General features: G+C 41.8%; 1 protein-coding gene and 1 long non-coding RNA gene across 3 annotated transcripts; one reads left to right on the forward strand and one right to left on the reverse strand.

Annotated features, from left to right (window-relative positions):
* Window positions 1-3,213: 3,213 nt before the first annotated feature.
* On the reverse strand, window positions 3,214-105,824 carry MKLN1 (muskelin 1). 2 transcript variants are annotated; one of them, XM_042815395.1, is made up of 18 exons: window positions 105,711-105,824; window positions 89,969-90,038; window positions 81,685-81,827; window positions 80,216-80,304; window positions 74,387-74,496; window positions 70,409-70,601; window positions 62,588-62,665; window positions 61,329-61,394; window positions 53,306-53,418; window positions 35,858-36,070; window positions 33,928-34,149; window positions 31,712-31,817; window positions 22,631-22,778; window positions 21,494-21,608; window positions 16,641-16,780; window positions 14,469-14,571; window positions 6,535-6,589; window positions 3,214-4,764 (listed from the first exon to the last, which is right to left on the reverse strand). In XM_042815395.1, exons 1-18 carry the CDS (start codon window positions 105,800-105,802, stop codon window positions 4,643-4,645), a joined length of 2,178 nt encoding a protein of 725 aa, XP_042671329.1. In that variant the 5' UTR covers window positions 105,803-105,824; the 3' UTR covers window positions 3,214-4,642. The 2 variants fall into 2 exon arrangements, with proteins under 2 accessions (XP_042671329.1, XP_042671328.1); XM_042815394.1 differs by having other exon boundaries at window positions 31,688-31,817.
* A 297-nt stretch (window positions 105,825-106,121) lies between these two features.
* Window positions 106,122-112,334, forward strand: LOC122158837. The gene is made up of 3 exons (XR_006168310.1): window positions 106,122-106,529; window positions 107,595-107,787; window positions 108,006-112,334. It is a non-coding gene; the product is annotated as an uncharacterized LOC122158837 (long non-coding RNA).
* The last annotated feature ends 31,845 nt before the right edge of the window (window positions 112,335-144,179 follow it).

Raw genomic sequence — 144,179 nt, forward strand, 5'->3', positions numbered from 1 at the left:
TTAGTTTTGCTGTCAGGGCTTCTCTTGACAACAGCCAAAGATTCTTTAACTCGGAGCCAACCATAACTAATAAGCTAAAATTCAAAGAGCACACAGCAGGGATCAATGCTTCACAAGACATTTTTCCACTTCTAAATATAAAGTTTCTGGATAGAAGCATATGTAACTCTTCTTGTCATTTTCCTCAAAAGCAGCACAGCATTACATCAACAGAATCACTACACATACGAAGATGCAGGAGCACTGAAGTCCAATAGCTCTACGGTAAGTCCTTCTCAATCCTGAAAAACAGAAGGCACCAAGAGAATGAACAGTTGTAGTTTTACAGCTACCTGCCACCTTTCTGCATCTGAAACAAGTGCAGTTGTGTCTTTTATTACAGTAAAAGCAAACTTAGGGGGGGGGAAAAAAAAAAAAAAAAAAAAAAAGATGATTCGAGTTTTTCAGAGTACTGCTCTGAATTTATTGCTCACTGCCTGCAGCATTCACAAGTGCAAGTTTTCACAGCAGGACAAGATTGGTCTACAGCACTGTGACAACGGAAACTCCCTTCTAAAAATTTGCACACATCAGGAAAACGATTCAGAAAACAGCTGTTCCACAAAACCCCACAGAAAACACTCTTCCAGGGTAATCACTATGCCTGGAAGGGGTCTGTTCTGGAAGGAGAAATACCTAATGGAGACCCTGACACTTGTGGCTGCTCATGAAAGAAAAACACAGATGAAACTGTTGTGACCTCTTGCCACTAGCCCCATAGCTCTGAAAGGAATCTGCATTCCTGCAAATAGGTGGGTGTGAGTCATTTACTGACACTTCTCCATCATTTAATTTTCAGGTCCCTTCCAACTAGGGCCATTCTGTGATTCTGTTAGTGTAATTCATGACCAAAAAAGTTCAGCAATTTAAATTAAGCCTATCCATCCTTACTTTAGTACAGACTTCTTAGAGATAAGCTGCAGTGTGTTCTTCAGAAAAGCTCCCTAATTCCAGCCTAGCTGCAATTGCACAAGGCAAATACTTCTGAGAGAAAAATCTTTCCAACCAGGACTTCACATATCAATTAGCAATGTCATGCCCTTATTTTGAAAAATCAGTCCTCTTGACCCTTGAGCTAGAGCAAGTCTGTGTGTGTCCAAAGCAATTCAGGGCAAGCAAAACCAAAACCCATTTATGCACATGATTGAGTATCACTATGTGAACCACACCTATGTGATGGTGCCAGGAGAAAGAGCAAACAGAACTTCTGTGGCACAAAAGTTGTCCTTCCTCATTACACTCAGCAAAAGGAAGGAATGCTTACACATTACAATCATCATCCTTGAAAGAGCCAGAAGAGAAAAACCACAGCTCATTTCAATGACCACTTTGCAACAGCTTTCAGATTACCCCAGGAGCAATGCTAATTAATAGAAGGGCAAGGAGGTGGCTGTCCTCTCCTCATTGGTAACGCCACCACCCAAGCAAGTCCTTCTGCCCCTTGACACATGAAAACGCGATTGAGTCATGTTATGATATCAGCGCTCTCTTGTCATGTTGAAGAAATCTGAAGGACTTCTGCCTTGTGATCACCATGAGGGGCTATGTAACACAAGCATGAACAAACTCAATTTTGCCTTATCTAAGTGGGCAAATCAAACCTGAAGGGTTTTATTCCTCAAGGAAATCATATTGCTTCATAGCAGTAACTTCACATAAAGAACAATTTGGTGATCCTCGAAATAACGTTACAGCTTAACACAGTTTAGAAATAAATTACTGTAAAGACTGTATAAAAATTGCATAAAGTCACACTATGATAAAGGCAAATATAGCATGCGTGTCTTTATGCTAGAAGTGACTGGCCTCTGCTACAGCCTGCAAGCAGTACAGGGGAGGCTTGAAAAACTCTCCCATAGCTCATGTACACTTGAGATGTTGCATGCACTGTGCTGCAAAAAGTTTTCAGGCGTCTCTTTTCTTGTTGTACTGCAGCATCTCTGTAATGATCACACCTATCATTTCCTGGAACACAATTGGTATCTTTGAAGATCTTCATGTAATTATGTTCAAACTCTCCCTGCTCCTTAACTGTCTTTTTTTTTTTTTTTTTTTAAATATTCCCCATTCCAAAATTTTAATTTTTTTTTTTTTAATAAGGTGCAGTATATACCAATGCTAAGAAATCATTTAGTAGAAGCACACAGAACCAGGAAATACCCTAGGCAAAGCCATGAGAAGCCCTCACTGTAGATTAACATCTGTGGCCACAGGGTGCCTCTGCTGCTCAACAAATACCCAGAAGCTGAGCAAATAGTTTCTGCTGGTTAATCACCAGCTGGAATCCACAAACTGTGCTGGTATGAGCTGAAATCGATCGGCTCAGGATGAAGGTAGACCAATATTTGATCATCCTGAAGTGCTCTCATTAGCTGGGATTGTCCATCCTATAGAAACAATGCTTGCCTAATTCAGACAAGGAATTCATTTATTCTGTGCTACAGAAAGAGAGCTAGGCTGCCAGGATTTGCACATACCTCTGAGAACAGTGAGTTTTGACTGAATTTCTGTAATACAAACCAGCTCAGCAGCAACACTCTTCATACAGCCTTTAGCATTTTTGAACTTCCACCATCTACTCACCACGGCTCCTCAATCTAGTTTTGGGTTCATGATTACGCAGAGACTAAAAAGTACTGCAGGGTTGCAGTATTTTAGCTGGTTGTGTGAGATGTGTCCAGTTCAATCTCAATGGAAACAGTGCCTCAGTTAGCAAAACTCACCCAGATTAGCACCTTCAGTATCTCTGTTCCTATGGCATAGGCTCTACTTTAAGTAGTTAACAAAGCGATTGCAAACATAGCATAAAACCTAGCAGTCACCTAAAAACTTTCCATGTCACTGGAAAAAAAAATACCATGTTTCAAAGAAACAATTTCATCAAATTTCATTTACTGCACTGCGTATTCTTCCACAGACATCTGATTTGCTGACCACTGAAGTATACAATTTCTAAACAGTCTCAAGTTGCAGGTTACTTAAAACACTGCATCTATATACTCCTCCCTGAAGACACAGCAAAGCCCAACCTCTAACACACTGTTCCTTTCTGGGTGATTAATCACTAGCATGGAGGTTTAAAATTTATTTCTAACATACCAGAACTACGGAAGTTGCTCAAGAACATGATTAAAGATGCAATACAATGCAATCAAAGCAAGCAGACACTCAAGCTCTGGAAAAGACACTTCACTAACTCTTTATTTCAAGAGTTCAAATCATCTTTGCACACACACACAGGACTTCCATCAAGTTCAACAGGAGCTGTGTAGCCGCAGTGAGTGCAGCAATGGTATCCTGCTGGCACGAACATTTCTGGACATAAAGCTTTGCAGTTCATATACGATTTACAACAGCCAGTTTTGTATTGAATGCTTACTGACACTGAACGCAAAAAAGCTGCTAATGCTCAGTATGAGTATCCTTCATTCCACTTCATAGTGCAGCACCAAGCCCTTACCTTATTTAAAAGAAGACTTTCAGCAAAGAAGAATATATTTTCTATACATACGCATCAGCTTGCTTTTTAAAGGAGTTTATGCTAAAAAGGCCTCCTTCACATTCAGAGTAAGGTCTAAAATGCATTTAAAAGTAAAGAAACTGCACTACACAAACAGAAGACAAGCTGTTTGGAGCAAACCTCTTTACATTTACACACTGACAAATGCACACAGAAGCATAGGTGTATGTAAACGAAGACAATCTGCTTCGGAAATCCTATACCCAACCTGGAGTCAGGTTGCAGAGGTTGGGTGTGTGAGTGGAAGACCCAGTCCTGCAGAGCGCTGTGAGGACCTGCAGAGTTTTTCCATCAGGAGAGCATGGCACTGGAAACAGAGCAATCCCTGAAAAGGAGCCCGTGCAGACAACCCCTGCACTCCCGTTTTCTGACTGTTTCTCTGAGGCTCCCCCATGACTGTCAGGTCTAAGTGGAAGACTCCAGAGAACGGAAGTTAGGCAGTTAGGTTTAGACTGGGTATCAAATGCAATCAGACACTGCTGCCAGTCAGGTTCTCAAAAGAGAAGACAGACAATTTGTAACACATGCTCCCTTCACATGACACCCTGCGATTACAAGACTCAAGACACATATATTACTATTACCTCAACACACGCCAGTGCCTTGCTGCCAAGTTATTCAGCTGCTGAGGATGGACTTGTAGGACAAAGCAATACATCATGACTAGCTACAAATGAGCAAAGAACCACCACCCCCTTTCCCATGAAATCCAAAATAAAACCTATCATCTTTAATTCCAGACAGCCCACAAATTTCAATTTTCCTCTAGAGGGAAAAGCGATCACTGCACGATGGGGTTTTATTTTCTTCTCCTCCCCTCTCTTTTCTCCTTACATTTGCTAACTCAAAATTCAATGTCAGAAAAAATATATATATATTTAGTCAGAAGTATGTCAGTTACATTTTTATTAACCTACTCCAAGGGAAAAGCTTCAGGGATTCACCATACAAGTATAAAACCCCTTTCAAACACCTAGGGGTTACTATATTACTTCATCCCAGCAGTCAATCGATGCAGTAAAAAAAATTAAAATACTGAAAATGGATGCTTTTCCCCTCTTCCACGTGTCCAGTGTCGCTCTGTTACAGCGTGATGAGGTCTACCAGGTTGCCTTTAGGAGGGGTCATGTTGTCCGGAAAGAAGTTGACTAATGTGTCAAACAGCTGAGTTCTCTGCGCATAAGTGTGATCAACATCTGAAAATCCTGAGGGAAGAAAAAAAAGGAAAGCAAGTCAGTGCTTACTACTTTAAATGCTCAGTTCAGCTGTGGAATAAACCGGCTTTCCATTCTGAATGGAAGTTAATTATCTGCCGCATTTTTGTCCCTGACTAAAGCCCAGCTAACATCTACAGCATCGTACTAACAGAGCTGCCAGCTTCTCATCCCACTACTGTATGCATGTAAGCACATCAAGTTCATGTCACTCCAAGCCAACACCGAAATCAAAATGCCATAAGAGGTAGTAGGCAAACAGCTGTCAAGTCTGAGGACAGTCCTGAAGAAACCAGGGAAGCAAAAGTCCTCAGGGGACTGCTCTGATGTCCCAGAAAACAGGATTCACGTAGCTATTTTTATTTGGTGTCTCATTTCTTCTGTCCTCAGGCCCTCATTATCTCATGACTGCCTTAGCCAGAACCAGTACGCACACTGCTCATAGTTTTTCTTGAGACAAGCTCTACTAATGGTAGGAGTCCCGAGTTAAGAGCTGCTGTTTAATTGCTGGGCTGCACTGCGGATCCAGCCTGCATCTTGGCACGAGGTCTCTGCAAAATCATTTTGTGAAGTGCCTCCTCCTGACAGGGGAGGGTTTAATCTACCAGCAGCATTCTTTATCCAAATCCTCATACTTAAACCATCAACAGCAAGAACAATAGAGTGAGCATACAACAATTTCCTCTGCTTTGTACTACTTAAACCACTGGTATCTCAAAGGAACGTTTTTTAATTCACTTTTCAGTTAATCAAAGTCAACCAAGTTAACCAAACCAAGGGGGGTTGGTTGTTGCTTTATTTTAGCAGCACCATTTGATGCATGCGTCCTCCAATCTTTAAAGACAATCTCTGAATACAGCACTGTATTGTAGAACACAGTGGTGTTAATGTGGGAAAAACTAACTAATCTTTCAGATGACTGAAAATTAGCAGGGGAAAAACAAAATCAAAACACTCCCGTGAAAACTAGCATTTACATCCCTTAAAAAAACACATTTTAAACAACAGCATGAACTAGGCAGCACTGCCCAAAGTCAGCAATGCTTCTTCATCCAGCAGGGCAGGTAATGCAGGCCTTATCCTTCCCTCAATTTCTTTCATAGGGATTTACATGGTTTGTCAAATCTGAAACGATCTCCACTCCCAGAGCCCAGCAGCTGGCTGGCAACACAAGTTACAAGAACACAGATTATGCCAACAGTCTTCCTATAGTTTGCCCAGGATTAATATCTGAACTGTTTAAAGCATGTTAACTGGATAGAATAACAAATTATGGCTTTGGCTCAGACCTCCTGTTTTCAGACCTACATGCCACTGCTTTCTTCACTCTTGACATCCTGCCCAAAATACTAATTTTGCAAAGAACACAATGAACTAAACTACTTCAGGAATTGCAATTATCCCAGCAAACAGAGCCGTAGCCACGCTGTGAGATTCCAAAGTGACATGACAAGATCCTGACCAAAGCTTCTGTTTATTTGGGCAACAGTAACGCATGAGATGTAATAAGAGACACAAAATGATCCCCAGAGGCATGGATTTAAAAGCACTGGTGACAGATGTTTTAAATATGGGCTCAAGGCATTGAGCACTGGTCATTATACTCTTTCAAATGCCTATGCATTTTCAAACTGAAAAAGGCTCACGATACTCATAAGAGCATGATATTAAAAAGAAAAAAAACATACAGAAGAACTAACAGTAATGATCTTTAGGAGAGGGAACATTCTCCATGCGATTCCTCTGATACACAATACTCACCAAGAGTGGTGAAATCCGAGCCAGACTTAAATAATGCTGAGGCAAGAAGCTGAAACTGCAAAACAGGAGGTGGAAGAAGAAAGAAAAAAATGCTGTTAACTGCATTGACAAAACAACAACAACAAACAGTGGCTTTAGAGTTGTTGGTTTTCTCTGCATAATCCTTAAAACTACTGTTATATACACGTAAGTAACAGCAGACAATGCTCTCACATGAACAACACAGCTTAGCAGCACACATTAAATGTTTTCTTGTAGAGGTCTGAGTTAGACCAGCATTGAAAGGGTAACTGGTACAGTGCAGCGTGAACTGCTTTAACGCACCAAAAGCTTTACATTTTGATAACCTTTCTGAAGAACAGCTCGTATCACAAGCTTGTTTGAGGCAAGGTCTTTCCAAGTTTAAAAAAAGTTCCTTGCTTGGGAATATCAGAATCAAGAGTAAAAGTAGATTAAGTAACACAGTCATATTCTCCTTTAATATCTTAACAATAGGCAGTGAATATTAGCTTCCTCTGCCCCCAGCTGCTGTTTTCAGTTCCTCATGCTGAAGCAAAACTCAGTGCTTTGTCATGTATCTTCAAAAAACTAGCCAATCCCTTAAAGGCTTGCAATGTTTTGTCTCCTCTCACCATTTTATGTATGGTGATACAGCCCAAAGAAAGAAGGGTAAAATATGTAAAGGGAAGGAGTGGGTAGAACACCAGAAATTAGATATTGAGCAGTTTAATTTCAAAAAGAAAAAAGTGGAACAATGTAGAAGGTGACAAGTAGCAGTCAATGCTGATTTAGCAATAAGTTGTATCACATCAAGCTGATTTCTTCTACAAAGGCAGCAGGCCATAGGGATGGAACATGGGACTCATTTTTTTAATCTCATCTTTCATTGGACTTCAAATGCTTTTATATGCTACTTAAGGTAAATAAGTGAGGAATCGCTGAGATTAAGCTAGCAGGGAATAATAGGCCAAGTAACTTAACTGGAGGTAGTCATGAGTGGTTTGATATCAAAACAGAACCATTAATCACAGAAGAGGAACAGGGCCTGGTGTGAAAGCAGAGGACACATTCATTCAGCCCACAGGCCTCGTGCCATGCTTATACCGCCAGCATGGAAGCAGTCATGCTTCAGATTGTTTTTCTGTTTCATCCAGGCTATAATGATGGCTCAAGATGCAATTCACTAGGGTCAAGTGCAAATCAACAAACCTAGGAATAATCAGTCATACAAAACAGAACTGCAAAAATACATTTGCAAGCTGTAATAGATCATTGTCAGCCTATTGCAAAAATAACAAATACAGCAGAAAACAAATGAAAAGGAGTCAGGTCTTCAAGTAAATCAAGTACTCCCGCTGTTCTAAGGATTGTAAATTCTCATCTGCAATACAGCAACAAACTCTGAACGCCCTCTATCAATTAGCAGCATATTGGGAAAGTGCTAGAAAAATCAAGTGGTTTAAAAATCAAGCTCTGTCAATACAGTTTAAAGAGTCAGGGTTGCACAGCCTCCACAGAAGAATGCCCAAGGATGAAAGAGCAATTAGTCTCAAATGTAGAAGGCATTTACGAAAAGGTAAGCCTACAACTAAGTGCAAGAACAACAACAACAAAAAAACCTTCAACAAAATTCAATCTGCCATCAAGAAAAAAGCAGTCTGAAGTAAGGACTGCAATGCGTCAGAATAAACCTGTAAATTTTTGTGGAGGCTATCACAAGAAGAGATTAAGAGACCACACAAAATCCAAAGGAACTGCACTGCTACACGTGTACTTCACTGTGATCGAAACTTGTAAGACTTGCTTGGCCCTGCACCAGTAACATCCGTAAACATGGGCCCAGTTTAAATAGCTCCAAAAGTTCCAATAAAACCAGAGGCCAAATCCATTGTGCTTCTGATATAAAGTGCCATGTCCTAGCTATCTTCCTCTCACAAACAAGTGCCTTACTGGCCTGCTGCCAAGCTGCCTGGTGACGCACTAAGCCAGCTCTGAGGACAATGCAGACACCACATGCTTTGAGGGATTCCCCCTCCTTCCCCAGGGACCACAGCCACTCAGCCAGAAAAAGAAGTAAACCCCAGCTGGGGCTGGGCCTCAGGTATTCAGTTCCTAGAGATCAAATAACACAGTCCAGGTAGTAACTTGCAGAACTGAGACCAAAAATCAGTTGAAAAGACCCTTCGCCAAGTATTCTACTCTTTACGCACTTTGAGTGACGAATTGCTGCTGCTATTAGCTCCTTTCTAGCCTCTGGGGAAAGGAGGATCTTTTTTCCCCTCGCTGATGCCACTGCGGTAGAGTTAACCTTGACAGTTGTGTTTACTTTTGCTTTAAAATGATACTTTATGCATCATTTCACATTTAAAAAGCACTTTATGATAGAAAAGTCAAGCAGGTATGTTACCAACATCAATTACAGACAGCACTGAAGCTTTATGCTGGCACACCACATTTGCATTAAAATCCCAAGTAACTACACAATGTTCTCCCAAAGGACTCCCATTTTTTTCCCCAATGCATACGATTGCTACTGCTAAGTGAAGACCACCTCTCTTACACACCATTCACAGCATATATCCAATGCAACTTTTTTTTTCATATACTTCTGAACACACTATGAAAAAAAATTTCTGCATTAGTTTTTCTGTTAATTGATATCCTACCAGGTAGTATTTCATATCTTGCTTCATTCTGGGTGCCCAATTTGAAACTACCATCTTTTTTTCCCCAAAAACATTTTGCTTTAAGCAGCTTTTACTGAATTCATTTGTAGCTTGAAGAGCAAAGCCCTCAACAGACCGCGTATCAGATCTCTCTCATCTAGTACCAAAATGAAAGAGCCAATTAATGACCATCTAGAAAAAGTGATTTGCTTAAAGTCACATAGCAGCTCCGTTACGGAGGCGCGACCAGAACTCAATTATCCAACAGAAGCATCCAACCGCTTTAATTGTGCCACCACCCATTTTTTTCTGACAATCCCTTCACCATGTTGGCTTAATCTACTCCAAATTAAGGCTCCATGCAAAACACAAGTTTACTTCATTACATAATTAAGTTCTCTCTCTGAGATCCAATCCTCCTTCTAAACTAATGCAAGGGTTCCTCAGAGATAGGGATTTAAGACAAATAACATAAGGTTCCACAACCACTTTCAGAGAAAAGCCTAATTAAGACTGCATAATTAATATTAATTCCAGTATTTTCCAACTTCTTCGTGTTTCCAGCATTAGCATTCTTTAATCAGTTTTACATATTTCACCTAGGTTTCTATCTAAAACAAAAAAACCCAATTCTGCTGTGTGACAACCCATACAGGTTTTAGTGTATTTGCTGCACGCCTCTACTGTCGGCGCAAAGGGAAGATCAGTGGTTCTGTTTGGGATACTCGAGGGGCTCTACAAGCCAGATGTCATTCCTCCTCCAGAAGGTCCGCACGCCGAGTGCTCAGATCGCAGCACAAAGCAGTGTCTCAGCTTTGACTGATTCTGTTGGGATGGCGCCTTGTAGTAAAGGCACAAAGAAGAAACAAGAGGCCTGCGCTGTTGAGGATGGAGCTGTCACAAGCCGAAGTCTGGGAGGGTCGAACACTTATTTCAAAGACTCTCCTTGGCTCCAAAACCTCTGCTCCTGCAGCACTCAGAGCCTGAGGCTTTACAAAGAATCACAGCAGGACGTGAAGAACAGAAGCGTGCTTTTCTTAGCTCCTTCCTAGAACTACTTTTCCTATTTGAGCTTAAATTTTCCCAGAAATTTCACTTGAATGCAGACCTAAGCAATACTTTTGGGCTCTGCTGGCTTTTATCTGGCAACTTTTTTTTAAAGAAAATGTCTCAAGAATCGACAGTATAAAGGAACCTTGAACAGGGGCCTCCAGCCCCAGGCTACAAATTAGTCTGGCCTCAAATTAGCCTCCAGGTTCTTGTTCGTTTTCTCCTACCACAGTCCAGGAAAAACAGATTTCAGCTTTTACTTGCACTTGGTACCTATGTTTTGGCAAGCTTAAGTTTCTTCTTCGCACTAGGCAAATCTGTCTCACTGTCATAAACGGTCTTGTTTTACTTGGGCAGCACTGGTCAATTTTTGGTAGCCTCTTCGTTTCTTCTACAGATGCAAGTAAAGCAGCAGTGATGTTTTGGTTTTGATCAATCCAGTGTTCAGCTGAACACACAAGGCTAACTGTGTTCCCTGATGCTGCTTTAGCAGCATCTATTTTTTCATGATATACAAGTAAAACACTTGGAATTCATTTTAAATTCCAGTTTCAATCACCCTTGTCTTTAAAAGCTTAAATTAGGAAAAAAACTTCAATTTAGGAAAAAAATTATCACCAAATGCACATTTATTTGTATATGAAATAGAACATTCATTCTGGCAGATTTTTTTTTTCCAATGTCAAGAACTCCCAGTGTGAGCCTTTTATCCAACTTTCATCTCCTAATGACCCAGGATGCACAGACAGACTTCCATGTGCTCTGGAAATTTACTCTCCTTGCACACAGTGTCACAGCCAGTAAACAGAAAAGATTCACTGATCTGAAAATGCTGAAGAAGTTTAAGTGATTTCACGCAGGAACAGTTAAAGAGAACTAGATCTGCAACTGCAGGCAACAGCAGAAATATAGTTGTTGACATACAGCCTGTGGCTATTAAAATAAGCACCCATGAGATGCCTACCTGCTAGCAGGCATCTACAGCTTCACAGTGTAGTAATAAAAAAAATGGAAGTAAAATTATCATCCCATGAACAATGCTAAAATTCACAACAAAGGAAGGAAAATCTGAGGTATGTTCCTACTGTCAATCATTCATGCTGCTTTAAACAAAATTGGTTACTAATGCCAAAGTAAGTTTTGAGAACAGCCTGTTTATTTTCTTTGGCATTTAACTCAAAACAGCTGAAGAGACTTGCCTAACGAAGTTTGAAAAAAAAACAATTCTATTATAAAACAAGTAAGCTTTACCCTAAAGAGAAATTCTGCTTGTAATATCACACCAGTCTATAAAACTGTAACAAAGTCAAGGATAAACTCATTTTGGTCCTTTCCAAAATTAAGAGCAGTCCTATAGAGAAGGAGAACAACACAGAAAAGAGAAACTAATTTCTTTAAAATCTGCCATACTTAGAAGCCTTACAGTGTTCACTGGTTGTAGTCCACACAGAACAAACCAATCACATACACCGCTCTCAATATTAAGACTATCTCAACTACAAATAAAGACAGTACGTAGGTGTCTGTGCTGAAATAAACAATCAAATTGCTGCTTGCAATTTGATATGGAATCCAAAAAGCCTGCGTCAGTCCTCTGGAAAGCACAAGAGCTATTTGAAGATGTAATGCCAGAGCAAAAAGCCAACTCAATGTGATAATCGGAAGGTAAATTGACGTCAACTGGAAATACACCCAGTCACTACCAGGGCACTGGCTGGCTCTAAGCCTCTGACCCAGCAGATCTGTTCCAGCGTAAAAAGCTTTACAAAGCAAAGTTTTGTGACCAGCAAAATTTGCAAAACAAACAACAACAAAAAACCTCCTGGAATTTGTTAAATAATTTTCAGATAGAACAGGAATCAAAGCTTTCATTCTGCTGAAAGGTTCGCGCTTGATTTGGCAGACCTACATGACATCTACTGAATTCTGCTTGGATCAGGCACTAGGCCTGCAGAGAAAGGAAAGGGTTCAACATATATTCACTTATTTGGCTTGTTCTACTTGAGCTTATATGCTTAGAAGAGAAGACTGCCAGAATACCTCATTATGGCTTTCCAGTATTTAAAGGGAGATTAAAAACAGGAAGGAAAACAACTTTTTGCACAGGTAGATAGTGATAGGACAAGGAAGAACAGTTTTAAACTGAAGGAAGAATGATTTAGATGAGATGTCAGGGGGAAGATTTTCACTAAGAGTGATGAGGTGCTGGAACAGCTTGCCCAGAGAGGTTATGGATTCCCCGTCCCTGGATGTGTTTACAGCCAGGTTGGATGGGACTCTGCGATTTGGTCTAGTACAGCTGATCTAGTAGTTGGCAAGCATGCCAGCAGCAAGGGAGCTGGAACTTGATGATCCTTTAAGGTCCCCTCCAACTCATTTTATAATTCTAAGATCATTAATGAGCAGAATACTAGCATGCCCTGTCAAATTTTTATTATTATTTAAACTTTTTATTCTAACTATGCTCTGCAATATATAGCTACTACTTTTCCTCAGAACCTCAGATGTGCATGCATTTAGGTAAATTCTTCATTCTTAGAATGGACAAATTCAGTTCTACACACTGAAATGAGAATAAAAGATACAGAGTATTAAAGGATTCCTTATATTTACATGTATGCAACACACAGTCTACTGGTGGCAGATACCTACATGAACTAGAAGGAAAGACGCTCACTGATCTTACCACAAGCACATTCTCTTCAGGCAATAAAAAGGCACACCTGGCCAACAGATGCAAGATCTCTTTAGGAGAAGTTGGCCAAACACACACATGGCTTTCACAGACATGATGAGGCTTCTAGAACAAGGATATGCTACAGACAGAAAGGGAAAGTAAAGAGCACAGGACAATTTCACGTCCTGCAGAGAGAGACGGCAGAGAACTAGAAAAGCAAGCAATGGAATTGTCATTTCATGTTATTAGGCTATTACAGATTCAAATAAGAAGGTAAAAGTGCTATCACATTTAAAATAGGCGTAATTGGCAGAGCCCCCATGAAATATGGGAAATACCTCCTTTTCTAGCTAAGGAAAATGAGGACTATTTGTTCTCCGTCTTTCTTTTGCTAGAAATAGATTTTAAAATGTATGAAAGTACTTGATATGGGACAGTTTCAGCGAGAAATCGCTTAACAGAAAACTTACAGGCATGGCAGTTATATTTTATTTGGACCAGAAGTTTATGAACCCTAGCCAGAATTTATAACAATCAAATTTGATCAGTTCCAAGCTTCAAACAGTAGTTCACATTTTTTCATTTTATTAACTCTGCATTTTTATAGTATGCATATGCAAAGTCATTCCACACCAACTACTTTGTGGCTGTACAAAGATCACTTCTTTGAGCTGAAACCAGATTAAGTGGCTTCAGAGGCTCAGCAATGAGCAACAAGAGTCCACTTTCCTACTTGAATTTTATGAAAGGAGCTGTCAAATTATTTCCATGGTGAGTAATGCATGAAGAGGGTAAGAACTGAGGACTCCACTTCTTCATCTAACCATCAGGAGTGTTTGAATGCTTGTACATCTAAGCTGGCTGCCTCAAGTTCCATGTAGACATGAATAGGAGAGTGAAGTCAACCAAACTTATCTGATACTTCACACTATTGCTTTAATTCATTTTGTAAAGTGATACATACTGCAGTAAAGGAATCAAAATTGGAAATGGGAACAAATTTCTAGAACAAATCAAAGAACAAGTCTACTAGATAATATTCAAAATGCTGAAGAAATAGGAGTTTTAAGGTTAGTGAGCAATGTATATGTACAATCTGCCTCCAGCAGTTCATATGATGTAGAAGGAAAGCTCTTTCTACCCCCAAGCTATTTGATATTGACAAGCCAAAATGTGAAGTGAATAGGTGTTTTTATTCCCCCTCCACCATGCAACCAACCACAGACTCACGACATTTCAGAGAGTTTACATTTCAATTAAAGCTCCCAAAATACACACAAGTGCACTGGAAATAGAACAAAGGCTTAGTCTTCACTATTATAAGCAGAAATCCTATTTTATCTGGACACATAGTTGTAAAATGCCTGTTTCTGAAGTAATACGATCTTTCGTGTGGAGAAAATACAATACAGTGAAGTATCACGTTCCAGTTTAGCTTTTCAAACTGAATATAAACAAAATTTAAGAAACTTAAGATCCGTGCTAGAATGTGAAAGCACCGTTCATGTTTCTTTATAACTAAGACAAAGATTGTTCATTACCTCTTTTGTCTCCTCAGGGTCTGAGTGATCCACAGTTACATACAAGTCATTCTGTAGATACTTCAGTGCGCTAAGAGGATCAGTCTGAGCTTTCTCTTCAAACCTGCAAAAAAGAGAGAAAACGTAAGTGCAACTACATTCTTCAGGACTAAATACAGCTATTTCTACATAGAGCAAAGCCTACAAAACTTTTAGACAAATACTTCCAAACAATACAGTATTAATGGCAGCTTAGCATCACATTTACTAGGATATGTGCTTTTAAGGCAGACTGAAACATAAGAAATGGGTTTTTTTTGGAGGGGCGTAAGGAATATTTAGATTCCTGACTAAACAGAAGCCTAAAATGAAAGATGAAGAATGCTCCCTGCTTGCCAGACAACAAAAGAAAGAACAATGGGAACAAAAATCCTCGGATTCAGTGACTTGACATCCCACCTTTGGAAAGAGCACAGAAATGTAAAATTTGGCCATGCATCACCACCATTATTTTCTCGTTTTCTTTTAATAAGGGGAAACATTAACTGCTGCAAATTCCTGAAGAAACACATACAGCCAGAACAAGACTATGGGCTCAGCCCTCTCGATGAGTACTGAATTGGGTAAATAAATCTGGAAATGAAGAGGTTTAAAATTACCTATTTTCCTCCTACCATCTATCTGCTGAGTGCAGTACTATACTGTTGCCTTCTAAATCACTAATACACAGCTACCAAGTCTTTCCATGAAAATAGCTCTGATAATTCTAGATTCCAGTGATGAGAACCTTAAAAACTATGCTCTCACTTACTTAACAGCCATATATCAAATGCCATAGAAGAACACAAGGTCTTTTATTTGTAAGTCACACTGAACAGATTTCAAACTACCTGACTGGTAGCAATAGACATCTGTAACTCAAATTTTCAATTCATCTCAAGATCTGGGCTTAAGTCTCAGAAAGGAAAGATTATGACTGTTACCTGATTTACATGACAATTTAGTAATTAAACATTATTACTTCCAACTAGTCAAACAGATAGGCTTAAACGATATTGCCATAGTCCAGAGAGCTCCAGCAAAGCATCTATCATCCCAATTCCCAGCTGGTACGTTCAGTTCCCTGACATACACCAAGAAACGGGAACACAGTGCATAAAATCCAAGCTTCTGCCAGACAACATGTAGCAATGTTTTCTTTGAGTGCAACTTAATCAAGTGAAAACATGTAACACAGTTGTTTCTGGAGGCAGTACAGCTGTATTTGCATACAACCACAGCGGCTAGTAAACCTCCCAGATTACTGGCAAGATTTTGGTTTGTTCTTGTAGGTATTCACAAATACGGCATTGCTAACCTGCAAAAGGCCTCACCCAGAAAGTCTACTGCAGCAATTTGCTTGCTACCTCAGAGAAAAAAAAAAAAAAAAAAAAAAAAACCCCACACAAAAAAAAACCTGACCCTTGACCTCCAACTCTTGGCAGAATCAAAGTATTCTCATCAAGAATGCAGAAAGAAGATGTATCTATTGGCTTCAAATGATTTGCTGAACCTTAAAAGACTCCTTAACTGTTACAATTTATTGCTTAAGGCAACACCACGAGCTTCATTTTGAAAAGCTGTTTCCTTAAGTAGCAAACAAAAGGTAGCTCTGAAACATCCAGAGTGCAAGTATCACAGTGCAGATGAATTCCCCATAAGCGAGATCTTTCAAGTGGTTCTGAAAGAGAAACACTGATGACCTCACTACAGGTAAGTCTCAGATGTGCAAAGGAATTCAACCCCCAGATTTCATTAACATCCTTGTGAGCTGTCACTATCCCCTAGCACACTGCTTTAAAAAAATATTCTATTTCCTTGGGAGGTGACAGGTACACATGTTGATGAGAAGCAGAGTGAAGAGGAAATCTAAAAATTCTCCACAAATCCCCACACGATAGTCAAGACTTATTTTAGCTTCAGAATAACATCATAAAAACAGAGTGAAGTGATTACAATTTTATCATTTAGATTTGACTAACAGCTTTTAATATTGAACTATTTTTCCTTAACCAAAAATAAACAGGAAATTTGCAGATTGCCATATAATCAGTGAAGTGAAACAACTATTTACAGGATAGAGAGATTTTTAAAGATGCTAAAACTTAAGAGATTTTTGAAAAGAAAATCGCAGAACATCTTTTGTTTCTGTACCTGTGCTTCCTTATGAGGTATTTGCAGTGTCTTAGCAGGTATTCCTTTGAAGGTCGACAGAGCTTCAGAGACCAGAAATCATCTAATCTCATCTTTGGAGAGCAGGACTTGCCAGGATTTCCTCCAAATAAATAATGAACCTATAGATGAAGATCAAGAAGTTTAACTGTTTATATATATTCATTAGACAATGACTCTCTTTTGGAGGAGCTGCTCCAACTTATTGTGAGCTTTATTACCCCTACTTTATCCCTTAGAAAATGAGGTTATCTTAAGGCACTTAAAATGTAAGATAATAAGACATCCACAGACCAGGGAATCTCTTTCTTTAGGAAAAACTTATAAGCATGATAAATCTTCAAGTAGATAATATGAGCAGAAGAGGATCTCATCCAACTCTTGTTGCTCTGTTCAAATTAGAGCAAGCAACATTCAAACTGATTGACTGTAAGCTTCTTTTCCAATCCTGTCCTCAAAGACACTAAATTATCCCCATCACAAGACAAGGAAAAATTAAGGTACCTCAATAAAGCCTCTCTCTATTTAGGTCAAGCAGACCTAAATATACATATATATATAAAATCAAGATTCCTCCAGCAACCAGACTCTCTCTTCAATAAGTAATACCTACACTCATACGTAAGACTTATGAGTCTTTCTGGACTAATATTCTTAACTCCAGTCAAAGCACTGTTGATGAAGACGCAGCGCTGAAGACAGTACAGCTCAGATACTACTCAGGTACAGCTCAAGGAGTAGTAGTCTTCTCCTTGAGTCAGAGAAGACCGCAGCATTCCTCAAACACAAGGGCCCCCGGAAAAGGGAATGGGGAAAAGTCCTAAAGATGCTCAAAATGAAGTGACTACTAGCCCAGTCCAGCACAGTCTTGGGAGATGACACAACAGACCTGTGTTCCTACATGTCCTGGAAGCTCCCAAGATCTTATTTTTCTCTGCAAGACAGGTTTACTTCCATTGTCTCTGGAACAGACATATTTCACCTGAATACATCAGTCTAGCTGCAAGGTGTTTGATGCACTGCCTGGGCACAAAGGAGGAATTAAAATAAAAAGACATAACAAAAATGTTAAGAGTTCAGAAAAATTGTAATGCTAAGAACAGTGGAATAGCTGAAAAAGAAAACACAAATCCTATTTGGAACCAGATGTCACATCCATTGCTGGACTGATCATGTTCAAGAGTTCTAGTAATCCAGAGAGACCAACCATGGAAATACTGAATGCAGTATGCAAAATCCATTTTTTGTTGAAGGCAGCTCAAATGAAGTAGTCTCAAATAGATCTTCTGATGATTTCAGAATACAAGAACTTTGAAACGCAAGGCTAGACAGAGAGAGGAAAAAGAGAGCAAAAAGGACTGTATTTCTTCACTTTTTTTTTTTTCCTCCTTCACATCATTCATATTTGAGGCTCTGAACTGCTGATACTAACCACGACAAAGAGAATTCAAATATTGAAGTTCAAGAAGTTTAATAGGCTACTTATCCTCACAGCTTTAAAAATAATCACTCAAAACAATGTATTCTACATCCTACTGATGTAGGCTCTCCTTATTTATATTGAGAGGAGTTTAGAAAGGTCATTTGAACAGAGGTTTCTAAAAATAAGACTCTTCAAAACAAGCACATCAAACAGCTCTTCAGATAATGCTGAGCAACTGCCACAATTTAGCAACCTTCACAATAACTTAGAAAATTCTACTATCAATCTCAATCTCATACCTTACACATTGGAAATAAACAATTAAGGGTAGATCAGTATTGATAATTTATCATTAACATGCTCAGTGAAGACAAATAATAACATTGCTATACAGAAGCTGCACCTATTCTCCCTTAAACTTCTCCTTCCATCCACAAGCTTTTCCAAATTCCATAGCGCACTATGGAATTATAAACAAATTATATTTATATTTTCCAGTTTAGGCTGTTTCATACTAAATAAACCAATTTTAAAAACAGTTTAATCACATCCTTGAAAGTTGATGTGAATTTGTCACCATGATTTAAATTCATAGGCTAATGAAGTTATGGTAACCTAATCCTCAGGTCTGCGTTAACATGCGCAAAGCTCTAAATCTGCTCACCACTCATGTATACACTATGAACAATTTTAAGTACAACTCAGTATTTGTCCCTTAAAGTCAGATAATGCTAAAGAATGACTTTTGCTTCTGACATGCAAAGGAAATAAAGGCACCAGTTACAGCAGATTCTTAACAGAGCTGAGTTCAAACATTTTCATAGAATCATAGAATGGTTTGGATTGGGAAGGACCTTTAAGATCTAGTTCTAACTCCTCTGCTACAGAAATGGACATCTCTCACCAGATCAGGTTGCTCAAAGCCCCATCCAGCCTGACCTTGAGTGCTTCCATGGAGGGGCATCCACAACCTCACTGGGCAACCTGTTCCAGTGTCTCACCACCCTCACAGTAAAGAGCTTCCTCCTAATATCTAGTCTAAATCTACCTCTTCCAGTTTAAAATCATTTTCCCTTGTCCTGTTGCTATACGCCCTTCTAAAAAGTGCCTTCCCAACTTCCCTGAAGAAGGCCCCCTTTCAGGTACTGGAAAGGATTTATTTCACTATTACACCCCCCAGGAGCCTTCTCTTCTCCAGGCTGAAGTGCCCCAGCTCTCTCAGCTGTCCTTGTAGGGGAAGTGCTCCAGACCTCTAATCATCATCATGGACCATTTCTGCACCCACTCCAGTGAGGTGGGTTGAGAACTTGCTGATTGGCAGGGCTCACAGGGTGGTGATCAGCAGCAGAGGGCCTAGTTGGAGACTAGCAGTGTTCTCCAGAGGTCAGTGTTGGGTCTGGTCTTGTTCAACATCTTCACTGACGACCTTGACCAGGTCTCCAGTGTCCACCCCCAGTAAGTACGCCAACAATACAAAGCTGGGAGGAGTGGCTGACATAGCTGAAGGCTGTGCTGCCATTCAGCAAGATCCAGACAGACTGGAGAGCTGGGCAGTAATAAATCAGATGAGGTTTAACAAAAGGAAGAAGGAAGTACAGACCCTTGCAACTGGAAAGGAATAACCATGAGTATCAGTACAGGTTGGGGGAATGACCTGCTGGAGAGGAGCTCTGCGGAGAAGGACCTGGAGGTCCTGGTGGATGACAGATTGGCCATGAGCCAGCAGTGTGCCCTGGTGGACTACAAGGCCAATGGGATCCTGGGGTGCATTAAAAGGAGCATGGCCAGCAGATCAATGGAGATGATCCTCCCCTTCTGCTGTGCCCTGGTCAGGCCTCATCTGGAGTACTGTATCCAGTTCTGGGCTCCCCAGTAAAAGAAAGACAGGGATGTCCTGGAGAGAGTTCAGTGGAGGGCCATAAACGTGATAAAGGGCCTGGAGCATCTTCCGTAGGAGGAAAGGCTGAGTGAACTGGGTCCATTCTGCCTTGAGAAAAGACAGCTCACAGGGGATCTGATTAATGTTTATAAGAATCTTAAGTGCGAGAGTCAAAGAGAAATGGCCAACTTCTTTTCAGTGTTCTCTGGGGACAGGACAAGGGGAAATGGCAAAAAAACTGGAGCATGGCAAGTCCCACACCGATTTGCATAGGAATTTCTTCATAGCGAGGGTGATGGAGCACTGGAACAGGCTGCCCAGGGAGGTCGTGGATTCCTGTAGACCCCTGTATTTTTTTTATTCCCTTCTTGAAAATAGGCTTTTTGTTTCCCCTTTTCCAATCAGTGGGAACTTCCCTAGGCTGCCACGACATTTCCAATACGGACAGTAGTTTGGCAACTTCATCCATCTCAGAACCCTCAAAGCTTGTGGATGGATTTTATTCGAGTCCTGTGGACTTGCACGCCTTCAAGTTGTTAGACAGTCTTGAACTTGATCTTCACTTACAGTAGGCAAATCTTTCTTCTCTAAGTACTGCTTTGGCATTTTGGGTGGTATGGCTAGAGCCCTTGCTAGTGAAGACTGAGGCAAAGAAGTCACTGAGTACCTCAGCTTTCTTCATATCCCTTGTGAGAAGGTGTCCAGTATCCTTCCAGAGAGGGCCTGCATCTTCTCTGGCCTTCCTTTTACCACTGATGTATCTGAAGAATTTTTTCCTTCTTACCCTTCATGTTCCTGGCCAGATTCAATTGTATCTGGTTTCAGCTTTCCTAACCTGATCCTTGGCTCTGCCAACATCCTTGTAATCCTCCCAGGTAACCCAGTCCTGCTTGCACTCCTACAGATTTTCTTTTTGAGCTTAATTAAGTCCAGGAGGCTCCTTGTTGATATACGATGGCCTGCTGGCATTCCTGCCTGCCTTCCTTTTTCTTGGAATGCAACGTATCTGGACTTGGAGGAGACAAACCTTGAATAACGACCAGCTTTCTTGAGCATCCCTTCCCACCAGGGTTTTATTTCATGCCACCCTGCCAAGTAGTTCTCTAAAGAGAAAAACATTCCCAACAAGAGAGAAGAAAACAATGACATTCCCAGCATTCCTTATTGAAATGTTAATTGTCTGTGAGTTCTTGGAAGGTGAACGCAACAGTTAAACTAAAAGAAACTCCAAGAAGTTTTGAGCTCAAGCCCCTGAAGATAATGCATAAAGCTGCGTGTGCTCTCAAGTACAAGGGAAGCTAGTAGCTTGCTGCCTGACAAGTCTGTATTGCTTGTAGGAGCTATCCATAAGAGGGAAAAGTACAGCCCATTTCCAAACACCGTTAATGTGTTAGCTGAAGCTTATCCACCAAAGTAATCCAAACAGTTAACACCAAACAAACAGGTATTTTCATTGTACTATCTCTGAAGAAGCAACTACAATGGATGAGCAACAAAAATAAAATCACTGTCTATGTATTTAGACTCTCGTACCTTGTGCAACTCATCATAAACCAGCTGATGGGCAAATCTTGGGCAGGGCTCTTCTTCCTGAAGACTTTTACCTGGATTTTCTTTGGCTGCTTGGTCATTTTTGTAGACACAAGACCTAAAATATATGACAATAAGTACGATTAATAGAATAGCACTTTGGATACAGTAGAGATGAGGGAAATCTAGACCACGAACTTTAACAAAAGTACTATTTCAATCACTATTCTCCTCTCCACAGAGACTTTTTTCTTTTGCTTTGTTTCCAACTGAAGGTCCTACAGAGAGACCTTGACAAAATGGACAGGGCAATTGCCAAGTACATAAAGTTCAACAACAGAAAGTGCTAGATTCTCCACCTAGGATGGGGCAACTCCAGATATTTATACAGACTGAGGATAAGAGGCTTGGAGAGCAGTCCTGTGGAAAGGGAACTGGGGATTCTAGTTGATGGTGAGTTGAATCTGGTCAGTGATGTTCCCTGGAAACTACACCCCGGGATGCATGAGACCCAGCTCTTCCAGCCAGGTGAGAGAAGGAATTGTCCTTCTCTGGTCTTCACTGTATGGTCTCCCACCTCAACCACAGGGTGCAGTTTGGGTGCCACAATATAAGGACATAAAACTCTTAGAAAGCATCTGAAGGAGAGCTATAAAGATGGAAAAAAAGGACAAGAAGTACAAGGAGCAGCTGAGGTCCAAAACCAGGGTTTTTCAGCCCAGAGCAGAAAAGGCTGAGGGAAGGCCTCATAATAACCTACAGCTCCTCGCAAGAACTGGTGACAGTGATAAGGCCAGAAGGAATAGAGCTGTCAAGGGAGGGTCCAGAGGAGAACTGGGAGAATGTTTTTTGCCTTCAACATTTCCTACAGAAAAAACTTCATATAAGGGCTTACTTTTTCCCCCACCCACTTCCCACCTGTCTCCAGCGAAAGAAGAACACAGTTTCCTCCCTTCAAGTGGCTTGTTTCTACAGTCTTTCTAAATACTCAGGGAGAGCCTAAAAGGAACTGAGCTTCAAGATTACCAGTGCATAGTTATAAATTATTATAGAGTTACTTGGGAAGTATGACTGTGTTAAGGACTGCTTTCTAAAGAAATCACTGTAAAAGTTGGAAGATTTCCCCGTTAATTGACTTACCAGCTGTTCCTCACAATGTCATAAATCCAGAAAGAATTCCTTACATTCTCTTCCCGCTTCTCCTTATCTTTACTGAGCCCGGACAAGACATGGATTTCATTCAGTTCTGGATCAATGGTAGCCCTTTGAGTGAATCCTGTCATTGGAACTGACAAAGGAGAAAGAAAAAAAGAAGTTAAAGGCTAAAAATAAAGGAGGACACAGGAAAGGGTCTAAGCATCGGATAAATGTATTACCCTCTCCATGAACTTCCAAGAGGGGAATATGGGGATAGTCCAATATTCACACTAAAGGCACAAGATTTCATTAAATTACCTTCTCAGTATTCAGGATGAAGAGCATCTTCAGTTTAACCTTGCGATTTATTATCCCTATTTTCTGTTTTTTAAATACTTTCACCTCTTCAACTTTCATATAAAACCAGTATCTGGACTGGGTGAACCCAATATTTTCTATTTTCCAGTGTTCTCGTGATTTACCACTACTTAAAACTGAACCATCTCTAAACAGGAGCCATGCAGAAGTTGCTCCTGTTTAGAGAACTCCTCGTATGAGTCCTCCAAAGTCAAATGAGAGAAATGAGAGGAAGAAACATCACCCAAAGGTTGATTCCTTCTCCGCTAAAAACAAGTCCTGTACAAATTCTCTTATTTCCTTCTTATTTATGATCCCAGGAAGCATGTTAAACAACATTCTGAGAGCTGCTGTTTCATAGAGAAACGTACAGTCAAGGTTTGAAAAAAATGCTGCCCTCAAAAATGAGAATAAAACTGCGCTGCAACAGAGCTAGATGATCTTTGCGAGATAAAAATGGGATGATTTTGTCGTTATCTCATCTGTAAAAGGAAGCATTGATTCCCAAATATTTAATTGAGCTAGAAAGCTCAAAAAAAAAAAAAAAAAAAACAAGAATAAAGTAATGGTAAAACAGCCAAAAGCCCTGCATTTTTTTCTTTAGTACAAATAATTCAAGGAAGTTTTCTTTATCTCCTGTATGATTGTGGTATAATTGCTAAGTTACTCTTCTGTTCCACCTTCAGATTAAGAAATACGTTTAAATACTGAGGATTCCGGCAGTTTTCATCATAATTCCCTGAAAAAAAGGTCAGCAAATTTGTTTGGCAGTCCTTTTTGTTTGTTGTATAATTCCCATTTCCTGTTTCCCTAGGCAACCATCCTTCCAAAATGTATTTGTGAAGAACACGTGATCTTTGTTTACAGATCCTGTTTGTCTCATTTCTCTTTCTGGGTCAGTTTACAAAGGCTGGTAAAGGTTCCTGGACTTCAATCAAGATTTTGGCATGAAAAATTCTCAGAACTTTTGTATTTCGCAAATTCTTCCCTGCAATTAACTACACACACAGCCTAGAAAACAAGACCTGTGCTAATAAGCATTTAATATTGCTTTTCAAGAACACAGAAAACAGTGTTTTGTAAAACCATTCTCTAATAGTCTCATACCTTACTGTTTACATCTGGTACACTAAGAAAGTAATAGATGTCAATTTGAAAATTCTAGGCAGAAAAATGTTACCAAAATGTTTAGCAAAACTGGAAAGCAAACATTTTTTAAAAACAATTACCTTTTACGTAAACATAAGTAGGAACTGAAATACATACTGTTAAGTCATTTTTAGAGCCCTCTCAACCAATTCCTTGTTTGTTGTTTTAATAGAAAAGCAAGAGGCAGACTATACAGCCTTCATCACCATAAACTTGCCTATTTTGACCTCTGTTTTGCAATGAAATTTCAAAGGAAAAGTCGTCCAGTCTGTAAGCAAATGGGTACAGAGCAAAGAAGAAAGGCAGGGAACAACACCAGATGTAGAACAACTTTACGCTTTGTTTCATTGGTAAACCATGAGCAAATTTCTGAATCAGTTTAAGGAGTACTGTGAAAGTCACCCCATGAGAAAACTGATAGCAAAAAACACAATTAAAAACTAATTTACGAAAAATATACAAATAGCATGTGTTTTTCCATTGTCAGGGACTGAATCATTGACCCAAAAGGACTAAATCCAAGGCATATGTGAGATATTTCTGGTGAGAAGCATCTAAATTTGATCAGCAATGCTAATATAGATGGAAAATGTCTTTGCAACCCTATCTGCTGCTTTTAACATTCAAGACCATGTTGGGTTACTAGAAAAAAAGCATGCAAATCTCCTGAGCATTAATACCCTAGGCTCACTGAAATGAAAATTATTATAATCATGAGGGATATGGTTAGCATATTATCACTGATACAGAAAGCATATGAAACTCGTCTACGGAAGCCTCATCCCTCCTGAAAGGTTAAATGTGTTCTGTATCTTTCCTGAAGCTGAAATTATTATTTATGTCATGCAAGAGGGAGAAGTTCCTCTGTTTTTTTTTTTTGTTTTGTTTTGTTTTTTTTTAAAAAAAAAAAGCTCCTGGAAATAAAATAGGATTCACGTGCAGTAACTGCAATCAAAATCAAATTCAAGTAATTCCAAGCTCCCCGTGTTTTATGTTAGCCTATTCTTGAGATTGAATGCAGAAAGTCTAGAAAAATGTATATTCAAAATATATATATATAAACTGCATTTACTAGGGACTTAAGATGAGGAGCAACTTGCATCAACTCTGATCTAAGTAATTAGGCAGAAACCATACTGAAGTAGACAAAGCACATAAGGCATTGGAAACTGACAGCTAGCCTTTTGCAGAAGACAGGAGAAAGATAGGTGCAATATAACTTGAGAAACAAAAAAAGCACGATAGATTTGGTGAACAAGTCCCTGAAGATAAAACAAAAGGGAAAGAAGGCAAACTACCACATAGTAAGAGGCAGATGCTGTGATATTTTACAATAGGAACATCAGAGATGCTTGCCTATAAACTCCAATCCTTGACAGAGCAAAGGGCTGCATAAAATCATCATGACTGACAAACACTGCCACTAGGGGGTAAGAGAGCTTCATCACTTCCAAGCGCAGCCGGCTTGCAGTCAGCACTGGACATAATTCAAATGACTGAGGTCAGCATATTATAGAGGGACAACGGCTGTAAACCCTTGTGATATTTAACTAATAAACCATACTTTGGGACGGAAATTAAATCTTGCATGCAAGATGTTAAATTGAATTTATGTCAGTAACAGATTGCTTAGGATCTTTTTTGTTGTTTTTGGTGTTGGTGCAATTTTTTTGTTTGTTTATTATTATAGTAATTATATATTTTTAAGAGTCAGTAAAAAGCCATAAACAACATGGGATGAGAATCAGACAGCAACGCCAGTGGACTCTGAGAGCTAATATTTGCAATGTACTGGATCCAAGAAGTACATAAAGCAGTAAGAGCTGCACGAAAGATCCCTCACTTTTGTGCTTCCCTGCAAAAAGTAGATGTAAATCAGCTCTGGAGCAAACCTCCACTGATTTCATGCAGTCTGGAGTTCCTCTCAGGCTCCACTATCACTCAGATCAGCTGCAGGCAGACAGCTTGAAGGACAAAACAGCAGCTGAGGATGTAGGGCTGGTTGTTTTGAACACGATACCGGCCCGTTGCATAGTGATATCAGCTTGGCTTCTATGACAGATTCATCACAGATTGAAGAGGAAAAGCTGTGCAAAGAAACTGTTAAACAGAATGCAAAATCAAAAGCACGCCCAGAAGAAAGTGAATATTTTTCACGTGCTACTGCATCCTTTTCCCATCTCATTAACTATCCCAGTACAGACAGATAATAACTAATTGAAAGCAAGGGATCTGAATCCTCACTCAAAAACTTGGCATTTTAGTTTTATCTAGTAAAAACAAAAAGCTTACAGCCTCCATATTTGAAACACTAAACAGCTAACCAGGCCTTGAGTTTATGTAACTGGCTGCATTCAAAAACCAATATGAGGTCTGCTCTGAAAGTAATGCCTCTTCTTTCATTATGTCAGCCCATGACGTTGGCAGTAAGTCAGCAGAGGTTGAACCTTCCTGCAAACACTGTTACATTTTGTTGGCACATGACAGATGGCAGTGGAGGGGCAGCTGAGAGAACGGCATCTGACATGGAAGCGCGTATGAAGCAAAGGTGTGTCACTGAATTCTTCCATATGAAAAAAAAAAATCGCATCCATTGACATTCATCAATGCTTGCTAAATGCTTCTGGAAACCAAGCAGTGAATACAAGCACAGCGAGTGGTGTGCCTCAGCAATGACTGTCATAGCAACTGTGAAACAGTGGGTGCAAGTGAAAATGTACAGCTAATGGTGGTAGTGACCATGCTGAAAAACCGTGCTTTGTAGTCAAAAATTTGCTCCCTCAGACACTGTTACTGTGCTCTATGCAGCTACTGCAGTGTCCATGGAAATAAGCAGGAACTCTTACTTTCAGAGCAAACGACGTAATTCCTGAGAAAACTCTGCTAAAATGCTGAGTAACCATGCACAGTGTCAATTCAGTCTTCTAGAAAAGTGACACCTAATCATGCAACAGATATGCTCCTACTACTATAATCCCTACTTAAAAACTTTTTTTTTTTTTTAAATTACCGTGATCATTTCAGCAAGCTGAATATTTTTTGGCTTGCATGTACAAACAGCTACAGTTGTTTCGAGCACAATGTTGACTGCTGCCAGTATCTAAGCAAGAGGAAAAACAGAGCTCTCACACAGAGGCAGAGTTTGCCAAGCAATAAGCTGGAATTCACACAGAGGAGGATTTCATAATACTAGACAGAGGTTTGGAAATTAAATCCCATCTCTTACTGGGTAAGAAATTATAGCAAGTTTTTAAACATGTTCTGAACACACAGAACTGGCAAATGTAATATGGAACCTCTAGTTGCCAATCTCTTCTGAAGGATTCACTAAGGGAAGCAAGTTCACTGATACAGCACTTTAGTGCCACCTAAATTACAATTCCTTCACAACTTGCTACCGCTAATCTTGCTACAAGCAAGCTGCAAGCATCCTCCTCCTCATGACACCCCATGATTAAAAGAGCAGAGAGAACTACATCACACTACTGCTGTTCACCAGAACCTAGCATATTCCTAAAAGAAAAATTTGAGGGGAAAAAAAAAAAAGCAGTATGTCAGCAAGTTGCTACATATTCCTCCTTGTAATTCATAAAGCTGAAGCAGCACCTCCTGAACTTTAATGGAGCAAAGTGACAGAGATAGTATTCAAGCCAGCTGTTGACACAGCAAGATAATAATTATTCTCTTGGATTTTTCATGATGAGACTGTGTTTGGAAGCCAGCCAGGGAGCAGCAAGGAGACCATGTGAACTGTTCGGTTGTTATATTCAAGAAAAATAACAAATGAGCAACCCTGATGTTCAGTGAATAAGCTCTCTCCCAAGGAATGAGAAATTTTGGAGAAAGCCGATCATTTAGCAAATTCAAATGGAATTCTGCTCAGTCTTTCCTGTAGAGCTCTTAAGATTTGTTGACTGCCAAGTCTCCTCAACTTCAAAGACAAAACCAAGTGTTTTTAGATTGGTTCAGATAAGCACCTCACAAGAATGAAGAAAAGATAATGTACATCACCAAAAAAGTACTTCCATGTTAAAAGATACGCTGGCCACTGGCGGGACAGACCTTAAAATGAACACAGGGCAAAACACGTCAGGTGTCAAACAGACAATCAAAAATGAGATATGCACATCAGTTGTCCAAGCTGGCTCCAAACTACGCTTTTAATTTTGATTCATGTTTTTCCAACAGCGTTTTGCTCTACATGAAGGTTTCCCAGATCAGGCAGTGCCGTCTCTGTCCGTGGTCCTTACACATGAAAACAGCTCTGAAACACGCCTGGCGTCCTATATCCAATGAGCAGCTGCCCAAGCAGGGCTGGGAAAGCTTGAGGGAATTAAAAATACGTATACATATAGACAGTTTGTCCTTAAGTACTACTTCACAATTAAAAGGAAATATAAGAACACACAGGGCTCGCTCTTGTTTGATTTGGTTAGTTACTGAGTGGATACAGAATGATCTGTGCTCTCCTGCAGCAGGAAATTCTCCCTCTGACACACCACCTGAGTCAGGGCCAAACAGGATTATCACAGGAACCTTGACCACAAGTGCTCCCATCAGCTACATTAGACCTGAAATGACTGCCCACGATTAGTCATACGCTGTGTGCTGAGCAAGTCAGGCAAGCTGTCAATATAAACTTTTAAAGACATGTGATATCAGTGACATCTCTAATCCATATGTATGCCTCAGACAAACGTATGGCTTGTGATATTTTTGTTATTGTTGGTTTTTCTTTTTCCCCCCTATGAACAAGTCTCTAACTGCTCTAAAAGGGCTCATCCACCAACATGCACATTCATGCCCCTTCTTCAATCACAGGCTCTGCTCTTCAATCACACTATATGTCCTCCAATTTCACCACTACTGCCTTTGTTCTTATCAGACTCATTATCATGATTGAAATCTCCTTTCCTCAGTCCCGTTTTGACCATTTCTCTAGCTGACCTAATGAATTTCTTGCTCATAACACTTATCACACAGGAGAAAGATAACCAATATGAATGACTTTATTTTGGTGCCCTCCTGTGACAATAGGGAGAAAGCACTAGTGTTTTGGATGCACTGAGGTGGAGAAAGCACCAGTGCTCACCCTGCAGAGGAGGCAAATGCAACTGGAAGATAAAAAGAGTTGTGAGACTTAGTTATGCACAAAGCAGACTCAGTAACAAGAGAGTTTCAGTATGCAAATCCTGGAGAGCTCTATTTACAAACCAATCTTTCAGCAGCTGTACCTTGGTCAAATTTGAGTATTTTCCAAATAAATAAAATAAAGTATGCCCAAATTTGCTACAGCTTGCAGTCCTTTATCTCAAGCACATTATCTACACAAGGAACTGATTTTCCACAACCAACGCTTAAAGTACAACTAAGAGTAAAGAATGACTAAACAGCACCAACAACTCATCCACAAGATGAGATAGCAGCAAAACCAAAACATCACCATAATTTTCTGATACGGTATCCACTTCATATTACTGATATGCCTTCCAGTTTTTCTACATTAATTTTTTTCCAGTCTTCTCACTGCTGCACTGAAAATTTTAAACAAATGTACAATTCAGTTTTTAGATAAAGTAAAAATCAAAATAGCTCAACTAAGAATAGCACTGAATGCCATATGCAAGCCAGGAACAAAATGTAATCATGGGACTTTATAGGAACATTTAGGTCAGGCACCTTCAACTTGACTCATCACAGTAAGCAGCATAAAACTCCACAGCAACAAATCACTGAATCACTTAGTTCACACAGATCAAACCAACATATCATCACCTAACAAGAACACAGAGACTTGCTTTTTTGGGGCAAAAATAATGCTATCACAATATTTACTGTCTGCACGTATCAGGCATTTTGCTCTGCTCCTGTTAAGACACACTGAATTTTAGCATTTTATTACAAAAGTGAAGGAAACATTGGAATCTGTTTACTTTTCACACATGCAAGAACAGTGAACTGAAAATCTTGTGAATTATTTTCAATGACTCATTTCTTACCATGCCTACCATTCACCACTCAGGGACCTGTGGGAATGGGAAGGAAGGTTAAATACTTGATTCCCATTTGCGTAACTGAACCCTGCAGATAATATATTCACTGAGAAGTGGTGCTCAACATCTTTACTAGCTTGAAGACAAGCTCAATAACTTTAAATATGAAGTTAACATCGGAGATAGTTCACAGCCACATATTTTAAAGCTTCTGGCTATTAAGAAATGCAGCTTTAAAAAAGCAAAATGGAAGAATGCTAGTAAAACCATAAGAAAAAAAAAGAACAATACAAAACTTTGAAAGCTCTAAGGACCACAGTCTGTGGTTGTGTACACAGCAGCATCGAGCAACAAGCAGGCACCTTATTTAATAAGACTGACAACAATACAAGCTGTTTCTTTCTTGGAAGCAATGAAGTAAATAAATCACTCCAGAGAATCAGTGTTTGGGTACTCTTCTCCCTCACTGACATATCTAAATTGAATGAGCAAACACGAACTTATAACTATCAATAATTCACTTCAGAAGTTCAGTAAAATAAAGCCTGATCAAAATAAGGAGGGAAGCCTAGATTTCAGGTAAAATCAGCTTCTTAGGATTTTGGTTGCTGGAAGAACAGTAAACAAGATCAAGCTTGTTATTACATTACACATAATACCAGAAGCATTAATAAATTCTCTCATCATAGTAAACAGTGCAACGTAAATTTCAACTTCCAAGCCATAGTTAAAAATCAGGATATCAGCAAGAGAAGAAAACGATGTGCTTCATACAAGCAGAAATCTTTTGTTCCAAAATGACCATTCTTCTCCCTTTGTGTCACATCTGAGGAGAAAAAGCTTGAAATCAATTCTATATGGCCATGTCCTCTGGGTGTTTTTAGAGGATTCTAGTATACAGGACTTCTGTATGTAGTTCCAGGTGGCATGAACCAAGCAGGACTGAAGCTTTACTCTATACTGCTACCACATTTAGCTCCCCTTCCTCAATTCAGAGAAAGTATATCAGCAAAACACACAGCAGAAGCCTCATTTTCTCATCAGCTCTGATCAGGCAAAATAACCTCTGCCCCTCTGCTCCATTTCTCCGGACATCCTACCTGCCTTTCTGCATCTCAAACCAAGCTAATGATTACTGTTTCACAGCACCTTTCACTTTGTAGAAGTTAAAAAGCTGTTCTCTCCTTCCCTGTTTCCACAGACAATTATTTTTAAGTTTTTTCCTCATCTCTGCTGAAATTGCAAAAATGTTCTGTGTTTAATTTTGCTTTTTTTTTTTTTTTTTTTGTCTTTTTGTGTTGCTTTTTTTTTTTGATGGGCATATGGTTTCATGCATCAATTATTTGTATTGTGCTAAAAGGTGGAGATATCGAATGACAAGAAGGACAAAAGAGCTGGCATAAGTTTAACCCATATACTGTGGAGTTCACTTGGGAACACAGGGCTGGTTAAGGATGCTAACCTGATACCACAGGACTCTGCAGTTGGTCATTCACCTACTTAGCAATACATTTCTCATTCGTACCAATGTGAAGACATTACTTTGCAGTCATACTCTTACCCATCCCTGAATCTTTCTTAGTACCATCTGATATGATATCCACATGGTCGCTGTCTACATCGTAGCTGAAGAAATCATTCAAGTAAGTTTTTGATCTCTGGCCACCAAACACGTATAAGCAGCGATTTTTCTAGGAAGAAAGAAAAAGGTATTCCTTAACCAAGTTCTTTATTTCTGTTTCACAGAAACATTAATGAATGAAAGAGTAACAGATTTTTCTTCTAAATTTAAAATCATGCTTTTAATTTGGTAATCATCTATTACTTCCATATCCACAAAGATTCACAGAATTATGCACAACAGTTTACTATTCACAGACTTAGTAAAAACTATATAATTCTTGATTTCATTCTTAATCTTTTCCATTCTTGAATACACGTATTTTCAGTTTCAAGAGCTATACCACTGAGAGCTTCCCATTTCTCCACCTCCAAACAAATGCAATTTTAGAAGACATTATTTTCTCAGTCTAAGTAAGGCTATAAACCTGGATCCAGCAGAGTATCTACTCCAGAGTAACCAGACAAATTCCACATAGTAATGGTTATAGCCCTGCTGTTTGAACTGTAATTGAACTGTAAGGTCAGAATTTTGAAATGGCAATTCACTTCTCAAGTCTAATACAGAAGAGTGAGCAGTCTCAAGGTACACAAGGAAATAGCCTCAAGTTGCAGCAGGGCAAATACAGACTGGATGTCAGGAAGAATTTCTTCATATGAAGGGTAGTCAGGCATTATAACAGGCTGCTCAGGGCAGTGGTGGACCTTCCCATTCATGGAGGTATTTCAGATATGTGCAGACATGGCATGAAGAGACACACTGCTTAGTGGCAGACCTGGCAGCATTAAGTGATGATTGGAGTTGATGATCTTAGTGGTCTTCTCCAATCCAAGTGATATAGTGTCCAAAAACAACCCTACTAGATAATAATTTCACAGCTTAAACCAGGAACAAAGAAATTAAGAGTAACTATCCAGATACCAACACACTAAGAACAGGCAAATATGCAGAAAAGCCAGCTTTATCACTTCTTTCAAGCTCATCAAGTAGAAGGCCCATAAGAGGCAGACTGCTTTTCTTACAAAAGATTGAGAAAACAGCAAAGTATCTAAATTGACATCAACTCTACTTGTTGAAATCTGTCTTCTTCAGTTTACCACAGACATATACTTAAATTCTCTGGTACCTACACAGAATTGTGTGGCAGTATTTTCTTTTCTTTTTTTATAAAACCAAGTTTTAGAGAGTCATTAAAAGCTCTAAAAGCATAGCAATCACTATGAAACTTCTGATCTTTCATTTGAAAGGGAAAACCTTTTCAAACTGGTCAGTTTTCAATTGTACATTGCAGAACACGTGCAGATGCCACAATATTAATTCCAGTTCCGTTCCTTCTCCCATCCCCAAATCAAAATTCAACATCAGCAAAACTTTGAAAACTTGTTTGCTGCCACTAAGCTTGGTGCAGAACTGCCATTACACCATATCTGCCTATGGAAGCTTTACAGTTGATACAAATTCCCTCTGTACTGTGTTATTCTACTGAAGGTATCTGTACAAGAAGGCAGTCCAGTGCATATACAACGTGTTACAACCCTCATCCTGCAAATCTTACGTCCTGCACTTAAACAGCTGATGAGCACAAGTGGAAAAGTAACAAAAGATTTTTATTTTCTATTTATCTACCCAGTAATAAAGTGCCACACAACCTCTATCATCAAGCATTCTGCCATTCCCCATCAGGCTCTGGATTAAAAGCCCATAATGCCATCTGAACCAAACTTAACAGCTAATCATGATAACAGGCAGCAGCTGGGCCCCTGTGCTTCTGAATGCACACCAGGTAAGCCCTGCACTAGTCAAGTTTACCATTCCTGGTCTAATAGATACTTTATGTAATTACAGAAGACTCTAAGATTCTTTACTAACTCTGAAAGGAAAATACTTATGAGTAAATTCAACCAGTGGACTGCAGTTCAATGCTATTATTTAATTAGAACCCATTTAGAATTCACCTTGCTTTTACTTTAATTTCTATTCATTTTAAGTCATGAAAACTTTGCCTGAGACTTCACTTAATACCACCTGCACTTACAAAACAGCATTAGAACATCATTGAACATAAAAATCAAGTGAGACAACACATCATTTGGAAGATTAAAGAGCCTGCTAGACAATCAAAACCAGAGGCTCTCTTTAAGGTCAGACACCATGAATCAAGATATGGTGTGGATACTTACAGAATGGAACAACATACAGTGTCCTATGCGGGACTGGATATCCTCAGGTCCAGCATTACAGGAATCCTCTCTCAGAAGTTTCCATGTCTGACATTGGCAGTCAAAAGCAAACAATCCGCTGAACTGTGGTTCGCTGGCTCTGCTGTCGTCAACACTGCCATTACAGGTCAAAATTCTGCCTCCAAAGGTATATATCATGTGTTTTTCAGAATCCATGCACATCTGTAAGAACAAGAGAAGTTTTTAAGAAAGCACATTAAGATCCGAACGTGCTCAGATTTATGATTATGCATCCCCCCCCTGCAAGTGATATCTAGCAAGTTAGATAGTACTCTGCACATCTCAAAGTCTCGTGAATAGACAAGAGCACAGTCATCATGGTTGACAGGTATTAAACTCAGAAAACAGCTCCTTAGTTTAGAGCTCAAATCTAATGTCAGCTTAACAATTTAATGATCAAAAAGGGCTACACTCATCTCCTAATTGCTGATTTTAGGGAAAAAATATGTAATTTTTATCCAGAATCCATAGACAGTTTTGCCAAAAAGTAAACAAAGTCACTGCTAGTTTTCTGAACGCAACCCTACAGATCCAAAAAACAACCAGTGATCTGTTACTCAGCTTCCATCTCAATCACATATTTATTGTTGCTTTCACGACTTCAACCTAAAATAGAGCTGTAACCTGGCCAGGAATCCTTGAAGAGTCTGCAGTAGAAAAAAGTTTATCCCCAAAGCCAGAATCCGAGTTATGGCACACACATGATACATCAGTACAAATCAAACAGAACTCCCTGATTCCAGGTGATGTTCTCAGACATAGTGCAATGGAGATGTCTACAAAACACCAGGGGAAAAGACAGACAGAAGAACACAACAAGACAGATGCTACTCAGAAAAGCCTACACACAACTTTTCCCAGGCAGCACATTTTTGTGAAGGTTAAACAAAATCTGGTATCACAGCACACAGTGAGGGAAAGAAGAGAAAGCTGTAGACTGAGAAAGAATTCAGGGAGGACATTCTTTCCTTGGAGATAGCAGGGAAAAAGGAAAATTTCAGAAGGAGGCAAACAAGGTACCCAAAGTAGCTCTTGCCAGCTGACCATTTGCTTTTGCTCAACACCTGGAATACTGATGTTTGTTATTAATAGAACAGGAAGACTGATTGGCTTTTGTTCTGCAGGCAACACATCTAATTTATAGTGTCAGCAAAAATGCATATCTTGCTGGCAGACAACAGCTTTGGTTACAAAACAGCACCAGTTCTTGGGACACTTTAAAAACAAATACTGATGTATTATCTCTTGGCCATGTTTTATAAAAACAACTAAGAACCAAATATCTTTTTCAAGGACACAAAAGCCATTGAATATACAACACGATTAAAAATAGAGTAATTTGAATATATGGAGAGGTGCAGCTTTTTAAAAGACTGGTAGCTACTCCTGTAAGATTTCAATCTCTATACAGCAAGAACATTTCACAAAATTAAAGATAATAGATTTTTTTAAGAATCCTGATCCTGTTGGCCTCATTTCAGTGTCTTGCTTACAGTTTTCTTCTGAAGGCAGCACACAGCTTCACAAATTGTACCTCAATGTCTACTCAGTAGGCTGATCTGCAAACCCAGCTCAGCAAGTCTGATTAAAAACAGATGAACTGTGCTTTCAGCTTTAAAAAAACGTGTCTTAAATAAAATGAATTAGTTTAAAAATATTTTTATGATTTGACTCAATTTTATTGGAATACGAGTAATCAACAGCTTTAGATGACAATGCTATTAGAAATTAACTGAGTGCAGATCACAACTTCCCCTGTCATTGCAATGTTATCTGGTATAGCAATTCTAAATTGCAAAATCATAATTCACAAACACTGAGAAAAAGGCATACAGATAGGAACTTGTGCTAAAACATCAGTGTAGCTGACCTGATGATCGAACACCAACTTTGGACCCCCATCAGCTGCAGTGTCTTCACTCAGTAGCATCCATGTATTTGTATCAATGTCGTAGCGATAGAAGTCACTTTTCAGAGATTTGCTGTTCCTCACAGAGGAATCCAGGTAGCGACCCAGCGTGTAGATCTGTCTTCGTTGAATATCAATGCACATCTTGTGACAAGATCTGGCACTGGGACCATTCTAATAAAAAAAAAAAAAATAACCACAAAAATGAAGTATACAGCACAGTTAACACTGCTCCAGATAGACCACTACCCGTTCAGGACAAATAAATATCATCAGGAAGTAGAAATCCTTTGAATGCTCAGGAAAATTTGTGTCAGCCAAATACAGAATTAACATATATCAATATATACAGGACGTTCTGTAACTTCTTAGTGCATTAGAAAAACACCAGCAAAACAAAGCAATAACACTTCTAACATAATGCCTTTTTGTAAGATTCCTTCGGAAGCAGACCACTCCCTCCAGAACTGATGCACAGAGGCATGTGAAAGCTACTTGATCTTTAAAATAACAGAAGCTAATGTACATGAGAGCAAATTAAGATGTCACAGCCTATAAATAACTACATAGATAAAAGATTAAGACGTGCTCTATTACACGAGGCTCTGTTTTATTAATAGACTGTTTTCTAACAGATCATAACCAGACACTCCCACAAGCAACCATATCCTGTAATGGGTCTTCGAAGGCAACAAAAGCACTCCATCCTTCACAAAACAGATACTGTTATTCCAGCTCCAACTACAGGAATGTTTCTTACAGTACGCAAAACTGCCCTGAGTTATGGTCTTCAGAGAAAAGACACTGCCAAATTATCATGCACTTATCCATCCAAAGTGCTCAACTTCAAAACACAGAGTAATTTATTCAATGACATTTAGACAGTACTATGCAGTACTGGACAGTCTGCCACTACTTCAGTCAAGCCGAGTTTTGAAAGCCTTCCTATTCTCATCTTGAAGCACACAGGTTCTGTTGCTGTACTCCAAAATACTAGAAATCAAGGTGGGGAAAGCCTTATTTGCAAGAGATCAGACAGAAGTAATTATGCTTACAGATAAATCCTGTATTTATTTCACCTTTCTTTGCACTTTGGAAAGCATTAAAATGAGAATGACAGAACAAAGCTGTGCAGCTAGCTTTGAGAAGAGTCTCAAGAGTCTGGAAGATAAGAAACAGAAATCACATAGAAAATGTCCACAGTTTCAAAGGTCAGTATTGGGAATCTGAAAAGGCAACCTGGAAAGCAACGAGAGAAGTGGGAAAATTTCCACTGTCAACTAAAAACTGTAAGATGCACATAAACATGACCAAACTATGAAAGACAAAACATAAAGAAAATCTATAGAAAAAGACTAACCAAATACTCAAAAGATGCATGATCACCACTTATTACAAGTCTTACAGTTACAGAAATCTAATCATGCCTTACCAAATAACAAAATTTGCTCCACATGCTACTAAATACCACCTTACTTAAAAAAAAAAAAAAAAAATCTAATTGTATCATTTCACTGAAAACAAAGCTAATTAAAGTATAGTGATGGAATATTCTTCACTAAGTTTGATAAAAAGAATTCTTCACTAAAAAATAGTTGTTGCAAACTATTGTTCGAGTTAACTGAACAATACAAAGATGTGAACTAAATTTCTCATATCTGGTAAATACGAAGCATGCCAGCCATAATTACAAATTTGAGAATTAGCTACTGCATAGAGATTAAAAAAATTTTCTCACAGAAATGAAACAATAGCGTGAAATCCTGAAACACAGCAGAAGTTCACTCATTGCCTTTGGTCACATGGAAGAAGGTGAAAAAAGGTAGCAACATACTTGATGCTGATCCCAGAAAAAACAGATTACCATATTCCAAAGAATCCTATTCAGAGCACACGAGATAATTTCTTTGCATGAGAGACGTCAATTCGTACATTCACAAAACTTGTCTCTGATTCAAAAGAAAACAACCCCCTACAGAAGAAGTCCATCTCTTGTTATGGAGGACCCTGGAGGATGTTCCATTGTTCCTCTGCCAAAGAGCATGCTGTTGCCATGGCACAGCTACTACTAGATGGAATAGTAAGCCCCACATGTCTGCAATCAGTCCTTTCTGACCCCTTCCTATTTGTCATGTCACTGCAATTTTCTTTTTAAATGAACCCACTGATTTAAATATCTCACTCTCACAGCACTATCAGGTCTTTCTGGGCTACAATAGATAATATCAGATTTGCTTAAATAATGTCTCAGGAACTTCCAAGAATAAATCTCCAAACTTAATAACAATTTCTTGACCTGCTTTGCACTGTAGAAGAGATGCATCTTCAAATGAAATTTGAGTACGGGCAGGAGGCTCAGGCACTCAGCATATGCAACACTAGTTTTAAGCCAGTGGAGTTAACAGCGCAGGTACTACAGAAAACAAGCTTCAAGAAAAACAAGTTCAAGAAAAATGCATCGTTCGTAAACATAAGAGCTGTATATTAGTCATGTATGACTTTTTAAAGGCATTAAGTTTGACCATTTAATCTCCAGACCGCAGGCAGAAAAACCTCACCTCAAGCTCACAGAATCACAGAATTGTAGGGGTTGGAAGGGACCTCCAGAGATCATCGAGTCCAACCCCCCTGCCAAAGCAGGTTCCCTACAGCAGGTCGCACAGGTAGGCATCCAGGCAGGTCTTGAACATCTCCAGAGAAGGAGACTCCACCACCTCCCTGGGCAGCCTGTTCCAGTGCTCCGTCACCTCACTGTAAAGAAGTTCTTGCGCACATTTGTGCGGAACTTCCTGTGCTGCAGTTTCCAGCCATTTCCCCTTGTCCTGTTTCCACTCACCACTGAACAGAAGAATTTTATCACATATATAATATTTTATCACAAGAATTTTATCTTTGACTTGAACTTGTAGAACCTGCCATAGAACGGATTGTATCTTGTCACACAGAAAGTTTCCTCCAGTTCATCATCTTTTCACAAAGAAAACTGAAGTTATTCCTCTTTACCACCAAAGAAGTCATGTGGAACCAAGCGTGTATGCTGCAGGATTACTGATAGGAGTAAATAAGTCCATTTCACATTGGTTTATATGAGGGCTATCCTTTTGCTTAAAAAAGCCCTTGTAGCATGAACATACGTCAGTGGGAGACACAAAGTCCATTTATAGAGACAGATACGGGCAGACACTGAAAAATGACTAAAACTTCATGGCACATGTGGTTAAATGAATCAAGAGTCCGTGGGCAATTATAAATGTTAATGCAAAGTCTCCTTCACACAGCTACAATAGCAAGCCTATTGCTCAGACAAAGAACACACTACCCCAACTGGTCATGCAGAAACCAGCCACCAACTTCAAACCATTAAGAACTGATTCCAGGAGTATCAAAGGATTTGCCCTGTTATTAAGTAATAAGTGAAAAAAACTGACTGTAATAGTCATGATTCTCTTCAACCTATAGTAAAAGACATCAAACAGAGAGCAGAACAACCCTTTTTTCTCCTCCTGCTTAAATGTAGACTGGTCCACAATCCATTAGTTAATGTCTATTTATATGTCTATCAATAAGGTGAGTGCATTGCACTAGAAATCTCTACAGTCTCATTAAAATCTGGACCATACCATCAAAAATAAACTGACAGCATACGAAGTATTAATTTCGGTACTTGCTAGTCCACATAACACACTACCCACCGCTCCTAAAAATCTGGGGATAATAAAGAATTTCACCTGCACACTGATAAACCTAAGAGAAGATTAAGCAAAGTCAAGTCTTATTGAGCAGAGTAGAAGACAAAGAAAATTCCAGCTAGCCTGCATTTACCGGGTCTTGTGGTAATAACAAGTGATTGTAGATCAATGCGGGACTTTTCATTAAGCAGTACTTCCTGTAGGTCTAGTTTCACTGAACTGTTATCTCCGAGGTTCCTAGCACACGTGATAGATGTTTTTGCAAATGAAGCTTTGTCAGTAGATGTTGCACTTAGTGACATGGCAATGAGTCGATCGTTGGACTAGATGGTCTTAAAGGTTTTCTTCCACCTTAATGATTCCACAATTCTATGAACCAATCAACTGAGTTAGCAGAGGCATTACTCTCCAAACAGAGCACAGCCAGTTAAAATAGGCTCTGGTAAGTCATATCAAGCAACAGTGCCCAAATGATCTGAATAAACACTGGCTTTGGGAACACTTTCCAGTTCTCACCATGAAGCTTCTGGCATGCACACTGCAGAAACCACACATGAAAGAAGCTTTTGACCAGGCTAAATTCTTATTCAGATGGCTAACAATGTGGTAAGCTGCTTCGGCCAGTTCCTTGGTTCATGCCAATGCTGCAGTAGCAACAATAAAGCATTAGCGTATCGCATTTCAGATCTACAGGACACCAAGCAATACTAAAGATTACTAAGCTTAAGCACTTGGGCACTTTGGCTTCTGTACAACTCAACCAGAGCCCCCACAGAGCTAAGACTAACCTGAATAAAGTGGCTCTCTACCACCCAGTACCACTGCACAATTAGCACAGCATAATAACAATCAAGACAGATCAAACACTGTGTGCCATGGCACCATTTTCAAGTGATGCCGAATACCAAGCTTCTGTTCCCTACTTTCACAATACAGTCCTCAAGCAGCTTAGTCTTGACTGCAACTGCTCCAGACTCTAGAATAGAAATAAACGACCCAAAGGATGTAGGAAAAAGAATAGAGTACATATAGCTAGGAGTACCTAAGACAAGGTTTTGATCTTAGAAGAAACCTAGAAACCAAGGCCAAACAGGATCTTTCAGTTTTGTCAGCGCCTCACAGAATTCAGTTGTGCAACGCCAAGCGAATACACAGTATACTTTACGAAAAGCCTTCTCAACATGCTAAGCCACTTTATAAAATCTAATTAGAGCTTTCTTCATTTAACTTGCAAATGCTGAAAGCAATTATCCCACTTAGGAGTAACTTACAAAACGTTTTCAAAAAGCAACACAACAGCATCGAGAGACAACACTGCCTCCCAAGAATAATTGATTTGTTCCTATACAGGAGAGAAAGGATTGGGACTCCTTAGGGTAGGGTCTGCTCTAATAACTATTTATGCCAGAATTGCCATGCATCATCTTAGCAACAGAATCCTGGCATGCTTTAAGGCACTAACATGATAGCTTTCTTTTTTGTTTTGCTTTTAAATAAGTGTCCTACGAACCTCCTTTAACGTGAACAGAACTCCATGAAGCTGGTTCAACTTCCCACCTCCAAAACAAGAAATTGGGGAGCTTGGCTTCTTTTGGTGATCATAACCTTTTGCAAATAAAGGGTTTTCAGTCGCAAGAAGTTCTGTTTTATTCAGACTGATCCAGATGAAAAACCTCAGGAGCAAGCCTGGACCCTGTTCAAGAGTCAGGGAAATAAAAACAAAGAACAGCTGACTAATTCTCCCTTCTTGGTGCTTTAAAAGACTGGATGGAATGTGAACATTGTCTCCAGTATAAAGTTCAAAAATAAGCGTCATGAGGTAAATGCTCTTGTCCTAAAGCAAACTGGGACGAAGACATAAAAAGACACAAACAACCTACTTTGTTTCCCATTCTGAGAGCACGCTGTCATACAACAAATAGTCCCTCCTGCCTACACACCACTGCGGAGATTAATTGGTCTCATTTCCCAGTTTCAAATTGCATTTCAGCAGATTCAGAATATAATTTGTTTCCTCCTCCTTCACCAGCATTATCCCAAAACAAAGGATAAAGTTCTACACAATCTTGAAAATGAAAGGAAATGCATATGAATCTTGGCATTCACAGAATCACAATCAAATCTTTATGCCCTTTACGATCGTTAATACTCTATCAGTGCAAGTGTTCAGGTAAAGCATACTCCGAAGACATTTAATCTAAGCAGCAGCTCATAAGGATGTGATTTGCTTTAGATAACTTCTAAATTCAGCAAGAGAAGCTACAGCAACACAAAATCTCCATCTCATATTAGTTGCTCACAGAAAGCACCTCATGTTTCTCATAACTGAAGATGCCAGAAATCTATTAAAAGCATGTATCCAGTGCTTTTTATGGTAACACGTGGCATCAGTACTGCACATCAACCCCAAACATAAAGTGAGTGGAGGCTGCTGCCCTGCTTTTAATGCTCATATAATTACCAACTGACCACAAGAGCTGAGTCACACAGTGTGCACATGCTACAGATGTGAGCCATCTGCAAGGGCTTTTAAAGGGTGCAAGAGCCTCTCGCATCCCAGCTATCTCACCCAATATGACGGCAAAAATCAGAGCTGTGTGTGTCATTTGATGTCCAGGACACGACATCTCTATCACTAGTGCCAAAATAACCTTTGAACTTCACAGAGGGTATATGCAACAAGGGATTGAACCAAGATTCTGAATGTTTTAGAGAATACAAGAGTAGCTCAAAAAAAATAATATATATATGCATATTCTGCATACTCAACATACATACAATTCATCCAAATACTCTGCAAGTTTGCCTTAGGTAAAAGCTTAAAGCAGCATATGAAGCTACAGTAGGTCAGCAGCCTTGCATTTTCGTTTAGCCTTAAGATACTCTTGTTCCTATTTAGGAAATATAATGGCTATTATAACTTACTTTCACAGTTGCTATGCCAGCTATAAAGAAGATACTCTGAGAGTGCATGAGTTAAATATCTTCTGCCAGTAAATATTTCAGGAAATCTATTAAGCAGATCAGAACCTGACTAAGAAGCACGACCCTTAAAACCCCCAAGGCCAATGTTGGAAAGACATGCACCTACACCACTTGTCATGCAAGTAGAATGTCTTATGATAAACATTAGGCTTGGATATCAGAATGTTGCTGACAAGTATTTGCAAATACCAGGCTATTAACATATTTAGTTTCAGCTAAGACAAAGAATCTATCCCTCGCTCAGGCAGTTGACATAGTATCTGAGTTGTGCCTAATCTGCTTATGTGTAACCTCCTATAGCAATGCAACAAAATAGATCTAGTTGCAAAGTCCTTTCTGGGAATTTGACTATGACATGATGGAGCAGATTAAAATCAGAGGCAGCATTTAGTACACAGTTTTGATTCATCGATATTGCTCATTTTGGGTGAGAAAAAAAATTAAACAGGATTAAGCTTTTTTTCCTGAAGTGTGTACACAATTGGGATACTCAGTGTTGATACTACACACCCTCAAGCTTAATGTTCTCTAAAGAGACTTTCTTTGCTTGGAAGTAAAATTGAATGGTCCCACGTTCTATTTGTGAAACATGGTTCAATGAACTTATAAATCAAATGCTTAAGCTCACATATATAACCTTACGATACAGTGGCCAGGATTTGATGACCCATGGGCAGGTCAACCCATTCGGTCCTACATAAGAAATTACTCAGATTGCCTGTTCCACCCTTCAGAGAGCAGTGCAGGTTCATTACTGCACAGATAAGAGGAGACGCAGTGCAGCACATGAATGCCGCTATGAAAATGAACAGATGCTTATATTCTCCTCCCATCAAATTATCTGTTAAAAATTAGCCACCCAGCAGGCCTGCTTGCAGAAACAACTAATGTTGGGGTATTTTCATAACATAAATGAACTAGCTCATGACCTATTGGCTTTTGGTGAACTGCAATTAATGCAACTTGAAGAAATAAGACCTTTAAACTGACTCAAAAATTTCCAAAGCACGAATACCCTCATTTTGAGAGCTGTGCACATAATCTTACCTACTGTGCAAAACAGCTTTAGATACTGATATGTGCATCACTGCACATGCAAGAAGCCATATTCCCAGGCCTTGTCTGAGCAGTGTGTTCTCACCTGGCTTGCTCTCAAATCTAGGTATAATCAAGGCCTTTCAGCACTGTGGAACATCGTGTTACAATAAACCAGATCAAGAGAGTTCCTATGCAAGCAGCAGAACAATGAAAAGAGGGAAGAAAAAAAAAAAAACACCACAGCTTCAAAAGCAGAAAGCACAGGTAATAGTTCTTACATTTATATGAAGTAGGCTGCAAGAGCAAACACATGAAGGTCTTGCTCAGGTATCAGTTTACAGTCAAAAATAGATCATCCAGTCTTCTTGATTCAGCTTACCAATCCTCTCACACAAAAGAACTTGGCAACAAAAGGGCATTAATATTGTGCTACTTCGAACAAAACAAAACAAGTTACTCACAAAACTAGTGCTACTCACAGCAATGAGATTTGAATAGCAAGAACTGCAGCTTCGAAAATTTTAACAAGCAAACTTGGTTTGTTACCCATCATCTGCTCAGTTTTGCTTTCAGTAGTGCTGACAAAACATAACAGACAATCTGTCACCAGCTCTGAGATATGGGCCCTCAGGACAATGTCCTTCGTGGGCCGAATTCAACTACCCCATGAACAATTGCAGGATGTTGAATGAGGTCATGTTCAAATGCACTGCTAAGTTCATGCTGTCCTCTGATTACCAATAACAATGGTTAGCAAAGAAGTCATCCAGCTAAGAGAAAGATTGTTCTGCAGATGCAAGTTATTTGGCTTAAAACAGACCAACAGGCCAGCAGGCAGAAGATAGTTAAACTTGTAATTTATGAGTTGTTTAACCAAAGATGTGAAACATGTCCAGTTTTGAAACCTTCATGAGGGCACAGCAGAGATAGAAATAATTTTTATTAATTGTTTTTGAAAAGATGGTGATAAACTTAAAATTTCATACTGATCTAAGCAATTCAGAACAGCCACAAGCTCTCAGATGTTTCCTGGAAAGTGATGACAGCTTTAAGGAGAAGAAAAAGAATAGTTTGGACCCAGAGGTGTTACAACATTACACAAGTGGCTGTGTAACTTTTCCCCCCAGGCTAACCCATGGCTTATGAGATTGTCTTCTCAGATACTAAGTAGAGTTCAACGTAGGCTTCTTCTGTTAGCTTTCATAGCAACATGCCAAGAAAAATATGTAATACACACACACACACACACCTATATATCTATATCTATCTATCTATCTATATAAAAAACAGAAATACTATGTTAAATAGCACTGTGGAAATGGCCATATCTTCTTTAAAACTAAGTGACATATCAGAAAAGATGTAGCTTGTGAAATTTTTATTTATATCACTCGTCAGCTATTCTCAGAACATAATTTGATTATCCAGCTGCGCGAATTGCATCAATTACCACAAAGTGTAGTGCACAGTCTTTGCTGCATGACACTTTCAGGAGCAAGTCATCTTCAATTTTGCAGTAATTTGCATGGGATGTCAGAGGAAAAAACAGAAGATATAACAAAGAATACAAAGGCAATGCAGTTCCTTAATCCTAGTATGAATAAAATCCCTTGGTCCCTCAGCACTTGCAAGCCCTGGAAAATTCATGGATTAATTCCCACTAAACATACTAAGCTCTTTCAGGGTCTGAAAGCTGAACATAGCAATGTGCTGCATCCATTCAGTCAGGGTTTGCCCAGAAAGTTTAACTGTCTTCAGAGCCTGGTGGCAGAAATACACCCATTAATAGCAGCAAGATCCACAAAAACTTACCAGAATTTCAAACATGTAATTATCCAAACAAATTAAGGATGTGTCTATGTTACTAATGAAATACCCACTGCGGTAACACAGGGGAAGCATTTTAGGATTCCTGTATTTGCACAGCTTGAGGAGTGTTAATGTAACGGAAGCCTTTTACAGACTAGCTGAAACAGGAGACTATTCCCAAGGCAACGCTGATTCATGTGTGAAGCTACTTTGACCTTGCTGGCAAGAGAATAAACTTTCCTCCCACCTTCTACCCCTACCTTCTCTGTTCCTGCCATTCTCTCCACACAGTGAGAGGGGGAAGATGGGGTACTAAGGATTCCAGCCTGCTGTTGTGTTCCAGGTGCCTGTTTTTCTGTCAGTAAAACCTGGAAGTACACAGATCAGCTTTTTTTAAATACCAATATTCACTTTATTAAATCCTTACCTGAAAGTTCCATAATACTTCAAGCAGTACAAAAAGGCATCATCTTCCCCAAGATCTATGCACAGTCACCCTAGCATGCCTCTGCATACTGCTTTAAAGGTAATTCACAAGGGAGTGAATGGTGCAACACACTCCTAACAAAGTCAAAGTAAAATGAATCTGTACTCCAGATAAGGGAATCAGGCCAGTATGTCCATGTCCATTGTAAGCTAGAGTCAATGCGATGATTTTCAACAGAACATAAATGCCACAGATCAACTATTCATGACATATTACTTGAAGGTATAAAAGCAGTTCTTAACTTTGCAGGCTGCAGCCTTTGCAGCTGAAGGCTTTACGATGCTTAGCAAGTCCACGCATAATCTGAAGACTGGCACGTGCAAGCTCCAGGACTGCCAAAGTTTTGCAGCCTTCAGAATACCGTGCATAATGCATTCATTTAAGTACTCCTTTCTCTATGAGACTGGCTTCAATATCCAAAAGGGATCTCTACACATTGAAACATCTGGTGTTAGGAATAACTGAAGTTTGGCTGGTTTTCCTGCACTTTTTGCATGCTGGAAGCAAGAACTATGGGCACTTCACAATGGAACTGAATAACTTAAGACTCAGAGCTTTATAAAATAAATTCAATTTTAAAATTTCAGTTAAAAGAAATACACAAGAGTAAGAGGACAGAGCTCTTAAGCACACAAGCTAGTATAAATGAAAAAGTTACTTTTACAAGTGGAAAACATTTTCTAAAATTATAAGATACTCCGCAACAGGATATTTTTGTTTTAGGATGCCTACGTATCACTGAAGAAACTAGCCAAAATTATCTGAAATTCTTTAACATTTTGGAGAATAAATACTGTCTAGAACAGTTTTAAACCATTACACTTCAGAAAGGGGAAATAAAACAGTAGCATGTAATATTCAGGACCTGCCCAGAATGCATTACATTGTGTTCACTTCAGAATGTGCCGCCTTTGTCCCTACTCTTGTAGGCATTTACACTATTTAAGAAGTTGGCTCAGAGCTACATCTTTAGGATCCAAGTTTCTGCTGCAGGCTTTTGGGGACAGCTGCTTTCTCCCTGTGAGCTTTTGTGGTACCAGGAATTTCTTACAACTGAGCAACTTTTAACAACTAGAACTACTCAGACATGGCAGATTCAGTGTATTAGATCTCAATTCCATAAACATTACTGTATTCAAAATGAAACAAAAATCTCCAAATTACTGATAGCATCTTCCAAATCATATCATCATCTGCAGGAAGTGGTCAATATTTGAGACATTTTCAGTTCCTACTCTTAAAAATAGCACAGAGCAGAAGTTTTACACCAATAAGGTTATATATTTGAAAATCACACCACCTTACAAAAAAAAAAAAAAAATCACGTAAGTGTCACAAACACAAACAAATATAATGCTTCTGTTGCAACAACATTGGAAGTTTAGGGAAAATGCATCCATACAATACAGAAAAATTAACTGCAAATACAATAGCAGGTGACGTTCAGGTTGGCTCTCAGTACCACAGGATTTTTCTACATTTGTCAGACTTCATTTTATGTAGCCTGGAAAAGTATTTAATGCTAGCAGTAAATTGTCACCTTACCATATGCCAATTTTCTAGACCATTTTGAACCTACTACCAGTAGACACTTGTTGACCTACACTTTCCTTTATAGTCAGAAAGAATTTATCCTCTTAACCAATTAACCCATGGGAAGACCTTGTCTGCTACTAAAGAGTTTTTGTCAAGAAACACTTAGAAGCTTGAGAAATAGCAACACCTAAACCTAAACCATCTACACGATTTCCATGTCCTTCACAGAGCTCACGTGTGAGCATAAAGCCACAGTGATGATGAATCAACACAAACGCACAACAGAAGCTACCACTTCGCACAGTAAAATACTGTTTCCAAGAAGATCTTGCATGTCTTCTGATGTCTACAGGAGTTACCAAAATAGTGCAAAAGAATACTACGGACATACAAAATACAGTGCTTCCCAGTTCTCAACTACTGAATCTTTCCCTGAATCATTGCATCTGTCCCTGAGTGCCGCAAGGCGAGCCGTAGGGGTGGACGACTGGTGTGGATGAGCCAGGACCTACTGTTGAGACTCAGAGAGAAAAAGAGTCTATGTCCTCTGGAAGAAGGACTTGGGGAGATTACAGAGAATAGCTAAGGTATGCAGGGAGGAATTTAGGAAGGCAAAAGCTCAACTTGAACTCAGATTGGCCTCTGCAGTAGAAGACAATAAAAAAATCCTTTTATAAATTTATCAATGGCAAAAGAACAACCAAGGATAATTTTCATCCCATACTTGATGCAGCAGGGAACGCGTCCACTGAGAACAAGGAGAAGGCTGAGGTCCTCAATGCGTTCTTTACATCTGCCTTTAGTAGCCAGACCAGTTATCCTCTGGGCATTCGATGCCTTGATCTGGAAGTCTGGGATGTTACTCAGGATACACCCCCAGCAATTCAGATGGAGACAGTCAGAGAGCTCCTCCTCCATCTGGACTGTCACAAGTCCATGGGACTGGTTAGGCTACACCCTCAAGTGCTGAGGGAGCTGGCAGGAGTGATTGCCGAGCTGCTCTTGGCCATCTATCAGCACTTGTGGTTAACTGGAGAGGTCCCAGAGGATTGGAGGCTTGCTGATGTGACTCCCATTTTCAAGAAGGGCCGTAAGGAGGATCCGGGGAACTACAGGCCTGTTAGCCTGGCCTTGGTACAAGGGAAAGTAATGAAGCAAATCATCTTGGGTGAGATCACACAGCACATGCATGGTGTCCAGAGGATCAGGCCCAGCCAGCATGGGTTCATGAAAGGCAGATCATGCTTGACCAACCTCATCTCCTTCTATGACTGGGTGACCAGTCTGGTAGATGAGGGAAGGGCTGTTGATGTAGTCTTCCTAGACTTCAGCAAAGCCTTTGACACAGTCTCTCACAGGCTTCTTCTGGGGAAACTGGCTGCCCATGGTCTGGACAGGTATACACTCCCTTGGGTAAGAAACTGGCTAGATAGCCGTGCCCAGCGGGTTGTGGTGAATGGAGTGAAGTCCAGCTGGCGACCCATTACAAGTGGTGTCCCCCAGGGGTCGGTACTGGGGCCCATCTTGTTTAATACCTTTACTGATGACCTGGATGAGGGGATTGACTGCACCCTCAGTAAGTCTGCAGATGACACCAAGCTGGGAGGTGGTGTTGATCTGCCTGAGGGTAAGGAGGCCCTTCAGGGGGATCTAGATAAGCTGGATCACTGGGCTGAGGTGAATGGGATGAGGTTCAACAAGGCCAAGTGCCGGGTCCTGCACTTTGGCCACAGTAACCCCATGCAGCGCTATAGGCTAGGGGATGAGTGGCTGGATGAGCGTGAAGAGGAAAGGGACCTGGGGCTTGTGGCTGATGCTCAGCTGAACATGAGCCGACAGCGTGCCCAGGTGTCCAAGAGGGCCAACGGCATCCTGGCCTGTATTAGCAATAGCGTGGCCAGCAGGAGCAGGGAGGTGATCATCCCCCTGTATTCAGCAGTGGTGAGGCCGCACCTCGACTACTGTGTTCACTTCTGGGCACCTCACTACAGGAATGACGTTGAGGCCCTGGAACTTGTCCAGAGAAGGGCAACGCAACTGGTGAGGGGTCTGGAACACAAGTCTTACGAGGAGTGGCTGAGGGAGCTGGGATTGTTTAGTCTGGAGAAGAGGAGGCTCAGGGCAGACCTTACTGCACTCTACAACCTCCTGAAGGGAGGCTGTGAAGAGGATTTGGCCTCTTCTCCCAAGCAACAAACAGCACCCAAGGAAATGGCTGCAAGTTGTACCAGAGGAGGTTTAGGTTGGACATGAGGAAAAACTTTTTCCCCCGGAGAGTGGTCAGGCACTGCAATGGCTGCCCAGGGAGGTGGTGGAGTCGCCGTCCCTGGCAGTGTTCAGGAGGCGTCTGGATGAGGAGCTGCAAGATATGGTTTAGTAGCTCGTGGTAGCAGTGGTAATGAGAAGACGGTTGGACTAGATGATCTTATAGGTCATTCCCAACCTTGTGATTCTGATTCAGAGCCTAAACATACCTCAGCATTTTGATCCTGTAAGTCCACAGAATTATCAACCTACTGCAAATAAGTCCTTCCTACGGCTGCCTATTCACCTCAACTGTCCTTCTGTACTTCATTTCACTAAGTTACCCTATGAGAAAGTTACTGCTTGGAAACTACAAATATTAGATACCAAAACATTCACATTAAGTTCATCTATTAATTGACACTGGCCTAGTACCAAAATGCTCAAGAAATGACAAGGTTTGATATTTTAAAACTATTCCCAAATCCTAAAAAGGTCCACTAATCTACCACTGCTAATACACCCAAGACAACATTTGTTAGAACATTCCACTTGATTCAAGTTACAACTTCTTAAAGACTCTTAGACTTCACACGCTTTGGCCATGCCTTGTGCCAACCGATTTGGAGAGCTGTTGAATACTCAAGCACTGCACAGAGCAGACAGAAGTTGTGGGTCCATTTGAGAGGTCATGGTACAATTCCTTCACAAGGACATGATCATGAATGAGGATCATTTCACAAGGACTGAAGGAACCTTCCTGCCTCCACACAGTGAAAGAATGGTTGGGAAGTTCCAATTTCAGTCTGCCCACCAGCTGCTAGGGTACATATTCTGGAAACTCAACACAACACTGCACTTTAGTTCACGATACCTTTTTTTTCTTCTAAAGAACATGGGCCACCAGTTACTTCACTAGCACTGCAAGCATTTCTTCCTGAGATAAGGAGGACTGTGGAAAATTAGCATTGGTAGTTGAACTGTTAAGAACACAAGTGTAACTTAAGGTGACAAAGAGACCTTTCTCCAACTCACTGGCAAACTTAGAAAAACAGAAACAACGCCATTTACTGAAAAGGTCACCACAAATTCTTTGTACCGCAGTGCCAAGTGGATGAAGATAATCTGGCATTGCATCAGAAGTTCTCGGTACCTTTACTCTGAAACAGTTGCTCTGTGTTACCCTTAAGATGATGTTGGATAATATGCAACCATCTTCTCCTTTTATCCAAGCTGAAATATTCAGTGGCTAATTCAACCAGCGTCACAAATTAAGTGGGATAAAATAGCTAGAAGCAGAACAAGCACAATATAACACAAAAACAAGACAAAGTTCAATTGGACTCTAGAACATTTTCAAAAATTCCATGTCAACAGACAGTTCCTTTCAGCAAGTTGTTTGTGAATAGTTGATGGTCCTATTAGAGAAACATCTGGAGTCTTTGTTTTTTAATTTACTTCTCTGTTTGAGATTGACCTTTTCATTTCTAAATCAGGTTTCATCCAGAACTCCAACAGAAAAAAAACAACAACAACAAAACAACCACTGCTGGCAAGTGCTGGCAGCCCATTGAATGTACTGCTTTAAGTCATCAAAATCCTGAGCTATGCCTCTGTAGATTGTCTTCTGACATCCACGTCAGACTGTAACTAAACACAAAGCCATTCTGGAACTCCATTTCTAAATACTTCTCCACTCATATCAAGTATGTGTCTTTTTCAAAGTTCCCCATGCATTCAATTGAACCTTCATCTTTTCTTGATTTCCTGACCTTGCTTCTTCTCAGCCAACAATCCCTCCAACTTCCACTTGAATTTCCTGACCTGCCATTGCAATCTAATTTTACTTCCTCCAAAATCTGTCTCCTCCACAGCTGTTCTTTTCTATATTCTTTTATTCCCAGCCCAGCATTACCCTGCTAGAATCAGGCACGAGGAACTCAGAAAACATACGCTGTTTCTGGCACCGTTTCAGGCCTTGCATCTCAGCCAGGCCTCCCAAGCTCCACAGAAGCTCAACTGGATAAGAAAGAATCCCAGAAAAAAAAAAAAGAAAAACCACCACAGAAACTGAACTGCTTGAGGAAACACCAGAACTACCCACACTGGTTCGTGCAGGAAGAAAACAGTCACCCTTCTTGACAGGAAGGCCTTATTACATTGCATCCTGAGTTAGACAAAATAACACACACTGGGTAGCTACAAAACAAGAAAAAAAGTGAAACAGACAGCAGTTAAAATTATTGTTTGCTTTCACTATTACTGGCTCTCTATTTTCTGGACCAAAGGAAAAGACGGTCTAGCTTTATCTTTCGGATAGAAGTTGATAAAAGACTTAAATCCCAATTTCCTCATTACATCACACATATCCCACTTAATTTTGGGTGAACAGTACGAACTCTTTTTTTTTTTTCAGCTACACAAGCTGACCCTACAGCACTGAAAGACCAAATCCAGTTTCAACACTGTATTGCTAAACACGTGAGAAGCCACGAGAAGTACAGAGCTGCGAGCAGTGATGAGGAAAAAAGCTCACAAAGATACAAAATGTAAGGACAATTTTTAACCTTTATACAGCACTGTTAAGATAGATACTAGAATACCACAATCAGTTTCATTATTGCTCATTTTTTAAATAACATTAAAAACTCTGTACATGAAGCACAGATGCAAAGGGAAAGAGCCTTACTGTGAGATTTTCCACTAAGGCTATTTGTCCTACTTGACTGCAACCTCTATACACCTTTGCCAGGAAAAAATGGCAATACTCTTAAGTTCATAAATTAAGCCAGTGACAAGAACCCAGAAAAATTCCAATGAGAAAAAAAAAAAAAAAATACATCTGTGACTTTTGTAAATACTTGGGGAAAATCAGTTCCTGAATTTAGGTATCAGAAAATGCTGGAATCTCAGTCTTTTCAATCCTTCAAGACAACGCTGCATGAATTTACTTCAGTTATACTCTGACAAACAAGTAATGAACTCTGAACACAATAACCACAGAAAATTTTTAATATATACCGTGAAATGTCATGGGAATTACATGAGTCAAAGGTTGGAACTCTCTTTCTGTTATCACCTACAGCCCAATCTACATTCATTTCAGAGGTATCATACATCAAAAAGCAAGCAAAACAGGCCAAGGAGAATGACTTGAATGCCATGAAAACTCCTTGGATTGCATGACCTCTAGCAGTTATTCTCTGTTCTATGTATTTTCACCTCTTGGTTGTCAATTTCTACTCACATTTTTGACAGAAGCTAAAAAAAAAAATTTTACTGAGCCTCAACACCAGCATCAGCTCTGAAATGTTTATTTGGCAGCCTTGTTCCATCTTATCACATTATTTAACTTATGTCTTACTCACCGAACTGATTTTTGGCTGATCAGTCTACTCCTGGGAAATAAACCTTTCTCCCAGTAACGGCGAACACTTGAATTTCACATCCATTTCACATTTTCCCAATCCTATTTCAAAAGTCTTCTGAACTTGAAAGTTTGATTTTTTTTTTTTTGTTCATAATTTTGGCACACTATTCATGTATAGAAGCACTTTAGAAATACGGCATTTTTCTCTACAATAATTCATATGGTATTAACAGTATGAATGTACTACTTGCCTCTTTCTCAGTATCTCTGGATATACAAGTCCACTGGTTCTCCTTCACACTGTATGCCCAGAAGTCAGCCAGGTCTTGAGTTCCATCCCAGCCACCAAACAAGTAAACAGTTTCTAATAAAATAAAGGAAGAACACATTAATTTTGTCTTAAAAAAAAAAAAAAAAAATGCCTTTAAGCACATAAATACCTCCAAAACACCTGTGATAAACAGACTGTAGGTCTAGCCTATACAGGTCCCTCTGGACAGCATCCCTTCCTTCTATTTTGTCAACTGCACCAGTCAGCAGGTTGTCATCTGCAAACTTGCTGAGGTGCACTCAGTTTGGGTCACTGATGAAGATGTTGAAGAGCATCAGTCCCAAGTCTGACCTCTAGAGAATAGCGCTCACAACTAGCCTTCACCTGGCACTACAACCATCAGAAATACACTTTATCCACTGAATTGTCCAGCCTTCAACTCCAATTCTCTCCAATTTAGAGACAGATGCAGGACTATGTCAAAGGCCTTGCACAAGTCCAGGCAGACATGATCAGTTTCCCTTCCTTTGTCCACCAGTGCCATCAATCATTATTAATCTTTTTGAGTGAATTCTGTTCGTCCCCTGCTTGATGCAAAACTTACAGTCTACAAAGATTTGAGACAGCAACCGAAAACCTCTTTTATTTAGTTGATCTCTTATAAAGGACGACTTGCTTCAGTTATGAAATCCTCTTCAAGGAAAATGGCTCGCATAATATAATTTACCCTATGTCATGGTTTTGTGATTTTTGATTTTTTGGTATTCCACATCATAACATCATGCGGGGCACTGGGAGCTTAACTGTTAATGCTCAAGTTCTGGGTACCTGCCTGAACAAGAAGAAGAACTGCATTCCCCAAGGGAATTTGCGGTCACAGAGAGGAGATTCAACTCCTGGCAAGGTCACCTGATGGGCTCTTCTTCGTCCACTCTTTGTCAGTTCTCCCCCTTCTCCCTGCTGCTCAACTGGACTGCACATCTCACCTCAGCATTGTGGTGAGGCCTATCCATCTTTCGGATATTCTCTCTCATTATATTTGATTAGCTTCAATTCAATATAACAATTATATTGTATTATAGTGCGTTATCTTGCATTCCGATAGTATATTTAGTAAATTAGTTTGTTTCTCCTCAGATCGTTGCCGCTGTTTTTAGTTATTTTGGGGTCCCCTGTTCCTTTTTTCTGGAGGCACGGATTTCACGAAATCCCTCCACCCTGCCAGTCACAGAACGGGGCCAAACCAGCCCGTAAACCGCTGACAATCCTATGTCACAAAAACACGTCAGAAGAGCAGTAACAGTTTAAGTCAGCATTCCAGCCTCATCCTTAGAGCATGTTACCTTAAATTCACAACCACTCCAAGCACAGCGAGTTCAAAAGCTTATCAGACTTGCTGATGAAACTAAATGAAGCCTCCAACATGGGAAGCATATAAGGAATAAGTCTCTGCTATGACACCAACAGATGATTAAGTCACTTCAATCACAGTGACACCGCTATCTGGTCTTGAATTCTAAAAATATTTCATCTTCAGACCACACTAATACAACACAAAACCAAGTCCAAGAAGAACGAGCCACTGAAGAATCACAGAGCTTTATAAACTTCTTTAAAATCCACAAGCCAGATCTATTATGAAGGTAACGGCCAATTTTTAATCCAACACCAATTAAAGAGCAGAGCTAAAAGTGTGATTATAAAACAGGAATAGGCCCTGACCCTTACCTACCATCAGGATAGTGGTCATCACCATGGAAAGGTTACCCTGGTTCATTAACTTTAATTACCCTTCCTCCTGGACTCAGGGCTCCCAGTGTTCCCTGCTAAGAGCAGGTCTCTTTGTGCACATAAATTCTCACAGCTCACAAAACCCACATTACCACAACAGCTTCATTGATAGCTGAGAAAAATAAAAGATTTGGCACTGGCTAAGTATCCTACTGGGGCCTTGCCAAAATGTCATGCCTGCCTGTAAAGACTTTGTTGTCTCAGATGAAATTTAATAGCAAATCTGAATGAATTCGATGAAAACTCAGATTTTAAAATTCGCCTAAATCCAGCTCACAGAACTAAGTGGTGTATAAGGACCAAAAAGGGGTACAATCAGTGCGAACTGTGAGCATTCCCAGATTCCTTGAGCACAGCAATAACATGAGCATACACGAACTGTATACCAAATTTCTTCTTTATCTTGATATAAAACTGTAGTCCAGATGAAAGATTCTATCACTACCTAGATCCAGAATGACCATCATTTTTAATCTTATTACAGAAGTAACAAAAACATTCCTTAATATGTAAATTCATCTGCAACTGGTAATGTCAGGAAAATCGTTTTTCAACAGTACTGAAGTTCACAATTGTCCTCCCAAATGATAAGAAAAAAATAGTTGGGAGTGCAGAGGGGGGAAGGGTAGCATTTGTTTTTTCCAAACGGAAGTTGAACTACTCTCACTTTCAAAACTGGTATCACACCCTCCAGTCTATTTTTCAGTTCGGATCTCATGGGAAGGGTTACTTTTTCAAGGAAAGCACTCACTAACACAGACCCAGAGGTACAACTTCAGCATCCCTTGGTATTGCCACAACATCTAAGCAATGCATCCGTATATGACCAAAGAGGAGATCAGACACAGGGAACAGACTACAAGGTTTCAGGCAGCTGGAGTGAAGCTTGAAGAGAAAACAGCAGTCTCACATTGGTATAATTATTTCTACTTCAGTAACATTAGGGAAATCAAGATGCAGGCAGGAAGAACATCGTTCTCTGGCAGAGGAAGGAATTCCTTCCTTGCATCATAGCTGCATGTCACACAGCAATATCAATATTGCTTTATTAAATCAGAATTCTGTTCTGCTTTAGGGACTGACTAGAAGAACTTTTCAAATCAACCTGCAAGACAACAAGAAAAACATGAAAGCAGTTACATCTACCCAAAGCTTTTACTAGTTACATTTTGGACATCAAATGCACCCTCCAGCATCTTATCCTTATCTCCTTCACATTTACTGTTGAACAAAAATTCAATACTTCTAAATACGTTCTATGAATATTTCTAAACTGCCTGCTCATTCAAAAGTGTTTTCATAATGTCTAAATTATTTTCTTTTTTTGCTCTCCAAAAGACTAGAAGGTGCCAGAACACTCCTCAAAGTATCGAGAACATACACTGAAAAAATTAACATATGTCCAGACAACCCCTCTGCAAGTTCCTTGTTCTCAGAAGAGTACATACATTATCCCTTTCCAGTCCCTGTTAAATCCCCAAAACCCTGCAGGAGCTTCAGTCTAGGCTTGGATAAGCTCACAAAGTCAGCTTTTCAAGTTCCTCTTAACTCTGTCTTCACTGCACGATGAAATCTTTGATGGGATTCTGGCACAGCAAGTTTTCCTATTAGGATGTAAAATGGAAGACTGTTGAGGGCAGGCTGATAAATTAAGCTTGGCCTACTGCAGAATCCCTGTTTTATCAAGGCAATGAACACACTCCAACTTAACTAACCAGTGAAATATTTCTGCATGTAAGACTACTAGAAATCTGCCACAGTCTTCTTTCTAACCCCTCACAGCAGAGCAAATTTCAGTAACAAAGCAGGTTTTGTAGAGCTTTAAATAACTATAAGGACTGATTCTTCATAATATCTGGATCATCTCTCATAGGTTTTGTGCCTTTTTTTTTTCCCCTGTGTAGCTAATCAGAACTGCTCTTGCTGCAATGTGTCTGCTGCTCTTCATCCTATCCCCCAAATTGAACGCCCATTTTCTCCACATCTCCTGCAGCAACCATATCATTCTTGAGCTATCTGCAAGCTGCATCGTGTTCTTTGTAAAGGAACACACTGAGCTCAAATACACAGACAGATGTTGAATTTTCTTGTCCACCATTCAGTTTCTGAATCACTTTAGTGCAGATGGTGGCTGGCTACAATTTTTTCAGGCTGTAGCTAGTCTGGGTACGCATACAATGCACACAAAGTCATCTTCTCAAATGTGAAAGCACCACGAAGTTGAGTAACCTCCAGGATGCAGCAGCTGTTTGTATTTCAAAGCTTAGAAGCCATCTGTGTTTTGTTTCAGAGATCTCTTCATCTTGTACACAAGTCCTGTCTTTAAATAAAATATCTTATGGATAGAAATGTTTTCCGCAGGCAAAACAGCATCCTTCCCCATGTTTGCTGTTCTCGCTTCATCTTTCTCATAGCTCCGAGCTTCTTTTGAGATGGTTCCATCATCTCTACATATACTATGGCATACTGTGCCCACTGTTTTGAATCGCCCACTGTTCCAACCTACAGATCTCTTTTCACTCACCTAACAGAATGAAATAATTCCTTCTCACAAAAGGAAAGGCAAAGTAACATACACCCAAAATAACAAATTAATTTTGCTTCAGAGACTGAACAGAGGTAGCAGAAACACTGATAAAGATCATTTCACTAATATTTTCCTTTATAATACATTTCAGTTGCCATAGTTAGGAGAAACAGACAAAGCTGACACAACTGAGACAAAACATAAGGTGGCTTTATCTAAATGAAATAATGATGAATCTTGAAAAGAATTAGGATATATTACCAAGGAGTTGTTTAATTCAAATAACTTCAATACTAGTTCATTTTCTTTTCAAATCCTAAAAACCCCTCCATCATTCTGTTACCAAAATAAGTTACATGGTTCTAGAGGCCATAAAACTGTACCTCCTCTGTAAAGGCAGACAAAAAAACTCCACCTTACCCAGGGAATTACAAGCCAGACATCTGAAACACAGGACTCCCCTAAACCATAGATTAAAAATTTCAAACCTGAATGTGGCACACTGCTTAAGCTTTTCTCATTTTTTTCCAGAGTTGCTGTTTCAAAACATGCCATAACTGAACTGCAGAAAGTCCTGAGGGGTCATAATTAAAGCTGTGTTAATCAAGAAAGGAGTGCTGAACAGATGCCTACCTGCTCTCTTTGGAACTGCACTGGGCAATCACTCTATCAGCACTTAATGCATCTGGGAAGCAGTATTATTATATACAAGCCTGCACTTCAATGCTCGAAAATTTCACCAGGACCTACATAAATCATATAAGGTTTTCATGGCTGATGTTCAGCTCACTTTAGAAAGAATGCCCTTGCACAGCTTTGGGGTTACTTGCACTTTAGGTGTTCTGGGAATGCTTCTGTTTGTATTTTTAATCTAAGCCCCCCAGTTCTGACTAGCCTAACACTTCTCCTTCCTCAGAACAGGGAGCAGAAAACTCTCTAGCCTCTCATACAGAGACCTACATAAGACAAGTACCTTACACAAGAAGCAGAAACATAATCCTTCTGTTTTCATTTGAAGTCTAGAGTCTTAACACGTGCAACAGCAGTTTCCAACTATACCTAGGAGTGCCTCATATTTCTCTACAAGCATACCAAGAACAACTTCCTAATTCTGCCACCCAGATGATTTCCATCTGAGCACTAATACAAATAGAAGTCTGGAAGAACTGTTAAGAGTTATTACCAAATTTTTCATGTAGAAGGCAAGCTCTACACCCTAAAATGCCTGCCTCTTCATTTCAATATGCTACATAAGTTCTTCAAAGCACAAAGAACACTCTACTTATTCCAAGACATCTGCAGTAAGTATTGAACACATAAACATCAGACAGAAGTGAGCTACACCACTGCAAGTTACCGTATGCCAATAGAGATGCCATAATTGCTCTTTTAGTTACCTTCAGCCTATTCTAATTGGAAGATAAAACATGCTAGAAGTCAGCCTGCACCAAGTCTGACTATACCCTACCTGAAACTAAGAGTAGAAACTCAGCAGAAACTGAGAGACTCAGCAGACTGAATCACTATCAGTAACTCAAGATCTAGCTCAGCTGCTCACCACCTCATCTCCTCTATTCTGACATTAACACATATATGCATCTGGCAGGCTCTACGTTATACAAAACTTAGTAAAAACAAATGTATATTATTGTAATCAGTAGCAACTGGTTAATATTTCCCCGAGGTTAAATCAAAAAAGCAGAACCAGCTGCAGCTATATTCATAGCTACAGCAGACCTGGGCATGAGTGATTAAAGTTTGCTTCCAAAACTTGCTACTTTTATGTAATAAAATTCTCATGATTCATGTAAGCCTGGTCTTGGTTTTTGGTTTTTTTTTTTTTTTTTGTAAGGAATGGATGACATCTGCAAGTGTGCTGCTGCTCCTTTTTCTCTTAATACTTGATTTGCTCATGGCTGGCCAGGGAGACCAATTCCAGCCTGTAAAACACATCCTGACCTAACTGGCCAAACTCCCACAGTCTCGCTAAATGCTACCTATGTTCAAAAGAAAACTCAAGCAGTCAGCAGCAGCTGGTTTTAAGAATACAAACAGTACCAAGAACTTCCCCTGGCCTGTTTGTAAGCTAAATTACATGGCAAAGCTTTTAATCTCAAAAACATACAAGCTTTTACAAGCCTCAGTGGGCCTGGAAGCAAAAGTAAGGGCAACTTCCCAAACTTCCTAAATGCTCCACATTTTTACACACTTTCTAAAGGAGCATATTCTGCCACCACTGGAGAGCTGCATCAAAAAGGGACTAACATGACTTAGGAACCCACTTCTCACACCTTGAGACTCTTTCTCCGTAGATGCTCTCCAACCAGTTTTAAGCAATTGGGGAGAAAAAAAAAGAGGAAAAAAATATCTGTGCTTTATACTGCTTTGTTGATACAGATGATAAGTGAAATGCAGAGATGATATGCTTAATAAGACTTAAGAACCAACAGAAATGGAAAAGACTCATGCTACCATCATTCTATTGCTTTCAGCAGGTCTAAAGGACTGTCACTGCCAGACTGTTTGGCATTTCTTCAGCACGCTTGTGAAACAGACACTGCTACTTACTCACTAAGACCACTAGGGAGCGTTCACAGCCTCTTTTGTAGAGCCGACACCAGCTATCCTCCAGCAGCATTTTATTCTAATGAATCTTCCACCAAAAAAAGTTTGCTTTCATATACAAAATAACTCGAGTGCTTTCTCCGCAGCAAAAAAACTACGTACTGAGTACCAGCCAAAGACTGCAGTGACTTCTGCATTTTTGCTTGTTCACTATGACTTAGCAAATTATTCTTGAAGGTACTATCCTGTCACATGCTTCAATCCCTCTCAATACGACCACAAGATAGACAGCTACTGCAGTTTTTTTTTTGCCAACTCCCTCATTGCCACCCTGTACTCCTCTCTGCTACTGACAACCCTGATCTTGTTTCTTCTTTCCTAAGAAAAGCTCCATTACTCATACAAATTATTTGTTTAGCAAAGATGCAGGCAGGGAAGCTTAAGTGAACAGTCACTGCAGTCAGGAATGACGCACTACAGAAATCTGATTAAATAGAAGACATAGCTACAGAAAATTATAGAGTACAGAGTTCATCACAACTGTTACCTATAACTTCCTTTCTTCTCTTTATGGGCTCTGCAAAACCGAGGTTGAACCATTTTTTAAACTGCTATTGAAAGCGTTTTCATAAAAAGCATCAAGTAAATTATATTTAAATGGAACTTCCTCCACAAAAATAGCAGAAGTCAGAAGCCACTCTAACCAAAATACGAGGAATATTCTAGCACATCAGATTTATTCCTCAAGTGCTATTCCAAAGCAGATGATATATAGGAGAGATAAGGGAAATAATCATCCCTAATTTCTCCTGTATAAGCATCTGCTCAAAAGGGGAAGAAAGACAGAAATTATTTAAACCACTTGTTCTTGGCTTCTTAGTGAAGTAGTGAGGAGTTAAAGGCCCAACGGAGTATTAGCAGGGAATAAGCAAGTGGGAAAAGCAATTGGAATATGCTCCAGGCAAAGAAAGTAGATTATTTAATGCAATTATTCAAAAGTACAATTTTTCTCCAAAAATTAAGATTAAGGCATTCTCAAAAGAATACATTCGCAATACTTGTGTGAAAAATCTCATTAGGTAACTAAATTCTTTGAGAAAAGAAATCAGTAACTACTCACCTGTTTGAACATCTATAACCATCTGATGGCCTCCTCTCATCCCTGGTCGGCTGTCTTCCCCATCACCTTCAAAAAAAAAAAAAAAAAAAAAAAAAAAGAGGAGTGAAAGAATGCCATCTGTTACAAGACCTTAAACAGAAAGGATAGAACTTCGTGTATAGTTCAAGTGCTATACAAAAGCAGCGTGACTTAACTCATCATTTTTGAACTTTAACACTTTCTTCAGTTAGTATTCTTCCACACATTGTAAAATTCAAAATAAAACTGTACAATTATCTGCTGACTGCTCCAATAAATAACTGAAGTGAATACAGTACTCTACTGCAATTCTAGGAGCCTTCCAAAGGATCCACAGAGTTCCTGAAGCATGCAGGTCCTCACAAATGAGGCCTGAGCTACCTTTGAAACTTTCCAGTAGTGGGAACACTGGAAATCTTTTGCTCTCCCTTTATCTCTCACCCAATGCTGCCTAAAGGCAGACAAGTGAGAACAGATACTCAAACGACACAGCGCTGTACCCAAGGGAGTGAAGCAAAGGGCTAATGGTGTGGATATAACAGTTAGCTTCGCACCAATTACTTGTTCTCACATAAAAGAATTCCAACTGTCCAATTAAAGTAGTTTTCCAGCCACTTCAGATTTCTTAATTGTTCAGGACAGGGAAGCAATATTAGAAAGATAATCCATATTCTACTGGAAGATATGTCTGTTTACATTCATACATAACCCTTCCCCAAGAAGTTTAGGGATGGGGCTCCATACTTGGTGACTGGCGCTTTGAATCCTGCAGTTGCTGCACAACAGTCATTTTTGTCCTTTATAGTCAATACTTGGGGGTAGATTCTGCAGTTTAGATTTACTGTACAGTAGATAAAGATTTCAAAAGACACGCTTCAAGTCTGAAATATTCCATGTTAAGATCATGCATCTATTTGCCACTCTTAGCAGTACATCTCCCTTTAAGATGACTCCACACATTAAACAGAATCCTACAGGTAACATAGTCTGAGTTTTACTTGTGAAATGATTAGTTATCCTTGAAGTGACAGCTAGTGTTCTTGGAGCATTCCTTATTCAACCACAGACCAGGTTACATTTCATTGATCTGCAGACAAATAGCAAATTTTTCACAGATGATAACATTTTCCAGATCAGCTGTCCTACAAAAGGCCTTCTTGCATCAATGTCTTGCCCTACATCCAGAAAAGAGCATGAAAGAATGAGTAGTATGAGGGCTATAGCTTTAGAAAAATCCTTACCTTTGGAGCTTTTGGGGATTATCTGTCCCCAGCGAGGTTTGTATTCTTGTTGACTGATATACTGATTGAATAAGCCATCTGCAAAACAAAACTCCTGCTATATAAAAGGCTTATATTTCAACTATAGGAAAAGAAAAAAAAACAAAAAACCAAAGCAGTCAATCCAGTATACTCTTCCAAAAGGTATGCTCATTTGTCAGCAAAGCAGGACCATCCCGTCAGGCAATGGGCTCCACTACCTCCCTAATAACTCTGACATGTTGTCATGGCAATGACCTTGCACTGCAAGTGTTTGAGTCATACCATGCACACCCCAGAAAGTCAGAAAGTGCTTTCTGTTGGTCTTTTGCAGACACTGAAGGACATGGCTTAGTGGGCATGGTGGTGATGAGTCAACGGTTCGACTAGATGACCTTAATGACTCTATGATGTCTTCATTTTAAATAATTTCTCCATACGTAAGTTAAACTTGCTAATGAACTTAATGAGGAAGCACTACAATAAGAAGAGGACTCATTACTATATCAATGAACAGTTACAAAGTCTGCCTGCCAGGTCATGCCAATTGTCTGTAAATCTCCAATGTGATGTATTTAGTTAAGAATAGATTCCCACCCCCTTATTTAATCAAAAGAGAAGTTGCCAATGCACATCAAATTCAACCATTTTAATACATGTTAATTCAAAACTAGGTCAGATAGTATCTCTGGATTTTCACCTGAAAAAGAAAAGCAGATTAAAAGCTACAACAGGGGACAACCAAGCATTGGATGAGAAACAAAATAATGGCTTACACTCTCCTCAGAGACTTAAGCAAGAAGATAAACAGAAGAAACATGAGGTCACTGGCCAGATATGCCAACTGCAGCATTTCTGTAAGAAGCGGTAACGTGCAGCACTCTAGCCACATTCCATGGGCAGTCTTCTCTCCCTCTATACACTTACCAGATGTAATTTGCTTCGCATCAAGAGGACAGATCCTAATTGTGTTCTACACGTGTCATTAGTTTACTAGACAAATATTTAATTTTTGAAACTCTTCTTCCAAAGAGAAGAGCTTAGCAAGCACTGAGATAAACTTGTACCAGTCTTCAAATGACTTCATTAAGAAAAACTCCCTAACTTTCTGCATGCATCTCAAACTACTAGGCTACTAGTGGCCAGTCTCCTGATCGCTGCTTCCCTTAACACCCACCTGCCTATATCCCACCCATTACCTCACCATCTATAGACAGATTTATTACAAGCATTTGTACTCCATTTATACAGTACTAGAAAAAAAAAAAAATGAGTTCAGACAGCCAGTTTTACACCGCTAGTACTATAACTACTAACATGAGCAGACTCAGAAGTCCAATGACAGATTTACATGGCTTTATAATAAAGAGAACATTGCACATAGGCTGCTCGGTCAAGGGTAGGATGCGTTCAGAAATCCTTCATCGTGTTCCTAACAGCTTTGCTTTTCACTAGAATCAGATCTAGCCAACTAGCTCAGGAATCACTTTTACATTTCCCAGCAGTGAAAGGAAAAATGAAATTACCAAGTTCTATGTAACACTTTTCAGTTCTTCCAACCCCAGTAATTGTGGCTTTGAGGTAAGAACGTAACTTTTGTGAATGCCTCCATTTCTTTATACAAATCCCTTGGTGGGCACAGAGGGGAAAAAAAAAGATCATTCTTTACTGTGCATGTACCTATTTAGTTACAAAAAAGGTAAGAATCTTTGGTAAGCGTGACACAACATTCAGAGGATATTTTAGAGCATTTCCTGGCATCCTGTACTTTGTCATGACTGAAATCCAGTTTTAATTAAAACTCAAGCCAGCAAGGACTTCCTGGGAGAATATGAATACTCTATTTAGAAACCACCTAATAGGAAAACTAAAGGCACTCAAGAGTTCCTAAAAGGTACTGAATTTGGTCTTAAAACACAAAACTGCTTTCAACTTTCTTCAACTCTGTTCTGCAAGTTTTTCAGACTTACTACTCTGTTAAAGCAGGGCAGATTTTACTCTCACCTGTCTTACAGTCAAGAACATGAGCTCTCTAGTATTAGGCAATTGAGGAAAATCAGAAGTATGCTCAGTATACGTAGAATGGCTTGTTTCAGTTTTAAGACTGGGACTGTTACTCAGATTTCTTCAGGATTAATAAAGGTGGAATAAAACACAAGAGGCTTGAGATTTCATGAATTCCAACTCAGAAAAGCCAACAGAACAAACGTATGCACTGTAAGCAATTCCATACTGAGTCAGATTTTACTAGCCACGAGCCTAGATAGAAATTCAGCCTCCTGGTTATCATTTTCCAGTCTTTAAGTCCAAAGACAAAACTGCATTTATCCCTATGGCAGCCAATAGATAATTGGACATAAATAGCTCAAGAGGATGAATTACACCACATATGATCCGAAAGGGTGATTTAACCTCTCTCCCATGCTCAACACCCACAGGCTGCACTTGTCAAGATATGATACTTCTCCCCTACTGTGCTTTCAGCCTCTTTTAATAATGCTTCTTGTCTTCCATGGGACATTGGTTTGGAAATGCTCCAGCTCGCTTCCCAGAAATGTTTCTTTCTGCTGGGAGCAGTTCCACATTCATTCTACTTGTACCGCAAACCAGAAGCAGCTTGTTTTGGGAGCTGAATCACCACCTGTCTGACACCACAGGGAGAAGAGGAGAAAAAAAAAAAAAGAAATAAGGATTTCTAGGTGGATTCTGTATCTGATGCCAGACTTCTAGCACACTCCTTGTGTCTCGAGCCAGAATAGAGCTGCTGACCAAAAAGTCTCTGAAGTTTCTGCAAGGCACTGAAGATCAGATCCAGGCCTACTTATGTTTGTCAGCTGTTTCCAATGAATCAGTAGTTTAAAATAAATTTCAAGCTCACTGTAGAAAAAGTGTGAAGTGTAAACCTTTAACAGAAGTAGTTTCCTTAGGCCCTGTGGTCCCTCATCTCAATGTCCATGTTTACTCTGTAGCACTGCAGCCAAAGATGGTACTTTTATTCTGTACTATTTACAAACACTTTGCAACAAGTTGTGACGCATTTTGGATGTAACAACATGAACTTCACAACAGTTAAACCTAGTGCATTTCATCTGGTAACTGAAGGCTTTATTTTGTCCATCAATTACACATTACCCAGAAGAGATTAAAACAAACACTGCAGACCAAAATATTTAACTTTGTGAAGCTGATCAGAAACAAGTGAAAATTGTACTAAGCTTAATTTTAGGCAACACGCACATCTAGCTGGAAACAATGAAATCTACTCACTTCACTATTAATGGCATGAAAAACTTCAAAGCAACATTTTGTCCATGACTCCTGGAGTTCGGGGATTTGTTTTGTTGGGGGTTCTACAGTTTCAGATGTTTTTCTTTGTAAAATAAAATCATAAAGTTTTTATAGTCAGAAAATGCTTCCAAACAAAATCTGAAGCAGAAAAAGACGAGATCAGACAAGAATCCAGCCACCATATAATTTCTTTAAGATGTGAAAGCAACAAGAAAGCATGAATTTTCAAGCCTCAAAGCTATGACATCCTCTTACTTTCCTCTTAATAAGAGAAAACAATCAGGATGCAAGGTTAGCTCTCCTACAAGATACCTGCTTCTACAGAAATCATACCAATGTACATCATACCACACCATCTGCAGCCTACTGTAAAGGGGGTGGGACCTGATTAGCTCCAGAGGTTCCTTCCAACCCCTAGGATTCCACAATTCTGTGATCTACTTACCATAGGCCTTGAATCCCTAGCAAGCTTCTCTCCTCCATCTATCCCAGTATAACACAGAGCAGCAAACCAGCCTAAAATTTCTCTAACATGAACTCCAAAGTATTTGAAGCTAAAATTAAGTGGTGTTTGTCAACAGCTTCCAGAAGAATACAGATGTTCCTGTACACCCCAAGTTTTGGGAGACATTTGAGCCTTCAGGCTGTAAATCACCATCTTATTCATTGTATGGGGCCCATGTGTAAGCAGACAGACAGTGTACTGCGTACAGATAGGAGACTCGCCAGAAGGAACAAATGAGTCCCTGGAATACTAATATGCAGCAGACCTAGCAGATCTTCAATCCACTTCAAGCAGCCTTCTATGCCTCCAGTAGTTGCAACCAGTTCACCAAGTAATTTGCACTCCTCAAGCTCTCTGTAGGAATACTAAGCAGATTTTTTTCTTCAGTATAGGCTGGTTGAAAGCTATAGGAATGAATCCAAATGTGAAGCATTTGAACCAAGTCTGTGAACCAGCTGAGATTTAAGGAACCTTTTATTTCTGAGCGGAAGTCAGACAGCTGCCAGAGTTTCCATTTGCCCATTTTCTAAGTCTAATGCACAAGTCAAAAGAATCTGCGGGAAAAGTGTGGCTGCCTGCCACTGAGCTCTCAAAAGAAATCATCTGGTGATGTGAGGTGGAAGACAGCGTTCACCATTAGCAATGCAAAAGAATGAGAGTTTAGCTCTGCTAGCACTAATTCTTGACCACCTACTCTTTTTCTACATGACTAAGCCTATGGAAATAGCCTACAAAAGATGTATCACATTTCACTTTTTAAACACCTATCGCTGCAAACATTAGCCCCTACAAATCAAATCTTAGGCTGCATGGAGCAAGCAGTATCACTGCCAACCTCACTGCACTTTGTTGGTTCCTTTAAGGCTACGAACTCTCAGATCGGCAAGAGGTCAGCAGTTCAAATATTCATGTCCAGTCTGTTCAAAGAGCAAACTGTTCCATAACAGGGATAATTTAAGAATCCGTGTATCTCAATTAACTCTACACTTCAACTACACTAACTCATCATACACAGAACTGAAGTGAAATCTGCATCTATTTCACAAGAAAATGCAGTGGAGAGCTCAGTTACAAAACCCATACCTTTAGCAGCAAGCTAGGAGACTGCACAACCAAGCTACCAAGAAAGTGAGGCGCTGGGTGCAAACAAGCCTTTTTCAAACAGAAGCACTTCAGAGACATCGAGAACAAAGCAAGGACAGATAACTGTGGAGGACCACAGGGAGCTGATACTGTAGGAGAAAGTGAAGACTGAAAACATCTATTCCCATCCTAGCTAGAAAGGGAAAGACCCAGCTGTGAGACTCCAAGTGTGTTCAGCTACTTGCCTTATGACAGTCAACTGATATAACCATGGACAAGCTCCTTCAGCAGCAGTTTCAAGTCTTTAGTTCCTGCCCTTTTAAGTCCCCCCACTGCAGCTGAATCAGTTCCCTGACCTGGCTTACCGCGTGGCAACACGAGCACCAAGTGCCACCAAGCAAGGGGCGAGGGCACATACTGTCCTGAGCAGGGATTGACCCAGTTCAAGTTCTGCCAGCTTACAGAAAATATGGGATGCAGCCTCAGTGTCTTGAGACAGATATCACTTCACACTGAAGGGTGCTGGGAGCTTTAAATGGGTACAAAAGCTGAAGACAGCAAAAAGAAATGCAGAAGGGAAGGGGGAAGGCAGGTTAATTCAAAGGCAAGCAAAATCATTAAGGATAAGCAACAGAGCAATGGGAGATGCATACACTGACATTTAACTTCAACTAGCTAGGTGCTAGATTAAAAGGAAGAAATATAAACACACCCATGCATATTATTCTGTCCCTCAGAAACAGTAAGGAAACTTCACTCTGCTGCTTGGAGACTCTCCTGCTAAGCTACCCATAGTGTGTTGCTATAAATATTTGTTTCTGTACTTGCTGGAACAAAACAACAACAACAAAAAAAAGGAGTGATAAAACAAACCACACTATTTTTCTAGGTTGCTTAAGAAATGCAAAGTTCTCCAGCCTCTAAAAAGGGACACGATTACAGGAACAAGGGAAAGAGGATTATTCACATCAAATTGTCCATCTGTCAGTACAATACCAGACTTGGAATTTTCTACCAGGGAAGTCTTTTGTCCACACTTCCACACCTGGTGAAGTTGAGCACTACAGACAGCAATTTTGCTCTCGGTATAATGGGGAGGCCTAGAAGCACCTCCTCAGTTGTAGTCTTGGGGGAAAACTGCTGGATGCAATAAATTCAGTATGCTACGCATTATGTGGTGAAAAGAATTAATATGCAACAGGGCAAAACAAAGCCACAAACATTCAATTCATTAGTGCTTGTGGGGAAAAAGGTCAGTTTTTGAGGGACCTTATTCAGCACATTCTAGATCCCTAGTGAAATTCCATTCAAGAAGTAGCTTCTACTACAGTTTGCAACGAGATGGAAAGAGGAAAGCCTCTAAGCATTGATGAGATGAAGCCACAGCCAAGGCAACAGACTGATCCCTTGGCATGATCATAATCATCAGCATACAGCATCCCACTGCCTCAGTTTGGTGGGCTCATAAGCTCCCTCTGACATTCCCTTCTTGGAGTAACACTGCAACGCCAGAGCAAGAGCCAGACACAGCCCCCCCACTGCTCTTTCCTCCTACAACTCTCACATGGTCTTAGATTCAGCACAAAGCTGCCAGTTGAAGAATGCCTCTACATTGCAGGAAGCTGTTTACACTCCCTTCCAAGCCAACAACACTTCTACATCTCAGGAGGACAAGGACGAACATAGGCTTTTCTCAGGCTCAATGCTTGCAGCTGCTCAGGGAGCTCAGCACACAGCAGAGTCGAGCTGTTCTGCTTATATAGTTCAGAAGTCTTCTGTCAAAACTCACAGAAAGCCATTTGACAGCCTGTTGCAGTAAACTCCCCAAAACTGTGCTCTATTGAACAGCTTCCTCATGAAAGCATTGTGATGCTGATTTTAAATCTATCATTTCTATCACATCCTAAGAACCACTTGCAACTTCAGTGCTTTTACCAAGAAAGAGGTGATCAATCATGTATGCTGCTATTTATTCTAAGAGATATTTCAAAATGATTGATTTGCCCAGAATTTAAAACAAAACAAAAACAAAACCACCAACACAAACCTTTGGCGCCAGACACCCATTACATTGGCCCACTTAGTCTCAAACTCCACAGACACAAGGATCTCTTATGCCAGTGCAGGTTTCCCATGAATAGCAATTGCACATAGTCAAAAAGCAAGACACCCACAGGCATGAGTACCTCTGTTTATCAAATTGCAATCCAAAACCACTGCACAGATCTTTGGAGACACACTTCACTGCAAAAGCTCAATTCTTGTATCCCATTCTATCAACAGAAAGTAAATCTCCTCCATCTTAGGAGATGAAAGCTGTTTACACACAGCGCTTCTAAGTTGAAAGGTTCCAAGTAAAAAATTAATAGTAGTTACAAAGAAACCGGTAAGTGAAGACAGCCTCTGCTTCCAATCATTATGACTTCTCTTAAGACATCCTCCAGGGAGTACTTTCTTCACAAAGAAAGCATTCTCAAATACAGCTGAAGTTCTGCTGAAATACCCACCAACTGGTAAGTCCCAACCAGAAATCATGATAAAGATCATTACTGAGAACACAAGTTCTATGCTTCTGTTTCCCTTGCTGCTTTTCTATGCTCGTAACTCCAGTTTACTGCTGATAGCTATGTCCATCTCCAGTTTGCCATCCACTTGCATGAAGAACCTATGTTTACTGATTTTAAATTCATCAATTTGTCATCAAGGGAAAGAGAGGCTCCAAATGTAGTTGTGATAAGTTATTTCACTTTCAATTAATTTTTGGCTTTCATCATGCATATAAAATCCAGAACTTGATAGGACACCACACTGTGAAACAGCACATGGAATAGACAGATCTCCTGTTACGTACATTCATACTGAAAGCACTAACACTTCAATGTTTTGTTGTTTCATTTTTAATATCCCCACCCACCTCTGAGTCTTACCATTCACAGCTTTTTCTATCAGTTCTTCACAAGAATCGAAGTCTCCCTTCAACACTAGTTTGTCATGCAGGTCTGTCAACATAGGATGCTCCAGAGCAATCCTGGTTTTCTTCTGCAGCGACTCAAAAGCTTCAGTGTAGTTGTGCTGACGAAAATGCTTTAGGCAAAGGCGAATGGCTTCCTGTTCACGGTACTACTGGAACACAAGAAAATCTATGAGACATGCAGATTTTGTTTTTACTAGAACTGTTGGCATCTACCTATGAATCAGTCTGGAGATGGGTTCTTACACACTGCACATAACTTGCTTATGAGATGATGAGGAACACCATCACAGACATCAGAAGCTGCTCAGACGTTTACTTTTCAACAGTATAGAAATTACACAGCTTCATATCATGAATGCAATTTAATAGGTGCACGAGAAGAGACTGCAGTGTCCCAGATCTCCAAAGTGACCATCACTTCCCCCCCATCTGCTTGGTCCCGCTGTTTCAGGCCTACACAGCATACAGGGCAGGAAAAAGCCGTCGCTATCAGTGTTACATAATTTGATTGTATGACTCTTATGTAACAAAATAATTTAGAAGAGTAAGTAGGTCACAGCTTTTCTAGAAGCAGAAGGAAAAAAAACATTAGAATATAAATACTTGTAATGACCACCGCTCCTGCAACGGAAAAGCAGAACGGATGGCTAACCACAAATCCTGCAAGTTCGCAAGGATTTCAGATCAACGACTGCAAGGATTTACACGCATGCCAGAATTTTACCTTCAAAATATTCCCCACAAGTCTTAAAGCAGAACCCCTGCCTTCATACTACAGATTAGCCAAAGCTGTCCGTGTCCCACTCAACTGTGGGAGAGTGAGAAAGGCTAGGGAAACCCACACTGCATCAAAAATAAAGGTACAGAAATATGAGGAAGTAGTAAATTCTATTTAAGAACTACAGCTCACGCAGTTAACGTACCAAGTCATCCACTGCATATTCAAAGCTGCTAACAATATGCGTGACACAGATTTGTATGTTTATAAGTAGCTCAGACATCCAGAACGACTTATTTTATGTATATCCCTCAAACCCAAGCTCTAACACATTAAAAATATGTAATTCTTGATTTTCATCTTTAACACGCATCATTTAGTGTGGTAAAAAACAAATCCAACTTAAGCATCTCTAAGAGCGATCAGAATAAAAGAAGAGGTTTTATTCTTAAACTGCTGCCATTGCTCAAAGTTCTTTGTATGAAATTGAAATTAGCAGAATCTTTCTGAAAGCCTGGAAACTTACATCAACATTCAGAACAAATTAGGGCTTCTGAAATAACAGCTCTATAGCAAGAATCTACAACTGAAACACAGATAAAAAGAAGCACGGCCATGTGCTATATTTTTAGTTCTTAATCCATCAGTATTATACAGCTGCAAATAAACAGAACTATGCATTTTTAGAAAATCAGTTCCCAGCCCACACGAGAAAGGCCAAGGCCACTGACAAAGGAGTATTAAAACTAAAACACAGCTTTGGAGCACAGCTGGATTTATCTACTTTTTTTTTTTAAAGAGATACTTAACACACTGACTTTAAGCAAATGCTCACTTGCATTCATCATCACCCTACATTATTTGTTGCTCCAAGGGATAGCAAGCAAAAGGACAGATGTATGTCTCCAAAAACAAACTTCTGCATCTTCAACTCCTGTAACTTGGCCATTAGACTAAAAGTATAGACTTTGTGTACTGCTACTGAGCATCTCATGATCAATAAACCTGGCTTATAAAACATGGATTGACTACTGGCAATTGGCCACTTGATTTAATATAGAAGTTGGTACTTGATTGACACCACAGTAGTACTACAGAAGCTAAGTATAAAAATATTTTATGCAAAAAAATGAGTCCTAGAAGTATATAAAAGGCTCCTCTTCGCATGCTTCATGCAAGCTTAAAAAGATCACAAATCAAAGAATGGCTTTGATCTGAATCTGTAAATAATTACTTTGGTTAAAAACCTAACTAGAGCATGACACTAAGATGTTAACGCTGTGAAATATACAGTTACAATTAAAAATATTTTACATTGTTCATTATGAAAAACAAAAATGAAAGCCATCCATAAACTGCTACTTTTAAATCCCAAACTCTTCAGTAAAACTGACACGGTAAGGCCTGCAGGAAGCTGTCAGGTGAGCTAAACAATAAGGAAAAAGGAGTGAAGAGCCAACTGAGAAAGCCTACTTTTTTTTTTTTTCCTTCCAGTTATTATGTGTCACATCTAATCCTATTCCCCTAGGAAAAGGGAGATTTTATTGGTTGAAGCACACAGTACAAAAAGGACGGGCAACTTCATGGAGAACCTTCTTGTCTGATGTCTCAGGCAATAGAGAACAATTATTAGATTTCCAAATCCTTCAGACTTTCAAGAATATGCAAGATAATACCTGCACTGCCTCAAATGGAAAAAACAGATAACTTTGCTGCCCTTCCCCACATAAGGGTCAGCTTATATCCTCCTACATGGCTTTGGTAACAGCAGACCGTGGGAGAAGAGAACACTGACACACAGTGATCATCAAAAATTTGGCAATTGATCCAAACAGTCATGACTAAGTCTCTGTCTTGTTGCTTTAGGGCTCTAAGCTTTAGAAGAACAATGCTGGCACTCCTTGAAGAAGCTGTAACTACATACATGCAGACCATGAGAAGTGTAGATTCCATGGGATAAGACATAACAAAACGGATGTCAACATCAGACTGTTCTTGACCAAAAAAACAGATTTGAAAGAAAAATCATAACCTCATAATTGCAACTAGTAAAAAATGCCAGAGACCACCATGTGCAGAGTTAGGAGAAAGAAACACAGGAAACCATCAGCAGCTTCTATTAACCAAACATCAGAAATTAGCAGCCTAATGACCAAAATAACACTTTACAATTAAAGCAGCTACAGCTTCTCCTGTGACTATTAGTACTGCTCTGAAATCCTCCAGAAAGAAGCCTGTGATGTTGCTGCAAATATTTACAAATTAGTAAAGAAATCTCGTGGCCGTACTACCAGCTCTAATTCAACTGGCAGCACCATACAGTGGGGAAGGAGTCCGAATATTACCATCAACAGCCTTCTCCTTTTTGCCTATCTCCTTTTTGACTTCATTTTGGAAGCAGAGGTATGATGCTCTGCTGCTCAGTCTAATTCAGCTGGGAAGAATTTCTTCTGGAACAATTCACGAAATTCACACGGTATTACTGAGATCTTACACGCAGTAAAAATAGCACTAAAATAAATTCTGGTTTTCAATTCATTCTCCCACAGAACACTTGCTGTACCCAATTACGTACAGCTTATACAAATAACATTTAGAAACCCTTGAACTTTCTGTCCGAAGTAACAAATGGCATAAATCATCTCATAGTCCAGCAGTGTCAGCTCCCCTCAATTTCAGAATATTCAGCAGAAGATATTAGGAGGGAAACATGAGAAGTGCAAAGATCTGCAGCAAGTTAAGACACTAAGGAGGATTCTCTTTAAACGAACCCATATCCTGTAACAAAAGCTACATAGTTAACCCAGATGCCTCCAGATTCGCATATAGCTCTGCAGAACAGCTTAACTGCATGGTAAAAGAAAGACTACTCAAAAGGGAAGCAGAGACAGAAGGGAATCTTTAAGACTTCTTTCGTTTCCAATGCAAACATGAATTTAATCACATTGCCCCCTTTTGACTCCACATTCCTCTTAGTTTTTCTTGTGATGCTACCTAGCAGGTTTTTGTTGTTTTCTTTTATAAAAGCTATAGATACAAAAAGACTCAAAGTCAAAGTCAGCCACGTGGTTTCAGTTTTATCTATGTGTGTTTGTTGTTTCAAAAGCTGATATTCAAGGAATGAAAAGGTCACATAATTCCAGTAAGAGAAGCTTCACGAGATTCTGAAATGACAAATCCTCAAGCAAACAGGCACCTAAAATGCAGGCCTACCTTGCTGTACCAGTTGAGGCACGGTTGGACCACATCCGGATCATCAATGCCATTAAGTTCAACATACCAGATACTAAAATTGAAGCTAGGTCCCCAGGATAACAGTGGAACTGGAGAAGAAAGGAAAAGGAGAAGAAGGACACATAAATACCAAACATTACACAAGTCCTAACAGGCTACACATAGTACTACATAAACAGTACACTTCTGAAAGTTAAATAAAATTCAGTATTTATGACTTTATAGAAGTCTTAGTTTAAGAAAGTTTAGGCAAAATTATCACACCATGTTAAAGCTGTCATTTAAAGCAACCCGTGCTAAACAACATTAACACAGATCATTACAAAGCAGAAGCTTGCTTTAAGTAAAAGAGCAAAAACGCTATCATTTTGAACAACTAGGAGGCAAAAAACTTTGAATGGACACTAGAGACACTGTTTGCTTCTCACAGTGCATTTATTTCTACTTTTGTCAGCAGCAATTATTCTCCCTAACGGTGAAGACAAGAAGCTCACGTATTTTGAATTTTACAAAATTAGTAACGTCTGTAAGTTGTGGAGGACAGAGGGAGGAAAAACTGTCAGTTTCCAATTTAAAAGCTGCATCTAATTTTTCTTCTTTTGAAAAAAAAAAAAAAAAAAAGCTTAAACATATGCAGCTTTTTTTAACCAATACTGTTTTATTTGGGTATCGGGACAAGCATACTAAGTGTGAAACACACTGCAGCGTCTCACTTAAGGCTCCTCTACCACTCTGCTGTAACATCTACCTTCTTGCATTGACCTATCAAACTTAGCCTGTTGATTAAGAGTTGGTTTTGCTTCAGAACAATTCCAACTCCCAAAAAGTTTTTATGTGAACACTTAAACTTTCAGTGAAATCAAGTGGTTTCCTTTCCCGCATCCTTTCTATTTGACCATAACTGATAAACAGGAAAGACAGCATTTAGAGATGAATGATTCATTACCAGCAACAGCACAGAGTCCACTACTTCCTTCCATAGAAACTATCCCTCCCACAGAGTAATTGCTAGTTGTCTTTCAAACCACTAGGAAGTACCATGAGATTACTAACCGCTTGAACTAGGGGTATGCTGACATACTCACTGAGAAAGCGAAACCCAAAATCCATTCTAAAGTTGCTACCGTTAAAGATTCTTAGTTGCTTAATTGTACCTCAAAGTTAAATCCATTATTTTCCGCAATATATTTGGGCACAGAGCCTACGTTCAAATGCATGGTACTCTTAATTTTAAAAGCTGTTTCTACAAACCTACTGCTAAGGACTTAAAACAGCTTCTGGGAACAGTCATCAGGAGAACAGATTTTTAGAAAAGACTCTAAGATACTCCGAGTATATAATCTTCATGATTTTGAAATCATCCCAAATAGTTTATTTCCACTTGATTGTTCAACATCACAAGTGGGAGGATCTCAGAGCAATTCCCAACGAAAACTCTGCCCAATAAGCTTCTTTGGTGTAGAGAAAAAGGTAAGCCAGATGTTTTTACCTTAATGTCATAAAACCTTACTACTTTTAAATTCAAACATATCAGTAAGCTCAAAGTTGTTACCAGAGAGACTATGAGAACTGATGAAATAACTGATGTGTGTTCTACATGAAAAGATACTACACTCCCTGCACAGAAACACAAGAAGGCATCGACAGTCACTATGTGATTGCTTTCTCACCTTGCCTGGGAGGGCAACAAACTTCCAAATGCTAGAGATAGTGAACAATCCAGGCATTCCTCATATCAAGATGACAGACTGACAGATTACCATAGGTTAAAACCTCTTATTTGTCCTCTGAACTGAACACACAGGCCAAACTGAAGCTAAATTTGGTATTCATTCAGCTATAAAGAATCAAAATCTGTTGATCGGTTTCTTCAGCTGAAACACTGAACCAAGCCACAGACCACCTCAAATGGATTGAGACCATAATCTCCCCATGGTGAGCTTGAGGCCGGTTTCTTAAGGTTGAGTTAACGAGGTGAAAAACCAAACTTAAATATTACAGCTTTTCCACTTCCTTCCAGGAAAAATAAAAAATACGAAAAACCAGGAGTCCACCTCTATATTTCTTTTTAGCAGCTCTCAGAACTTAAATCAGCTTCTTCTGGTACAATCAACAATTCACCCTCCCACCTCAGTAGCCAACTACAGTCCTAAATAAGAATAGCAATGTACATAAGGATGCTATGTAGCTATCAATCAAAAGAAATGCAAAACAATCAGCTTACTGACACCCCTCCTCATTTAACTCAGAGCTTTCAGCAGTTCTGCTCACTGTTCTGATCCCCACAAAAACTGATTCGAACAACAAGAATTCCATGCTATATTCAAAGTTTAAGTAAGACACATAAGTGAAAATGCACAAGGAACACAGAACAAACGCTTCCCTAGCATAAAATGGGCATAGAAAACCGAGTCTGATCGTTTAAGTTACTCCACAATATTAGGAAACAACACAAAGCAGAACTTCAGATTAATCTACTCCTGGCAAAGAGGTCACCTTGCGGGTTACTGGGCACTGTGGTGATGAGTCAGTGGTTGGACTACATAACCTCAGCGGTCTTTCCCAGCCTTACTGATCCTATCCCACAATGTATTTGCAGGAACCACAACTTACTCTGCCTTCTCTTTTCCATATTGCTTTTTTTCCTCCTCCTATACAAACACACACATACTCCTTTGAAATAGAAAAATGTTTCCACCAAAGCTGATGAACCTGAAGCCTAACATTAGAATATTTCTTCAATTTTTACCATAAAGCTATCTCAGCTCGGTTTTTTTGGCTGCGTGTCCTACAGCAATCCACCCTGAAATGCAAACAACTGTTCAGACCAGCTGAACCATCACCACACAGCGAGAGGAGCCCCGCAGAGAGGAAAAAATAGTAATAAAATAAAAATCAATACCTCTTTAACAGAAGCAGAAGGCATGTATTTAGGTCACTTCAGCAGGTTTTTATCTGCACAAGAATGATTTTAGGGGATATTTATCAATAACTGCAAGTTACGCCTTGACAAAGATTGCCATCCTATACACTACAGAAAACATTAGGTGCTAAGCAGTACAATCATTTAGATGACATGTCCCAAGCTGATTTCCGTGTCTCATCCACACGCAGCAGTCACACAAACAACGTATGTTTAAAACACGCAGGTACAGATGTAGTCTATAGAATTCATGGAGGAAACATCCGTCAAGAAAGCACTGCTCATTTCTAATGCACAAAAACCTCAGTTTAGTAAATCCCATGCTAGTAACAAACTGGCCTAAGAATTACATCCTGCACGTCTTCCAACTCTTTCACAGCAATCATTCTTTACAACACCTTCTGCTTTCAAGGGCAAGAAAATCTGTCTGGAGAAACCACAAAAAAAGGAAAATAAACAAAGAGTCAGAAAGTTCACGTATATTAAGAAGCTTCTTCCTCACTATTTTTTCCAAATAAATATCTTCCTTCCCTTTCCTAAGCTCTTTAACGAGGTGCTACATGAAACAGAGAAATTACTTGTCAAGTAGGTCAGAAGCCCACAGCTGGGCATTTCAGTGTTAAGGAACTGAAGTCGAACTAATTAAACTGAAAGAAGCACATGTCTCTTCTTGACACAAATTGAGAAGGAATTCATTTCTTCTGCTTCCTACCAGTCTGAAATACGGGCAACGGAAGTTTTAGGAAGTTCTTCTCCAGCATCTCACAGATACACTCATGCCATATTTCTCCTCTTTCCCCCTAAAAAAATAAATGACCCTCACTGTCGTGCTGTTGGTAGCCGCGTACAGACCTGGCTATCTTCAGAATTATAAAGCAAATGCCTTATGCAAGTGACTGCTGAATTAAATAACGCCTTCTCCAAACACGCAAGCTTCACTGATAACAAAAACTTCTGAAGTGTCCTTCTCTACAAGTCCAAAAGGGCAGATTTTGGCCTTGTGTTCACTGGCAGCGTGACAAGGAACACAGCACGGTATTTCGAATTTTGAGTTACTTTGGCTAGCAGCTTGGAAACTCTAACAAACTGAAAACATATTCACGCTGTGAACCTGAAAAATAACAGAATTTCATAACATCATTTTACAGTTGTTTCACAGTAGAAAAAACAGTCAACTTTATAAAGAAAATGACGCTAGCAGCAACTAGAAATTAATAGGTGTTAGTCCAGAGATCATTTCAATTTTTGAGCTAGCACAGGAATTTCTTCACAGAAGATGCTTCAAGAAATGAAAGGATATTCATATAGCTAAAAAGGAAAATTAATCTCAAACAATAACTGGAGAGCAAGTGACAATGAAACATGCCTTTTTGCAACACAGGATACTTATTGCTATGCAAGGAAGCCATTTCAACAAAACAAGCCACCTCTAATGTAACTCATGTCAGTCAGAGCAGAGTCTTGGTAGTAGAATTCATCAGCACTTTCCTAACAAATTCCAGTACAGTGCTATGCTCCTTAACATTCAAGCAGAATATATTCTGCAGGAATACAATTTAAACATCCAGAGCAGTAGCTAGGATTTGTTCTATTCACCCTTTTAGATCTCTGGTAACTATTTGCTGTTTGTAAGCCATTAAATATATATATATATGCATTTATAACACTGTCCAAAAAGCTTCAGTAAGTGTTAAAAATCAATTTAACTTTTGTGACATTGTCAGCCTTAAACTATTTCCTTACTCCACTTCAGGTTTCCTAAAGCCAAGTGGATATCAGATGCTTCCAAAAGAAGTAGCCAAAAAAACCCAAAACAAAACAAAACCAACCAATTTCTCCACTTTTCTAAAAATGGGAAACACTCTGATTTACAGCACAGAAATGATCACTCAGTTCCTAAACTGATGCTTTCACTTTCTCAGATCAACGTGAGAAGTGATTCAGAAAGCTGTGAAGGCACCAGCAAAGGGCCCCAAGGGAGCAGCTATCACCAAAGTCCTGGCAAAGGAACTACGTAACACTTGAAAACACTCTTGAGCTCCTAAGCTAGTCAATAAGGATCTCATCCCATTTTTCAGCAGCCACCTCCTCGGTCTTTCACCTTCAACAGCATAAAAGCAGTAATGCTTTTACTGTCTTGGCAGGTAGGAAGGGGAAGATAAACCTGCTTACCTATGTAAAGGTGAAAGGCTCTAAATTAATGCATTATATCCAACCAGTGTAAATAATGGCAACTCTAAGACACTCTCATGTATGAAGCAAGAAAGAAAAAAAACAGCCCTGCCCCCATCAAAAGTCACAGTAACGAGACATCATTTGCACACATACCCTCCCCTTTAGCAAGCTTCTCCAGAGAAACTATTATAAAAATCACATAGCATAACTCCTCCTTGCTCCTGGACAGCATCTTTAGGCAGAAGTGAGACTTCAAGATTAGAGTAGCAAGACGACAAAAACAAAACAAAGGCTTCTGCTGTTGCTTTATGTTGAATGAGTTTGGGGAAAAAAAAAAAAAAAAGAAACTTTTCCAAGTTCTACAGCTGTCAATACAGGAACTTTTACTTGTATTTAGCTTAATGATTGTCTTTTTAAGCTCTACATAGCAATTTATAGTAGGACAGTAAGCAGCTTCTCCAGCAATTAGTTGGCTCAACAACTGCATTTCTGAAAATTACAGCATTTTGCTTTCAGTCCCTAGGATTTATGTTATGTAGCTATTATTTCTTAGTAACAGGACTTCACTGTGTTCCAAACCAGCCTAAAAGATCATGAAATGGAACAGCTACTTTGGATGCTTTTCCTAGCACAATGGAGTCACAAGTGCCAAGACTGGCACAAGACTAAGAGATTATTTTCTACTCAGAATGCCGAAAAAATGCATTTACCTATCTTAATGAATCGACAGGGGAACATCTGCTCATCAATTTTATGCTTCAAGGTGAATGTTTCTTTGTTATAATCATTCTTTAAGCCACTGTGGGAAAAAATAAATAAGGTTACTAAATCTTACCTTGTATTTTAGAACTAGCTAACAAATGCAATCTAGGTCATGCCTGAAATGCGATGCTTGTTTCATATCACTATAAATCATAAGTATGCATGCTGGACCAATGCCTGGACTGCTATCCACCATCTTATCTCCCTGGGAGGCAGCACTGGTTAGTGGTTTTGGGGGTGGAACTGACAGCAGATCAATGCTGCTTGCGTGCACTAGTGACCCTGTGACTTCAGCAAGCAATCTGAATTGTACTTTTCTGTTCGAGATGGAGACAACCCAGCTCCCAGAATTATCACACTGCTGAAGTGTTTTGTGATCCATTTATGAGCAACACTTTATAAAAACTATTTAGTATAACTTATCAAAAATCATAGGTTCATTTGTACTGAAGATGCAGCTACGGGTCCCAAAATACAGATTTTAATTAAACTTTGGTACAAGCGAAACAACACTAGATATCAGTAACTACTACACTACTAAAAATCTCTACCCTAGAAAATTCCAGCAGCAATAAAGCTAAATTGCAAGACTGGTCTGCCTAAAGAGGGGGGAGGGACAGGGAGAAATGTGGCTAGAAGGACACCTGCAAAGAATGTCCCATGTTTCTCCATGGCTAATTTACTTGACTAAAGATGACGTACACCAACACATTCCCTGGAGGTGGAGTTTCCTTCTGTAGGCCTCCAAAAATAGATTAGTTCTTGCTACTCATCTTGTGCTCCTAGATATTTAAATCATTCCCCTTTCTGAAAGAAGAGACCTTAAAAGGCCCTTGCAAATTTACATTAGCAATTTCCCAGAAGCTCACAATAAGGCCTGAACAGCCCAAAGGCTCTTTCATTAGTCCTTACCAGCATAACTAGAAATCAAACTAAAGAAAAAAAAAAAAAAAAAAGGTTTTCTATTTGCTTATCTGATTTATTTATTTGAAGCTAGACAGAGCAGCTGACTGGTTTAGATCCTTATAGCTGCAGTGAGGCTCTTGACATAGGTAGGCTACTTGTGCTTTTAAAAGCTTCTTTAAGTTTCCCACACCTGGGGAATCATTTATATTGCGCCTCAGGCACAAGGAAGAAAGAAATCACAAATCCAACGTTGCCTCTTGCTCTCAGGTCTTTAAAGCCTCCAGGAGCACATTCTCCACAAATTCTGTGGTTAAAGCAACATAAGAAAGGTTTTCTGGAGCAAGTGTTGGGCTTGTTGCTCTCTGACCTGACCATAAACAAGGGCAGCTAACTTCAGGATCACAACAAAAGCTCTTTTACACTGTTAACCACCTATCTGTTGGGCAGTGAAGGGGAAGAGCATTTTGGTCCAGCCTTTATGATTGTCATAGCTGATGAAATCACATCTTACCTGGATAAGAGATCTGTCATGTTTTCCTCATTCATCCCACCGAAGACTTTAAACTTCTTTAAATTGCAGACATGTGTTTTTTCATATTTGCCAAACGTGATACTCTGAACTATGGCAGGTCTTTCAAGTTTCAGAATCAAATACTGTGGAAGAGATAACAGTGCATTTCAACATTAAAGCAAAGGCTGCCTTCAAATATTCTGCTAACAAAACAAAAAATTAAGGTGAGTCCCCCCATTATTCCTGCTTATTTCCAGTTCCTAAAAAACAAAGGCTTTTTAGGAATATTACTTTTTAAAAAGTCCATCCAGGAAAAAGACTGAGTTTAAGTGCCTATTCCTAGCGTTGCTATTCAAGGCTTACAGACATTCCTTCAAGTTAGATGCAAGACTTCCCAAAATCTAGCAAATAAGACGGATCTAACAAGAATGATGACTCAGACGCCCACCAGAGCCTGAAATGAAACCTAAACTGAATGCACAATTAGATAAATACAGTATGTTCCACATGCTAAGAGAACATCAAATACTTTTCCTCTCTAGGCTGACACTATTTAACCACTGAATACAGACTAAGCTTGATTTTGTGGCTAATGTAGGAGCCAACTGCTTATTAGGCATCCCAAATAAAACCTCACCACTTAACTGACAATACAGGGGCCTTGCACATGAAGTGATGAAAGTGTTCTCCTACGTAAACATTTGCTCCTCCTAACACAGACATCCCCCAGCAGTGTAGGGATCAAGCCAGCAGATAATTTACATTCAGACCACAGCTATCAGCTTCCCAGCACTGCTGGAGCAAAAGATTTCTTCCATTTGAAAAGTGTACACAGAATTTTTGCGTCATTCATCAGGAACCATTGAGCACCCCAAGTTTATTTAACCTTCCACTACAAAGTAGGTCACAGTGGAGGGACACCGGAGACATCCTGCTTCACAGAATACACTGAGATTCATACCTGAAAACAATGCTTAATTTTCTTGTCTGACTTCTCAGAAATAAGCAGCACAGCAGACAAACTAAAACTAAGAGCAGAATCAAAATTACTCATTGCTCTGGATTTGGTTACAAAACCTTATGATCAAGGCTATGCTTCTCAAGCAGACAACTAAGGTGGTGTGGAACACCTCCCCCGCAGGCACTGCCGGTGGCCTTTTTCCAGAAAGCAGTACTGCCAAAGCACACACGAGGCCGTATTTCAAGTCTTTCAACAACAGTTATCTACACGGTGTGTGCATGCACATGACTGCTCCGACTGCTCCGACGGTCTACCAGCAGAAAGCAGCAACTTTCCACAAAGTGCTGTAAAGACTGCCCTGCTTGTGCTAAGCAGCTCCATCTTGAGGGACAATCTTACCCTAGAAGGACACGTCTCGGGTGAGAAACAGAACAAGGTTTTTCCATCTCTTTAGGGAATCTCATCTCTGTCCTGCCACGGCTCTATAAAGCAATTAATTCTGAACATAAGAGTAGCAGTGATGTTGTTCTGGAGAGCATCAGGATATACAGGTGATCTCAAGTATTGGTTCTTACTACAAAGGAGACAGGAGAGCTGGCTTGGCCAACTAGGGAAGTGTGAGCTGCAGGCACAGGGAGCTCCTGGAGATGGCTGGACTAGATGATCTTAGTGGTCCTTTCCAGCTTAATGATCCTATGACTCACAAAGAGCTTAAGCTTAGGAAAATACTCCACAAGCAGCAGTTATCTTGAATAATGCAGATGGGTACCTTTTAAAGATAGAGAGGAATTACGGCCAAGGATGTTTCCAGCAATGAAGAAAATAGGTTTATATCAGCAGTGCTCAGATGCGACAGAAGAATGCTTTGGTGCTTTTCCAAACATATTTTTTCCCCGTTAAGTATTTAAATGAAAACTGCTTAGTTTTGTGCCACTCATCTGGATGTCAGAACATAATTTCAGCTAACTAGCAGAAAGCTAAGCTTCTGTCTCCAAGTAATTTCCAAACTTTGGGGCAAAAAGCAGTTTTATACAGAAAACAAAATTTTTTAAGACAGAAAGAAGGAAGGGATGAGTAAGGGCACAGTCCTGTAGCATGGCAGTATTGATACACAGCACAGCCAGTTGCCAGAGTTCCCATGCAGAACAGACAGTACACAATAAGAGCTCCTCCACCATCAGATCCTCCCTGCAGATTTCTCCCATAGCTGAACAAGTGACACCAGCGCTGCTAGCATCAGCAACTGAATTTGTTAAATCTTGCTGGAATCACAAACCTCCTGCTTGGAGCACGAAGGAATACCTTCCCAGGTGCTCTGCAAGATATGCAAAAGCTTGACATAAACTTCATCCTGCATTATTAGATTCATGCTCTAAAATACAAAGTAATCCAGGAATGCAGACGAATCCTTTCCAAAAGATGTCTAAAGCAGAGTGAGGCAACAGCAATTGCTCCACACGGACAGCAGTTATTTCTGAAGGCTACAGACAGTCCTCCTTCCTGCTCCCACACATCCCAGCAGCTGCTGAGTCACACACAGATTAAAGGACACCAACACAAAAGCTGAAGACTGGTAGGGAACCAGAAGCCAAGTGTTGCTCAACACCTGTGCCCAATACCTGAACCTAGCAATGCTTTTTGTAGTTTTTATATACACAGGTTGCTCTGAAAGTAATGCTTCTTATTCGTTCACATGGAAAATACAAGAGACACAAAAGGGCAAAATAACACTATTCAATTGAGCAAATTCTCAGCTACAAAACACTATTTTTCAGCAGTCATCACCATTCACTAAGCATTTTTGTCAGCAACAAACAAGAGTCTATGTGCCACACAAGCCTAATAAAATAGGAGGCATTACTTTCAGAGCACCCTTGTATAAAAATATACAAGTGTGTAAACACACACAAAACAAAAATACAGACGCAGCTTTTAATACAGGCAGATTTTGTATGTATACAAAGATATGTACACACAGAGGCCACTGTGAGTACAAGCTACAGATCTCACACACTCAAACAGGTATGCGTATATATATACACACACATCTCCTCAAGAACTGCAAACAGGTGGCAGCAGGGATGTTCTTGGGCTGTTACCAGGATTTTAGTGTCACACACTATCCTCTATAGCTTTCAAAGACAGATTTGATGTTACATTTCTATTATGTTATGAAAATAACTGAAGAGAAGACATCTGAAGAGAACAAGTCTATGAGGTTTCAGGCAGACACACGCACACACACATATATATACACACTAATATAGTTACATAACACTTTTCAGACATACTGCCATAAGCAGAATCAGTGCACTTAACTGGAGTATTCAGAAGTATTCCAACAATCCAAATTACAAGCTTAAATATTTGTTCATTAAAAGCATGGCATACTGACACCACATGAAGTAGCTGCACAAAAAGCTTCAAACTACCACACTTACAAACAAGATGCTAGATTGCATTAGAAGAGCAAAACTTGTGCTCCATGAGTAAGTGTGTCAGTAAGCGAAGATGCACAAAGAGCAGAGCATGGCACCTCAACAGCCAGTTATGTGCACCCAAGAATACAAATCCAACCCTGTCACACTGGGAACTGCAATCAGTTCCAAACTTTTTTGAAGCTCTGGTCCAGGCCACCATTTGATGACAACCACATGCACGCTCCTGCATCACACAACTGAGTACAAACTCTACAAATGTGTTTTAAATTAGTTGCTGATATGATCTAGAGTAGGATGCAACTCAAGAGTGGAAAACCGCTCTTCTCAGATGCAAAAATGAAACTAATTGTTTGGAGAAAGCCACGAACATTCTACATGTGCTCTTCAACAGCTCAGATTCTGCACCTCTGCATTAAAGCAAATGAAACCGATTCCAAACTGCACTACAGAAGATGCCTGTTCACAGACTCAGATCGTATTATGTTGACTTATTTTTTTCTTGAAGCATTTCTGCTTGTCAACCACTGCAATACAGCATTACACACACTTGTTATTAGGGAGTAATGAAACTTATTTTGTATTTGAAAATAAAAGCAAAAAATAATGAAAATACCTGACAGGATCACTGGCCATTACACAAACTTACCCATTGTTTTTGTAATTAAGTCTGTCCCTTTGTTCTGCACATTATTAATCAGGCCATGAGGGGAATTCAGTGTTCTGCATGCAGCCTCCTGAGCCAGACCATCACTGGAACCGTCAGGATGCACATTTAGAACAGAGCCACAGCCTTCAGCACTACCAGCCTTTCTGCTTCACACTTCCTATGTAAGCCTAGAACTAGTTCAAAAATAGAACTATCAGCCCTCTTCTGCCTGAATAGGTTACTACATAACAGGTTTATTATTGAATATGTAATTTCTGGGTCATTCTATTTCAAGACCCAAGAAAGATATCTAGTTTAATAAACAGAAAAACAGCTGTCATATGTATTTCCTTTCACTGGCATTCATTCATAATTCCTGGCTTTCATGGCTGCTAGAATGATTTAACTCTAGCGTACCCATACAGTTAGAAAGACTCTATTATACACACCCAGAGAACAGCATTTCAAATATTTACACTTCCACTTTCATTTTCTTTCCTTCTTGATAAACTTCCCGTGCACACTTCACCACGCTCACTGTAGAGATCTGCTCTGAGGCACTGTATGAACCCCGAAGTTCACATGTGTTCTTTTGACTCATGTTTACCCTAGCAAGAGGAATGCTCTGACAGAAAGGTGTCTGTAGAGCTTTTTTTCACTCAGCTGGGAAATGAATAACTCAGTACTTAAGGACTTGCTCATATTTTCAGCACTGGCAAATTAGTAAACTCTTACACAAAGGTGAGACTCACTGATGAGACAAATCAGCAATTAGGATTGCAGCTTATTAAAATACCCCCCAGCATGTGCCAGTGAGCCCGAACTCCACTAGTCCACGCGTTGTGCCTTAGCCCTTGTTTCAGCTAATAAAGTTTGAAACAAGGAAAGCTGTATTTTACCAAGCTTTACAGCATTTCCTGTCCCAGACCATTATGGCCACCCATATATTTTAACAACAGTGTCACTGCACAAGCAACCAATTTGTAAATGAAGAAATGCCAAGACAAAAACCATAAAATGCTTTATAACTTCATTTGCCATAGGATGACCAACACTTATTTTGGAGATTAAAAATCAAGTGGACACATACATTTTATTTCTGGAATATGAAATAGTCAGAAAGCAACTAATTTCCTTCAGCCTCTCTCTCCCCACCATGCTTATTAATTGGTTAACTACTGTTTCAACTGAAGTTCTCCAAGCTAAGATTCTACCTTTAGAGCTCCATCAGTTTATGAGAATGAGTAAACATATCCTGTCTATAACTTTTACCTGCATCAAAATGTGGCAATCTTTCACTGCTGGAGGTGTGAGAAGTATCTATTTTGAGCAAAACATAACCCAATCCGAAGTTCTTTGATAGGGTATGAGACCTTAACTTGGAACAGTTCCTTCACGTGCAATAGTAGAAGCTACACACTTCATGCAGAGGCCTCTTTTGCAAATATTAATTCCCCAATCCTCCTTCGCAGTTGCTATTACAACAGGTATGTTAACACCAGCAAATATGCTTTAAACAAGTCATTGAACTCTTAGATAAGAAGCATGAGAGTTAGCTAAAATACAGATTGGAGACACTGCAAAGACATCTCTCTTACACAGTGCTCAGGAATGGTCTCACTGAACAAACAAACAACTGCACAGCATTTTGTTTTCTTGCTGTTGCATGCAGAGATTCAAGCAAGAGGAATCCCATGGGACTGTCTTTTCCACTTGGGCAGACAGGTGTTTTGTTTTTTGGGTTTTTTTTTTTTTTTTTTTTTGCATTTTTGTCTTCAAAGGAAACAGAATAAAACTGAGACACTGTTTTAGTAATCTCAGTTGCCATTATCTGCATACCTCCTACACACATATTTAATTCTCCAGTCAAATGTTTGGTTTAAATTACTTGCTTAGCATGCAGGGCAACGCCCAGTTCTCCAGGGCTGGATGCAGAAGATGTACAATAACATCTTCATTCATTCTGTGCTCAATACATGTAAAACTGATGGAAAAATCTCTCTTAAATAAAAACCACATGAACTTGATGAAGTGATTCTGATCATTCTCTGCTTATTCCACATTCTTGATGTAACTTCAGTCACTGCAACCCTGACTATTAACACGAGCTGGGGGAATGAAAGGCTTGAGCACAGCCAAGGACTTGGGGGTGCTGGTGGATGAAAAGCTGGACATCAGCCAGCAATGTGCCCTCACAGCTCAGAAAGCCAACTGTGTTCTTGGGCTGCATCAAAACCAGCGTGGCCAGCAGGGCGAGGGAGGTGATCCTGCCCCTCTACTCTGCCCTGCAGAGACCTCAGCTACAGTACTGCATCCGGATGTGGAGTTCTCACCACAGGAGAGACACAGATCTGCTGGAGTGTGTCCAGAGGAGGGCCACCAGAATGATCCAAGGGATGGAACACCTCCACTATGAGAACAGGCTGAAAGAGCTGCAGATCTCAGAGAAGGTTCCAAGGAGACCTGAGAACAGCTTTCAGTATCTAAACAGGGCCAGGAGAAGGAAGGAGACAGACTCTTTAGCAGGATGTTGTGGTAGGAAATGGTTTGAAACTAAAAGAGTGGAGATTTAGATGCAATACAAGGAAAAAACATTTTATGACAAGAGTAGTGAAGCTTTGGAACAGGTTACCCAGAGAGGTGGCTGATATCCCATTCCTCAACACATTCAAGGTCAGGCTAGACTAGGCTCTGAGCAACCTGATCTACCTGTAGGTGTCCCTGTTCATCACAGGGGAGTTACATCAGATGACCTTTAAAGGTCTCTTTCACCACAAATGATTCTGTGAACTTGTATTGCTGCTCGTCAGCTTTAATCATCAAATGGGAATATTGTAAAGCATCCAGCCACAAGAAACGAATTCCCAGTTCAGAATCAGTTTGAAAACAGAACAAAATATTCAGGATCACCCCAAAAACAAGACGGCAGAATTATGAACACCTTACATGAAAAACCCAGTCTAAAGCTACACCACAACCAACCTTGCCTTCTGAATGCATGAGAGCTCAAAGAAAAAAAGAAGAAAAAAAAACCACATGCTTTCTGAACAAAACAAGGTGAAGGATGGCACAGTTTGAGATGCAATACATGCTCAAAACCCATTACCCTCCAATCAATATGTAATAGACAGATTAGAACTGCTTCAAGCTATGGATGGAATTCCCATGCTGTTTAACAAAAAGATATATTTAAAAAAAGAAAAAAACAAAAAAACCCAAACAAGCAGTAGATGCAGATCAGTCATCAGAAGCAAGTTTACAACACTAACAGCACTGATAACATAGCTCTTCCTCCCTTATCAGAAAACACTTTCACAGACAACAGTATATAATACTATCAGTAAAATTAGGATGAAAGCCTTTCAGTTGGATGACATGACCCCACTGTGATACGGAGCTGCCAGTTGCACACATTTTCAATATACCTTCACTGCATAGCAGCAAGATTTACCTACAGGAAAAATCCAGAGACTTAACTCACAAGGAATATCCGAATTCCATGTACTTATTGTATGTACAGGTAAGTAGAATAACTTTGCATGAGAGATACTCTGCTGCACATCACTGCTTGAACTTTGGGACTTCAAAACCCAGTATAACAGATACAGGAGAAGCTGAGCAAATGGTACCACTGTAACCACTCTCTTTATGCTAGATCTGTGATGCTGTTATTGAAGGAAAAATCATAAGTTAACACATTAGTATACTTTTCCATTTAATCACACAACTTAATAATAAAAAGGCAAACAAGAAGCTAAGAATCAATACAAATTCTTTTTAATAAGGCGGTTAATCGGCAGACGAGGTGACTTTCACATCTATAAAGATTCCACGTTTCTAATGTGCTATTAAGGGAAACAAACACAAGCTCCTTAGATCTAGGATTCAAGGCCAGCAGTCTACAGCAGTTTCCAATAGTGCTGACAAAGGGGGACCCGCATGCCTCATTAGCAGCTTAATCTAACCATAAGGTTAGATTATTTCCAGTACGACCGTGATTTTCAAGGCTGAAATGCAGAACTCTTCCCCTACAGAAAACATTCCTTGAAAGATCACGAATACATTGCTGGAAATGCATGTCAATGGTACGTGAGGTATTTACATTTTAATGAACTGAGTAGGTAATTTATAAAGCCCGTCATTATAAACAGTAGCAGCCTATGCTTAAAATAAAAATGTAATTGTATGTTATGCAGTACAACACAGCTGTATACCTGCACAATTTCAGATGCTTACCTGGGGAGGATAATTGCTTTCAGAAGACCACCTCGAGGACTGATCATTGGGCTTGTCCACCAGAATGTTCCTTAAAAATGAAAAGCCAAAAGTCATTTAAGTACAACAAAACATGGCAGTTGCGTCTCCAGTAAGAGCCATCCAACACACAGATCAGTAACATTCTCATGCAACTAACAAAAATTTTCAGCAGAGATCAAGGTTCTTCTCCTCTAAGTAGAATTTATATTTATATAAATATATATATATAGAATTTAAATTTATATATATATATTTTTTAATTTTTAAATTCTACTCTCTTTTACAGGACTTATTAAAATACATCTCCAAGCCTCATTCACCTCTAGATAGGAGGAGACAAGAATTTTTCAATGAGGTTTAAAAAGGATAAGCAGTAAGACAGCAGGTCAAAATCTCTGCCTTACTAGGTGTGCCATACTGGAACAGAGCGAGTGGGCTGCTAACCTACTTAAGTTTTGCTGGTGCATAGAAGACCCACCCTGGACATGATGGGGGGTTGAAACTAAATGATGATCATTGTCCTTTTCAACCCAGGCCATTCTATGATTCTAAGACGACCATCTAACTCTCACCAAATTTGAACACGTATTTTTCATGAGCCACAAGTCTAGAACAACACACAAGAATCACATGTTCAATACTTCAGCCAACAAGATATATCTTAAATATTTCATACAGTGTGAGACCGTACAGCATTTAAGTAATTAACAAATTCAGAATAACGTGTTGGCTAACATGAAACAATTTCTTAATCATAATCCTCATGAAGGACCTCTCTTCATCTTTCCTGCATACTAAGGCTATCCCTCAACTCACCTCCCAGATGAGTTTAAAAACAAAAATATATATGTTAAAATACATAGTTATACCATTCCTCATGGGAAGAGAATGACAGCACCTGCTGGACAGGGCAAGCACAACTAACAATCTCACCAGCTCATAAAACCTATATGAAAAGGATAGAGCCATCAAAAGGCTCATGCCATCTACATCTGCTGTGTTGGAGGAAAACAACGCTGGTATAAAAGCTCAGAAGGGAAAGAGGTTAAGTTGGAGGTTGAGCATTAACAGACAAATTAACTCACTCTTTCCACATCGGGCAGAGCCAAATCAATGCACTACCAGTGATACCCAAGCAGTCCTGCACCATGAGGGACACGGCAAGGAGCTAGACAAGGTGACCCCTCCAAACACGTAAGAGCAGGTGGCTGCCTACTGGCTCCACAGAAGATACATCAGGATTTTGTACGGCATGGAACAAAATTCAAACTCCCTCTCCCGACAGTTCATTTCTATCACAACATGTCATTTAGCAACATCAGCTGATTTATGGACACATGCCCAGTGCAGAAAACACATCTAAACAGCTTACAGCCACACACTGCCCTCCTGTTCTAACCCATCAATACAGGAAAGATTGAGGCATCAGTCTGCACAATTATTCACTCAGCTGCAAACTCCAAGTTTGCAGCAAAAAGAGGCTCAACTCCAGAAGAAAACACAGCTACTGTCTTCCTTAATTACAACAGGGAAAAAAACAAACCAATTGAACAGAGAAAGATTTTGGATGCTGTTAAGATACACAGATTTCTAACAGAAGTTGCCAGACGTGCAGTTATGTCAGCACTAAACAACAAAGATTCATACCAACGGCGTCCTATGGCATGTCACGGGCAAGGCAAAATGACATTTAGCCATGTCTTAATACCTTTTGATAACCAGATAAAGTTACTTTTGAAGATTTGGATCTTGTACTGTAATACGTACTTAAGAGACAAATGAAGGCAGACCAAAAAAAGTTAATGCTGTATTGCTTTTCTCCTTTGGAAGCTTTAACTACATGCAAGAAACAATTCACCCTAGAGAAAAAAATATTATTTATAATGATATTACATTTGTTTAAACATTAGACGGTAGGCCCTTCATGCATTGAGCAACATTTGCAAGAATTGGCACTGTGACATGGTCAGATAATGCCCTGCTGGAAGGAGGCATTTTATAACTGGGACGAATCCCAAAGACCGTATTTTTAGAAGTAGATTTGTTTGCTTCTCCAGGTCGAAGATCAGCTTGCCACAGCCAATGAGGAGCTCATTCAGTACAACGAGACGAGAGAAATCCGTGCGCAGAGAGTAAAGAAATGGGAGCTCCCACAAAATTAATGCTAAAACAAAATTTTAAAGGGAAAGGACTATCACCAAGAGTTATTAAAAAAAGTTGAAAATACATAGGTGGTTTAATAAGATTAAACAAACGTTGAGGACAGAATTCAGTCTGCACAAAGTTAATTTACCATAGTGGTTTAGGAAAATTTATGGGCTCAGAAACTTGGAGGAATTCAAGCATTCCAGGAGTCCTGAGGCAGTAAAAAACAAACATCTCCTAGTGACAGATGCCTCTTGCCATGCAAAGCCCTTTTCTGCAGACAATGTTGAAATCTTAAACAGGAGAAGGAAGTTTTTTGCTTGGGGGTGGTGAGGCACTGGAACAGGTTGCCCAAGGAGGCTGTGGATGCTCCATCCCTGCAGGCTTTCAAGGCCAGGCTGGATGTGGCTCTGGGCAGCCTGGTCTGGTGGTTGGCAACCCAGCACATAGTAGGGGGTTGAAACTGGATGATCGTTGTGGTCCTTTTCAACCCAGGCCACTCTATGATTTTATGATCTCAGACACAGAACCTAAATTAAAACCTCTGAGAAACTTCTGAAATAAAAATTATACTGACTTGATGACTTTCAACACAGTTCTCACATGAAATTAAAGGTAGTGGCTCAAGGAGTTGCAAATACAAATGCCAATAACTTAGAGCATGCTTTCCCTATGGGGAAAAAAAACAAAGGAACTCATTAAACGTGGCCTGAGATAATTCATATTCATAAACTGTAGATACAAGATCTGGTCTAGCATAAATCTACAATACTGCCAAGAGTGACTATTCCATCCACTCATGCTTGATCCTCCTCCTTCCTCCACCAGCAGCTTTAATAAAAAAAATATATAAAAAAAAAAAAAAGAAGCATAAATAAATTTTCAGTCACAACCGTTCTCCAGCTTACCATTAGTGCCAGCACAAAAGGAAAAAAAGCTGACAGCAGCTGGACCAAGAGTCCCCACTGACATGAACTCTCAATACCACTCCCCTATAAGCTGCTAGAGAAATGAGTGCCACGGTACCTCAGCTGCTTTGTGGTGCTCTCACCTTTCACCCAAAAGCCTTATTTGCACCACCAGCAAGAACACATCCAAAAGCGGAACTGGTGAGCCTCAAGTCTTCAAACTAACTTCCTTCACAGCTATTTGCATCTCAGCTTTTACTGTAGGCACTCCCTTTGCCAAGTGAGAGAAGCAGATCGTTCTGGCTGCTTTGCGTAGAAAGCACTCTTGGCAGAACAAAATGGAAGTTTCTTTTTATTACCCATGCAGAGACTGCTCTTGCAAGTGCTGGAAGTAGATAACTTTTCCATTTAACAACCCAGATGCTGCTGTGTCCACTGTACGAACCGCTGGTTGATCTCCACTGAGATTACAGAGATGTCCCCGTGCCTGGTATTTCCAGAGGACTCCTCTGTGCAAAAAGCTCCGTGGTTTCTGACACAACAGTCACAAAGGGAGAGTTTTTCTTAGCTTTTGAGGAAGGGGGGTGAAAAGGGAGGAGCGAGATGACTTAGCAAAACATACAGCATCTTGGGTTTTCAGCTGATACAATTTGCATTCAACCTAAATATTTTCATAAAGGCTGCTATTAAAGAAACCGATGACTTTAGGAACAATTCCATCAGAATAAACAAATCCAAAACATTAGCTCTGCTTGGCACATTCAGAATTGCTCTTCAGAGAGCAGCTGTGCAGAGAAGAGCACGCACATATCTCCAAGAGGACTTGGAACTCAGACGTAGTTTTCTGCTAGAAAACCACTGAGGCAGCACACCATTAAACAGCAAGAAGGACGTGCAGTGCTAGGAAAACAGCATCACTGAAAGTCAACAAAGTACCTCCTTTAAGGGCTGCCCATGTCATAATTTTTTATTTTTTTTTTATTTTTTTTTCCTAGAACCATCTTAAAAAAGGCAACTTTAAACATGGATTCATTCCCTCAAAGTCCACTTCCCAGAGGACTAAGATGAGGTAGGCCAACTATTTCAACTATTGCACACATAGGGAACCACCAAACAGGCCAGCACAAAGCTGTGGCAGAGACACTTAACCAACTGGGGGAGGGCAATGCACAAAAAAACAAACAAACCACACGCATCCAAAAACAAACAAGTCCATCAAAACCCTATCCTTTACATCTATAAAGACCAGTATAATATTTTTTCTATACGACTCTCTCCAACTCCCAGAACCTCACTAATTAATTAATGCTGATTTCAAAGTACCTAGCTGCAATGTTCAAAAAGCAATACGCACCTACAGCAAGCGGTTCAGAAAAAAAAGCTTCCCAGATTTCATCATAAAGTTTTTCTCCTTTCTGTTGTATAAATTCACTCCTTAAAATGGCATAAATACATGAAAACATGAAAATGTCTTGGTTGGAACACACACAGGAGGGTCTCCTGCATAGCGAGACAAAAGATGCTGGAGGTAATGATGCACGTAAACGTTCCATTTAAGTACTGCATTGTTGTGAGATTTGCCAATTTAATGCTCAAATTTGCTTCCATCTCCTTAGCAGCCTTTTCACAAACACATCCAACTCGGTATAAATCTGCTTCTGTCAAAAGATAGATAGCTAAGTATAGCATATAAAAACCACTAACTTAGAACTATCACCCTACAGAAATGCGGTCATTGGATCACAGCTGACTGCACTGGACAACAGAACAGGCATCACCTGGCTCAGGCCTAGAAATAACTTCATTCAAATCAGTTTCTCAAACATATCTTTCAATTATTAGTTTACCTTTTTTTTTTTTAGCCATCTTTACATGTTGCCAACCCAAAGCTCTTACTAAAAAAGAAATACAAAATGACACTGTCGCATACACAGAACGTACTCCTCATCACCCCACGACCAACCAAGCCTCCTTGAAACAAAGCATTTCTGATTTGACAGTGCTTCTTCCTGACATGCCAGGAATTAAATGTTATCAATAGTGACTAAAACTGCAGCATTGTGGTGAATTCCCAATGAGTTATCAGAGTGCTGATAAACAACTTCTATCCCAGTGATACTCAGTAACCCAAAATCACAGGTGAAACTTTTGACTACATCAAGCAATGAGCAACTCAAATCCTTAGCAGCAAGAGGCCCCAGCTCCAGGTTCGTCCTGTCAGTTGCAGGACAGCAGAAAAACAAATGGGAGAAAAACCAAAGTCAGGCTTATTCACATATAATGGTAATCACTGGGACATCACATGTGACTACCAGCTTAATTCTTCCCAGCATTTACAGATTATACTTTTGATGAAACTAAGTGACAATGAACCTTGAAGCCTAAAAGTTTAAGGTTTGTTCTCTCTCCCAGCTAGATTTGGTTTTAAATCTAACAATAAATGTTGATAGATTACTTAAATAACAGAATTTTCCCACATACACAGTGCCTATTAAAAATAATAACTGCAGATGCTCAGAAACGACCCTAAACTGCACCAGAAAGGGTTTAGACCAGAAATCAGCAAGAGATCCATTCCTCATGTAAAAGATGGCCGGGCATTTGAACAGGCTGCCAGGGCACTGAGGAGTTCCCAGCCCTGAAGGTACTTAGGAGACGTGTGGACATGGCACAGTGATGGGACTCAGGAGGGTGAGGTTCATGGTTGGACTTTGTGATCCTAAGGTCTGTAATTAATTCTATGATTAATTATTTACAAAGAGGCAGTTTCAAATGATCAACTAGTGAGCTGATATCAGCGCACATAAGAGTATCTGGATGATGCATTCTTATACTTAAGAATTCATTTCTACATATCTAATATTCAAGGATGTTTGAAATCCAACCTTTCAGGCAATCCATAAAACTCTAGAGGAAGCAGCGTTGCATGCATGCAACCTAGGTGACATTCCTGGAGGTTCCCAGAACAGAAATAATCCCAGGCTTGATAAAAATACCAAGAATAGCATAAATTCTACCCACTGGTATTAAGGAAAGATGAGGAGGTTATGTCCTTCAGCTCACTGAATCTGCAATCAGGAGATGAAACACCATAGCTAGAATTTGTCAGAGTTTAAGACATCATCAGGCACTGCCAATTTACTACAAAGTTCCATTCTTAATTTATTTAAAAAAAAAAAAACAAAAAAACAACAACAAAAAAAAAAAACACTCACTTCTTGAGAAAATGGATTTTGGCTGCTACTTTGAACACGGATTTCAACAGCATTTACTAGTAAAGGCATAAAACATGCACTTTCCAAATCTTCCTTAGTATTGGCAGCATAGCACAGTAATGCTACATTCCCCCCACAAACCCTTCACAAGATGAGCAGAAAGCTACATCCAGCACACTTCTGAGTGAATCCCCTATGCTGCACTCTGGAAGGATCACAAACTTCTTGGTAGTGATTTTACTTAACTAATGCACAAATGGAAAAACATTACGCAGGCCAAGTAGCACGCTTAGATCTTCCATGACTTCACAGCATTGCAGCAATGCTCCTACGTGCCACAACACTTCGTATTTCCACTCGAAGGAGGAATTCAATAAAACAGACTGACTACACGTAAAGATATAAATTCACAGCGCCATAAACACATCTTTAATACTCATCAACACAGTAACTTCACACTCAGTAAAAAGCTCACCCAAAAAACGATGCCTGGAAAAGAATTTAAGGAAGACTGTGTTCAACAGAAGAGATTGAGCCCCTCATATCCAAACTACTGCCAAGAATTGAACTTTTTTTTCTTAAACTTAAATTCTGAGGGGAAAAAAAAGAAAAAAAAAAAAAAAAAAGCAGTTCCTCCTGATTCCAGGTGGAAACACATTCCCTGCGTTTGCTTCTTTTCAAAATCAAGGTTATCTCACAAATCATGCAACTCTACTCAGGGAAATCAGAAAATCATAACATTGGCCCAGGAAAATGAAGGAATATCAGTCTGTCAAGAACTGGTTATTTGGGGAACCGTGCTACAAATCAGAACCATTTGCCCCTAGTGCTACATTACAGAATAATTCCTTATTTTGGAGCAATATAAATGAATTCATGCTAAAGCATACAGGTTCCCAAGGCAGCACTAGTTCCAGGTTTGGCAGGCTCCAAAGCTGTAGCAGAAGGCAGGGTGTTTTGTTTTTTTTAGAAGACAGAAAGTGAAAGTTGCCCAGAGCACTCGGTCAGGAAGAGGAGGTGGGAGCTCATTCAGCAGTTCCTTACTCAGAGGTCAATTAACTGAATCCCAATTTTCTTCCACCACAGACTGCCTCCTGCAGCTCGGCAGCAGCACTGAGAACCCAGCAGTGGAAACCCAAACTGGGGAGGAAAGTTGGTGCATTCCAAGGAGAACACAAAATCCATCACGACCAACACACCGTTATCAATATTGTGCCATTTTCCAGGAACTGGAACACGGACCCACATTGCAGCAAGCTTTATTGAAGCATTGGCTTTTGCAGTTCAAATCCAGGCACGCAGGTTGCTATCCCCAACTCCAACAGCCATGCTTCTCAATTTAAATTGATCCAAGAAATAATTTCTCAAAGATACCATGCTGAGTGTTAAGTAATACCTAAAACTGTAACTACTTAAGGTAGCAAAGCACAGAACATCTTCACCACGGCCTTTCCTCCCAGCAGCTGCTATACTATTCAATTCAGACCCAGTTAAACTTACAAACTGTTCCTATAGAATTCTGCAGGCTGTAGGAAAATAAAATAATACATTCCCTTTAGGAGGTTTCTATTTACATGCAACTAAAACAAAGGAAGAATTGGCTTGTTCTGGAAGTTTAAAAGACGTGACCTTCACATCACTACTGACTGAATATACCACTTCACCTCAACAGAAAAAGTCTTCATCACATCATAAAATCAATTGTAGCATTAAACCTAACAGTGCATTTTAACACTGATTTGCTAAAAAAGATGAATGTGCAGAAGAAACAACTATATTCTTTGCCATTAAAAAAAAATCAGAATGTAGATGCTGGCTCAGCAATAACAACAGTTATCAAAGGAAAACATGCTTGAAATAGTATTTTACTCTTTAAGTGAGTAATTAGTAATCACAACCTAGAAAGCCTTCATTAAGCTTGCAGGATATAAAACCATACACAGAAGAAATGATCCATAATCTGATGAAGTTTATACCTCCAACAAAAACTTTACATTCTTAATGTTCCCCAAAAATGCCATCCCAGAAGAGGCGGAACTTCAAAGCACAGCAGGTAACGCCAGCTTCATCACATCACAATTAACAGTTTACCTTCACCATTCTGCCAGGGAACAAAACCATCCAGCCTCCTAAATAATGGCTATATTTTCACCGAGGCATAAAGAACTTCCTTCTTATTCTACAGCATTTGAGTTTTCACTCAGGAAGAAACTTCTGTAACAAGGTAACAGAGTTCTGATGTAAGGCATGAACAACTTTGTTTTGCAGTCATCTTCACTCTTTCACCTCTCCCATCCTCTCTCTCGCCACTCCATCTTCTCACCAACTTAAGCTTAATGCAGTCGGTGTGAAGGCAGTGATTTCCTACAGATATATTTGAGCTTTAAAGCATTCTATTTCAGCATCCAGAGAAAAACTCTAGGCTACAGAAGTGAGGAAGTGCCTACTAGGAAAAGAAATTCAGAAACATCCAGAAAAAACACAGAAACAAGTGAAAAAATCCTACTTCTAACAGGATCCTCAGAATCACTGAGGAGAACAGATTCAGCCAACTCACTTGATTCGTCAGCACTGGCATTCCTCTTTGCAGATGTGAGACTTATTGATCTACATTGCAAACACACCACAAGCACATAATTACAGACAGCAAGCAGGTGTGCCTGTTCATCTTCCAATATCTGCAGATGAAGCGACTGAACCAAGAAAGTGAACTGGCTAAATTAGAATGCTGAAGTGAAAATAAGAGCTGGCAATTTAAGTTGGGGGGGAAAAAAAAAAAAAAAAAAGACTCAGGCTTGTGGAAAAAAAAAAAAAAGCTGTGGTCCTACAGCTAAAGTGGAAATCATCACTGCTGCACAGCCAGAGTTATTTAAGAAACCAGGGAAGCAAGCACTATCATTACAGTTTCCAGTGTACGGATGATTAGCTCAGTTCATCCTGCCAGAAAAGCTCTACAGCACGCTTTGCTTGTCTGCAGTTTAGGCAGTTTTTAAACTGGTGAGACCTCAACAGAAGTCTTCAGCTAGTTACTGAAACAGCCCGGCAAGCAGATTAGGAAAAGCAAACCTTTGTGTTAGTCATGACTGACCTTAATTCAAGGGTGAGATCCTTCAAGGCTTAGATGCATCTATAAGATTTATGAACCTAAAAGATACAGACTCTGAATCATCAGTTTCATGTGGCAGGAGAAACTCTGAATCGTGTTTCACTAGCCATGAACATGTTTTTTTCTTGTTACAGAAATCACAAAGAACAGGGTTGTTGGAATCCAGAATTTTTTCAGAGGAAGGGTTGGATGCTTTGTTTCGAAATCTTTAAAGACTTCACCCAAAAAGTTTGCTATGCACATCCTCAGTACTTCTTATTAATGCTCTGGAATACCTTGAATTTGTACAGTACACCTTTGTTTCAGAATAAAGACAAGATAGCAGTAGACAGCTGGCTAGACTGAGCAGACAGTGATTGCCATACCCTTAGTTAAAAAGTATTCTTACCTTCAGGGGCTACCAGTCACCTAAACTTTACTACCCAAGTATCTTTTACTTTACTTTGCCTGATTTGATGAAAAACAAAGTTAGCAAAAAAAGAAAATGATTATTCTAAGTATATTGTAACAAATCAGCTGTAACTTTCTCGTTCCACTAAGATTTTTAGAGAAGAAACAACAGAGAAATCCACTCTTCAGCACTTGATGTAGTGCCACTGTCGAACTAAAAAAGACTGGGATTACTGCAGTAACTGAAGTTCATACCGAAATCATAACATCATAGAATGGCCTGGGATGGAAAGGACCACAATGATCATCCAGTTTCAACCCCCCTGCTATGTGCAGGGTCACCAACCAGCAGACCAGGCTGCCCAGAGCCACATCCAGCCTGGCCTTGAATGCCTGCAGAGATGGGGCATCCACAACCTCCTTGGGCAGCCTGTTCCAGTGCATCACCACCCTGTGTGAAAAAATTCCTCCTAATATCTAACCTAAACCTCCCCTGTCTTGTCCTCCTTAACATCCTCTTGTCCTGTCACTAAGTAACAACAACAACAACAACAACAACAACAACAACAACAACAACAACAACAAAAAAACAGGGGGTTGCAATGAAGAAGTGACTACCAGTTAGAAGGAGGCAGCTGATGAAATTTAATCACTGGCTTAGAAACTTACAATCTTAATAGCACAAGAATGTGATGCTTCTGAAGAGGTATCATACAGGAAGATGTGAGCAACAGGAATGGCATGAAGCTTTCCTCCTCAGGTGCACAACTTGCATAACAGTAAAAGAAAAAGAGGTTAAAAAAATGCTTGTTAGAAGCCATACTGCTGAAATCCCAGTTTAAAAGTGCCAGAAGGACCTGAGGACATTTGCCAACTACCACCATCATGAGTCAGGAATCTGATACAACCACAGACCTAGGGTACAGTAATAAGGCACTTCACAGTAGAGAAGGGCATGTAATTGCCATCGAGGAGGACACAGTAATACACATCCCTAATTCAACATAACAGGGAGCTTAAAGCAGAGCAAGTACACAAAACAGTACTAAAAAGAACAGGATAAAGTGCTTTTCTCAGAAAACAAAGAATTAGCTTTTGATTGAACAGAGCTCATATTACCTTCTATACATGGTTTAAATTGTCCCTGTCCAAAAAAAAAAAAAAAAAGAAAAAAGCAGCTGAGCTCATCACTTTCTGCAGGAAGTCAGAGGAGGGACAAGGGAAACCAGCGCAGGTCTCCCTCTGCCCATGCCAAATTACCTCCAGTACTCAGTGGTGCTGTTTGCACTTAATCGATGCCAGTGGTGGAGAAACCCTCAGGCCAGTCCTCGGTGAAACACTGGGAAGCCCTCCAACATGGTTTAGGTTAGATATTAGGAGGAAACTCTTCACACAGAGGGTGGTGAGGCATTGGAACAGGCTGCCCAAGAAGGTTGTGGATGCCCCTGGATCCCTGCAGGCATTCAAAGCCAGGCTGGATGTGGCTCTGGGCAGCCTGGTCTGCTGGTTGTTGACCCTGCACACAGAAGGGGGTTGAAACTGGATGATCATTGTGGTCCTTTTCAATCCAGGCCATTCTATGAGTCTATGGCTCCCCTCCTTTCAGGACAAACTGCAAGCAGGAGACTAAGGGTGTGACGAGGAAGCCTCACCTAACTTGCTGGGTTGAACATTTTCAACAGGCTGAAGCCTCTCAGCAGAAGACCAGTGTCTATGGAAATACCAGGTATTTCAAGGATGTATAACCAAGATGTTATAATTTGTATAACCAAGATGTTATAATTTGTATAACCAAGATGTTATAATTGCAATATAATCAAGAAAGTAAGGCAAAGCAGACAACGATCACAAAAGAGAATAAGTGGAAGAGCTTACCCTTGGGTTGAGCTCACCAGAAGATACCAAAAGAGGAGATCTCCAGAAGAGATCCTTCCCCTCTGGTAGCCAGCTCTTAAATAGGTCCAGGAAGGGTGGAGCCTGGCTCCACCCCTTCCGGCAGCGCAGGTGAATTGCCTTCACCTGTGCTCCTCTGGCTGACTCAAGGCTCACCTCAGGTGATCAATCAGAGGTTCAGGCCGTGACTCAGCAGTTCCCATACAAAGGACAAACTTGCTCTTGAACCAGTTTTCTTCCCAAAGGCACAACTTGCTTGCTCCCACATGCAAACTGAACGAGACACCAGACCAACTCTTTCAGTTCTACCCACTGAGTTCTGAAGAAATTTCCAGGTCAGCGTAGCTGCTGGAAATTGATTTTCCAACAGAGCAACAAACACTCCAGCAGCTTGAAATACAAAATTAAAGCCATTCTTTCACAGATTCTGGAAGCACAATTATCATTTGACATTTGGAAATGTCTTTGCAAATGCACGATGAACGCAGCACTGCTAACACAGCCACACTTTGGTTCAGCACTAACCAATCCCTCAGTACCCCAACACAACAGAAATGAAGTAACTATTTACTGAAATAAACTTTCTGCACCTTAAAGAAAAGTGGCGTTTTCCAATAGGCCACTGATCCTGATGTAAATAGGATAAGAAAGTCTGAAAATCACTTTTTCCTTTTTCTTTTTAAATGAAGAAGAACAGTTAAGTGTTTTCAGTGTACTGACAAGTTTCTGTATCAGTTCAGCATCTGATAAGCAGATGCAGTGTAAGCCACTAGACAGTGCTCTTCCCTGGGAAGTGGTGACAAAAACTTTTCATCTCATACCTTCAGTTTTTTGCACTTGAAACCATACAACTATTTAAAGAGTATGTTTAAATCATACTTAGTTAACATGGAACATGGGTAATTTACTTTGTTTCCCCTCCACAAGCACTTTACTCACAATGCCACAGCAGCAGTAAGCATCCTCCCAATTATAAGCAACATATTTTATGAAGTATTCCTACACAGATTATGGCTGAAGACTCTTCCAGTTCAAGTTTAAAGAGATTTCTTCTTAGCTATGCTTTCAAACTTATTTCAACTAGGATCTAACTAGAACTCCCAGTATCCTTCCTGAACAGCACGATTCTGATCCGCATGTTAAACAAGATGACCATTTTCAGCCTTGTCTGCACATTTCTCCTACAGTACATTATGTTCCTTTATCATCAATTTTAATGTTTCTCATCTTCACTCTACTTCCAAACATTCACTCTCCTGTATGATTTTCTTCGTAAGCTTCCACCTTATGAGAATCTTATCTTCAGTCACAGGTCAGAGCTTTCTCTTTCCATTTGAGATCACATTTAAACTCCCTCCTAGAACATGGGAATCAAACACCAACAGACAGCAAGCAAAAACCAACCTTTCTTAAGGGCCATTTTCACCATAACCCTTGGCCTGCTATTGTCAGTGCTGATGAGATGGTGGCACCCAAGCAAAAGGACCAGTGCACCTCACATTAAGGTCCATAACCCCACTGCTGAACAATGCTCAGAAGCCTTTTCAACTGTTTTTAATGATAAAGACACTTGAATGCTGTCTTAAAAAACAGCCAAATGCAAGGTCATGCATTTGTAAAACACAAGCCCTACCAAAGGAAACAGAATTGTATCACAGATTGCAATGACATTAAGGACTTTGGGCAGCACTGAAGAGGCCACATGAACATTAATTCCTAACAAGAGTCTGCAACAAAAGAAAAAAAAAAAAAACAACCTAATGGGAGTCTTGGAAAGGAATATCAAGGAGAAAGAGAGTACTGCCTTTTTATATAGCACCAGTGAGATCAATAAAGGACTGTCACCCTTCCACTCAGGGGCCAACAATTTATAACAAGTACAATCACGGACCTGAAAAAAAAAATGCCTTACAGTCTTTTAAGGGAAAAATGGATTACTTAGTTATCACAAAAAATAATCAGTGAAAATCCAGTTTTTCTTAATATCTAAGCAAGCAAGCATACTTAAAGATACAACTGCTGCAAGTTTAGCCAGAGAAACTTTTGTTCAAGTCTGACCTCATTTAAGCAAGCAGAGATAATCCATAAAAACTAACAATTAACAAATATAGCAACAATCTCTTGTTAAAACTGGTTAACAAAGTTATTTTAATCAGAGATCGTTAAATTCAGGGCCATCAATCATCAGACAAAACTCTAAGCCTGCATGTCTGAGGTGCCCAAACAAAGTATTCCTTACTGTCCTCCAGCACTGGAGCTGACATGACAGAATGGTGGAAAAAAAAAAAAACATTCAAGACCACATTACATTCATTACAAACTTCACTTCCAGCACAATCTGATTACTCTAAAACACAACTGCTTGCTCACAGAGCTCAAAGTCATAACAAAATCGAAACAAGCTGGCACCAGGTGATCCCCTTCCCCCAAAACCACGCATAAATCACAGGTGATCATTGCACAGTGTTTACCACACTGCCAGCCAACAGGGATTTCAGGGGTCAGGGCCAGGAGACGAAGCCAGGTTGCCAAGAAACACATTGCCACAGGGACCTGACATGCCCCAAACCTGCAGGACAGTGTTTGTGCAGGGGGAATTGACTTATCCTTCCCTCTGCATCCTGCTGACCAGTCTCTCCACTGCATGATGCTGAGCCCAAAACTGGGGGGGGAAAGGTTGCATCTCCTTTCCAGGCCACCTCCCTTACCCATAACAGATGACTGCTCCCCTCAGCCTCCCCAAAGACTGGTGTCTCAATGCATTCCTCCTACCTGCTCCAAACAAGTTCAGCATCTCACCAGACCTGCATGCACATCAACCCCTCCCTACATACCCCTCAGGGCAGGTACTCATCCCTTTCCCCACCTGGCTGATCCCCCACCATGCACACAGCCCCTTTAAACCTGTTGACCACCTCCTGTTCCTAAAAATCCTAAACTGCTGACCACCCCTCCAGAACACAGGACACCCTCCAGACATGCTGAGCACCACTCCCACACACAGCCCCCACAAACCCTACTCACTATCTCTCCCCACATACACAGTCTCCCAAAACTTCTGACCAACATTTTACCTCAGATTAACCTCATCCCCCCAGACATCCTCAAGCATGATAAACACTCCCTCCCACACAAACTGCCCCTCCCTTATTGAGTACTCCTCCCCACAGACACAAACCCCCAAAATCTGATTTCCTTCCCCACAGATGCATCAGCCCAACACCTACGGGCTTATGGAAATCCTTCCTCACATACTCCCCCCCAAATAAACTGACATTCTCATCCACACAGCCCCCCAAACCTGCTGAGGATCCATCACCATATAGTCTTCAGACCACCATTCCCCTTCACACACAGCCTCTCCAATACTAACCATCTCATTCCCATAAACGCAAAACTCCTGAATGCTGATGAGCACCCCTCCCCACACACACAGCCCCTCTGCCCCCAAAATCTTTGGGCCACCACACCCACACTCATGCAGTCCCCCAAAAGAACTTAAGACCACCCCCCCCCCTCCACACCCCGCCCCCCCAGAACCTCTGGGCCACCATCCCTTCCATATAGAGCCTTCAGAACTCCTGCGCCCTCCCAAGGGCACACTCCCCCATAAGTGACCGCTCTCCTCCAAACACACATCCCCCCCACACTGACCATCTTCCCCATTCTCAATCCCCTAATTCTAACCCTCTCCCACACACACAGTCCCAGAAAAGCTAATCGCTCACTCTATCAACACAGACCCATCCCTAAAACGACCATCTCCTCCATTCTAAGACCCTCAAACTTAACCCCCTCCTGCACCCACAGCCCCCACACAAACACTCTTATCATCACGCTCCCACAGACATCCTCCCCAAAACCCTCTGACCACCACACACCTCGCCCTCAAAAGCTCCTCATCCCCTCAGATTCCACCCCCCCTCTCCACACCAGGCCTACACCAGGCCTACCCCGCCTCACCCTCCCAACCAGGCCCAAACACTCACTCCGCGATCCTTCCCGCCTCCTCCCCTCACCCCCACAAGGCCCTGTCAGCACGCCCAGCACGAGCCCGGACTCACTCGGGCAGATAGGTAGAGGAGAAGCTGCTCCAGCGATGCAAAGTGTAACCCAGCACCCGGCTCTCGGGGCCCGCCGGCCCCGCAGCCGCCATCTTGTTGTCAGCAGCGGCCGCCGCGGCCCCGGCAGCGACCGCGGGAGGGGCGGGGCCGAGCTCTTAAAGGGACCGCGCGGGTGGCGGGGCAGGGGCTGTGGGGCGCCCGAGTTGGGCTGTGGTGTGATGTGAGGGGGACTTTATAGGTCGTGAGGGTTGTGGTGCGTCTGTGAGGGCTGCAGTGGGTTATTAGGAGCTGTAGGGCTTGGGGTGGGGTGTAATTTGTGGCTGCATGGTTGTGTGGGTGGGCTATAGGGTGTGGCTTGGTGGGGGGCTGCGGTGGGTTTGTGGAGCTTTGAGCGGCACTTTGGGCTCTGGGGGTGTAATTTGGGGGCTGTGTTTGTTTTGGGTGCCCCGTAGGACTGTAGTGAGCTGCATGAAGATGTCCTGTGGGGCTGTACTGGAGCGTTGGGGTTGTAGGACCTGAAGTGGGATGTAATTTGGGGTTGTAGTGGTGTGAGGCTATGCCTATGGGGCTGTGGGACTGTGAAGCCCTGTGGGGTGGCATTGGGTAGTGGACACCGTAGAGACTGGGATAGGACATGGATTGTGTCTGCAAGGCTGTACAGAGGCTGGCGGATCCATACCAAGGGGCTTTAGGGGATGCTCTGAAGGGCTGCAGTGGATTGTAGGGTCAAGGGGACACTCCACGAGCTGTGTGGGGAAGGGGCTGAAGCAAAACCCAAGCATGATGTGACTTCGTCCAGCTCCTGCACTGATCCCTGTTGTGAGTAGCTCAGCTCTTTTCTCTTAGTCTGTTTTATTATTTGTATTTCACCACATAGCTCTGTACTTCGTAAGTATCAGAAGCAGCTTGTTTTGACAGTTCTGTCAATTTCAACATGTTTTTGTTGTTGTTTTCCAAAAAAGGAACTGGAGCAATCAAAGTCACCATAAATGACTGTAAATATATAAACAAGAGTTAGTAATGAGTGAAATAAAAATGAGCTAATGGAGTGGTACCCAGATTTAATGCTTGACCGACAATTTGCAAGCAACTGGAAATTCAGTGGAAGGTACTATAATTATTGAGGTTATTGGGCTTCTTTTCTTGGCTTATTGTCTCTTTTCTGGTCCATACCACATCTCGTCTGAATGCTCCATGGAAAGGTTACCTGGAGATCCAGACTGTGGGAAGGAGCCCGAGTGGTTTCCCGTGCCTTGTGCACTGTCATATTTAATAACTTTTTTCTTTTTTTTTTCCTTCTGAATTCTACTGAATAGCATGTATTTAATCACTTCATCTATTGCTATCAGTGCTGCTGAATGGTTCTCCAGCAGTGCTAAGACCTCTTCAGGTTTACACTGCAGTCCCTGGTTTAGAGGGATGCTCACATTGTGATCTCTGTTTGATGCCATGATGCTTTTCAGTGCTTTTTCCTGCCACATGAATGGACCTGAAATCCCAAACACACGTGTGATTTCCAAGTGTGTAAATTGGAGATTTATTGATGGTTTCTCTGACTGAGATTACTGTATGGGGGTTTGTTTGTTTGTTAGTTTGATTTTTGGTTGAAATAAAATTGTTCCATCCAAAACCCCCACCAAAGTGAAGGGATGACTTGAGGAATCCCTGGAGCGGTTTTTGGATGCTTGAGGATTAAGAGGAGATATTTCAAGATCAGGGACAAAACCAAAACTAAAATAACAAGAAAAACACCAATAAGGCGACAACAAATAAACAGCTGTCAGTTGGAAATGACAGATTGGAGGGATGTTATCAGACAGGAGAGCAAAATGCCTGGCTAGATTAAATTAACACAAGGATTTTTTTTTTCACCATTTATTTTAGGAAAGCAAGTGAGAGTGCTGCAACAAAATCTGGCTGAGGATGAAACATTCTTGCAGCAGCCTTGGAGGCTGAACGTCAGCTGAGGATCTCAAAAGTGAGGAGGAACAGCAAGTGCTTTGTCTCAAGACCCTTTTTTGGGACCTGAGGGAATGGTGCTTCTACTGCAGCAGCACAGCAGAAACTTGCATGCGAGGTACCATATTCCACAGCTCTACCTTTGCTGCTGCACTAACAAGGTTTTTTGAAGTTTGAGGTCTTAATGTGGCATTTAAAATTTCACTCACCCAAAGCCTCCGTTTATTTGTTATTTTTTTCTTTTTCTTTTTTTTTTTTCCCCTTGCGATTTACCACAAGAATATTAAAGGAAATAGTTTACTGTGGATCTTGCTAATAATATACTCCCTCCACCAGGAGAAAATATTCTACCTTGGCATTTGGAGCCTCACTAACAAGCAGCCAGAGAGGAGCGATGCCATATAAAACTGTAACCTCTAAATATGAAATTTTGGAGATCGCAATGAGCGGCGAGTGCCAGCTCCATGCCGGCAGCAGGGAGGAGGCAGAGGGAACGCCATCAGCTCATTACTCGCTGCTGCACAGAGCACATAGCCCCAGGAGTTTCTCTGCCCAGTGTCCTGTTACCACTTGAATCAAGATGTGAATGCCAAGCCAGCTTATTTTTAGCATGATTTGGACCTAAAGAAGCAAACGCTGGTGAAATACATAGTACTGACAGCTCTGGAAAATCTTTATTCATCTGCAGCACAGGAAGCAGGGAAGGATGCAAGAAAGCAAAGCAATCCCAAGCTACAAACGAAGTTTCCCTAGCACTGCACAGATCCTGGCAGTAGCTGGGAGAGGGTTTTTCCACGCTAAGAGCAGGCCTGGCACGGCAGGGAGGAGTGCGGTGTGCCGCAGATTTGGACAGCCTGCAAGCCTCCAGCTGAGCTCACTGCGTCTGTTGGAGCTCAACTGCAGCAGCAGTGGGGCTGTAAAAATGGGAGAGACTCGGAAAACTTGAGTATCTGAGCCCTGCTCTGCTAAGCTCTGTGAGTTTACTGTGTTAATACAACATTGGCTCTGTGCAAATGGGCGGTCCAGTGGTACTGATGCTGCCCTGTACCACCTCTAGCAGTCACTCAGACCCTCTGCTCTGTGGAACAACCCAAAAAGAGGACACTTATGACACAACCATCATGCCAAGCAGGCATGTTTCTATCCACGTCTCTTGGGTCACTGCTGAAATCCTCCAGTGCCTTTAGGCATCTGCAGGACCTGAGCTGGCTGGGGACTTGTAGATCCCTGCAGGCAGCAGTTGGCTGGAGTGGAGATGGGGCCGTGAAGGGGAGCAGAGTAGCAAAAATGGGTCCCTTCGGCTTTTGGGGCACAGCTAGGAGGTCCCTGGATGTGTGCCGGGAACAGTAGCTGGGGTTGTTGAAGGTGGACCACAGGAGATGTCCCTGCATTTCTCTGCCAGGAGGATGCACACACAGTGTTAACACGCTTGTCATCAGTAGGTCTGAAATCTAACCACGGACAGCTCAGGGATCTGACAATTGTTTGTGTCTGCCTCGAGACAAATATCTCATTGCCCCCTTTGCAAATTTGCTCCTCTGCTGCGTGTGTGTTTCGAGTTTCCTCATGCAAAACCTGCGTGGGTGTTTGGATATGTAATGAGCACATAGTTCAGGATGAAAACAAGTTGCCTGGAAGAGCCAAGTAACGCCAAAAAAATGAAAGCAATACAAACAACAACATGGCACACAGCCATACCAGCTAGACCGTGGGCCAGCCGGATCTCACGTACTCTCCGGAGCTGCAGAGCCGATCAGCTGTTGGAAAAAGGGACCTTTAAAGACAAGTGAGAGGAAATAGCATTGGCAGTGCAGGTCACAGCATGTTTCCTTCCAAAGCAGGACAGAGCCAAGGACATGAGGCAGAGCTGTAACATTCGGGGTCTCATTGCTCAGCAAGTCAAAAACCTCCAGTGGGTTGTAGTTGTGTAAGTGCCTATTGTTTTCTGAGCAGAATCAGAGCACTGGTCTGATTGGGTATTGTCACAACAGATTTTGGCAATGCTTGCTCACCTAAGTGAGCTCCCTCTGCAAAATGAAGCCCTGGCTTTAACTCAGTGCTCCGTGTTGGGGAAATAAACCTGCCTGCCTACACAACTCTCTGACTGAAGAGTATCTTCCAAGACCTCCCATAGGAACTTTGAAGAAAAGCACCATTAGCCTATGGACCAGAGCAATTCCAAAAAATTCCCTGAAGTGGCCTCACTAATTATTATCTCATTTTGGTAATGTGAATGAGGAAAAAATAGTGGTGAAGCTGTTTTGAAATGCATTTTCTGCAGAGCCTGAATGAATTTCAGTATAGAAAGGGGGGTGAGAGCAGGCCTCAAAGACAGGTTACGTAATTTTTCCCTTGCCCTCATCCATTTGGAGCAAGGGACCATCTGTACCTCCTTATAATGCAGAGAAACAGTACTTCTTTCAGCATAAGAAAATAGGTCTAGTTGTGTAGACTCTGAACTAAGCATCTGCTCTAGCCCATTCACTTAAATACCTGTCTGAGAACTCTTCACCAGCTCTTAGCGCACCTGTTCATTGGTTAAAGGCTTGAATCAGTGAAATCTCACTGGCAATCTGGAAGGTTGAAAGGGGCCTTAAATACCAGAACTTCCATATGCATATTGGCATTTTTCTTTGCATAAATGCCAGCTTTAAGAGGCTTGTTTTACAAAGCACAAACACAGTTCTATGATGATTTTTTTTTTTTTTTTTTTACATCAAGGTCAGTAACTCAGCTTCATTCATCAGTCTCCAGCTGCAAACATGTCCCAGACAATGGAGGAGAGTGAGCCAGGAAGTGCCGTTTAAGGGGATGTGAGTGGCTCTGAACTGCACTGGGGAAAGAGGATCTTGGTGCCCTTGTGCACTTGGCCCTTCACGAACTGAAATAGGGCGCTTGAGGGCAGGAAAAGCTGCTTAGGTGGCACAAATAACACTCGCACTTGGTGAGCTTCATTAAAGGCACCTCTCAAATGTCACCGCTGTGCTGTCGACTCTGGTGTGATGCAGCCAACATTGTGCTCCTCTCCACAAAGGCAGTGAGCGCTCTTAGGAAGCAGACAAGATAATCTCAGCTAAAAATACTTATTCTTCCCCTGGGAGGTGCATGCATCCTGTGCACGGTGCTCTCACGGCGACGTGCTTGCACACCCAGTGCACTCTGCTCATCTTTCACTTCCGTGCTTCTCCTCCTTCCAAGTGAAGCGCTTGGGCATTGTGATTAGTGCTCTGAATCACCCAGAGAGGATGCTCCGTCCTGTGTTTCAGATGCAAAATGTGCCTTGGAATTCAATTGTTGCTATAGTGCTGTAATTACACATTTTATGGAGTAGTTAGTCAGAATGGCTAGAGCTCTTGTTATTAGGCTTGGACTCCTTCTGCTTTATTTTAAAGACCTCTCTGATAAAGATCTACTCTCTGCATTAAAAATAGTTTTTTTCAGCTTTTGTGTCCCTTCAAATGTAGCCACAGTTCATGGCTGAAGGAAAATAGGTCCCCAGCCATGTGGAGGGACAGAGTTTGTAGCATGCTTTTTGCAACATAGGGGTTATGGTGCTCTGGCTTTTGGTGCTCCAAAATGTTCCTCAAAGTCAGCTGCAATGACAACAGCTGAGTACTTCCAGGATTCGGGAGTTCTTGAGCACTGATCTCAGCGACTTTGCTGTCTGTGGTTTGGAGAGGACTTGCACAGCCTGCTCAGGGCACCCATACCAACCAGGATCGTCTTCTTCCCTTCAGCAGTATGGAGGAAGTGGACTCTTTGGATGCTTCTTCTAGAAGATGACAGCCTACCACAATGGGACACGGTTTTGGTGAGGATGAATCCCTGTACCAAGGTGTTGCTGTTCTTATACCCACTCTAGAAGAAGCTCAGCAGTATTGCAAGCAGCTGAGATAAGCAAGATAAGCACCATCCTTGACATCCCTACTCTGGTCAGCAGGGATACTCACCACCCTACACCATAGGGTTGGCCTTTCCCCTGTTAACCACATTTTCTGCCCAGGTTTCCCTATCTGGAGAGTGGAGCTAACTGCTTAATTGCCTACTTTCTAAGGAGTCAGGCAGGATAATTAGCTAATGTTTGGGTAATGCGTCATAGGGTAAGAGTGCTAAGTAGTATTACTGTCAGCAACACAGTGGGAAGTGAAGAACTCAATCTTGTTTTTCAGTCGGGAATGTCACGGTCTTCCCTTAAGCTCATTGTTCACATTGATTGCTGAGGGCAGGGGACTTGGGTGAAAAGTTTCAAGGAGGAGAATGCCAAGGACAGCAGAAAGCTGTTTGCAATCCAGGAGAAGAGCTATGAGAATAGCTTGGTGTGCTTTGGAAAGAGAAAACTGAAAATGATGACAAAGGCAGGGAACACGCCTGGGGCAGCACAGAAAGGACTCGTGTCTGTAAGCTTAATTATTCAATAGCAACATCCTCTGAGTCATAAAAGTGCATCGGGGAAAGTTTCTTGTGTTGCATTTGTTGCATGCATGCAGCACTGTGGGAAGCATGATACAGAAACCCATCTAGCTCTCCCTGGGGACTGAAGTAGACTCAACCTAAAAGAGATTTAGCATCTTTAATTTCTATTATTCTGCAAATTACGTTACAGATGAACTTTAAACCCTTCTCATGTCCGTTGATCATAATTGATGAGATTTCAATTGTGCCTCCTTGAAGTTAAACATCTGAGAGACACTTTGCTTAATAGTTTGCCTTTCAGAGCACTGCATTAGCTCCCTTGTGCTCCAGTCCGCTTAATTTACAGCGAGTGCCCAAAAGTGGTGCAATTAAGGAAGGAATCTTGGGCTGAAGCTCTCGATGCTTTCAAATGACCAGCAGACCCTTCAGCGCTGGCTTGTTTTTACCATAGCTGGAACAACACCTTCCGTGACTCACTCTTAATTATTCTCTGGATTCACAAACAAATGTTTTTAACCTCTTTCTGTTGTATCTGAGAATAATTAAACTCTCATCTCTGTCTCTGAGCAGTCCTGGAAACATTGCTGTGATCTGCCGTTCCACTTCTGTGAGCCTGACTCCTTGGCTTTCTGGCCCCACCAGAGAAGCATATCCTTCTTCTGCATCTTTTCTAAATGAGCTGACATTTTTCACACTTTCTGTTTATTTTCTTGCCCTGGAAACAGTCCTATGCTTTGATCTATGCAAAAAAGATGTCTTTTCCAGAGAGGTTGCTGGGCTTTCCCTGTTTCCTGTCAAGTGGCCAACCGCAGGCCACGTGGAGAAGATGCTAGCTTCCTTTTCTTCTTCCCAGTATCAGTAAGCCAGCTGCAGACCATCTCAGCAGCTCTGCACCCTGCACAGGTGTTTCTTCAGGCAGGAGGATAGAGGGAAGAAACAGAGATGGTGCGGAATCAACCCTCTCCACCATTTGCATTCCTACATCTTTGCGAGCTTTCCATCAGGAGTAATGTTTGACCCTTGGGAAAGCAGAGCAACCTTTTGTTTGCCATTCCTGATGATATGAAAATCAGCAGACACACTGCTGTGATGAGTCGCCCACCATGAAACGGTCACATGCCAAACACCGCCCCATCCCAGTGCTCCCCAGGGAGAGTTTGTGCCCAGTCTCAGTTTCTGAAGTCCTCAAAAGCCTGCTTTATCCTAGAGAACCACTTCCTGTTGTGTCTGTTCCTGTATTTGTACTAAGTAGGTGGAAACACTGGCAGCAGTTATGGGAAGGGTAGGGCTTGGGGAAGGATGTACGTATTTATCGAGATCACCCTCCCAGCCATGGCTGGATGTTCTACTTAAGACCCTCTTCAGTGCTCAGTGTCAAGTGGAAAATAAGCAGGACTCACTGCTTCCATGAACAGAGATGAATTTTCCAAACCAAAAAATAATATTTGATGAAAGAATAAGCATCATCTGTCAAGACAGGGCATTTAAGGAGATCTCAAGTTGATTTTTCTTCTCCAGATGTTGCTCCAGCAGGAAATCCACCCAAAGGGTCTCATCTGTCCTGTCCAGAGCCTGACCTTAAGGTCTACCATGAGAGAGTGGGAGATTGCAGCTGTTTGCTGAGAGTGATACAGAGAAAGGGAACATTGTAGCTGTTCCTGCACTCTCTTCACTGGGTTTGCGTGTATGGGAACAAGGAGAGGTGCTTTTGGGGCCAGAGTCTGCCAGGCTGGGAGAAATGGTGTAGGGAGGGCTGAGACAGGGCAAGGTTGCTAATGCTCTTATAAAAAAAGGGCCATAGGGATCCAGGAGAAAGATGCAACTGCTGATGTTGAGAGGTGGCTTTTTTTTTTCCCCCCATAGATCCAGGAGTTTTCAGCATGTTGTAGAGAAGTATTTCTGTTCCCTGGGAAAACAGGATAGCTACATACCCAGCAGGTGGCTTCACTTCTCAGCACGCTCAGCTTCTCCTGCTCCATAGGAAGCTGTTTCCCAGGAGCCGCATATGGGCATGGACTGGTTCATGAGCCTATTCAGATACTGCTTGTTTCTGTGGCTTGGTGATTTTGCAATCTGCTTCTTAGGAAGAGGAAGGAGACAAAAGCCCTGTGACTGCTGAAGGCTTGAGACAGATTCATGCTTATGAGCAGTCATCCATGTGGATTTGGCAGCCAGAGCTCAGAGGCTTGTGGGCTGCCTGAGTGTCATCCCTGCTACTTTGCCAACCTGCTGCCACATGCATAGACTGACTGAGGGGCTCAGGGATCTGTCCACATAGCTGAGAAAGAGGAGAAGAGGGACAGGAGAGTGACCCAAGTCATTATGTCCTTCAGCACGGGCACCTCGAGTTGCCCAGTCCAGATTTGCTCAGTGTGTGTTGGAGGAAAGCTAGATCCTTTTTTGTCAAAAGAAGCATTGCAAATCTCAAAATGGAAGGAGCCTAAGAGCATGCTGGACATGGATACGACCCTACATGTAGCCCAGCAAGGGCTTTGCTTATGGTTCGCAACTCTCCTGCGTGCTTTTGGAGCACTTACAACAGTCAGCTTGCAGCCCTGCCCCTTCCCAGGAACATGCAGCTCCAAGGAGAAAAATAACTAACTTCTTGGAAAAGAATACAGCAAGCAAAAAATGTGAGTCAAGACAGATTTGCAAGGGAAAAGGAAAGGTGGAATGAAGAATAACAACAAAACACTGATTGATACTACAGAGAAGTTTCAGGGAGGTGAAAGGTTTGCAAAAATGCCAGCTTGGGAAGTATTAGAGAGACAGGTCTATCTGTGGAATGTGAGAGCCAGATGTATACCTCTTCTGCCTGAAATCATCTGGGCAAGGCCAAAGGGGGTAGCCACAAAATGCACAGCTCAGAAAGTGGCTGGGTAACATCAGGAACCAATTGAGGTCTTGGGCATGGGTGGACTGGAAGTGCCAAGCCTGCTCACAGATACTGCTGGGATGGGTGTCATGTCAAGAATGATTCAAGCCACCCACAGCTCCTGCCCGCTTAGACCTTGGCTTCCCGTGCTGCCTGCAAGAAGCAGTCACGTCTCCTTGTGTAGGCATCTAGAGTACACAGCAAAGCAAAACCAGCTGAAGATGAAGTAAAGATAATTCCAAAAAAAAGATTGGATGTATTAAGCAAGAATAGCATGTCCTCCAGATTGTTGAAAGAGGAAAAGAAGCAACAGTGGTGACCTTTTATAAGTCATGGAAAACGAAGGAGATAGCCGGGTTCTTGGGAAAGAGGTCAGGAAATGGAAGGCAGAGCAATGGAAATTTTTACCTGGCAACACTGGCTTTGGTCTCAAATACAGCAAAGGAAAAGGCAGGACGTGACATAAATCTCTGACTGTCTAAAGGATGAAAGAATAATGAATGTTTATCCACAGGGCTATAAAAAACATGAAGATGGAGAGATTTTTTATCAGTCTATGAAATGAGTGGTTGTGAGAATACAGTGGAGGCAATATTTCGTCTCATTTGTGAAGAATTTGATGCACTGTCTCAACACAGCACTTTTCTAAAATTAATTTGGCTTGAATTTAAACATCACGCACGCTGAACATCGCAATTTAAAGGTCCTCTCAGATGGCCATATGATATCTCCCTCCTGGATAAAGTGGAAGTGTTAATGACCCCATCCCTCTGTTGAAGCCTTCTTTCTGCAGACACAAAACCGCTGCATTCATCTGCCTCCGCCAACCACAGTGCAGATAACACTCAGCAAAACACCGCATCCTCCAGGACGGAGGCGGGGAAGTGAGAAAGCCAGCAAGTGAGTCATCAAGCCTTACGGGCAAAATCTGCCTGGTATTTGTGGCGTGCAAGAGAATAGCCATGCAAGGGGCTTTAAGCTCACCCTGGTCCTGCAGGGCCACTTGACTCTGTCCAGGGATCACTGTGTGTCATCATTCATCATCAAGACCTTAAAGTCTACTCTAACCCCCAGTACGTCCTTGTCTCCCTCTCTTCTTCTGCAGTGTGGTAGTTCCAGGAGCCATCTCTGCTGGCTTTCTATCACTGAAGTCTTCTGAGAGGAGAGAGCATTGGTTTGTGGCTGAAATCCTAAGCATGTAAATGTAGGCCATGATGCAAGAGAAACTGGCTTTCCAACTGTGCATGGCAAGAATGCCCCCTCATTAAGGGATCAAAGTGCTATCCATCGAGACCGCCTCTTGCAACATGCTGAAGACCTGATTATGGTCATTTTTCTCCCTGCTTCTACTGCATGCCTGAGAAAGGGACACAGTAATTAAAGTTTGAATCTCATTAAATCTCAGGAAGTGCTTGGCTTTCTGAGAATCCAATTATCACAAATGCTATGTAACGCCAGTCAGGGCACAGTTTGTTTTTGGAGTTTGGAATTATTCTTGTTAAACATACAAGTATGGTATGAAATCAAAATTTGTAGAGTATGTTGAAAATCCAAAGAAGGTGCAGCTAAAAAAAAAAAAAAATCAATTTAAGGGCAGAAAAAAATACCTTGGAGAGGGAAGGAAAGGCTGCAAGAGCTTCACTCACCAGTAAGAGAAGGGACAGAGCAGGGAAGCCTGAGCAGCAGGAATTACCCTCATTGAGCCCAAGGGCTTCCAAGGATAGCGTGCCTGGGTCTGGATGAGCACCCCATCAAGATAACAAGCTCTAGCTCCTGGATGGTGACCTGAGGCATAAAGCCAGATGAGCAATGAACTGTCATGGCTTAACCAAAGGAGTGGCCAAGCTCTGGAACATGCTGCCTAAGAGGGTGGTTGAGTCCCTGGAGGCATTCAGGAATGTTTAGGTGTTGTACTAAGGGACATGGTGTAATGAGGAAATGGTGGTGGTGGGTGAATGGTTGGACTAGATGATCTAGGAGCTCTTTTCCAACCTGAATGATTCCATGACTCTATAAACTATGCCCCAACTGTTCTGGCTTGCTCTGTGGTCACTTGGGTTTGACAGGTGAAAAGTCCTTGAGTTAATATGCACTTGGATCTGTACATATCCGTGGCACTGGAAATCACGTAAAGCCAGCAGTGAGAGGTGAAGCTGTTCTTCCTCTTGCTCTTCAAACATGGAATCAGAGAATATTCTGAGTTGGAATGGACCCACAGGGATCATTGAGTCCAACTCCTAGCTCCACAGAGGACCATCCAAAGTTCATAGAATCGGGGAATAGCCTGGGTTGAAAAGGACCACAATGATCATCTGATTTTGAACCCCCTACTGTGTGCAGGTCACCAACCACCGGACCAGGCTGCCCAGAGCCACATCCAGCCTGGCCTTGAATGCCTCCAGGGATGGGGCATCCACAACCTCCTTGGGCAGCCTGTTCCAGTGCGTCACCATCCTCTGGGTGAAAAACTTCCTCCTAATATCTAACCTGAACCTCTCCTGTTTTATTTTAAAACCATTCCCCCTTGTCCTATCACTATCCACCCTCGTAAACAGTCATTCTAAACAAACAAAAACAAGTTCAAACAAGTTCAAACCTTATGTCTGAAAGCATCATCCATATGCTTCTTGAACCCCAGCATCTTGGTGCCATGACCATCACCCTGGGGATCCTGTTCCATGCCTACCTCCCTCTGGTGAAGAACCTTTTCTTAACTCCCAGCCTGACCTTCCCCTTATGCAACTCCATGCTGTTTCCTCAGGCTTTGTGTCTTTTACTGGAAAGCAGAGCTCAGCTCCTGACCCTTCACTAACTCTGAGCACCTGTAGGCTGCCACAAGGTCTCCCTTCAGCTTCCTCTTCAGTGTAGGAACCCTACAAATATACATGGTGGAAGCAGAAGCCTGCCACATGGAAAGGAAATTCCTCTTTCTAACAGGCAGCTCACCGTGGGGAGGGAAGAATTGTGTTCTCCATCCCTTGCTATTTCCACATCCTTATTGAAGTCTTCCTGAGCAACACAGACCACTCGTTTCAGCCCACTTCCAAATGCTGAGTTGCAATGTATACAGAGCCCATCCAAAATATCTTCCCTTTTGCCATTGCCACCAGGTTGGCCCCAAGATGTGGCCTCCAGGTTATGGGACATGGATGTTAGGAAGGAATTCTTTACTCAGAGGCTGGTGATGTACTGGAATAGGCTGCCCAGAGAAGCTGTGGATGCTCATCCCTGGTAGTGTTCAAGGTTTGATGTAGTGGGTGGTAACTGCCCACAGCAGAGAGGTTGAAACAAAATGATCTCAAAAGGTCCTTTCCAACCCAAGTCGTTCTATGAGGGCAGAGTGGGTGATCTGAGACAGCCATCATGGTTTCACCAAGAGAAGGTCACACCCGATCAGTCTAGTGGCCTCCTATGATGAAGTGACAGAATCAATAGACAAAGGGAAGGCAACTGATGTTACCCACCTGGACTTGTCCAAGGCCTTTGACATGGTTCTTCACCATATCCTTCTGTCTAAATTGGAGAGAGACAGATTTGAAGGGTGGGTTGTTTGATGGATAAGGAATTGGATGGAAGGTCATAATCAGAGACCTGTGGTCAATGGTTCTTTGTCCAGATGGAAGCCTGTAATGAATGGTGCCCCTCAGGGGTCCTTCTTGGGATAAATACTCTTTAACATCTTTATCAATGACGTAGATGGTGGGATTGAATGCACCCTCAGCAAGTTTGCTGATGACACCAAGCTGAGCAGTTGATATAGCAGAAAGAGATGCCATCCAGTGAGATCTTGGTAAACTCTGAATGTGAGTCTTTGTGAAACTAATGAGGTTTAACAACGCATAGTGCAAGGTTTTGCGGTTGGGTCAAAGTAATCCCAGATATGTATACAAACTGGGAGAAAAACTCCTTGAGATTACCTCTGCTGTGAAGGGCTTAGCGGTCCTGGTGGATGAAATAATGAACATGAGCCAGCAGTATGTGCTTGCAGCCTGGAAGGCCAGTGGTATCCTGGGTTCTATCAGAAGAGAGGTGGCCAGCAGGGACAGGGAGGTGATTGTCCCACTCTATTCTGCCCACATGAGGCTCCAGCTTGAGTATTGTGTCCAGATCTGGGCTCTCCAACACAGGAAGGATGTGGAGCTGTTGGAGAGTGTCCAGAGGAGGATCCATGAAGGTCCATGAAGATGATCCAAGGGCTTGAGCACATCTATGAAGAAAGGCTGAAGGAATTGGTCTTGTTCAGCCTGCAAAAGAGAAGGCTGTAGGAAAATTGTGGCCTTCCAAAATGTAAACGGAGTTTACAACCACGAGGGAAATCAACTTTTTACATGAGTAGATAGTGACAGGACAAGGGGGAACAGTTTTAAACTGACGGAAGGGAGATTTAGATGTCAGGGAGAAGTTTTTTTTACTGAGTGAATGATAAGATGCTGGAACAGGCTGCCCAGAGAGGCTGTGGATGCCCTGTCCCTGTAGGTGTGTAAGGCCAGGTTGGATTGGGCCCTGGGCAATCTGATCTAGTATGTGATCTAGCAGCTTGCAACCCTGCCTGTGGCAGGGGGGTTGGAACACGATGATCGTTGAGATCCCACTCAACCCAAGCCATTCTGTGACTCTGATTCTATGATTCTATGATATGATTGTCCATCACCAGGGCTGGTGGTGGCTCTCGATGCCTGGCTTTGCTGCACTGCTCAGCTGCTGGCTTGCCGAGGCACGAGGCACTCAGCTGTTCATTGCCTCAGTTTTCTCAGCTGTAAATGCATATTAAAATAATAACCTCATTTGTTAGGGTGCTGACAGCCTCCAGCAGTGATAGTGAAGAGTTCTGCCAACCTGGGTTAAAAGGTGCTAGTTAAGTGCAAAATACTATTATGCTTTTTGTGGCACAGTGTGTCTGCCATACATTACACTTACGTAACATTACTTAGCACTTAGTCGGCACTTCACATCTTTAACTAATTAATGCAGAATCGAGCCATTTACCAGCATGAACAGAAAAACATCCTGTAATGACTGATCATGAAGCTCTGGATTGATTTCCAGACTCCTCCATGAGTGAGAATTGCAGAAGACACAAAATAAGTTTTTGAAAAAGAAAGGCCAAACAAACAAACAGATGCTTTAAAAGAGAGAAAAATTGAACTGTGTGACAGTGAAGGACTTGTAGAGAAAAATAACACACTGCATTTTCTCATAGAAACAACCAGCCAGAGCTCAGCCTGCAGCATCTCCAAAGCACGTTTAAAATTTACCTCCTCCTCCTTTTTGCAATTAAACACATATTCACCTCAACTTATAAAATAAATAATGACAATTTTTAGTGCTAGCAATTAAAAGCAATGCTGTTTACATTTTAATTAGCTCTTTCAGTGTAACTATCTCAGCTTCTTTCAATCAGAAATGGATGTATTTAGAAACAAGGCAGCTCCTAAATGCTCTCTGCTTTTCTGTAAACAGTAGCCTTGCTCTGCTTTCAGATTCTCAGGGTGGAACGAGTGGAGAGGCAATCTGCTGGATGGAAAACTCTGCACAGCTTTTCTTCCCAGTGGTGATTCTCTGTGGGAGTACAGAAAAGGAAGTTTATTTTGGAAGTGAGAAAAATAAAGAGAGGTTTTGTTCCAGGAGAACACAAAGATAAGTAGCATCTGTGCAGCTGGAAGTGCTGTATGTGGCTGGGAGGACCATTTTACAGCTGCAAAATGCCAGGTAAGTTTCCACCTCCTGGTAAAGCTTCAGAAAGCATTGAAGTGCTACCAAGGCAGTCCCCAAGATGCATTTCCACCCACCTTAGGTTTGTGTTGCAAAATCACCAATCATCTTCCTGCTCAGTGCCATCTGTGGGCCTTGATTCAGTACCGTGCAAGTCAGTGAAAATTTACCAGCAATTTCAGTAGAAATAGTCACAGCTATGAGAATACCAGTGCTGTACATCAGGTTCTCTACGCATCAAACATGCTCAGTCTGAACCCACTTCGACAATTCACTCTGTTGTACCCAGCACATCTGCACCTCAGATGCAAACCTCTTGGAGGAGAGACAGATGTCAAAACACCACTCAGATAGCTTTTGCTGTGAAGTAATTCTTCCCAAATAAACATCAACTGTGAACATGTTGCTGAACGGTGCTAAAAAGAGGCAGGATCAACAGGTGCACGCGGCGTGGTTTTAGCAATCTTCTGCTTTGTGCCCTCATGCCACTAAGGTGGCATTATTTGTGACTCACAGATCACTGCCCAGGGCAGCAGGGGAAAGTCTTTGGAGATAGAATGAAAATGCAGTGCTTTTCTAGGGAATGTTCTGCCTAAATATTTTCTTTTTCCCAGCTATTGTCTGGGTCATAGAACCTTGGATTTCTTTGAGTTGGAAGGGACATTTAAAGGTCTTCTGTTCCAGCTCCCCTGTGATGAACAGGAACATCCACAGCTAGATAGGTTGCCTAGATCCTGATACAGCCTTGTCTTGAAAGTCTCCAGGGATGAGGCATCAACCACATCTCTGGGCAACCTGTTCCAGTGCCTCACCCTTATTGTAAAACACTTCATCCTTATGTCCAATCTAAATCTCCCCTCTTTTAGTTCGAAACCATTTCCCTTTGTCTATTACAACAGATTCTGCTAAAGAGTCTGATCTTTTCTTTCTTGTAGCCCTCTTTTAGATGCTGAAAGGCCACTCTCAGGTCTATCCAGAGCCTTCTCCACACAGAACAGCCCCAGCTCTCTCATCCTGTTCTTTTAGGGGAGATGTTCCATTCCTCAGATCATTTTTGTGGCATTTTCTGTTGGTTCCCCCACCTTCTACTGTTACATTGGGAACAGCCCTCGCCATCATCTCACTTTGAGGCAGCCTGAGATGACAAAGCCTTTGGAAAGGATTGATTCTTTTGTGTCCTGGAGCACAGTAAGTACAGATGATGATGAAGCCATCACAGCTGGTTACAGCCACATGAGCTTGAGCTGCCTGTTCTTTGGTGCCGGTGGATGGCAAATTGCTTTGAAAAGGAGCCCATCGTTGGACATCATGGAACCTAATTGGTACCATTTGTTATAAAATCAACACTGGATAGCTTATCCTGTAGAGCTGAGGGACCACCCCAGCCTCTCAAAAACTACTGGCACGTGTTATCTTGATCTTTCAATGCTGCACTGAGATTTTCATATTTCTCCAGCCAATCTTCCACTCCCTCTCTGCTTCTTTCCAGCTCAGAACCCCATCCTAGTGCATGAGTCCTCTTCATGCACCCATGTGATGAGTTACACTTTGGAAGACCTTCCTAAACCTACTGCTTACAGATTGGAAACGGATGGGAAAGCTTGGACACATAGCAGGAGAAGATTGCTAAGGGCTAGAAAGCAAAACAGGAGTTTGAGTTTTTTAAATCTATGCTTGAAGGAACAGCAAGAATGGCATGTAAAAGGCAGTAGTGAGGCTGGAAAATCCCAAGTAAGGCTCTACCCCTGGCTGAAGGTCAGGAAAGTGGCCATAAATGCTGGCCAAGGCTGGACCGCGAGAGGCTCCTCAGGGATGCCGTGGACAGATGTGCACTCCTGGATCCAGCTGTGCCACTGGACACAGACACTGGACATGCTCCCCCCTCCAGACATTCCTCCCCACCCTCCAGCTGCTCCAGCCCCTGCAGCACAAAGCAACATCGCTCACTGGGGTGAACTCGCCATTGACAGTGTGGTACAGAGCATCATTTCCAGCCAAGGCCAGTAATGAGTAGCTGGGGCACAGTGACATTTCCAATTGACACAGCCCTCTGTGGAAAGAACATCTGCCTGTGGCTAGAGAATAGCCAAGGTAGCCAAGCTTGAGCGGTTTGAGACGGTTCAGGATTGCTGTGAGGAGGTTGGCGAGCCATGCAGCAAAATTAGTTGCATTTCATGGAAAAGTGTAAGAAGGGCTCCTACAGCCAAAATTGTAGCAGGGAAGCAGACAAGGAGGAAAATGAAACTATGAGCAAACAAAAGAGGCCCGTACTCAGAGCCCTCCTCAAAATCCCGCCCCCTTAGTTCCCAAAAACGTGCTCTTGAGAAATTTTAGATTTAAGAAATCAATCTGTGTAGGCTGCAGACATCCTCTGGTATTCATCCTCAGTTGTTAATGGCAGGATTAGTTAATGAACATTTTGATCCTTAGGTGGCTATTTTATAAATTTTTGGACAATGTGGTCCTGAAAGGCAGAAGAAAGGAAATGTGGTGGTGATTTAGAACAGAAAAGGGTAGAATATAATTCTGGCACTCACCAGCCTATAAATATAATAGAACAAATATTTAAGAAAAAGTCATGATGAAATGTTTAGAGCTTGGTTCTGTCCACACAATAGTGTCAACAGGGAGAAACTGCAGAAGCCAGATGCTGAGTAAAATTACCAGGAGACAAGAGTTGGACTTGAAGAATGATGGGCACAGAAAACAGCCAGGTTTTCTTCTTTTCCAACTTCTTTTTTTTTTTTTTTGGAGGGAAGAGGTATAACGTTAGAGAATGACAGAGCCAGAAGATGAAGGAAGCACACATTTATGAACATGTGTTTTTGTTTTGATTAATGTATTCTGCTTCTTTGTCTTAGGAAATAAGAAATTAGAATAAAAAAATGAGTTGGTCTGAAGCACAGTTTGTGCAAAGTGAAAACACATTGAAATGCAGTAACGAATCCCAAACAAGAGTGTGCTGCATTGAACAAGGCGTGTCCACTGCGGTAGGACAAGAGTTAGGATCAAGTTTCATTGACATCCTTGCTGATGATCCGGGAGGACAGTACCAGTATGAATTGAAATTCACAGACGACAGTAAATTAGAAGCAGGTTAGTAAGTAATCAGGAGTTTTCTGTGGTTTAGATCTACTTCTGTTCCAAACACCTGGAAATATCCATCCGATACGAAGAGCCATTTCACGCACCGAAAAATTGCGTCTCACTGAGTGCCGTTTTCATTACTCACCACCTAGCCCACTCAGTCTCTTTGTAATTCTCTGAATGTACTTTTGGGTATCTTCCATAGGTCTTTCCACAGGTCCAACCCCTCTCTTTGTTAACTTGTGTGATATTCAGAGACACGTTTCTGGAGCAAACACGTGCACCCAGTGCTTGCAGCTGCCATCTCCAGGTTTGCTGCCTGCCCGCTTTCCCCCCATGCAAAGAAAATCACTTGAAATCACTCGAGTGATGGAGCGGTGTGCATTTGGACGTATGTCCCCTCTCCACATGGCTTTCAGTGCTCTTATCTGCTAATACAGATTAAACTGGTTACATGATTAACCTCCCAGATCTGTGCTTGCCAGCATGCTCCTCTGGCACATGGAATGCTCCCTGACCTCCTCCTCCTTGTGCGACTTGGGCGATTCATGGCTGTTACTCAAGACCTCTCATCCACGAAATCTTGAGTAACATCTGTGGATTTTCTATGTAGAATAAATCAGGTCTCTGGAGCGTTGACCTGGGTTCTCCTCGCTGTCAGGAGAAAGGGAGCAGGGAGGGACAGAGCTTGTGAGCGTCTGTGTCTTCTCCCATCATGCTGGCCTGAGGGAACATCATGCATCTGTGTCGGGAGGGTCAGGCTGAGTGTTAGGAAAAGGTTCTTCAGAAGGCAGTGGGCATGGAACAGGCTCCTTGGGGCAGTAGGCACAGCCCCAAGCTTCCAGAGCTCAAGGAGCATTTGGGCAACTCTCTCAGCCATAGGGTTTCAATTTTGGGTGGTCCTGTGTGGAGCCAGGATTTGGACTCGATATTCCTTGTGGGTCCCTTCCAACTCAGGATATTCCATGATTTTATGGTTCTAGAAGGACACAGGCTGTTTCTGGGGCTGATTTGATAACTTCTGATCTTCTCTCACAGATAAAACTCAACGTGTAAGGAAATCAGGCTGGTGATGGGAACAGCATTACCTTACGCAGAGGGAGCAGCCACAATGGGAAGGGGAGAACTTCATCTGTTTATTATCTCAGCATCTGCTGAGGATGAAGGGTGGAGGGAGAGGTGGAAGATCTGGAGGTGGAGCAATAACTAAAATGATCTACGGAGATTGGAAATCATAGAAGCCTCCATCATGACACACTGGGAGTCCTTCTCAGAAGGTCTTGTTCTTTGAGATGTCACCCCTGAGATGTTTTCCTTTGCAGGGTGCAAGTGTTCCCAAGTGAGTCCAGACCATGGGTGAGGCCAGTTAATGAAGTTGTCACCCATGGATGTTTCACAGGACAGGGAGACCTATCCTGTTACTGAGGACGTGGTCTGTGTGAGTCAGCCATGGAGGCTGTACACTGCAAGGAGCAGGCTGAAGCCTTCCAAAGAGACAATATTTATCCGGTTTGGTTTGTGGTTGCTTGAAGTCTGTGGAGAATTTGCTCTCAAACAACCAAACAAACAGAGGAAAAAGAAATACATGTGAATGAATCCAAATGTCTCCTTATGGCGTTTTTGGCTTTTTTTTTTTTAATGAAATGTGTTGATTTTGCTTTTGCAGTATGTCAAGGCTAATTTTAGGAACGTGCGATCTTTAAAAATCCAAGGGGTTGCAAAAACTCTGGGGAGAATAACACTGTGTCTTTCTGCCCCAAAGGCTGAACCATTTGCTTTCCTGCCAAAGAGCCGGTGATTCCCAGGGTGGAAGGGCAAACAGTCTGCAAGTCCTCGCAACCAAGCTGTATCTCCAAACAGGGCAGGAGACCAAAGCAAACTGCTCTCTCCCAGGCTGGAAGGCAGGGGAAGCCCAGGGAAAGCAGCTATGGAGTGGCCAGGAGCCACAAGGCCTTGTATCAGGTGCCTCCTCATCCACACTGGCCCCAAAGGGACTTGCTGGGATAGGGGGACAGCAGGAGCTCCAGCTAAGCCTGTCCCCACCCTTTAAGCCTCTAGAATTGGACACGTCTGGCTCCTTCTCTGACTCAGCCATTATATCCAGGGAATTTATGGCCTTTCCTTCCTGCCAGCCTCAGTAAATAACCCTGTCATCTGACTGGGATTTGGGAACCTACCAGGAGGAGGAGGAGCTTCACAAGCAGATCGGGCTGAGGACCTGACCACAGCGGTGAGCAGCCCCAAGTAGGACCCGCACCGTTGTCACCTCCATCCTCAGTGGAATGGAGCCCTTGGGGAGGCCCTGGAAGCTATCATAACCCGCATATATATGTGACCTTCATGCTTCATCTCTGTTGGTATTTTGCTTGTGTACCTGAGGTGGAGTAGAGCAGGACATGCCCAGGTAGCAGGATGCCTTCATTCCATGCACCCTCTAGTGCCCTGGCTCCCTCAGGCTGAATGGAGCCGTGAAATTCAGTCTCGGCAGGGTTCTCTTGCTGCTCCCAGGCTAACATAGTCCCCTGTACAGCCTCTCTGTAGCTAATTTGGGCATCCTGGCTTGCCCCCTGGAGGCAGCCCCATGCACCGCTGATGTAGATAAGAAAAATAACACTAGTAGTAAGGTGGGGGTAAATTAGCAGAGATGTTTAAGCCCATCTGAAGGGATGCAGCAGAAATCAGTGCTTTTGGGCTGTTGAAGTACACTTTTTTGGAGGGGGTAGCTTGGACCATCTGGAGTGAAGAGAGAATGAGACAGAACCAATAAACTAAAGATCTCTTGGTCCTTCTTCACTCATCCATCTCTAGAGCTCTTTTTCTCATTTGATACTGCAAGGATCATGATCCCTGCAAGACAGATGAGAGATGTTTTATCTCCTCACCATTACAGCTGTCAGACTGAGCCTCTGGGGTTTCTGAGGAAACCACAGCCTCTGGGCCAGGAATTATGTGCTGCATCCTCCTGGCATGGGCGCAGGGAGGTGCCTTTTCCTTCCTGGTCTTCCTCTTCCCCCCTGCTCTGCTCTGTTCTGGTGTGGCCTCACCTCAAGAATTCTGTGCTCTTTGGTCACCACAACGTAAGGACAGAAAACTGTTAGAGAGCATTTGGAGGAGGGCTGCAGAGGTGGGGAAGGATTTGGAGGACAAAATGTATGGGGAGCAGCTGAGGTCCAGCACAGCCAATGGAGAACAACTCCTGGAGCCATGAAAAGTGGGGGTGCTTGACACTGTTGGTGCTAGGGACATCCTTTAGCAGCCTGAGACTCACGCACTGTTCATAAAAGGGTTTTGCGGGCACTGAATTGGACAAGCAGTGAGGAACAGTGTTAAATCACAGGAGTGCCCATCTCCACCCAGGGGAGTTGGAGATTTGTGATCCTTGAGGTCCCTTCCTTCTGTGATTGTGTGATTCTGAGTGCTTGCTTACAGGTTGATATGAGCCTCAAGAAGTCTTCTGCCCCACAATATTTTTCTGGACAAACAATCCCCGCATGGCCCTGTAGCAGTGGTTAATAATCTCTGTCTTTCTGTTTGGGCTTTTTTTTAAGGCAAGCATGGATTCATGTGCTGATTGGACTGCCTCAGAATTCGTAGGCTGGCACAACTTGGTAAAGGCCTTACGTTCTGCCAGGGGAGGTTCAGGTTGGATGTGAGGAAAAATTTCTTCTCAGGAAGCATTGGCACAGGCTGTCCAGGGAGGTGGTGGCGTCACTGCCCTTGGAGGTGTTCAAGGGCAGATGTGGCACTGAGGGACATGGCTGGTGAGCATGGTGGGGAGGGATTGACAGTCGGACTAAATGATCTCACAGGTCCTTTCCAACTGTAACGATTCTATGATTCTACGTGTCTATGAACTTCTGGTCTCAGAAGCCACGAGGCAGAAAACCCGAAATAGCACAAGGCAGTGTGTGAAAAAATAAAGGAATAAACGAACAAATAAATGAATAAATAAAAAGGATTACAGCCTGGCGAAGACCCTGCATGATGAATTCGTAAAGACGATCAGCAAATTGCCACTCAGGACAAAGACATGGAGGCAGCAGCTCATCCCCAGCCCTCTGCAGCACTCCCTTAGTCATGCGGTATTGATTCCCTTGGCTGGGGCCGTGAATCATCAGTTCCTCGCGGGGAAGTGCTCGTACAGGCACAAATTACCGGTGTGCATGCAAGCAGGCGCAGCAGCGATGAGATGCTGAAGGAGATGCTCTCGTCACGTGATTTGGGCAGGTGATCAACAAATTACAGGACTGAAAAAAATAATCGGTGGCAGTGGCTAAAAAGGAAACAGGTACAGGGAAGAAGGTGATGTCTTGTCCAGGAAAAGTCATCTGCCATCCACCCTGTGAGGGAGAACAACGGGCCTGTCCTTCCAAAGCCACATCCTCCGCTTGCCTTTTGAGCAGACAAGAGGTTATTCAAGTCTTCACCCATGCCATAGCAGCCAAGCACATCAGAAGCAGTGGTTTGAGGTCCTCTACATCACTCCATTAAAACCTTTTACAAGTGCTTTGATCCTTCCTGTTTCTCCCCAACGCAGCCGAAGAGGAGCCAAAATTCCCACGTGGCAAACCCCTGCCTGTGCTATTTTCCCTGGGAGGTCTGTGCATGAAGAAAAAGCAGAAAAGGAAACTAACAAAGGATTAAGGTTCTCTGCAGGCGGCAGCAAGGCAGCCACAGCTCAGGGCTCTGTTGGCAATGGGCATCTGCTGGCAATCAGGATCTGGCTCTGCAAGTGGCTGCAGTGCATCCTCGTAGCTTTGTGAACACAACCTGTGGCTGCAATGGAGCTGAAGAGAGGGCTGAATGCTGGCCAGAAACCTGGGGCTTGCTAAATGCACCGAGTGCCCCCTGGGCATTAAGCCATGCTGCACGGGAAGGCGTGCGTGGGCTGAAAATAATCCCTGCTCCCCTCTGATTTTATTAGCATCCCCTAGGTGGGAGGGGAGGAGATGCTGCTGCAAAAGCAACGCAGCAATCCAGAGCAGAGGAAAGGAGAAGCCGGTGCTTCCGCTGCCAGGGAACAAGCTTGAAAGGGATCCAGCGGATAAAGAGATATTCAAAGTTCAGCTAATGAGCGAGATGACTCACTGCCTCGGCCAGACAAAGGTTAGGCTGGAAAATAGAAACACTCTCTGCAAGGGCTGGAGGGGACACAGAGGGCTGAGGAGGAGGTGACGCTGAGTGCTGGCACGGGTGGGGAGTTTGAATGTGACCCCGGATTTGCTCTGGACTTGCACCAGGATTTGTACTGGGGGGTTGCGTGATGGAATTCAGTGGCCTTCACTGCAGGGCTCTGTGGCCATTTCCATGCCAGCAGACATTTCGGCATGTGGCAGCTGTGCCCACAGTGCTTCTGCAGCCCTTCTTCTGCGTCAAACATTTATCCGTTTGCTTGGAAATTAAGCAATACAGCCCTGGCCTTCTTCCCCTGCTCCACGCCAGTGCTGCTGGGACCAGCTTCGGAGGATGGTCAGCCCCCCAGAATGTGGGGAAGCATCAGCTTGTTTCAAACACGTGCACCGTCACCACTGTGCCCCAAGAAGAGAAAAATTGTGGTAAGCACTCACACTGCTCCAAACCTTTCTGAAAATGGGGGCTAGAAGAGCAGTGCCTCTCTGTTCATTGGGAGTGCTGGCTGTCCTAGGATACCTAAAAACTCTCCTCAGGCATCCCTGGGTCAGGGCTGGGTAAAACAGAGGAAGAGATCTCTTTTTTCCCTTCTGGTTATTGTAGTCCAGAAACATGGAGACAGTTTTGCTGGTGTCCTTGGGACTTCGTGTTTTGGATGTGCTTTTATTTCCTTCACCTCCGGCAGGAAGCTGAGGCTGGGGCCACCTCTGCAACTCAGTTCCCGGCTTCCCCAGGACGTGGCACAGCAGCACATGCTGTTTCAAACTACACTACGTCCTAAACACTCTTGGACAGGAGATTTCCAGCTGAACAAAACTGAAAAGCCACCCCTTTCCTCCCTGAGATCTTGAGAAAAGGAGAGGTGGATGGAGTGGCCCTGTTGACTTTTTGGGGATGCTCTCTAGAGGAGAGCAGGCAATGTCTCATAACTCACGTTTGAGCCAGAGTTTGCTCTGTATGGGTTGGGGATGCTCTACAGGACTGGATGCTTATGGGTGATGGTGGGAGAATCATAGAATCATTCAGCTTGGAAAAGACCTCTACGATCATCTACTCCAATCGTCAACCCACCCCCACCATGCTCACTAACCATGTCCCTCAGTGCCACAAGTATGCAGCGCACAGGCACGGGGATGGGGCATAAGTGAAGTATGGACTCAAGGATTGAAACTGCCTGATCTGCTCTTTGCAGACGCATTTTTATGCTGTGCACAGCATTTAAGAACCAGTACTAGGAAAATATTAAAATCAGTACTTCACAGTTGTATGGAATGCAACGTACTTGCTTGCCTACAGCAGTGCGTTGAAACTAGATGGTCTTTAAGGTCCTTTCCAACTCAAGCTATTCTATGATTCTATGACTTTTCCCTGCCTACATGGTCTCTTCCAAGCACATTTATAAGCAGGCACATCTTGGCACTGGAGTGCCTGCCAAGGAGCTGGATGTTGGCTTCTGAATGTGGAGAAGACAGGGCAGCAGGCAGGATGCTTGGACTCTTCTACAGCGCTGTTCTTTCAGCAGCATGCCGAGATGGACAAGGAGGTCAATGGCATCCTTGCCTGCATCAGAGGTAATATAGTAGCAGTGCTAGGGAAAGGATCATCCCCTCATACATGGCACTGGTCAGACTGCACCTCAAAATGCGTTCAGTTTGGGGCGTCACACTGCAAGAAAGACATTGAGTTGCTTCAGTGTGTTCAGGGAAGAGCAATGAAGCTGGCAAAAGGACTAGAAATCAAGAGTTATGATGAGTGGTGGAAGGAACTGGGGCTGTTTAGTCTGGAAAAGACTGAACATCACTCTAGATCTGCCTGGCAGAAGAGTGCAGCAGTGAGGTGTCAAACACTTTTCTTGGGTGATGAGTGATAGGACATGAGCAGATGGCCTCAAATTGCACCAAAGGAGGCTTAGATTGGATATTAGGAAGAATTTCTTCTCAGAGAGACTGCTCAAGGACTGGAATTGGCTGCTTAGGGCAGTGTGGCATCCCCATCCTTGGAGGTATTCGAGAGATGTGTGGATGTGGCTCTAAGAGACACTGTTTGGTGATGGGACTTGGTAGGTCAGGCTGATGGTTGGACTTGATGATCTTGAAGGTCTTTTCCAACATAAATAGTTCTATAATTCCATTATTTTCTCCAGCTGCCTTTAATTTCCATGGCCAAGTGTTGACTCCCCAGCCCATGATAAAGCAAAAGGCTGAAAACCAAAGCAGTGTGATCAGCTGGAGAAGCTGGTAGAGGAGAAAGAGATCAATTGTTTCTCTTCCATATCCATCCTTGATGTCCCTGCAGTTTATAAGCTCTTGGGCATAATATCTGAGAAAAGCAGGTTCTAGAGTAGGCTGGATGCTCTGTTCTCCACAAAGTTTAGATGCTCATGTCACTGGCCTCACAAGACAAGGCAAATTATCTGGCACCTAACATGGTGAAGTTGCTCAAGCTTTATTGCAACACTGGAATGGGATTATTCCAAGAGATGCATCATGCAAATATAAACTTGACTGCATTTGTGTACTTTTGAACTCTCCAACATGCAAGTATTAATTAACCAATTATCAGTTCTGCCTGACACTTTCCCACCAGTTAAAGTTACATGTACCAGCCAGCTCTCAACTGAGACCTGCAGTACAAGCTATAAATTGTGAAAGTGCGTGCAAATCCTTCATCCTGAGCATAATCAAGCCAGATCAAAGTCAGGGAATAGGATGTGAACCAAGAGGATCTCAAGCAGTGTGACAGGAGACATTGTCTTGTCCTGGTTTAGTGCAGCATCATTGCTGTCTTGCTCCTTTGTGGATGCCTAGTTGCTAGAATCAGACTAACTTCTGTACTTAATGTTCTTCCATATGGAGAAAGAGAGCAAACTTTGACTGGGCCACCGAAGATGCCTGGATAGTGTCAGAAAAAAGAAAAAAAAACAGCTCAAAGGACTCCATGGTTTCATCCAGCCCCAGATGCTGGATGCTCATTGCCAGGGGCTGTGGTCACCAATGCCTTGTGAGGAGTGAGGAAATGGAGGGGCTGAATGGAGGTAAATGCATTATATTATCAGCAAGTTCAAAGAAAATGGTGATAAGACAAATTGTTTTTTAAAATAATTGCCATTTTAATAGTCTAAAAGCGCCAAGGATTTTTCTGAAAAGCACTACTGAAGGAGAGTGAATCAAAATAAAGCTTTCTGGTGATAAAAGCACCAGCATTTCTAGGACTGCACATACAAGTCCAGCCTGCCGTGAGATGATTTTGATAGAAATAAAATGATGCCATGCCAGACAGATGCTTGCAAAACAGAAGCATGGCTAGAAGGGATCTTAAAGAACAGAGTGATGCTCCTTGCACCAAAACCCTTCTGGAGATGTTCATGGCTCCATTAAGGGAACTGAGCCTGTGACCTGGAGTACACCCTGTGATAGTGGGCTTGAAACCCCTGCACCTCTGTTCCTGTGCCCTGTGACTGCCATCAAATCTATCTGCATTCAGCCTGAGGCACCCTTCGCAAAATCAGGATGGAGGAGAACTGAAATTAAAGCAACAAGGGTCAGCCATTCCTTTGGAAGAGAGCATGCTTCTTTTACACTATTTAAGAAGAAGGAGGAGGAGCTCAGCCAACACATAACATCTGCATTCCTCTGCCATCACATATATCCCAGTGTAGCCCACAGTGATTTGGCTGTTCTGGTAGCAATCCTAGCCAGAACTTACACAAAGTAGTAACTGGCAGAAGTACATGTGTAGATGGGACTTGGAGAAAGGTTTCCTTGCAATGAAAAGTTTAGCCCACATGCATGTTATATTGCATCTTGAGTGAATGTATTCCTAGGGCAGCGCTGAGGCACTTATTAATTTTAGAAGGGTGAAAAGCTACAAAATTACCCAGTTTGCTTTCATCTGTCAGGCTGAAATGCACGTAGGTAAAATGAAAGCAAAGGAACTTCCGCAAAAGGCAACGCAGCACAGTCAGCAGCAGCCTGTGATGTGCAGAGCATCGTCCCAGCTGCCTCAGCCAGAAACCCCCAGGGACACCAAAAAAACACCTTCTGAATGCTTTGAATAAAACGACATTTTAAAAGCATGAAAAGCTGGTGGGTTTAGGTGCATGCAGCCTGGAAATTAAACAAGAAGGCAAATGAGAATGATCAGGCTGAGTTTCGGAGCTTCCGCCTGGTGCTGGATGCACACCCTATGCAAGCAGCAGAGATGTTATGATGAAAGATGGGGACTTTGCACAAGCTAAAGGTGCCATGAATTCATTCTGACTCAGCACAGGCACCTGGGACCATTAAATTTACCCAGGAAATATTCCCAGGCCAAACAGAAGCATTAGCACAGTCATCCCTTTAGCATGACATGATCTGATTGCCAGAAATCCTTGGTTACTAGCTTAGAAATGAGTCTTGCAATGGACAGTTAGGGGGATAAATGGGAATAGAGGGGTTAAATGAAGGGAGCGAATGTTTAGTCTAAGTTTAAATTTTCTCCTGGTCAGCTGCTGGGAGTTGCTTACAGCAGCATGATGACAAGATGGAGGACCAGCAAACATGCACAAAGAACTCCACATTGTCAGGGAAGCAGACTGGGTCACCTGCTATAGCTTTTCCATCTCTACCCTCAGAGCAAAGATTTTGCTTTAATGGACTTCAAAACATTGTGACCTGGTGCTCCAGAACCTGAACGACATCTGGTCTTTTAATGTACTTATCTTTACGCTGCCTTTCAGAGACAGGAAAATGCCAGAAGTTGTTTTGCACATGGGAACCGAAGGCAAAGGCAGACTAATGTCCTTAGGCACAGCTTGCAAGGTAGAAATGGGCACAGAGCATCGGTACAATTCAGCAACCAGGAGCATGTGGAAGAAATAAGTTTGTTCCTACTTTAAGAAAAATCAGATCTTCCCTCTCTCAGGCATGTGCTTGAGCCAGATTAAAATTGAGCTTTCCTGGCACTAGAAGCTGTAACTTCCATGGAATAGCACTGACACTGGGTGGGATGCGAAGAAATGGTCAAAAACTGTACTCACCCCTAGGAGATGAGCAAACAACGTGAGGTAAGTGCTAGAACACTGTGTGGCAAGGAGGGACACACAGAGAAGAGTATTACATCCTTGGCCATCCTTTGAATAGAAAACAAAATAACCTGGTGCATTATGAAGACAAACCACAAGGGCACGTAGCTCTGGAGGAACTGGATTGGGGCTGCAACATGGGTTGAGCTAAGCCTCAAAGAAATCAACACCTGCTTGGCCTTTTTTGAGACATTTTTCTCTTTCCTGTTTTCACAGTGGGTGCCAGGACATGTTAGTAGTCTTGGAGGACCGACTGTAGGCCCAACAGCCATGATGTTGCTTGACTTTGCAGCCTCTATTCACAGCCTTGTCTCAGATCTTTGCCCAGGATAGACAATGCCTTGGCAACCTGTCTGTTTTGGAATCCATCACATGCAGGGTTAACCACAATTCTGGACTAGGCTGAGTATTGCCTGGTCTGATGTCAGCAGTGAATTTTAAGGTGCTGTCTGGTGTGTGAGTTCACCCAAATATGCCACACGTACAAAAAGTCTGAATCATTGCTCCATCCCCTGCATGACTCTGCCTTCCACCAGATCCTGAATTACACTGGACTTCACACAATTTACCAACCATATTCTGGCACAGCAGATGTCCTGAGTTTCTCTGGGATAGAGTTTATTTTCTCCCCTGTAGCTGGCAGAGAGCTGTGTTTTGAACTTAGGATGAGAATAATTTTGATAACGCACCAGTGTTTCAGTGTTGCTGAGCAGTGCTTACATGAAGTCAAGGACGTTCAGATTCTCACGCTGCCTGGCCAGCGAGGAGCTGGAGGTGCACAAGGAGCTGGAAGGGGACAGAACCAGGACAGCTGACCCAAACTCATCAAAGGGACATCCCATACCATACAGCATCATTCTGAACAACAAATCTGCGGGGAGGGCTGCTACTGCCTGGGGACTGGATGGACATCAGTCAGCAGGCGGTGAGCAATGGCACTGTACATCACTCATTTTGTATATTCTTTTATCGTAGTTATTATTATTATTATTATTCCTTCACTTTCTGCCCTATTAAACTGCTATTACCTCAACCCATTAGTTTTTATCTTTTTTCCAGTTCTCTCTCCCTCCCACTGGGGAGCAATGAACGGCTGTGTTGTGCTGAGCTGCCTGCCGGGTTAAACCACAACAGCAGAAAAATGATGTTGACAACTTACACAAAATACCTTGAGCACCTGTGAGTCACTTCAGTAACATCTTTCTCTTAGAGATATATAATAGCACAGTAGGATGCAGGATGATTACAGCCAGATTTCATGTCAAGTTAGAGCTTGTATTATACCCATGCCCTCCTCAGCAAGCCCATCAAGGACATCGCTCTATGGCACATCCAGCAAACACCTGCCTAGAGAGATCTGCTCTGAGCTGAGATAAATACATTCTTCAGCTCCCTCAACAGAGCAGCTATTCACTTGGACGTTCTGCATCATTTGTCCAGCTGCCAGATTTTGAGCCTTGGTCTTAATCCAGGAGAAACAGATACCAAGTTGGGCGGCTTTTGCCTCCAGGCATCCAAGCGTGTGTTCCAGGTGTAGTGCTGACTAACCATGGGGAGCCACAGCGTCCGCAGAGCAGAGCTCGGTGAAGGTCACAGATCCTGAGCAATGCATCAGGGTTCTTGAGCCCAGGTGCTGAAGGCCCAGCACCACGGCATGGGGATGCCAGCTTTCCAAGCAGATCCACTGCTCCATCACCCCTGGTGGCCCTGTGATCATGTGAAGGTCAACTCTTGGTGAGATCCCCAGGCAATGGAATCACGCCGGAAGGACTTTACTCCTGTTCTGTCTTTGCAGCTAAAGCAGGACAAGGTTCAGCGTCCAGACTGTTAACAAAACAAAATCGTTCTGGGCAGTCTTTGCAAGTCAGCGGCGGCTGAGTTTTGGCAAAGAGTGCAGGGGCAAAGCCTGGCGCAGCACCAGGCGGTGACGCGGTTGGTCAGCATCCTCTGCAGCCCCATGGTTGACCTTTTCTTTTGCGCAATAAGAAAGCAATGTCCTTCCTCCATCCCAGAGGGAGTTGGCCAGAGCCTAGGCAAAGGAGCAGCATTCATCTGCCCCAGCTTTAGGAGTCAACAGCAAACATCTACAGTCATCCTCATCACCACCGGCTCTATTTAGTGACCCTCTTGTGGAGAAATGCAGTTGCATCTAGAGATTGGTCTGTTGTTTTAGAAGCAAGCTCATCCCTGGAGGTGTTTTAGGCCAGGTTGGATCAGGCCCTGGACGATCTCATCTAGTGCCTGATCGAGTGGTTGGTAACTCTGCCCTCAGCAGGGGGTTGGAGCTCAATGGTCTTTGAGATCCCTTCCAACATAAGTCATTCTATGATTCTGTGATTCAAATCAAGATCCCCTATTGTGTCCGACATTTGTAATGCTATGATCTATGTTTCTTGTGAATTATAAAGGTGCTTCCTTGAGACACTCCACAGCCCACTCTGTGAGACCTGAGCTTTTGCAAAATGGCCCTAATTGTGCTAAAAAACATATCCATTGGCAGCCATTGGAGGGATGTCATCTGCCTGTTGAGTTTGGGAGACAGCACCAAGTTAATCTCTACAGCAGCTTCTCATTGCTGAAATTGGAAGTATTATTATGAGGGATGCTCTGAAAGTAATGCCTCCTGTTTTATGATGTTGGTTGTATGGCTGTAGAGGTTGAACTTCCTGCCAATATTCCATTACATTTTGTTGCCACATGACAGATGGCAGCAGGGATGGTCTGATAGAACAGCATCTGAAGTGCTTTTGAAGCAAAGGCGTGGAATTTAATTCCTCCATGTGGAAAAAATGGCACTCATTTACTTTCATTGATTCCTGATGAACTTTTATGGAGACCAAACAGTGGATGTCAGCACAGTGAGGTAGTGGGTGGTGCAGGCATGAGGATTCTTGTTAATCACTGATGAAAATGCATGGGTAATGGTGACTATGTTGAAAAACAGTGTTTTATAGCTGAGAATTTGCTGTGTCATAGAGTCATAGAATGGTTTCGGTTGGAAGGGACCATGTAATTCCAACCTCTCTGCTATAGGCAGGGACAAATAATGTTTTTTGCTCTTTGTGTCTAGACTGTATCTATATAATGGAGACATTACTTTCGGAGCAACCTATGTACAAGTAATAACGTTCCAAAATCTGTTGAGATGGTACCATAAATTAGAAAGAGATTCCATGAATCATTCCCACCCTGGCTCACCAGAGAGCAATGCTCAAAGCTTCAATTGTGTTTTGCCCTAAATATATCTTATACATCCTCCAGGAATTGGTTTTCAGCCTCTAGCATGGTGCAGATGACAATGGTCAACCTCCCCTGAGCAGTGGAGCATTACAAAAAGGATGGGGTTTTTTTGGCAGATGTTCTATTGGCATCTTTCAGTTTGGTTCAGATGTCTTCTGTGTCAGAACAATGTCTGTTTGCATTTCCACACCACACAGAACAAGAGTTGAACAAGGGAGCAGGACTCTCATGGACTATATCTGATGTGCTGGGAAGTGAGCCCTCATGATGATGGTTTGTGTTACGAAGTTCTGGAGTCACTGATGATGTGGTATGATCCAATGTCTTCGTTCAGGCAAGCTGTAATACATCAGCTGCCCTTTTTGTTCATATTTTATTTTCTTAGCTGATGTATCAATGAAAACCTCATGCTTTGAGCTGAGACCCTGCAATGGCAGGATCATAAGGAGCACACAAAGATACAAAATATTTCTGTGTTTGTAGCTGGTATTTCTAATTTCACTTTTTTCTCATTGTCCTTCGTGGAATCATAGAATCATTTGAGCTGGAAGGGACCCTTATAGGTCATATATTTCATCTCCCCTGCCATGAACAGGGACACCTACAGCTAGATCAGGTTGCTCAGAGCCCCGTTCAGCCTGACCTGAGTGTCTCCAGGGATGGGACATCAGACTTTGGTCATGATTTATTGATGTTTTTGTAGTTATTTTCATCTCTTGAACTCTTCAGAGACTTTAAAGAAGCTGAATGTTGGTTTTCTGATATCTTTGATGGTTTGTTTTTTTTGTTTTTGTTTTGTTTAAAGGAGCTTTTGGGGAAAAACAAGGAAACATCCCTGAGTCTAATCTGGAAATCAGATCCTTTGAATTGTTCCTCTTCTATTTGCCAGTAAACTGAGGTAAGCTGCTCTCTTCTTTGGAGCAGTTAATGTTATTGAGGGATGGAGACGTATGGTTTTTAACTTCTAGGTAGCCCTTCAGGGTAGGTCATTAAATCACCCAAGATGTCCCATTGGATGATGTATTACTTTCTTTTAATGTTGAAAACTGAATAAATCAGGCAAAAATTCTACAAGGAATGTTTTGTATAACTTCTGCTTAACTTTCAGCCAAAATCATTCAGTCATTTCTAAGAACAGTGGGGAAATATAAGGTTTCTTACTCCCTTTTCAGAAAATGTCTATGGATTTGAGCTTTGGAGTAGGATTGTCATAGAATCATAGAATCATTAAGATCAGAAAAAAAATACTTAGATCATCTAGCCTAACCATCGTTGTCCTCTGGGTTCCAGTGAATATGTGCCCATCTGAAGCCATTTTCCAAACTTTGAGTGGCCTGTGCTCAGGTGTGATTTCTCAAATGACAGCAGAAGTCTAAACCCCAAAAAGAAGGGAGTGAAACCCCCGAAGGACTCAAAGTGCACTGAACATCCTCCACTTGGAGGCAGAGCAGGACTCCCTCTGTACTCCCTGGGCTGCTGTGGGGTGTTGGGTCGATCATCCAGTTTTGTAAGGTTCAACAGAGAGCAGCAACAGATAAATGCTGATTAGCTGCTCATTAACAGAGCACAGCACATCCTGAGCACTGAACGAGGCAGCTGCTCTTTGCAAATAATAGCATGTGAGGGTGTCATTAAAGGCTATCTGGGTGCACCCACACAAGCTGCATCACTGCAAGTTGCATGGATATTTTTAAGCCAGGGTTTTTTCCTACCTTGTGCTTGCTCATCTTTGGCCAGTGAGGGTGTTCTATCTCAAATGTACCTGGATGTGAGCTCCTCTGTTATTCACACAATTTCTGCAAATATTAACTTAAGGATAAAGGAAGGTAAACATAGCCTGTCATTATCGAGTACCAACAGCAGTACAGCCAGATAGACCCAGAGAAGTGTTGGGACCCCCAGACATGCCATACAGCCCAGAGTAGGGCAGAAGTTTCATGCTGCCAACCTCAAACTGACCACACTCATTGCTTCCAGCCTGCAGTGAGGTCCCGAGCACCAATCCTATCACACACAAATATTTGTCACAGCAGCAGGAATAGCGTGATCTTATCTTTGCTCTCCATGCCAAGCCACCACTCTGATGTCGAGGTGACCATGCAGTGCTTGCTCAGAGGGGATGAGCTAACATTCCCATCGACAGTGATGCCATTGCATTCACTGTAATGGTCCCTCCTTATCACCCTCTCAGTCATGCTTTCCTGGCAGGCAGCCTGGGCATGGTATATAGTAATCTCCCAAATGGTATCAGGCAGGACAATCGACTGCTGCTGGAATAGCTCACTGCAGTGTTCAGGGTGATTGCATGCATCCTTATGTACAGATGAAAGCCAGCAAGCCAAGGCAGAGATTTCCACCTCCTTCCTTCCCATCTTTCCTTGTTCTTTGACTGGCACGGTCCTTGGCCAATGGACTTTTCCCCCATTTGCTTTGTCCCTGCATGGCTTTTGGCCTTGGGTTGAGCCCTGCAAAACAGCAAGCCCCTTCAACCCCTCCTGAGTTCCCCTGCCTTCTGAGGACTTCAGGAAATGCAAGTGTCTCTTTGGACAGCTTTTGGCCTCAAGCTGGAAATGTCCTGAAGTAGAAAACAGCCTCAGGTTGCACCAGGGTAGATTTAGATTGGCTATCAGAAGGAATTTCTTCATGGAAAGGGGGGTCAGGCATTGGAACAGGCTGCTCAGGACAGTGGTGGAGTCCCTGTCCTTGTAAGTATTTAAGAGATGTGTGGATGTGGCACTGAGGGATGTGGCTTAGAGGTAGAAGTGTTAGGTTGATGATTGGACCAGATGATCCTGTGTCCTTTCCAACCTAAATATTTCTATGATTTCATGATTCTATGGCCTCAAGGTATTTAAAATGAATAAATCTTTCCATCGAGGGGTTGGAAGGAGAAACCCTTGGGTTTGTCAAGAACAAGATTATATTTGGTGTGGCTTCTGTGTCCCAGACCAGTATCAGGGTTGTTGTTGTTAGACCTCCTGGTCTGCAGAGTTAATGAGATCAGCCTGGTGCTGTCTGCAGGTCCTTTCAGGGTGATACAATACATAGAGGGTCTCTGTGAGGTCTTTCAGCTGGGAGAGCTGAATCATAAGTAACCACCGTGGAGGTTACATGGGAACACTGGAAAAGCAATAATTTATCCTACATGCAAATATGGGTTCATAGAATTATAGAATGGTTTGGGCTAGGAAGAACCTTAAAGCTCATCTATTTCCAAGCCCATCAGCAGGAGCACCACCCATCAGATCGGGCTGCCCAAAGTTCCACCCAACCTGGGCTTGGAAACTTCCAGGGATGGGGCACAAACAGCTTCTCTGGGCAGCTTGTTCCAGTGCCTCGCCACTCTCTGAATAAACAATTTCTAACGCCTAATTTTAAATCTCCCTTATTTTACTTTTAATCCATTCCCCCTTGACCCCACCTATTCATGGAGATCGCTGCCCTATTTGTGGGGCTACATTTGGGGTACAACCAGCTCCTGGCAGCCCATGAGCAGAACAGGGAGACATTTACTAGCAGATTGGCAGAGGTGGGCATGGAGAGTCACGTCCTACACAGCACGGATGAACTCATTTCCTCCAAACATATAGAACCAACAAAAAGTGTAGTTGTCCTCGTGCACAGCCCCATTCCAAAGGCAATCCCTATCGAGGATTCACAAAATCACATTTGTTTTCTTCCAGATTGCATATTTGTTTCTCTTTGTAGGCGTTAGCATGGCTGACTTGCACAATTTTATTATAAAATGTGATGTTTCATGCCATCTGTGATGCAAGAATTTCTTGCATCACGTGGCTCTGTGATAAGGAGTTCTTATTAGGGGCAAAATGGGGTGGTGCTCATCTGAGAGGGAAAGCGAGGCAATATGCCTCCTAAAGGTTCAGAAAGCAGGCACAGGAAAAAAAAAAAGGAAAAAAAGTAACCCCAATATCATCATTTTAAAAAATCCCATTATTTTTAACCTGCTTCTTCACATCTCCTGCTCTCCTGGGGTCAGCTGCTGTGATGGCTTCCAAGATTTTCCCTGAAATGTGGAAATCCCCTTTACACAAACAATGGCATCGTTAGTCTTGCTGGTTTTCTGGAAGCACAAAAACTTGTTTGTTTTCAGCTGCGATCCACTGGGGGAATTTCCTCACTGATTTGGAGTTTGGGATTTTCATTTTTTTTATTATTTTTATTCTTCCAAAAGCCATTTCTGCCAGTTTCAAAGAAGCTCAATAAACTACAATTACCAAGATTAAGAGTGTTATGCGACTGGCATCCAACACAGAAACAGACCCTGAATTGTGATCACTTTGGTGGAAATCAGAAGAAACAGCTAAGTGGAATGACCTCTTTTCCTGCAGTGTCCGAGAGTGTAAAATGAATGTGCCCTGTTTGGGACACTAGGTTTCCTTTGGCAGGAGCTTCATGCTAATGGAAGCACAAACAGCTGCCCAAAGTGCTGCTCTGTGTGACAATGGAGGAGACCTGATTGCATTGAAATAGGTGCCAGTTGACAGGAGAGAAGTTCCAAAGGATAAATATGCCATGAGTCCACACAAACCCATGGTTATCATGCCACAGTCTTTAGGGGGAGGGATGGATCCAGTGTATGGGACAAGAGGTAACGGCCTTAAGTTGTGCCAGGGGAGGTTCAGGTGGGATATTGGGAAAAATTTCTTCTCAGAAAGAGTGGCAAGATATTTGAACAGGCCAGCCTGGGAGGGAGGGAGTCACTGTCCCTGGAGGTGTTCAAGAAATGTGGAGATGTGGCACTGAGGGATGTGGTTAGTGCCTGTGGTAGTGATGGGTTGGTGGTTGCTCTAGATCAAGGCCTTGAGATGCTGGAGTTCAAGAGACATTTGGACTATGCTCTCAGACATTTGATTTGGGTTTTCGGTGGTCCTGTGTGGAGCCAGGAGTTGGACTCGATCCTTGTGGGCCCCCTCTAACTCAGAATATTCCATGGTGCAATGATTCCATTTTGCTGCTAGCCATCATGTGCCCCCTCCCCATGGTGCAACTACACATGGCTCTCAGCATGGTGCACGTGGAGTGAGTGGAGGGATGGATGAAGATGTGGGCACAGCCCCAGCTCACAGCCTGGCTAGGCAATGGGGATGAACACGGTGTCCTTGTGAAGCACAGAAGCGTCATCCCTGAAGCTGATGCTGGGCTAGAGGGCATGGAGTTTGTGACTCATCTGAAAGATGATATGTCCTGGGGCGTGGAAGCTGCAGGAGGAGCAGCTTCCCAAGCAAAAGCGCTTCCAACTGCATCGCTGGCAAATGATTCCTGGTGCTGCTTCCTTGCACCCACAGCCTATGTTGCCTTTGTCCGGAAGAATATGGGCGATGTGGAATCATGTCCAGATCTAGCAAGGATGGCAGCCTGCCAGCAGTGGGTAACAGATACCAACTCATCTCACTGAGACTTTTTGGATCCAAACAAGCTGTAGCACTTGGAACTCCCAGTGATGTCTTTCCTTCCTCTTAAATTTTACTGCAGCCACCCTATCCTCACATGCCTGCTCTCAGTGACATGTCAAGCCCTCTGCTCCCTGCCAAGGAGCTGAGTGTCAGCATGCAGAATGTGCCATTCAAGCCACGTAAGTGCAGAGCAGTCAGCAATTACGCTTTAGGAGGGTGCTGGTTGCCTCAGCAGAGGGATCTTTGCAGCATGAAAGATCTGAAGTGAGGTCTGGCTTTTCTGAGAGCTATTGAGGTGGGGGGTACCACGAAGCATCCTATGGGAGGAAGGAGTTCCTCTGTCATCCCTTCCCAGCTGGGAAGACGGCAGCTATTCAGTAAGGAAAGCTTTGAAATCATACTGCAAGTAACACAGAGATACCCTGAATGACCCCAGGAGGAATACATAAGGAGCTGGTTTTTCTAGAATGACTAGAAGGATATGTGGCTTTTCTTAAAGCCATCACCAAAGTCACATTCATATTAATTTGTGTGATCACATAGAATCGTAGAACTGTAGAATGGCATGGGTTGGAAGGGACCTCAGAGATCATCCAGTTCCAACTACCTGCCATGGGCAGGGTCTTTGATCATCCACTGGAGAACAGCAATGGCTGCATAGTGCGTCTTTCCACTCCAGATGCTCAGTGGAGACCCAGCAGCTGCCAAAGATCCCATTCTCATTCAGGCACCTACAATCACAAAGCATTGCAATAACTTCCATGCCTGCCCTAAAAATACTATAGAATAGGATCATTAAGATTGGAAAAGACCTCTAAGATTACCTAGTCTAGCCATCCATCTACCACCAATATTGCCCACTAAACCACGTCCCTCAGTAGCACATCTTGAACACCTGCACGAACAGTGACTCCGCCACCTCCCTAGGCAGCCTGTTCCCACGCTTAACCATTCTTTCAGAGAAGCAATTTTTCCTAATATCCCACCTGAAACGCCCCAAGGGCAGCACTCTCCACTCAATTCTGAGCTCCAGTCCCACCAGAAGATCCGTGGTGGGACTGCAGGACAACAAGGAGCCCTCACCCCCTTTCTTGCTGCAGGGGGTGCCCCTGAAGTGCTGAGCACCCAGCTGTGTCCCGGTGAGAGCATCCATCCTGCTCATGGACCTGCTGCTGTCCCCATGGTGGGTTTCCTGTCATGTTCCAGACTCCACCGGCGTGATGCTGCTACACTGTGTGGGAGGAAGGACTTAATGAGTGAGATCTGGAAAAAGGCAGATTTTGTCATGTAAATGATTCCTGTCACAGGACAAGATCTAAATTTGGATTCTGAGGCTGGGGCTGAGCAGAACAATCTCTGCCGTAGCATGGCAGCTGTCAAAGGTAGGTAGAAGCTTTGAATGCCTTCAGGAGTGATGGCTGGTGCCTTTTATTTCACTGTGGGGTACATTTCATCCTCTGTGCACATCTAGTGATTATATAGTGCTGGACAGGAATGATCCTGGGAGACAGGCTCTATTATTTCCCCTTCTTTTAGCGAAGGCAGCCAAAAAGCCCAAGTGCTTGTAGGCAATA

This window comes from Centrocercus urophasianus, unplaced genomic scaffold (genome assembly GCF_019232065.1).
Source record: "Centrocercus urophasianus isolate 14NV4802_14NV808 unplaced genomic scaffold, USGS_Curo_1.0 seq_15, whole genome shotgun sequence".
Classification (NCBI taxonomy): domain Eukaryota; kingdom Metazoa; phylum Chordata; class Aves; order Galliformes; family Phasianidae; genus Centrocercus; species Centrocercus urophasianus.

Excerpts from the sequence above, each read along its gene's own strand:
- MKLN1 (XM_042815394.1), bottom strand. The coding sequence starts at position 105,802 with ATGGCGGCTGCGGGGCCGGCGGGCCCCGAGAGCCGGGTGCTGGGTTAC. Across the intron at positions 36,071-53,305 it reads CCAGAGATACTGAGAAAGAG|AATGGTCCCAGTGCCAGATC; the intron begins GCAAGTAGTACA and ends TTTTTTTATTAG. Across the intron at positions 34,150-35,857 it reads AGTTGGTGTTCGATCATCAG|ATGTGCATGGATTCTGAAAA; the intron begins GTCAGCTACACT and ends TTGTTCTTACAG.